This window comes from Xiphias gladius, chromosome 18, assembly GCF_016859285.1.
Source record: "Xiphias gladius isolate SHS-SW01 ecotype Sanya breed wild chromosome 18, ASM1685928v1, whole genome shotgun sequence".
NCBI lineage: Eukaryota > Metazoa > Chordata > Actinopteri > Istiophoriformes > Xiphiidae > Xiphias > Xiphias gladius.
The window spans coordinates 24,178,676-24,322,854 of record NC_053417.1 but is presented as its reverse complement, the minus strand read 5'-3'; the positions used below and the strand labels follow the sequence as shown (position 1 = coordinate 24,322,854).

The window sequence follows — 144,179 nt, the reverse complement described above, 5'->3', positions numbered from 1 at the left end:
AAAGCAGGGGCATTAATCTCATCACCTGGGTCCATTGTTGAGCACACTAATCAGTACCAGAGGAGATGTTGAATGATGGAAATATATGTGTTTATGGGGCCTGGAGCAGGACTTAGGCAGGTGTTTGGTTTCTGTGCCATCATGGGTGCCAGTGCTCACTCACTGCCCATTCGTATTATAGCCTTCAGCCAAAGAGACAGATTGCGAGGCGCTGGCCCCTGATCCCAGCACATTAGTTTAATGCCTAAGATCTGTGGAACTGTTCCTGACTCCCTCTCCAGCCTGGCAAAGCAGCCTGCCAGACAGACAGGCACACGCACACGCACGCACGCACACACACACACACACACACACACACACACACACACACACACACACACACACACACACACACACACACACACACACACACACACACACACACACACACACAGCCTGGCCTCATCATGCTGCAGCTCAGAGATGCAAAGTAGCATCTTTAGAAAAAGCTGCTTGCTTCTACTTTCTGTAGCTTCTAACTGCCATCAACTCTGAACAGAGGTGTCATGTGGCAAAGATGTTAACATTCCAACATGTTTCAAAAATACAGCGCTAAAATGGCCAAAGAATGTCTGTGTGTTTGCACTGCTGTCTTTTTTTTTTTTCTTTTTTCGATACGTGTGTGGCTTTGCCCTATCAGGATTTATTTATTTGGCTCTTGCCATAAGCACAGCATGTGTTCATGATTAGTACTTATTTTCCAAGCGCAAATAAGATCTATGCAAGTAGATCATTGAGTAAATACACAGCAGGTTGTGAAAGATGACCAGTGTTACCTTTAAAATAAGCCCATCCATCCTCGTAGACGCCATCAGAGGGAGACCAAGAGGGCAGCTAGCAAGCCATCTGTCCATGTGTCAGCACCTATGTGTCACTGCTAAGGAGACGCAGTCTGTTCAAGATAACCTGCCAGAGGAAGGGAGCAAATAAACATCTGCAAGTGTATTTATACGGTATATCCAAGCCTCCACCCTAATGAGTGTTAGGCGCACTGGTTGAGGATCCTGATTTGATTCTCAGCCAGCATTAAAACACATCATCTGCTGAGATGTTCTCGTCTGTCTTTTTCTCGGATTCACCTGGACTCCGAAACATGTTGACAGCTGCAGAAGCCCCTGGAGTGAAGATCTAGGAGCAAACATATGGGCTGTCGGTAGAATGGTAGAGACAATCTCTTGTCAGAGATTTTTCATTTTTCCCAACAGTTGGTGAGGGTGCAGATTTTTTTTTTTTTTTTTTTTTTTTTTCTTGGAAGGTTGGCTGAAGGGGCTGTCTTTGACAACAGGATGCATACAAAAAAAAAAGCTAAATCGCCATAGTATATTTTAATAAGTGGGATGCAAAGAGAGGCAAATCTTTCCAAGGTGACAAAGTCATTTATGAGTGTACTTTCAATACCAGTGAACAATGCACATTTTATAAGATATTTGTGGGAATGTACAATGGCTTTTGACCAAGAAACTATCAGGGTATGGAAAATAAAAATTGGTGTCATCACTACACTTTAGGATCGAATATAATTTACATTCAGCCTGGAACTTGGTTCCAGTACTTTATCATTCAACTCAGAATTTGTTGGAAACAAGACTCATTATTTGAAACAAAAAAATGTTTTCTTTTTCAATTATTTGGAAAAATAAGGACTCTGGATCAAATAAGATGGATTTTTGCGGTGCGCGCATGCGCACACACACACACACACACACACACACACACACACAGATGCACACACGCACACACACACCTGTCATCAAAACCTTGTCAACATTGGCCATCACAGGACCTCCCCGTGATGTCTGATGTGACAAGAACATGAGGGTGTGTTTGAACGGCTCATGAATTAGAAGCTGCAAATGTTTGCACAGTTTAACCTTGTGTAGGTGAGGGCTGATTAAGAAATACAGAAAACGGCGCCCAATGTGTGAGCGTGAATTTGTGTGTGCAAGAGGGAGCGATGTCCATACATGCCTGTATGCCCCACCAGCCCCTCTAAAGGCCCTCGTTTTCTTCAATGGTTTCAGCTCCTATGCTCCCTTAAGACAATTCTTTCCTTATGATCCTTCAACTTCACATTCCCTTTATCCCCTGTTATGCATTTCTTCCAATGCTATGAAAATTTTTTTACAAAGATACTGAAGAAAATGAAAAGGGTGAGAACTCAACATGACCTACATTAAATGGTTGTCTGTGGTTTCATGTAAGTAGCTACAAACTGAAATCTCCGCCTTCCTTTTAGAGGAAGGCGTTGTGAAACAGCGAATGTGGGGGCACATCATTTTCTTGTGTTTTGAAACTTTTAAGTAGGTGTAAAAACAAATTTCCAAACCCTAATTTTAAAATTTTTGATGCTGTAGTATATTTTGCAGTGTTATGTTCAGTGTGTGGTGTTACGGCAGTAACCACAAAGAAAAAACAAAAAAACACAGTGCACCATCTGTTGAGTGATGTTAATACACTGTCCTGGGAAACATCCATATTTAAAAAGGTTTTTATATGACCTTGAAATATATATGACGTATTTAATATTTTTGTGTTAACAGCTAATCTAGAAATGTCTTCTCCTCTGCTCCACGATAGCACTCCTGCTTAAGGTTAAAAAGAAGTTGACACGTTCTCTAGGCTTTCAGTTTAGTTTGACAAGGACAAGGACAACTGGCTTTACACACCACCTGCCAATAATGTTAACAAGGACCCACAGCCTCGTGCCGTTGTGGCCTGTTCCAGCACTGGAGGGATTGCTGGCAGTAATGGCCATATCTTTCCCACATGGTGTCCAGCTCTCGAGAATCCTCCCTGCAGCTCGCAGTGCAGTACGGTCTCCATACAGCCGCAGGAAGCGACACACATGTCGATGCGTGGCACAGCATCTCTCCAGAATTACCAAACCACCTCCATATACGCTGGATAAAATCGCTTCTCTTACATTAACCGATGCTGCATTATGCTTTTAGATTATATTTGTATTACTGAATGATCTCTTGAGCTAACTGTATCTACAGTTGCCTCAAGAAATGATTATATGCCAAAATACACCAAGACACAAGATACATCAAGTTGTTTTCAGGGAATTTCTGTCTATGATACTGCTATTTTACTCAAAATTACCTTGACATTTACAAATTAAAAATGATAAAGTCAAAAAATGTAATCAGTGAAATCAATGTTAAACAAAACACAAGCCGTCAGTATCGGCTCCAAAACACTTCTGCCTGATTATACACATTTAGAGACGGGTGAGAGGGGGAAACAAACCATGCAACATGCTTGAACAGAACATTTCTGAACCGAAACAACTGGCTTGTTGAGTCTTAGTATTATAATTTCACGCTGCTCAGGCGATTTAAATACAGCCACTTCCCTTCCCAAACTGTTATGACATGCATAATAAAGAGGTGGTAAAATCATTTGTCAGGCTTTGATGGAAGTTGTTTAGAACCCAGAGGGTGGGTTTTTCACTTTCACAGGCTGTGTTTGTTCACTTGACTCAAAAGGCCCCAACATTTGATAGTTAAAACAAAAAATTATCAAAGCAGTCTGTGGACAGGGCCTTCCCCTCACATGAGAGCTAATCAGTTTTAATGGGTATGTGTGTGTAATCATGGTGCCAACATAGTCCCAAGGCTCAGGGCCTATTACACCCTGTAAAATATTAATGATTCTCCAGTAAAAACCATTTAAAGCAACTCCCAGAAGACATGGGAGCCCAAACATCCTCCCCCCTGCTGAGCACACTTAGACAGCTTAGCTGTTGAAATGTGCCTCTCTTCCTAAGCTTTAAACACTGACCTTGGTAAGAGGGTGTCATTACTGCTCTTAAAAATACAGGTATTGACAAAATAAAAGCTAAGCCACAGTGAACAGACTTTAAAGAAGATGAAGCCTAAAGAAGTTTGGAAAAATGTCGTTTTATGAGGTCTCTTAATGCCAAACTGCTGATTGGAAGTGTGCTTTCAATTGTGACTACATAAAGTAGTAAAGTGCATCATTTCGGGATGCTTCCACATTGTCTTCGCTGGTCTACTCAGTTCGCGTATGCTCCAGCCAGCTGTTAAGGGCCCTGAGCGTGGGCAGCTGAGAGAATCTGGAAAGCTATTCTGGGGCTTGAGCTGGACGGTTAGCTTGGGCTAAAGCCCAGACATCATATTAAGATCCTCCTTGCCCTTAAATACACAAAAAGAGATGACTGTGATATCTTTCCACTGGCGATCGTTATACTGTGGCACAGTGGCTAATCCGTAGGCTCATTCACTGGCTTTGTGGAACCCATTCATTTTTATTAAGAAAAAAAAAAAAAATCCAGATGACTGAACAAATAATAGACATGGGGATGATAATAACTCAAAAGCTGAAGGATGGAAGGATTGAGTCTGAAAGAGATGAGCTTTGGAAAGCTCATTCATAATGAAAAAATACATCAGGAAGAATCAGGAAACATCTGATAATCAAAAGCACAGTTTTTTTATGTGTTACTGTTTTAAAAATTGTTTAAAATGTAAATCCTTAATCAGCATTAATTAAACGGAACACAAAGAACAAACAAGGAGATGAAGCCATGGGAAGCAGATGGTAAGTGACGTGTCAGATACAGTACCTGTGCTCCACTTAGATCATAAAACAGTCTCAAGCTCCTTTTATCATTTGGAACACTAGAGGGTAGACAGTTATTGTTCAGACAAGTGTATCTTCTCTGTAATGTGCCATAAACACATCATAGGGGCACTTTCTTCAATATGGCAGTGGTAATAGCCCATAACATACAGGTACAAGCAAAGGAAGACCTGGTAATGGGACTATTATCTGAGACACAGCAGGCTTTTGCAGTGTCCTGCGTGGTGTTGGCATAGTGTGACAAATATTTTCACGTACAGTGGTAATGCATAAATGACTGCAGAGAATTAAGCCAAATTCTCTTTACAATTATTCAAGTTAAGACCTATGAGAACCGTTGTAATCACAAACTATATTTTCTATTTAATTTTGGGCTTCGTGTTCCATTAGCTTGTGGTTATGCGGGTTAAAGCTAATTGAAAATGCTATTAAGCTAATAATGTTTACTTTGTCTTCTGTGGGTTGAACCCGGTGCTGCTAAAGTGCATCTACTCCCTTTCTCCCTTTCATTCCCAGGAGCTGTTTGCTTATTGTAATTGAAAATGGGAGAGGTTTTTTCCCTCCAAGCCTACTTCAGTCCCCTAATCCATATTGACATGGTGTCTCCGGGAAATGGGCAGAATTTTAACCTGCAGTGTTGCTGTGTCCCTCATTATAGAGTGGCAGGGACTGATGGACACAGGCCGGGCTATGGACTGCCTCCTACCGCCTATAACAGTCATGTGACATCTTGACTTTACTTTATATCACTGTCTAAGCACTTCGGAGGAGCTAGTTTATCCATGTGTTAAAAACACAGTGCGTGCATACATGCATGCTTCATTGCAGTGCCTGAAGTAACATTATGACACATTTGTAGGTGATGGGTGTTTGTACTGCTTCACTTGCTTGGACATAATGCTGTTATTTGTTGGTTTAATGTTATTATAATACGTGACAAACACGTTTGTTATTCAGTATAATATTGTCATGAAACCATGAATGACATGTCCTCAATCTAATTTTCTGCCAATACCACTCTGTCTAACATCATTAGGGTTCAGCCTATCACGAGGCATAATTATTTGAGATGGGCATAACCATTAAAACCAACTATTAACACAGTCAGACATTTTTAAATGGCTTGCAAACAAGATACTGCATGGTGCAATCTAAATTGGCGCTTAGAATCAGAAAGAGGCTGATTCAGTGCTACCATAGAAGCAGTATGAAAACAGACCAAAAAAATTATCACGTGTTCCAAAAATATCATTACAGTGTCCTAAACGTCTTTTATCCTTTCAACATCTGAAATGTCTTACCAAAACCCGGACCTTGGTGGTATTAATTACATGCGCAATATAGCAAATCTTTTAATGTCCTTTTCTTAGAAAAAATATTATTTTTGATGTGTGTAAGCGTTCATAAAACACTTTATTATAAAAGTATAGCATCTGCCCTAGTTTTTTGTGAATAGACAAAATAAACAAGCAGCACATGCATGTTTCATTGGACCAAATTCTCGTCATTATAAAACACTCAAACTGATGTCGAAACTTTTGGGCCATGCCAATTTAATTGGTGAGTCTAAGCTTCATCTGAATAGCATGACAAGACAACGTCCAAGAACCTTGAAGTGACAAGAACCAAGAAAAACAACATCCATAGTGACTAACATTTGCTAATTTTAGTAACATAGAAGCATTGGACTTCCTTGCCTTTGTTAAAGTGATTATTCTCTCCATATTGCTTCCACCCAAGAAAGCAGCACGGGCATCTTGTGAGCACTGACACGATAATTGTTTGGTTCACTACGTTTCACTTTCAGATACTGGGATAATGATTTTGTCTCCGACTTTTGCCTACAATACAAGTAACTGCTTGAAAAATGAATTCTAACAAACTACTGCTATAGTTCTTACTTCAGGCTTTCACATGTTTTGGTTTCCAAGTGCACAACAGTTAACTGATACAAACTTTTTCTTTCAAATCTACTGCCCCCGCCATTTAACCTCTCGGTGTTCTCACCTTGTTCCTGCCTTTTCAACAGCGTCGCCATGGAGTGGAGGGAGCCGATTTCCCATCGGTCTGTTGAAGCTAGATTTGCATTAATGAGGCCTGCAGTGTTAAGCCTGAGGGGTGGCTTTTGGTCGAATCACCAGCTGCTGTAAAATAAGTCAGAAACTTTTACTGACACAAGCATTTAGCCAGACTGAACACTCAGGAGGATCTGAGGTAGGGGACATTTGAAGGAGAGAGCGTCTTGATGACAGCCTTATATCTTTTGAAATTTTCTATGCTTACTATGAGGTAAAAAGCAGAGAGATATGCACAGCACATTTTAAGCAATCTTTGTTGTGTTTAGGAACCAAAAAAATGATGTAATATTCAGCTTTCTCTTTTTGATTCAGCAAAAATATGTAATATATATATACAATTTTGAACTTGGAAAGTCTCTATGTATACCTGAATGGTTCATAAAATTTTATTCTGCTTAGACAGCTGGATAGCAAAAACAGTGAGGTCGAATGCAACACTTAATGCTCTTCCATGTCAGCTGTCAAAGATGGGGAAAGTTACGGTTTTCAGTTTCGCATGTTCAGCCATGCTAGCGGCGTGTCCCCTATGGATGGCAATGGTCGATCCACCACTTTGGTCAAGTCTGAAAATATACAACCCTGTCTCCTAAAAATGTACGTATTTGGCAAGTCGCACATAGGTTGATACAGAACATATCATAAAAAAGTGCACAGACAGTGTATTTGTTTTCCACCTAAATATCCGATCTTGCAGTACAACATCCACTTGTGGTCGCTACAGCCTAATTAAACTTCTTTATGCTTATGTTTAGGCACAAATAGCACTTTGGTTAACGTTAGGGAAAGATCGTGGCCTGGCTTGATACATAATAAAGTTCCCAGTCACTTCAGGCCCAATGTGTTTATTTACATTTAATCAAAATTACAATCTTTGCCATACGTTATCCAGAGAGCCTTTGTTACCTAGGCCTAACCACAGATGGGACTCTGAATGTGAACCGCACGGTCTTAGTTGTGACAGTTGTGCGTTGGTTGTTTTTTTTTTTGTTTGTTTGCCTACCATCCAGCCCAGCCACCTCCGCAAGACTCAGCTCCGGTTAATAAATGTAACGCTTCATCCATTCAAAACATATGTTGCCTTTGAAGATAATCCAGCCACAGATTATGCTTCCCACAAAACATATCTTAGTTGCTGCAGTTTAGTTGCACAGAAATGTAACTTCTAGGAGACGGGGTTGAAATATATCAACAATTTTTGGATGGATCATCATGTAAATTCATGGTTCGCAGAGGAGGACTCCTACAGATTTTTGTGATCCCCTGACATTTTGAGGTAGACATTTGTGGTTTTGTCTCAAGAACTGTTGAGTAGATTGCCACTAAATTTGGTACAGATATTCATGTTCCCCTCAGGATGGATTGAAATAACTTTGTCGATCCCTTCACTTTTCATCTAGCAGAAATCCTCAGGCCAAAATTTTGGATTGTTGTTTGATGGTAATTCCAGACCTACGTACATTTTAGATTCCTTTCAGGAGAAAATGCAGTTCTTACATAAATTGTCAAACAATAATCCAGACTTCTTTGAATAATCTTAACATGTGTAAGGTTTCAGTGACCTTTTAAAGAAATATTCAGTCATCCAAACTGTGTGTGTTAATTGATCATTGTTGCTAGTAACACTCTTGTAGAATCCATCTGCCAAAGAGGTGGCTGAGGGGCGTCCAGACGGGCAGTATTACGCACAGTTTTAGGTTTAACCAACATCTTGTTCTTGGTTCATTGTTGCAAGACATTAAAAAACTGCTTTGTTGAATTTGACAGACTCTGTTTTAGAAGAAATAAACTCTCATTTAAAAAAAATCTACATTTCAACATATTCAGCCTCTCTTGAGACCATTTCTTTGGCCTCATACCCAGACACCATAGTGAGACCTTGCAGGGCAGCAGATGTTAGCAGACTGTTTGTATTACTTGTCTTTAATTTACAGCAGATTGTTCCCATCGCAAGTGTGCTATATTGGCCACAGGGAGCTCAGACTTAATGTTGAAGGCCCAGATAGCTCTCAGCAGTTGTTCTCACCTAAAACAAAAATTGATGCTCTCCCTGGTGCTTTCAGATGCACATGTTGAGTAAGCCTTGTGGAAATGCTTAATGGATGCTATCAAGGAGTTTCACGTTGATGGAAAAGCATCATTGATTTGGAGCAATTCTGGAATTGGTTCTGAATCCTGAATTTGTATAAAATCCTTCTGTTGAGGGCTACAGCACAGATGTATGCTGGACTTCATTAGCTCTCAACACATGCATTTCCCTTCAGAGCCTTGCAGTGATCAGTCTGCAATCATGTTATTATTATGGAGCTATTTCCAAGAATGAAAGTGCAATTGAAGCTGTAGTGACTTGTTGAATGAAACCCAAATGGATAGCTGTGGGAAACTGCCACAGAGACTGATTAATTAGACCTTCCCCATGAGCTCTAAAGCTTCTCCTCTCCTCCTCATTAGAACAAAAGCCCCCACATCTTGGCTAAAATACCTATTATCCTTTCAGAGTAATGTAAACTGATATTCTCTGCATGCACGGTTGCCTTATGATAAGATTTGAGTGTCTTGTGTCGGTGCCATGGATGGAGATGACGTTTTGTTTTACTCCCAGCAGCATGTCCCACAACTGCGTTTTCTCTGATTAATGGTGATCTGATATTCTACCAGTGAGCTCAGGACTGGAGCCTGACCAAGTGTGACAGGCCAGTGGGTTTCACCGGCAGGAGGTGATAATGATGATGGTCACTCCACACAATGCTCACACAAACACTCCCATGCACTCATTTAAAAGAAAAAGTCTCATATGCAATATCTGCCATGATAAAAATCTTGACTGGGACCCATTAGTGTTACTGGAAGTGGAACTGACATTTTCCTTGAGTGCAAAGACAAAGCATTATTTTGTTGGTGCGTCATGCTTCTCGCCGACATGCTCATGCATAATTTGTAAAATAAAAATAACCTATGTAATCACTTCTCTCCCTCTATTCTCTTTAGGATCAAATATACATCAATTTCTTCCATTCTGTGTCAGTGCGCATTTATTGGGATGCAGTCAGGCAGGCTGTGGCAGTAAAACAGTATGCTGGCAAGCTGGCAGGATTCCAGACTGGACCAGAAACATCTGTTCACATTATTAATGAATCAATTATATGTCACACATGTGCCAGGCCTGCAGGGGCAGAGGGGGAGATGTGGTGAAGGGAGGAGAAAGAAACGCGGAGTCTGAATATGCCGAGGGTTTGGGCTCCCCACAGAGGCATGGCCTTCAGCTACTGCCATTCCTCCTGTTTCTCTCACGGATGACTCACATACAACCTGTCAGAACTGCATGTCAGTTAGTATACAGATAAAATAAAAGAAACCTCGGAGATCAAGTGGAAGTTGTGTGGAAAATAATGGAAATGGAGAGTGGAAGTGGGTGAGAAAATGAGAAAAAGGATGTTTTAACACATAACAACATGCACTAAATCTCATTTTCATGGTTGCACTGTCACTGAGTTTGCAGATAAGTGAGGGAAGAGTTGAAGAAGTCACCGAGCCTGCACCAAAAGTTGCCTCGAAAATACCGCAAACAATATTAGGGTATTACTTACCTGTAGCTGCAGTATGAAAAGATATGGGCCGTTGCCACATTGGTCTGTCATATCCACAGGCACACAAATTTGTACGTCAGCAGTGAGACAGGTAATACTTACTGTTTACCCGATCCGTGTGATTCATCATGGAAGTTGTGTGTGGGGATGCTGTCAGCAAGCATTTACATCATTACACAAGAGGTGAGGCCACATTCTCTGTGCTTAACATGGTGGTCATTGACTTTTAATGGGACCCAGCATGTTTCATACCCCCCTGGAGAAAGCTGCTTGCCAGAGCAGACAAACTGTGCATCCCTGTGCTCTCCAGGGTACTGGCTGGGGACCGTTTTCTTCTTTGAGTCAAACATGACGAAAAAAAAAAAACACGTGAGAGAGGAACATGTGTTCGTACTTATAATGTACAAATTGCAAATTGCTTCCTAGTAATGTTCATTATGTCATTTTAATTCCTGATATGATACACAGCAAATTTAAAAATGTTTACCTGTTCATTTTTCAGACGGGTTGAGAATTATTTTTCATTTATCATATATTTTAAGGTGACTGGAGAGTTATTTGTCCGCTCGCAGCAGATGTGGTTCGGGGGCAGCTGTTCAAAACTATCAGAAGTGTTAAATAAACTCTGATGGGAATAAGCTTACATAAACACTGGCAAGATGTGGATTTTTGCACTCCCAGATTCACATTAACACTGGCAGCGTACCGTCTGAATTCTAGAACAAATTGCTAATTATGGTGAAAAAGATTTCATAATATCTAAGCAATAAAAAAGCGAGTGCACAGTCAGACGAGTAGGCAGTAGAATGCGATGTCGTCAGCACGCTAAGAGACGATAACTCTGTTTGCATAAGTCCTTCCCTCGGTGTGTCATCTTGCCCTGGACTCAGTTTCTATGATTTTTGTTCTATTTTAAAATGCTGCTCTTTCACAACTGTCAGAGGTAGTTATCTACAGAAGTGGACAGCCATTTTCTTTTAGGCTGGTCTTATACTCAGTTTTGAAACTATTAAACTTATCTGCAAAGAAAATTATACCAAGATGTTTCATTGCTATGGCTCATTTTGTTCATCGTTGTTCGTATTAGCAGCAGTGGTGGTAATAACAGTCAATATATAAACTGTAATAACATAAAAGGTTGCATTTAAGTAGACATTTTTATAACTTCAAGGAACCATTAAGCACGCAAATGTGGAAACATATTTTTCCTCTACATTAATATTACACCATTCAATTTGATATAATTCTACCAGTGCAATCTCGAATATCATAAATAGTCGATTAAAATTTTAAATATGCAAACATATTAGAGAATATAATTCCATAGGCAGAAGATCAATTATAGAAATACCCGGTTCCCTAACTCCTGAAATACCTCTGCCGCCGCAGAAAAGAAAAGAAAAGAAATCAAACTGAATAAGATTCAGGTTATTCCACCCGCATTTACCTTGCCTGGGTTTTGGATCATTCAGCATTTTTTCACAAAAGAACTGTCCTTTTACATTAAAATGAGTGACCCTCCACTGTCATACAGAGTTCCACGCAGACCTATATTTTTGTTGATGCGGTTAGCGGCGCTTTAGGCAAAATGACAACTTGCTGTTTGACCAGAGCTGATGGTTTTTTTCCCCATTTTTGTTGAGACACAAGGGAAAAAAATTACTTCCATCTCAGTGCCCATTTGTTGCCCTTCCAGTGATGTGTGACCCTGTTTTATTTGATTTCATTTGTTCACTTTCATCACTGTTATTCACTTTGATTTACTAGAATGGCCATGCAAAGGGGTTAGACATCTATTTGGAATGGCACTGAGAAACCACTGTCATCATTTCTAGAAGTACTTATGTAGTTACTTTCTTAAACTCTCAGATATAAAGATTCAGGGAAATTTCCCAGTTTAATGGAGAATAACATATTATTTGACAGATGCTTTAAAGTTTTCTTAGCAGCATGGTTAAAGTGCGTGACTCTCACAATAATTTTGTCTCTTTGTAGAATTGATATTGCAAAAATATATATCGTGAATATATTCTTCCTTTCCTGTAACGAATAAATATGTCATTAAACTGGACATTATCCTGTAAATCCATTTCCCTTCAATATGAAAATTGGAAGTAGAGTTCTGCCAAGTGATCAGTCTCTGTGACGTCGTGATTAACATCTGAGGTAGTTGGTGGGCAGAGGGAGGGACAGCTGGCATGGTCCACTGACCCTCCAGCTAACAAGCACAGAGTATAATTAGTAATTTAAGTCACCTTAAAGGCTCTGTCTGTGCCCTTCACACTAGGATCCCTCTGGAAACAAGGTGGAATCGTAGCTCGCATTCCCTGACTTCTCATCAAGCAATTACGGACTGGCTCATCACCAAAGGTAAAGGGATTAGACATGGAAGTAAAGCAAACCAGCAGAGAGGGCAAATAGGAATTGTCTGACTGAATATCAGAGTCTCTAATTTTTGCCTTTGAGATGATGTGCACCTCTTATTGTAGTCTGACATTTCATCCCCCAAATTAATCTTCATAGAGCTGTCATTTAATAATTACAAAACCCCGGCGATAATTATCATAGCTACACTAATCCAATTAGTTCAAAGATTGGACGACTGCTGCTACAGTGTGGAGATATTCCACCTATTACCGAGTTGGTAAATGGCACATACGAGTCTTCTTAAATTTTTTTTCAGATGAGAATGTATTTTCTAGCTGGACAATAACCTTAAACATAACTCAAAGCTATGCCAGGACTGTTTGAGGTCTAAAGAAGAGCAAAGAGTGCTGAGGTGTATGGCTTTTGACCTGCACAGTCATTAGAACTCAAATCCACTGAATCACTGTTGGACGGTTTGAAAAGACATCAGAAAACAGTCTCTCAAAGAGTGCTGGAATAATACAGTTTTCTCTAATCCTGCACAAAGAATTAATGACCAAAAAAAAAAAAAATTGAAAGCTGTGCATCAAAAACACCCAATATGCATATATTTTGAATTTCAGTTAAATGGGAAAGGTTTTTTTTTTTTTTTAACTTAGAATGTATTTTGTGAAGATGAATTAAATCAAGTCTGAAATATTAGATGACCAAAAATGCATTTCTTTTGTTTCTTTGTGAAAGAGAGGAGTCTGTACTTCAGGACTCCATTATTTACACTATATCATAGCCAACAAATACTGATGCTTCTCCATCATTTTGTCCTCTCTGCTATTTTACCTGACATGGTTTAAAAAGGGTTTTATTTATGGTTTGATCAATGTACTTTTACAGAAAACAAACGAAAAAATCATCATTATCTCCAAAAGTGGGCGGCAGAATTTTCCTGAGATGCATCGCTTGCTGAGCATTATTTCTGTGTCGGTGAAAAAGCTCGTAGGCCCAAAGACAGCACATTCAGACGGATGAGCAGTTGATGTGAAATGACTGTGATGATCACAGCTAGCAATGGTTATCAGAAATATTGGCCAGAAACGCTTGCTTATTTGTGACTGATTTAACCAGAAAACAGAGTCTCTAATTTACAGGGTGTTGCCGCTGGTCTGGTATGGGCCCGATGATGAAATGAGAGTAATTCATACGAACGCCTGCAAGGATTATTACATTATTTTTTACTTTAAAGAACATGAAATCCGCTATTAAAAATGTGAGGTATTCACCGTATGTTGGCTTATTGTGGACAAAACAATGACACTGTGGAATTTAATATCTAATTTTAAAAATGACATATGCAGCCATTATTGTATCATTATTGTGAGATTAAATTCTGGTCCATGAGAGTCAAAAAAAGGCAAAAGCCAAGGACTTTTGCTTTGAAAGCTTCTTTGATGATAGTTGTAAAAATGAACATTTCGAGTGACAAGTAAATCAGTCTTAGCAGTTAACCCCTGTCCTAATTCCGTCTAACCAGTAGGGCAATTACTGTTGTTATCAAGGGTTCAATGCCCTATCGAACCAGCTAACGAATTGCATTGTTATTTGAAAAAATAAGTAAATACCCCAAAAAATCAAGCCTTTGTCCCGTTTCTGTCAAGCAAAGAAAACAGGCTATCCCCAGTGGATAGAGTGTCATCATTGGCAGAGCAGTCTTGTCACTGATGCAGAGGGACACATGACCCCCCCACCACACACACACACACACACACACACACCCACGACCCCATCTCAGACCACACTGATCTGACTGTACCAGATGGGAGTGACTTTTCCCCCACCCCTCTCTCCAGGCCCTGTCACCCACAGCTTGAGGGACAAAGCAGCAGGGATAGTGGGGCCAGGCTGGTCAGCCCACAGGATACACAGACACAGGGAGATGTGCCACCAGAGAATGGAGTAAGACTCTGACCCCCACTGTTTATCTCCACCCCTGTCTCTTCCCTGTTCCTTACTTCATGCTCCATGAATGATTTGAATTTTTAGGTACTGGAACTCTACTGGGGGTGCCGGGGTGTCTGGCCTCCCCCGGGCTGTCCACAGGTCATCTGTGTGGCCCTCCACCCCATGCCAAGGAATAGGAGGTCACACTCACACCCTTGGAGACATTTCCGTTCTATTTCACTCTCTCTGTTATGCTTTCATTTTCTCTGTAAACCTCACAGCGGCACATGTACAGTACGAGGCAGTGGATAAGGTCGAACTCCCACTGGAACTCAAGCAGAAGAGTTCATTTGTGGACCTAGAGTTTCCGTCACCCTGAAAAAGCAGCAGAAGTAATTTCAGCTTCAGGTTTAATAACATATCAGCTCCTCCAAGTCATTTTTCATACAGTCCTCCATTCTGATAAATATTAAGAAATGAATCAGAGTTAATGCTTTAATTTGACTGGTCACTTTGACCAGTCATCATTAATAAGTTCTATGGGGTTCCTCTTTTGCAAGATAATTAAAGTATTCTTCATAATTTATTACAATTGACTCCCTAATGGCTTCTTAAAGGACTATTACAGGAAACCCTTGCTATTTTTTTTTTCTGTAATAGCCACAAGTCAAACAGCTTAAGAGGCTACAGTGCCAAAATGTAAAATATTCTTAGAAGTGCATTTAGGAATCAGTTCCCGTAAGGAGAAAGATAAAATATTGGTAATATTGGTATAGCTGGAACAGACACAATATGCAGTCTCCGCAGCCCAACAGGTTTCTATAAAAGGTTTGTCTTGGGAAGAATCAAAGGTAGGATGGTGTCAGGATCCGTGGACCTGACTCCAAAATGTACCCTTGAGCTCCCAAATGTACCCTTGGTTACCAGTGTAACCCTGGTTCTCTGAGTGTCCATTTGGAATCCCAAATACACGTTACAGAGGTATTCCAAATGTTTTTGTTTTTATTTTTTTGTTCCAAAATCTCTTTCCAAAGTGTCACAAAAGTTCCGTACAGTCAGTGCCAAGTGTTTCAAAGTTCGCAGATGTCAGTACCAACTGTTTCAAAGTTCGCAGATGTCAGTCCCAAACAACAAATATTCAAACAAACAAGCAAATACTCTGAAATAATCATGTAATGTTGCACTCTATTAGCACTATGCTTTATATAAGATATTGCTAATACAGTGTTGCACTCTATTAGTACTACAGTGTATGCAGTGTGTATTAGTGGCTACTAATGTAGTAAGCTAATATAGCAGTGGCTACTTCAGTACTAATGTCTTAGTACACTTCATGTTTCAGTACAACCTCAGCAGCTCATGACTGTCCATCCAGTAACCCACTGCTTCTATCTCTCTGGGGGTCAGGGGGCAGGACGTAGCAGGATTGGTCTTGATGCTTCGGGTACCAAAAGCCAGCAGGATTTGAATGAGACGCTGGACCACTGTCGCCTAACCCATAATGCTTTGGGAGCTTCTCTCTGAGTGCTTTTCAGCCTTCACTTTGGGTGTTGGACTTCAGAATGCACTGAGTATCAAAGCCAAATCATGAGAACTTCCAAGCAGTGCTTTAACACAGTTATTTGGTCTAAAACACTAAAGGGCCATTTCTTACAGTACCTAAGTATTTATTTCGTGAATTGATTGTCAAAAAATTGAACCCACAACCTTAAAACGTTAAAGCAGTCTTCAAAGACCCTGAAGCATTTGTTCAGATACTTCTGAATTGTATTTCTTACAGCATTTAAGTGTTTGAGAGTGGGAGTCCAAATTCAGTGAGCCTTAAAAGGATCGAACCCACATCCTCAAAACTTCAAAGCAATTGTATTAACACCCTGAGTTTGTTGTAAAACAAAACTTGACCCATATTTGTTGGAGCCTTTGAGTGTTTGCTTTAGGTGTGGGAATTCAAGAAGTACCCTCATGCCTTGAGCCATTTTCTTAGACCTTTTGTGTCTGTCCCCTTGTGAAGTCAGATTTCAAAATTCACTTCCCTAACTGAGGATTGAATCCACAACCTCAAAATTTCAAACCAGCCATCTAAGACCCTGAGCCATTTTGGCAGACACTTCTGAGATGTATTACTTGGGAGTCTTTTTTAAATCATTAAAATCATAAAAATCAAACGTCAGAGCTTCCAAGCAGTCCTCTGACAAGCTGAGCTTTTTTAAGGACTGTTTTCTTAGAGCTTTTGACTCTTTCCTTTGAGTGCTATCCAAAGGAAAAGTTTGGAACAGTTTAGGCAAGTCATGTTGTCCAAGTGGTAAGGCATTGGTGTAACAGACCCATTCAGAAGTTTTGAAGTTGTGGGTTTAACTCTCAGGCAACTTGTTTTTAATTTGAAGTCCTCCACCCAGAGGAAAAATTGAGCAAGTCTGCTGGTGAGACAGCTTAGGGAGTTAGAGGACTGTCCGGTGGTTGTGGGTTTGATCACTGTGACATTAATTGAATTTTAAAGTCAAATGAAAAGTCTCAAAATATCTAAGAATTCGAGCTCAAGTGTTTCTGTGGCCAAAGTTTGGCAAGAAAACATTCCCCACATCATTAAAGCACCACCAACAGCCTGGACTGTTGACATAAGGAAGGCTGGGTCCATGGATTCATGCTTTTGATGCCGAATTCTGACTATACCATTTCTGCCTCAGCAGAAATCCAGATCCATCAGACCAGGCTACATTTGTCCAGTATTCAACTGTCCAGTTTTGGTGAGCTTGTGCCCACTGCAGCCTAAGACTTCTGTTCGTGGCTGACTGGAGTAGAACCCTTCTCCTCTGAACTGTCTCATCAACAAAGCGTTTCTGTCCACAGAACTGCCGCTCACTTGAAGTTTTTGGTTTTTCGCACCATTCTGAGTAAACTCTAGAGACTGTTGTGCATGAAAATCCAAGGAGGTCAGCAGGTTCAGAAATACTCAAACCATCTGGCATCACCACTCGTATCACATTTGTCCCCACTCTGGTGTTTGATGTGAACATTAACTCAAGCTCCTGACCTGCATCTGCATGATTTTATGTAATGAATATGTAGGTGTACAGGTGTTCTCAATGAAGTGCTCAATAACTTTTTATGATATACATTGTGCCCATTCAGGCTTGGGCCTGTAGTGTGCCTTGTAAATTACAACAGTTATATCAGTTTAAAAAAAGGTGAACTATATTTTTTTCTTTTCCAAACTACACTACCAGTCAGAAGGTTTAGAACATGTCAATTTTTCCAGTTTTAAGTGAAATGTACGTAGTGTAATGTCTCAGTGTACTCTGAAATTAATGCATCGAACAAATAAATTACCATTAAAAAAAAAAAGAAGTAATCATGGAATCTTAAATCCTAAATGTAAAGTGTTCTTTCTACAGTTGAAGTCAACTTTTGCTCAGAATGTTCATCCCAACACTGTTGCAGAAGTTCTCACAAATGTGTTGCACTTGTAGGTTGCTTTGCCTTCACCTTCTGTCCAGTTCATCCCACACCAGCTTCACGGGTTTTAAGTCTGGAGACTGTGCTGGTCTTCCATCATGTGAAGCCACCGTCTAGTTCTGATCTTTTTGTGCGTTGGGTCATTAGTTTGCTGTAGGATGAACCGCTGACCAACCAGTCTGTCTTCCCTTGTTACTTGCCTTTTTGTCACCATTCTGATAGCACTATATAATACTACTTCCAGCAGTGTAGTATTGTCCTAATAGTGCTTATTGTGTGTAGTAACAGAGTTTTTCCAACACTGCCTTTGTACAGACAGAGTGTTTGTAAGTAATCAACAACAGTTGGGGCAACTGTAGAAATTGTTTTCATTAACTTTCAAGGCTTCATTTACATCCAATGCTGCAAGAAATTTGTAAATTAACCGATTTCTTAATCCTTGAAAAAGGCCTGTTTTCTATGAAATTTACATGATTTGGTGACCTAGCCAGCAATCAAAATCTAAACTTCAGGATGAACGTTCAACCAAGTAGTATTCAAATCTGAATAAGTTTTTTTTTTTTTTTTTTAAGTAAATTATTAGAGCTAGAACCTGTTTTCGAAGAAGAGTCCAATTCATCATCTTGAATTTTTCAAAAATGGGATTATAATAAAATGTTTCAGAGAAAATCCAGTCTGTCCTCCTTCAGCAATCTCTGTCAGCCTAAGAGAAAAACTAGATCAAGCAGAGAAGTGAAGGTGAATGTTTGTCCTTGCCTTCCCTGTCTGTGAAAGAGGATGCCTTAGATAATGAGAGGGGATAAATGGCTTAGTGTAGCCAACCCCAAACTGAACAAATGACTATTTAGTTTGTCTACAGAGCTTTTTACATAATGAAGCACAGAAAGAAGATGTGTGCTCCATTTGGGGATTACATAGCATCTGAATTTTATTACTCATCCTTGTGATATCTTTTCAGAATATCCTACCCTTGTATACAGTATCTTTGCAACTTGTTAAAAACCGTGTATCGCCACGTGTAGTGATTTTCATGGTTTTCAGACAAACTGGAGACTGACATGCTTCACTGTGAGTCAGCGAGACTCAGTCTACAGTCATGCTTTTGGCTCTGTGAGACTACACCTAGCCAGAGCATTGCTCTTAGCTACATACTAACGTCAGCACGCTCACATGCCCACAGTGACAATGCGACCATGCTGATGTTCAGCAGGTATAATGTTTACCATGTTCACCATCCTAGTCAAGCATGCCACCAACATTAACAACAACTTGTAACAAACCCAACAAGGACCTGAGTTACAGAAGTCAATAGAATTGCTCCTCTGGGGACCCTGAATGACTGTACAAAATTTCATGGCAGTCATCCAGTTGAGATATTTCAGTCTGGCTTCCTTCAACCCCTTAGACTTGTAAAGATCTTTCAAAACCCTTTTAATTATGTCAAAAATGCAACATTTTAAATCTTAAAATAAGGCTCTTCTTTTCCTGTTAAGTTTACATTTTTGGAGATACAAGGTTTCCAACCAACAACAGCAATATGTACAGTATATTAATCCAGTATCCCTAAGAATCTTCATTTACTGTAAAACATTGTAGCATCACTGTGGCATGTATGGGTTTGATAAGTGTCTTGTTTTCAGTCTATTCAGATATCCAAACCAGCACTCAATCGATCATTTTCATGGATCTCTCGCAGTTTAATCGAGAGGCAGGAAGAATGTTTAGGGCAGAGAAAAAAATTGCAGCACTCAGCAATACCCATCAAATCCCATAACACATTAGGTTAAAATACACAGTGGAGCAGCAGAAAAGTATAGATTAGTTTGCCAGCACAATTTTCATTTTTCAAACAGCTGTTTGTCACAGAACTCCCAGCGTCAAACCGCAAACGGTTGGTTGGCTCTCATGCATTAGGACCATGCATTAGGTCAATACATTATCTAGTGACTTCCCAGTTCGTTGTAATTTACAATTAACCAATTTTGCCCACACATTTACCACACACAGTTACTTGGATGCAACAGTTCTAAGACAGACACAGGCAGCCTCCGAGTCTGACAACATACAGTAACTGTTGAGCAGCAAGTTTGTGCACACAGACTAGTTTGTCATGAGTTACATCTTCATTTTGCCTTGACGCCCTTCCCTAAGACATTTGAAGTGCTGCTCAAGCATGCCAGCTCGTAGTCAATTCCATCGCTTACTCTATCCTGTAAGCTTCAGGCCTGAATTAGAAAAGGTCTTCACGAAGGTTTCTCACAGGAGAGGAAGATACACAGGTCTTTCTTTGTTTAGAGACTTTCCGTCCGCATAATGACTTTACATTATTATTTTCATCTTTCTCAAAGCCAGGGAAGGGACTGTGATTGAATCCAAATCAATCTGTCAGATGACTACGCTAGAAAAGCCAATTGCATTTTAGCAACACACAGAGGAGAACTGCATTCACTCACCAGGCAAATCAGAGCCTTGAGGAGATTATAAATTGGAGAGAGCGATTGAGTCTGGAGCGAGATTTCCATTCAATTCCAGTTTAATTAGATCTCTAGCCTCTAATTGACTTTCTAATTTTTCAATTAGCAATCATCATTAGATTTCTTTTTTTTTCTAAGACCACTTCACATTCAGACTTGTTAATCTGCTTGAATGAGGGAGGAGACAGCAGCAACTGTAATGAGTGAAAGAGGAAAAGATTTGAGAATCCTTCAGAAATGTTTCAGTGTGTGATCTTTTGGGTAATTACCAGTCACTCTGACGGGACGACATGATTTATTAAGTGTACGTCACAGAGAGCGATGCTCCATGCAGAGCTAGCCGGCTATACATCCGTCATGAACTCTCCTCTGCTGCCTGAATGCATTGGTTATTGTGCTGTAAACACTGGCTCTCAATTAGCATCTAAGCAAGTTATTAACACGTGTTAATCAACTCATGAAACAGAAAGATTTCAATCAAAATCAGCTTTACCAGTAATACTATAAATATGGGCGATTCTAAAGCATCCGTTGGAAACCCATTAAAATTTACAATGCATAGAATTCAGTGATTCCAGTAGGAGCCTGTTGCACTTTCCAATTAGGGATTAAATTGGAACGGCTGCTGAGTTAAAGTTAGACCTCAGCTGCACAAAAGCCTCCAGCTGGACCAGAGGAGCCTCCTCCAGCTAAGTCAGCTGGAGCAGGGCACCTCCTATGGGACTGGAGGGCCAATTACACCACATAATAATTCATAGCAAGCTAGTAATGAAGTCCCCATCCTCATCAGCTCCAATTAAATAGAATGGATCTCTGGAAAAGGAAAAAATGAATAGGGAGCGGAGGAGAAACAGAGGAAATGGGAATGAATGAAGAGTACAAAAATATTTAGGATGATTGTTGTGAGTATTCCTCATCCCCTCTCAACATTCTCATTTGCGTTTTCCATTATAGATCATAATTAATGTTTTCTTTAAAAAATAACTTGGACTGCAGTTGCAACAGCAGTAACAAGTATTTTTTGGGGGTGGTGACAAAAATTAACAATGTGAGCTACAGGAAAAACATGTCACCACCAGTGAATTTGTGTCTGGGTCCCAGCAAAGTGTTGGTGTCAAACCAAAAGTATTTCCCTTATTAGCTGTGGGGAATGTTACCAGTCCAGAGTGTAATGAAGGCACAATATAATATTTCTTCTGATGGGGTCCTGCTGTCACTTTGTGGGAAACCACCCACAGTGAGTAGTACATGCTTAACAACCTCCCACATTGCTGATCTGGTGGTAGTGCTGAGGGAAAGACCCTCATTTGAATCAGACTGAAGGATAATTTTAATTGGATTACTGAACAGTGGGATGATTTCAGTGCTGTTGGCAGAAAATTACAGACTTTTTACTTTTCTGTGTGCTACATTCAAGGACATACAAATGGATTAAGATCTCACTGTGGACAAAAACTATGCTAATGCAGGGCAGAAGTGGGGCTCGGATTTATGAGTCAAAAGGAGGGAAGTAGATAAATCCCTCATTAGTCTGTTTGCATTTTGCTGGCCTGTGTTTGGAGAAGGCTTCAGCCCACAGGGGTTTGAGGCAATGAGCAGCAGTCACAGGTGGTGCGATCTCCCAGGGGACAAGCAAGTTCTAAAATAACACAATTTAAATATTTTGGCTGGCACAGTAATGCCAATAATTATCTCAAAGTCACCATTAGGCCAGTGTAGTCGATCCTTGGGGACATTGTGCCAGTGCTTACAATAGATGAAGTTAAAGGCAGTCCCTGGATACCTACATTTTGACATCATATTAAGCTAATAATTATGAGATACAGAACAGAAGGGCCATGTGATGTAAGAATGGTCCTCAACTACACAAAGGTTTGCTAAGTCTTTGCTTACTATTTTCTTTCAGCTTTGGTTGAGCCATTGGTGCATCTGATTTCACTTATTTCATTCTTCCTTTGTCCTCCATTCTCCACTTGACCTAGAGCTCAGTAATAATGGTCCACCATTATTAAGGACATTTGAACTCTCTTATTGTTTTTCAGAGGAGCAATGCAAGATTGAGTATAAAAATATTCTTCTAATGTGTGATGAACCTTATTATTAAAGGTTTAGGCATCAAGGCATTGCTTAATTTTAATATGATTTTGGTTGCCCACAGTATTTACAGTCAACAACAAAATACTGTGGACTGAGCTGAACTGTTGTCAAGGAGCACATACACAGAGAAACTGAAATTGCAAGTAGAAATAATATAAAACTTAGACCAGTTCATCAAATACTTTCTCAATTTGAACGACTTAGATTTCCTTCCGGGGCCAATTTAGGCCCTGCTTCATTTAGAGAGAGATATTGCACAGCATTATTCATATACAGTAATTATATTGGCGCACCATAACATGACAGTAATATGGGGAGGAGTGATGGTGATGTGTCCCAGTCATATCATTCTCAACAAACATATTCCCAGTTGGTCTAGTTAGATGCAGGAAAATTGCCTTGAAATTGTTACCTCATTGCAAATAACAGTAATAAGATGGTGGAGATGAATAAGTGTAGTGGCAGTGAGGGTTCTAACTGTAAACAAAGCCATATATTACCGTAATGTTACTATGTGGGATTGCCACACAAGCACTGAGAAAGCCCGAACTGAGGTTATTAAAGGGTGAACGCTATGGTACTGCTTCTGCAACTTGGTCGTTAGGGGGTAAACAATTATTTGTAGCATGTGGTCTTCATGTTGTATATTACAATTAATAGTTTGTTTGTCGTTAGAGGTGTCTCTATTTAAGTGAATGAATGCAGTTTAACCATCAGCTTCTTTTAGGAGTGTTGCCGGTAAAAAAAAAAAAAAAAAAGAGGAGGACGCTTATTAATCAACAAATGGCTGCGAAAACAGGAGAATCTTCCCATAAATCTAGTTGACTTTTTTATATTGCTTCATTTCAGCTTAAGTGTTTGTTGAGGAATTTGTTTGTTTTGGTTTTTATTGCTGAAGCATGTTTAAAAAATGCACGGTAGAGACAAGAAAAACTGCACAGACGAATCACTAACTACAGTGTAAAAGTAAGTACAGTATGCAGCCTTTATCTTCATTCCTGTGAAACTGTTGACTGCGCTATCAAGCAGCCTATAATCATGACACAGAGCGCTGCATGGTCAATCCAGGCTGTCAGTCACTTTTACAGTCGCTTTCACTTCCATTACCACATGCACCTCTTAGTGCCAGTGGGAGGAATCCTAGCCCATTTTGGGGTTACTGGGGATTATAGCGAGATTAGAAGAGGAGATCATTTATATTCAAGGATGAACAATTCAAGTTATACAAGTTAGGGATGATGAGATTTGCTATGTAATAAGGACATTAGCTGGTATGTTTCCTTTAAAAGGGGATATGTATGACAGAATAATACAGACATCTTGGAATCAGAGATGACAGGAACCTAGACTTCAAGTCCAATATCCACTTTTGCTTCTCAAAAGAATGTTTTATCTCTTAAGCTGAAAAAAGAAAGTCAGGAGGGAGAAGCAGCGCTGCTGAGGATTCTCCAGGAGACACAAGTGTGGGTTTTTATAAAGTTAATTTCAAAACGGGGTTGAGGAATACGGTAAGTGTTATCTTTGTTCCGACAAAATGATGCTGTGAGGTTTCAGTCGGCCCTAGAAAGAAGAAAAAGAATTTTAATATCCTCCCATAGAACTGCAGGAAAATGTTTCGGGTTTTGTTTACAATCAAATTGAAAAGATATACCTTATCTTACATCTACCGGCCGCGGATCAACTCTGGCTTGTTTGGCAACCTAATCATAAGCAAACACTGACACACTGTATGGCTGAAATGCAGGTATGGAATAAAACGGTGCAGCATTTCAGTGACTTAAAAATCGATTGTACCTGCAGCAGGAGTTGAGCGAATGAAGATCATCTCTTATGCATTTCTGCGATTTGCTAAAGGTGATGCACATGAGTGACGAGTTCTTCTTTCAGCCGAACTGAGCAACACTTCGCCCAGTAAGTTGTTCACGCAGTTGTCTCTCAGCTGTTTTTCTCCTATTTGACATGACTGAAATGATAGTGTTAACATGTTTACCACTCCAACACTTTTGGTCTAAAATTTTTCCACAGGCTATAATAACCACAGGTCACAACAAACCCAACAAGGACCCGAACAGCAAAAGGTTACAGAAGGATGCTGCAGCTCCTCCCCACATCTTTGAATAGAGCACACCTCGCTCTCAGCTATCTGACCTTTAAATACACGGGGAAGTTCGAAACAGAGATGCCTACATCGCCTTTATGATCTTCAGAAATGTTCAACTTTTCCCAGTGTTTTTGCTGGTGAGACTCTTGTGAGGGTGTGTTTCTAATTTGCATGCTGAACAGGAAACATCTGCCTGGAGTCGGGAAGATTCATCTCTTTGTCACTTTCCGTCCTGCACAGCATCCAACGCAGCCCTCCTCCCTGCAAAGTGGGAGGGAGGCGGGGAGAAAAAATTAAAAAACAACAAATATTAATGAGGTGTTGCACTGAGAAATAACGATGTGTGCACTCCCTGATAGCATCTGTACTTCCTTAATGGCATGCGCAATTATGTGGGCTTCCATTAATATCAAGGCTGGAACTGTCACCACTAAGGGCTCCACTTCAATCACTGCTGTGCCTCTATTGCATGTCTCTATAAGGACACGGAAACGAAATATATGTGAGATATAGCTATAGTGCCTGCTATTAAGCCACATAAATAGCTGCTGTCGGGGCCCATAGCCAACAGTGGCCTCAATAGATATTTGCAAAGGAAAAAATAAAAAATGATTTAAACACACAGTAATGTTCTGAAACATCTTGGGGCACATTGGCATTGGGCTTGGTAATTCAGGTAAAGCCAAAAGCAAGATGTCTACAAAGTTCCAGCCGGAATGAGGACCTATGGGACCATGGAGTCATCTTTTACACGTATCACTAAGGGGCATCAATTTAAAGGCATACAGTTCATAAAAACAGTCTTAAAACACTAGGGGGCCACACGCGACACACATCTCAGAAGGTGGAAAATATGAAACAAGTTCATTCAAACAATATAGTGGGATAAATTTGAAATCATCGGAAAAGTGTCGCCTTCTGTGCTTGAAGAAAAATGACAGTTTGTGCAGTTACATATAATCACGCTAACAATATGCATTAACTTCAGTCAGGGTTATTTCATCAGATAATGGTGTCATACTGCACATTTTCGAGATGACACTGATACATTTTCACAGTGCTGAGAATTCTTCTACTAGTGAATTTATTGAGGGTCTGCAATTATACAGTAGGCTGAACTTCACTTTGGTGTAAAACGTTAGAGGAACATTGTGTTCCATTTGTCGTCCATAAACCACATGTAAGTATGTAGCATAGAGTATAAATATCCAGAGTCCACAGAGCTACAAACTGTACTTTTTTTTAAAATTGTAAACTGAGGATTAAAATCACTTGGTTATAAAACACCGTCGCCAAATGCTTAAAGGGAACAAGTGTGACCCTTAATCATTGATTTAAGAAGAGAAGTACGGTATTTGCTAATGGGGTTGAGATAAGTTGAGTGAATGTGCTGGAGGGTACGATAATGCTGCTGACTTGTTCAGGAGTCACCTCCCTGGAGTAACTGGAGTTACTGCCGGGCAGATTTGATCCTTTTACTTTCACTCAAATTGAATGGCACTGAGAGGGAGGAAGAGCAGGTCTGAGATGTAACTGAGAACGCCATGCTGATGGTTTTGCATGTTCCGTCCATTTAATTACGTATAATCACTGCCTATCATGTTTCAAAGCAGCTTTAGTTTTAAAATGTTCATGCATCAATTAGTTAATGTTAGTGTTAATGTTAGTGCAATGACAATCATCAAATACTTTAAACCTGCTTCAGAGGCGTAATCCCAGTGGACATCCTGTTGCCTTTAACGTGTTGTCATGTTGACTGTAAATGTCTTTGCATGTTAATGGAATTGACAGCTTCGGATTGCTTTGAAATATTTATCGTGTTGGTGCATATGGGAACGGAAATTTGAAACTCCGTTGTATGAAAGGTGAAACATGTTTAGTCATTTTTAAGGATTAAAATTATCGCCGTCGAACCACGGACTGCGTTGACGATGGAGGAATGTATCCATCCATCTAAATGGAGAAAAACTGTCTGCAGCAATGTAATGTGTGCTCAATCTGTAGTAAATGGGCAATGGGGCACTTTTTTTTTTTTTAAAAACAGTCGTATGATTCAATTCTGAATAAGTGACTGGGAGGGACTATATGTTCATTTTCACAATCGAGAAGAATCACATCACAGTCTCTCCCCAATACAAGCCCTGTACCTAAATGACAAACAATTCAGTTGCACAGCACAAGATCATATATATAGTAATAATTAAATAATGTCGAAACTGAGTCATTTTTGAGTCTCGAACTGTGGGAGTTTTCTTATCAAGCGGAACGAATATAAACACAGAACTTAGTATAAATACAGTATCAGCAAATAGAAACACGGAAATCCCAGGGGGTATTTTTCTTTAGTTACCCCCAAAGGTTTTGGCATTATCCTTTAAACAGCTCCATCTACCAAAGGCACTGGCATTAAATTTAAAAAGCTGAATAATCAGACCCAATTCACTTGTGTAGGAGGATGAATACTTTGGGAAAAAAAACAGAATACAGCACATTTCCAAGATTATATTTTTCAGCATAAAGTCATTTCAGGTGATAAGTGATATTTGAAAAAATGATATCTAACAAATCATTTACGAGTGATGGATGTGACACTAGTAAATTAACTCTGACAGGATGAAGGCTTTCATAAACACTGCTGATTTTATACCCTAAAATTGACTTTATACTCATTTTGCTGCGATTCCCATTTGGAGATGATGAATTCAATTTTATCAATCAGATCAAAATTATCTTCAAAAAGGAAGAAAATCTTATTTTAGAAAAAGTGGATTGTGTGCACTACAGTCAGCCCAAGGACTGCTACTCCACTCAAACACAATATCTTTATGAGTAGAAAGAACCACATCCCTCCCTCACGATGATCTTAATTAACTTCTACTCTCCTGCGAGGACACCAGCTGAATAAATCTCAAGGACAATAGACGGGATTAATTCATTTATTTACTAAGCAAGTGCAGCTCATCAAATTCTGATATGGACACATCTTCATGCAAATGGCTCTTTGCTGGAGCATTACCCCCCGCCACCCCTCCCCTTACCATGATCCCTCTGTGGCCCTATGTTTATTGAACAGGACTAATCAAGCTGGATGAGTATGGAAGGGATTCGCCATTGTTTCCAGCGTGACATCCTACATCTACATCAGCAGATCAGATATGGTGAAAAGTTGATGGAGTATTCGGGATAAATCTTGTGTTTTAACTCAACAAAAAAAAGCAGAAATCTTGTCTAAATATGTAAACATTATCTCTAACGTGAGGGCTACATTTTATACATACATATGCTTTTTCTCATTTTCCAATACCAGAATCTTAAAACCAGCCTGCAAAAAAGAAAAAAAAATGTCTTCACTAGTTTTTCCTCTTTCCACCGTGTTTCCTATCCTTTGTGTACAGTATATACCACTGTGTTGTAATCAAACAAGCAGTTAAAAATGCTTATCAAGGACAACCACAAAGTTTTATGTGAACAAATAACTCAGGATACATGAATATGCTAATAAGCCAATCCAAGGATTTGCTGTGGCTATGATTACATACCCCAGGGGTGTAAACCAAATAAAGAGTTTTAAAAAAATGTCAGCCTCCTCAGTAATTTAATACTCCCCCAATCTGTTCTACCCTCTCCGTAAGCTTCGGCAGAAGTAGAGTCACTGCTGCTCTGTGTGCAGGAACATCAGAGAAATGTGTTATTTTCCTCTACATAGGAAATAGACATGGGCATGATGGAAATTGCCTCCTTCACAGACCCCTGTGAAGAGCATTTTCATATTTTCATGCCTTCATCATTTCCTTTGAAAAGCATGAAGGGAGGGGGGGGGGGGGGGTATGGATCCTGCATGGCACAGAGTTTTTGATGCGTTCACCACCGTGTGTTAAAATGGATCAATGGAACAAGACAAGAAAGCTGTTGGCAGAGCTGTGCTGTACCCCAAAGTGAGATGACAGTTGGTTAGACCAATGGGACAGGAGGTGGGTGGGGGTTAACAGCAAGAAACAGTCTGTGGTGGTCCCCTTTATCTCCTCCCTCTCTTCTTCTTCTTTCTCTTTGATTTCTGTTGACCAAATCGACTTGGGGACATTTGCTCATTGATGGATCTTTTTATTTCCTCTTTGCTCTAAAGTAAGATATGAGAAGTTCCCTCACAGCTATGTATTAGCTTTGATTATGTGACAGAAGTTATCACTGCACAAAGCTGTCTCGGAGCCAACCTATAGGATCCAGACTATATACATGGGACCTGGAGATGTAGTGAATGGAATACTAATGTTATCAGTACTGTAGTCACTGGTTGTACAAAAGAATCAGAATCATATTTGATAGATGGAGCAATATGTCAAGGTGTGACATTTTTATCCTATTTTTTTAAAGGGTTAACCAAAATAAATGTATCCACACAACTCCTGAGAAACAGCACTGACTCGCAAAGAACAAAAAAATAATAGACAAAAAAACAAAAATTTCCAAATGAAAAAAAGCACTTGTTACTTGCATCAGCAAAATGAGCCAACTGACCATGCTGCCTCAGCCCTCAGACAAAGGAAGGGAGGAATCAGGAGGGACAGAGAGCCCAGAAAGTCTCTGAGGGTGTGAATGTGATTTAGAGCTGGTGTGCACTGTTTACACAGCCTGCCTGGAGGGATGCGCGTCTGTTGGCAGGAGAACATTGTTAGCATGGGAGGCACGTTGCTCCGACCCCACTTCCCTCTCCGTGTCTCACTCTCCCTCTTTCTCCAGCTGCTCTGGGGCATGCGATGGTCTGGGAAAGATTAATGCATCTTCAACGGCATGTCATGAAATCAAATTAGTGTACTCTGATCCAGAGACGTGGAGGGCTTAGGCCAGGGCTGCAGCAGGGACAATTCCTCAATAACCTACAGCTTGTCACCACCCCTTGAAAGCTACAGTCTGTTGATTATTCAAAGAGGTGACATGCATTATTTTTGACTTTGTGTTTTTTTAATGTCAGAAGAACACGGTGTAATATTGATTTACAGATTTATCTGCATTATTATCACGGCTTGTTAGACTCTGTTTTGTCTTAATCACACTGATTTCTAGTTCCACGATGCATTTAATTATATCCAGAGAGAAATGCGGAAAACAAAGCTACTTGTGGCAATGTCACTTTGCATTATCTCAGGCATGCCCACGTTATTGCAGGTTTCCATCAAATTCAGTCAAGGATGAACAACTATCCAGGCACAATATGCTGTTAAAATTGGATTTGCTGGGGGAAATAAGGCATTATTACTACTTCAGTGTTCTGTTACTGTACACTGCTTTCTGTTACTGTTGTATTTGATCGTGTAATCAAGCAAGGAACGATGTCTCTGTCATTCACAGAGCTTACAGAGTAATAACCTGAAGATGTTTCCATTGGTGTGGTGGATGTGGAGTGTTTGAATCAGTGGGAAAGTCTGTCCTTGGATATGGAAATTAACAATTATCCCATGTGAGCTGCTACACCAAGCTGGGGCACGTCGTCCACCTGTAACCCGAACGCTCTGCATTGAACGCTTGCATTGCTCTGCTCGCACTGGCTCATCTGTATTGATCATTGCCATTCTGTGCACACCCTGCTTACAACTGTATCCAACATTATTAGCCTTGTGATTAGTACTGTGTGACCTGTTCTCTCCCACTGAGAAGCAAGTAAAACGATGCCGCTATTTAGCAAATTAGATTTATTCTTGGGGTGCTCAGAAAATGTGTATATCTGCAGCTCTTAGGAAGGGAAGAAATAAATGAGAGAGTTGCATTTATAAGAAGGTTAACATTGTACAGTGAATCATCATACAGCATGAACTTTTGACCTGCAGAATGGGATTGGATTATGCCCAATTGATTTTATAGCTCAGAGGATAATCAAGACAAGATAAGCAATAATGACTATTGACATCCTGATAAAGTTAAGAACCAGTCAATATAGAGGAGCTTTATGTTTAAACAATAAGGGGCAGCTTGCATATGATTGTTACTTTCAATATGCAGCCTTTCAGAACTATAAATAACAGAGCCTTGGACATATCGCTGTTTCTAAGTGAAAACTTTGTCACTCCAGTTTTGGTGGGTTTTAATATAAAATTGTGGTTTAAATCTTTTTGGTTTAACAGAAAAAATGTATTAATGCCATGAGGAAAGTAATCGGAAGGGGGGGAAAAGGATGAATTGTTAAAAAGAAAGAAAGAAAAACACAAAGCCCCAGTGGACCTCTCTCTCTCTCTCTCTCTCTCTCTCTCACACACACACACACACACACACACACACACACACACACACACACACACACACACACACACACACATCAGGTACATATTCAGAGGTGCAAAGACAAATAATGCATGGGCACTGATTAGAAAACACTGTTAAAATCTATGTATTGACCTGCGCTCCTTTTTTTTATCACTTACTTATCTACATCAAATATCAGACTTTGATGTGTTTTTTTAGGTCCTCAAAGTTGGTATTTTGGGGAGAATATGATTTTAAAATGTTTCATTATTTGATTAGTGGAAGAAAAAATGATACACATAACAATATTACAGGTTAGACAACAAATTCAGATTTAAACCTGAAATAACATATGTTTGGCCACCTGGGGGCAGCAAACAGGCTGCAAGCACTATGCTGACACATTATTACCTTTTAGGAGCGATATGGCAGCCATGTTAACAAACAGTTGCCTGTTTACACATCCAACAGATGCAGAGCAACAACAGCATTCATTTGGTGACATGTTTCTGTCCCCCCTATGAATGCAAAATTCACTTTTATTTTAGCTTTGTTTTTGGTCTCCACCAACTTCTTAATGAGCAATGAAATGAATTTGACTTATTCACTTAAGGAATCAAATGCAAGAAACACAGGTGTTAAAATTGTGACACGGAAAGATGTTGACACTAATGTTTTACTGTAAGTGGCTGAGTTAGTGCTACAGCACTTATTTTTCTTCATATACTGGTGCATATTTTCTGAGCTTATCAGTTATTTTACATCTGAAATGCTATTCTGAAAATTATCAGTGTATCTACCATGAGATATTGTTTTGATAAATGCAGTATTTTCAATAGTAAAACATTTCCACAGCAGACATTTTGACAGGCACAGTAGGAGAAGCACAGGTATAAGTGATAAAATTAACGATGGCCGTATTTCATTTGGCAGATTCCATTTCAGAGTCCTGGCATTGTTCATGTTGACTCACTGTCAGCATGTGTTAGTAACACCTGTGCTTTCCCTGCTATGACAAGGCAAAATGTCTGCTGTGAAATAGGACTATCTACTAGAGTCAAATATTACGTCCCACAAAATTGAAATAGTCAAATGAAGTAACACTGCCTCAATGTACAGTTCCTGCATAAATCTACTTAGTTCATCTACTGTGTATTTAATTTAAAATTATATAGGAACATCTCAAATCTGCTTTATTATTTCAATTTCAGTGTATTTTGTGAAGGTGTGTGTTGTCACTATACACAAGGGACGGAGTTAAAGCGCCACTTGTGCCAATTACAAAGTGCATGTGAATTGTTATATTAGCTGCAGCTGCACAGGTTGGTGGAGATGGTGGTGATCAGTCTTAGGCAAGGCAGGTGTGATGGGCCACACAGCAGGCCTAACAAAGACAGATTGGGACCTGCAGGGCACATACAATAGCTATAACCGGCACATCCTCTCACACACTCCAGCTTAACGCTCTGAAATGTGACTGTGCATCGATCACTGCTGACGGACCAGAGATACCCTACACATAAAACACAGGAGACATACGCAAGGCAATATACTGTATATTTCCAAAAGTTCAGATGGATTACATAGCAAGGCGTTACAAGGTTGAAGTTGACAAAGAAAGGATGTTAATTTAATGTGGCAGTAAATTATCAACTGATTCTACCCTCAGTAGACATATATCCAAAACTCCTCTGGTATGGAGTTATATGTTGGGATATGCTTTAGTAAAGTAACAAATGAAAGCATCATTTTTCAAGTTTCTACAAATTTGTTACAGTAGGTTGGGTGGTCACTTTCAAAGTCTGAGATTAAAGAAGATGAACTTACAGGATTGAAAAAAAAAAATCAAAGTGGGGCCTTATTCACAAAAACATATGTCAACTCCTCCCTCAATACCCTTCATTTGAGGTGAGCTCCAGTTTAAGAGTCGGAGCATGTACACTTGAACCAGCCTTTGGACAAGTGCACACAACCCTCACATGAGCTTCTCTTTACCCTATTGACTGAGGATGAGCCTGTCACTGGATCCGGATTAAAGTCTTAAGACTATCTATAAAAGGGGGACGGGCGATGAGGGGGACTTGTCAAAGATTTGTTTGCTGTCAGGGGCTTGTTAGTGCCAGGAGAAGGTATGACTGCAGAATAGCCAAAGCCTCAATTTCTCTTCCTGCTCCAAAGTCACTTCAAGATCAAACCTCTCTCTTGCCACAGTAATAATGAAAATCAGGCTCTTAATTAATCATTAGCATCCTGTCATTATATTAACAAGTCAGGAACCTGGTGCCACCAGAGGCTCTCTATCAAATCTATAAAACCCATGAGTTCTAATTTAGCCGTCCCCCCAGATGTTCGCCAGCCTGCTCCGTGTGCCAGTCTCCTCTTGTGCATTTCACAACTTTTCAACACAGAGGCCGGAGAACATCTGAAAATTTTAACCAAATGGGACAGCTATGTTTTCTGGTAAACAGAGTGCTACTGCACAAACTATGAGGCATAAACGTGCTGTGCATATGCATCCTTCTGATAAGACGAACCCACTGTTTGGCTCCATTTAAAACCCAAATAGGCCTAAAACTTGTGTGGGTGCAGTTAAGAGCTGCATGTGCGGTTGCTAACATAACCAAATTCTAGTCAAACGCCAAGGATGCCCAGAAGTTACAAAATCTACGTGCCAGTCATTCCCCTCTTTATGTAAGATCTAGTCCCCTTTAAAAGCAATTAGAAATTACAAGTATTCTGTTTGCCTTGATAAGAGATCAAACGTTACCTGCGCCTCTGTGCAAACAAAATGCTTATGGAAGGCCACCCAAATGGCTGCATACCGGGCAAGCGCATCTCTGGGACCCACATGCAGATTACCTGCCCGTCGACCTGTTTCTAATTATTATTCGTGTTTACAAACTTTCATCTCTTGGGAAGGGGCCGCGGATCCAGCTGCATACGAGATGAGCAAACAGAGTCAGCAGTCAGCAGCACACAGGAGTGGACATGAATTTATTCATGGAGAAAAGGCCCATCCATGCAAGGGGCCCTGCGTCTCCCCTCTGCCTCCCCCGGGAGCAGACATTTATGAAGACATTCCCTCAAAATCATTATAATAGCATTACCATTCCAAGCAGCCACTACCTGTGTCATGATTGCATTTGTTTCTCGACCAACCTACCTACCCAGCCACCCACCCACCCCACCCCACCACTTCCCCCATTTCCTATATCCCAAGGATGTAACCAAGCAAGGTGAGGGAGAGTGCAGTGTCTGAATCTCCCTTGGGATGTGTGGAGAGGCGCTTAGCAGCAGCACGTTTTGCAACCGTTCTTCACAGTCAGAGTGCCTCCATCACCACTCGTGATGGGAGGAACAGCCGGCCGACTTACAGCAATGGCACAGCAATCTGGGGGGGGGGGATTGTTAAAAAGAAAGAGAAAAACACAAAGTCCCAGTGGACCTCTCTCTCTCTCTCTCTCTCTCTCACATACACACACACACACACACACACACACACACACACACACACACACACACACACACACACACACACACACACACACACACACACACATCAAGTACACACTCAGAGGTGCAAAGACAAATAATGCTTGGACACTGATTAGAAAACACTGTAAAAATCTATGTATTGACCTGCGCTCTGTGGGGCCTTTTTGTGTCACTTACTCATCTACATTAAATATCAGACTTTGATGTTATATTTATGTAGTGTATGTAGTTTCCATTGGACCTTTTTACATGTGTTTATGGTTTTCAGTGTGACTTTAATACATCTTTTAAGCGAGCGTGTTTAAAAATGCCTATCTTTTCTGTGCTTTTGTTCGATACGCTTCAGGTGCCTTTGAAATCAGCTCAACCCAATAAACATGTAGACAATGCTGGTGGCTTCATAAGTGATGGCAGCAGTATGTGCTGTCAGCTTTGTGTCAGTCAGCTCTCTCGAAACAAGAAGCTCGGTCCACAGCTGGCTGTCACTTCTTGATGAGGCATGAAGACAACAGACCAAGTTGTCAGATTGAAGCTAACGCGGCTCAGATATTGTATACACGACATGAAATACATGACGCCTGCCTCTGCTTCCCACCGTACAGACCACACATCTTGATATAAAAAAAAGTAATAAAAGAGGAGAACATCTTGAGTGACAAATTAATCAAGAAATATATTGCTTCATATTAAAGAGAAGCTGCTGCTTTACTGAAGTTGTGAGATGGTCTTATCACTGGATTGTCCAGCACACAACACACCAAGGGCAAATGATATTTGTTTGTAGCAGCTATTAAATAAGAGAGGGTTATTCCTATTAGCTAAATGTGCGATTAATGCACCAATGAATCATTAGAAGAGATCATTCCGGGTTAGAGTATGCCATGTCATGAAGTAATTGAGCTCAATTAAGCCGATCTCTGAAGGGCTTGCCTTGTTCTCCCAGTGTCTGACCACTGTCTGTCTGACCTCCAGCAAGCAGTTAGGTTGTCCGGCCGGGCCTGCCCCGGAGGGTCCATAAGAGCAGACGAAAACCCCAAGAGTGAGGAGGGCAAAAAAGAGAAGAGGGAGCGTGGGCTTATCCAAAATAATCCTATGCTCCCAAAAGAAATTGGCACTCGTCTCCAGTCTAAGTGCTGCAAGGATGTACCATGGGGAAAAGAATCAATTCCACCTGACCTTCCGTCTTAATCACCACTCGCTCCACTGCTGCTCTGTTGAGACCTCCAGCACTGTGAGATGATGCAGAGGGCAAGGTCTGCACTGGACCAAAAGTCAATGGAGAAAGCTAAAGCAGGCATTTTTGATACATTTAAGAGCAGCGTCCAAGCTAACAAGCCCCTAAAACAGATTTCCAGTGAAACGTGAAGGCATGAATGCTGATCAAATGTTGATAAATAACATAGAAATAGAACTGTGAAGTGTGCCGACACAATGTTTACCTGGTGTAAAAATATGATGTTTATGACTATTAAGATACATTTTGTTTTTGAAATTAAATTGTGGAAAGTTTGTATTAATTAGTTTACAGTACTTATGCAAAGAAGACAGGCTATCTATTTAATTGATTTACTAGAGACATTTTTCAATAACCGTGAACACCTGATTTACTTTGAAGACTCTATACCAGTAAACAAAATGAAGCTTTTTGTGAATGTTACTTTTTTTTCCCTTCTCTTCGAAATTGCACAAACCTCTACCTCCCCCCGTCATCAACATCGTCATCATCATTGTCGGCTTGTCCTTGAAGATTCAACCGAGGATCCCATCATCATGGGATCCGAGGATCCCACCTTTTAAGCATTATGGAGTCTAATAGTCAAAAACATTCTCTGTTGCTGTGTCATTTCTTAGCATGTTTTCTATTTTATCTCTCATTACTAAAGTGCAAATCTCTTTTACTTGTTGTTTGTTTTGTGTGTTTGTTTTGTTTTAATTAATCTTTACAGCAGGTCACATCTGGACACAGTTGTATTATAATATCACAGAATATTCCTAAATGCTGCCATCCTTCATGGATTGTATTATGATTTGTTATTGTGATCCTTCATTCATTTATTTAGCATTTCATGTGACAGTTTAAAATGTTTAAATGAAACACTAACAGTTTTCAGAAAACATTTTACACCATTTTCTGGTGTTATTTTTGTACCTGCATTAATTCTAATGTAGTATTGTTTTGTCAATAAGAGTTACTGCTCTGTGTTTTAGACTTTATGTAATTTGATAATAACGTTGAAACCTCACATAGTGGAAGTCAAATATTAGTTTGCAAGTGCAGAATGAGGATGATTGCTGTTTTAACTGCAAATAAATAGGATTAAGTTTTTTAACTGGAAGTGACACATTAATGTGTTCAACACAACAATATTGATTCAAAACTTAAGAAAATCTCTACAGTAGCTATTGTTTTAGAATTATTGTGGCAGGATTCCTTTGTCTGAAAATATATAGAAGTTTAAATCACTTTCAACCAAGAGTGACACTGACAGTTTGAATTTTATAGCCTGTCTGTCACAAATCCAGAATTATATGACTTGGACCAGGGGACCATGTATATTGCTCTGCAAGTCTATCAAGCAATCTTTTCTGACAATGTTTTAAAGAACACATGACAGATATAAGAAATCACTGGGCTCAGAGAAATGGTATTATCTCGCGCCTTTGCTCGGGTACAAGAATCTTCGTAGAAGAATCTTGGTCGAAAAGGCTGAGATGTAAAGGCAGGATGAGAAGTAGCCTTTGCAGGCAGCAGGGGACCAGAACAGCAGACTTGTTGACATTGTAGCTGTAATCTGCTGAAGGTTCGCACCACACAGTCCAATTTACACAACAAGACTCCTGCTTGTACCTGAGCAGAGGGTTGGCACTTTATCTGGCTTTCTAACTGGCATATTCAGCTGTTAAATTAAAACTAATACATCCTCGATATGGCCATGTTTTAGTGTTGAGTTTGTTGATTACAGAACATTTTGTTTTGACATATAGTATGTAAGATTAATTTCATTATTTGGCATGCAAGAACATGATGAATGATTTCGTTCTGTTTCTTATTATTTGTTTAATTTAATTGAAACTCTCTTTCTGTTGTCTGCTAGCCACATGTACTTTATAGTTAGTCCTACCTGTGCAGAAGCCTCTTCAGGTGCCCTTCACTGAAGGATAGGGGGAAAATAGCTTCTCTCCTCTGCTTGCTGATAAGCACATCCAGGCTCAGGCTGCCCTCCTGAGACCAAACTGCTTCTCTCCGCAACGCACGAGTAGAAGTCTGCCCTGCAGAAGGTCAATGAGAGAGCATTCTGCCTGGGGACCCGGATGTAGAGGAGACTCAACGACCTGACTCCACAGACCACTGGGCTGCATGAGTCCAACGAGTGAAAGAAGTAAATTATGTATGATCTAGTTTGCAGACAGCAAATGTATCCTTGTTTGGCTCCGTACACTTGAGAACATGAGGTGTGTAATGAAAGGACAGTGGACTTGTGAAGTCAAACATATGGCAAAAGAAAGTGGTAATGCGGCAGATTGCCTCAGGAGTTTGCAGGCACTATGACTTCCCACTACATTTCACAGGTCAATATTTGCTGGATGTATTGGCCTCAGTAAATACTGCAGTCCACACACAGAGCTCATTCCAGCAGAGTATGGGAATAGAGTTCTCAACTAGTTGTACAGTATGAAATTTGTTGTGTCCCTGTAATGACACAACACAAAGCCAGGCAGGTGGTAATAAAGATTCTCCTTCTGCAGAAATGCCTCATACCCTCACTCTCCCTCCCCCTTAATTTATTCCCTGAGGTGCTATGAGTGATTTTGTCTGTTCTTTCCCTTATATTAAACATCGCACACTATTAGCTCTCAATAATCATTTGCTGCAGCCCAGGACACAATGATTTCCCATGACACATAAAACTGCAATAACGTCAACTCGGTTTCAGAAATAATATTGCCAACATTCTTTTTTATGTGTCTCCCCCAGCTGGAGAAAATACCTCCGCATGACTCACTCACACTCATACGGAGAAAAGCGACTGCACAAACCATTTGTAACTTTCAAAAGTTGCAAGAATCTAGTTTCTGCACATTTCTCCAGAAATCGATATCTGAGTTCCAAAAGCAAAAGGAAGATTTCAGGCTACAAACTGAGAGACACAGATAGTGACAAAGTCTCATCCGTGGCTTATAGCCTGTGTAGCGTAATCAGCAGTTTCCTGATCCTAATAATTACTACCTTTTCCGAACAACTGTGCAGTATTGTGGTGTCTCTTATTAGGGTTTATAATATAAAAATAGCAGATGATATTTCAAATTGTCATATTACCTGTGTTTGGGTTGATGATTTATTGTTTATTCAAGTTATTTTCTCTGAACGGAGACATCAAAGGCTGTGATCTCTCCCGTTTGATGACAATAATAAGGAACCTTTGTCAAGCTCTGGTGTTTAATCGCAGTGCTGGTTCAATCTGCGTGCAGCCTCTGTGTATTAGTGTGTGTATTAGGGTGGGTTAAAGAGAAAAATTAAATTAGATGTCAAAAAGGGGAGAAATAGTTGGAACGTATTAAACAGGGGCAGGGGAAGGCTGACCGTTTCACAATTCTCCAGGTGCACACCATGGACACACAATGAATTTCTATGGTTATCAAATAAAAGTTCTAGTGAGGCCGCAGACAGTCTGGGTAAGAAATGCCCGGGAGAGTTTCTAATATTAAATCAGAGAGAGTAAAAAGACAAATTCCACAGAATGTCAGGTTTCAAATAAGCTGTTACACCAGTGGCCAAAGTCAAAGGTTGGCATCAACCAACAGTCAAGCCTGATTAAAAAAGACAGCAAAGTTAAGGGTTTACTCTCTCATATACAATATTGTATCACAATACATATAGCAGAAGATGGAGGACAGAGAATGTGTTTAGAGTGGTCGGTTTTTCCAGAATTGGTATACAAATTCAGCTTGAGAACGTAATACTTGAAAACCTTTTTATTAAGGAAGTTTCTTTAAGATTAGGATCTCTTTTGCAGAAAAGCAGATTACTTGTTATCTCCAACCAACTCGCCTAATAGAACGCTGATTTTGGGTGAATGATCTGATATCTTTTGGTTCCTGTTTTTAAATTTTTCTGCCTTTTTCTCCACTTTTTTTCAACATTCTGAAATGAAGCAGAAGGTGACACAAAGTTTCTGTATAACCGAAAGAATGTTTGGGGATTCGTTCGCAGGGAAACCTCCAAATGATCATTTATAAAAAGAAAAACTTCAGTCCAAAAGTTTGACAACCTGGGATAAACCTGTGAGCAAATAACATGTAAGTTGTTTGCAGATTGTTCTCCGCATCCTCCAGCATGCTACTGTTTGATCTGTCTGGGGTTCGAAAAAATCTGATAAGTTTCCATTGGCATTCTTTCCAAGTATTTACTTGAATAATGGTTTGGCCATTCTTATATATTTCAATTCCTGTTTCATTCCCGGCACATTCCCATTCACAATCAGAGACATTTAATTTGACACTCTTTAAAGCAAGATTTTCAAAAGTAAAAAAGTTCACGGTATTCTAGCATTTCACATATACTGGGGTTCTGTCAGTTCCCTGAAAACACAGTGGCCTGTTGTGGATTTAAGCTTTCGGCCGCTTAAGCATCCCTCTCTGCTTCAGTAGATGGCGCACAAGCGCGTTTTCAGTCTCTCGGTGGGGCAGGCAAAACAAATGTTTGATGATCTCCCTGCAGGTCATCACCGTAGCTCTGCTGCTGAGATTGTTACTGCCCTTGTTATTGCAAGTCATTCTGTTTCATTCTCCAGTGGAATAAATTGGGTAACTCGAGGAAGACTCTTCTCTACGTATTTTTGTTATTAAAGGACATTGCAGCCATGTTTGCCTAATTTAGGGATCTCTCCTAATCTCCATCAAGGCAGATAATGGTCAAGCGTTGCTGGTGTTGAAGCTTAACTACCCCACCAAAATAAGGTTTCACATTGTGCACCATTATCAGGGACTCAGATCCCATTACCTCCATGGAGATGTGTTGCACTGATGCATTTTGATGGTACTCCCACATCTACGCTTGAGGCAGGCAAACTGTATTACCTTTCCATTTCAAAGAAAATCTCACTACTGGATCAGGTTTCACTGGCAGGCAGGTCCAGTGACTTAACGAGTGCTGATCACAGAGGACGAGAAGCTTTACAAAGCTGCAGCTCATGTTGCCCTGTGTCAGCATCGTTCGGGAGAAAATGAAGGCATCCTCCACTCTGTCAAATTCCTGCAGTAACCTCAGTAGGATACTTCAGCGTGTGAGGAATGAAGGTGGAGGAGGAGGTGAAAGCAAAACATTCATTTGTGAGTCAGCCTAAAGCACATGTAGAGCTTTGTCTGAGTTCTTAGGTAAAACCTCCATCTGTAACTCCTTTTTCCTCTTTTCACATTGGCGTGGCTTGAATCATGTCTGTCATTTTTCCTCAGAAATTGGATATTAAAGACTTGAAGACTTCTCTTTATTTATTCATATCTGCCCCACCTACGTTGTTATTACATTAAATGTCTCAATTACAGTTTACTATGAATTGTATTAACAAGGGACTACATTCATAATATACCTTAAAATGAAATTGCTAATAATCAAAAAATATTTTCTCAACTTTCAGCAATCAACTCTGTGGAAAGAGAACTTTATTCCAGTTTTCTTTTTACGTCCGAGGTAGTTCGCTCAGACGTTTGCGGGATAGTGCGAGGACGAGAGACATGCCCCATCCTGTCAGCATTCCACAGCTCTGCACAGACACTCCTGGAAAATTCCTAGCTGAAAGGTGGCAGAAAAGAGGGGGTTGGGGAATTTAAAAGGATCGTAAGGAAGGCAAAATGCCTCCTTCAAGTGACTGTAAAATACGGCTTTCATAGTTGGATAATTCCTCAAAATCAACACCAAGCTTTACAAAATCTGCATAGTTTTGACTCGCTGCAGGTCACAATGGAATGCAAAACCCTCCCTGGCTACGGCGCTTCCTCACACAGGAGACATCCAAATGTCATGAATCTACACCGCATCTCGGAGCTGACCAGATAAATTCCCATTAATTCTGGGCTCCACAACAACAGAATAAAAAAGGCCATGTGATGAATATTTATCGCATTTTAGATAGCAGGGCTTTCAATAAAATCCTAAACCCAAAATACCATTCTTATCCACATATAAAGTAGGTAGTGTTTATTTTAGCTTCACATACTTCAGCGGGATAAACAGGCACTTGCAGAACTATACATCTGCCATCCTTGTTGTCCTCTCCTCATCTACAGAGCCTGGCCTATGAAGAGGAATCAGCATTAGATGTTGATACATAATTTAGTTTCCCAGCTGCGTAATTCAACCTTTGCTACCAAATAAATATGTAAAGCCGGCGGCTGTGGCTCTTATTTTCAAAAGTCAGAAACTCATTCTGCTCCTCATGTTCTATTCAGATAAGCAGAGGCTAGAAAATAACCAATGCCAGATTACAAACTGCCAATTTAGAGCCCATGACTTCTAGAAATAGAATAATGTAGGAATCGTCTCTGGGCTAAATATCAACCACCCTGTGTTTGTGTTTGCTATTCAGGACAGTGTTTACTTTTTTTTCTTTAGTTTGTGTTGATTCAGTATCCTTAAAGTAGCCAGAAAAGTCACTCGAAGTCACTTGAAACATTTCCAACTTGTCCTACCTGCGGTCTCCTTTTCTAAGGTGAACAACCCACCTCCATAAATTGAATGATCACCAGTTTAGACCTACTCTGTCTAATTTATTTAAATTTTGAACAGTATGAACATGGCAAATACCAGCCGGTCATACAAATCAAAAAACACCCGGATGTTCACACACAGGCACTAACGGACATACACACCAAAGCTGCGGCGTGTCCCTTGCCAGGCACACATCTCCCCTCTTCACTACGCTTTTCCATCCAACAGGAACCAAAAGTTCCCGGGGAAACGCTCTGAGTGAAAACCTTCTGTCACACATTCACAACAAGTTCACGCCTCCTCCCATTGTAACCAAACGTTACACCTGTTAGTCATGGGAACAAACACATTATTATCGCATGATCGGTCCTCGTAGCTTTGATCTATAAATATTGTGAGGCTTTTCTGGCGTTGGAAGAGGAAACATCTGAAATTGGATTCAGCTATTTCATTTTTATTATTTATACCTCTGCTTGTCCTCCCTGTGGATTTATTCGCCACCAACCTGTAAACACACAACATTGACATATCATCACCTTATCGTAGGTTAAAGTTGAAATGGCAATCATGCTAGCAAACAATGGCTTCTGTAGACATCGCGCAGGTACGGAGCAACATTAGCATTCTTTTGGGGTCATGTGTGATAAAATTAAGTCCATATTCATTCTCATTTTAGTTCTTTTATGGTCTCCATTTACTCCTAAGGGGAAATATCTGTTTTTTTGCTCTTAAATGCTCCACTGTGTTCACCAACTAGTCACTAACTTTGTTTGTCTGCTTTTTTTGTACTGGGCAGTAAGCACACTATGGGTTTTTAGAAAAAAAAAAATGGTATGAGTGACAGTTCTGGCCCGTGGAGTTGTTCTGAGACATCACGTACGCGTTGCCCAGGATGCCTTTGTGTTGGGGAGGGAAATAAACCTGGACTTAACCAAGGGAAGCGCCATATGAGGAGGATCTTACACAGTAATGACAGCACCTTCCCACACACACACCAGCCTTGGCTTTGCCTCCACAACAGCTGCACTCATCAAAAGAAAAAGAGAAAGGTAAAATATGAGAGCCCTGCAGCCCAAGAAATGTGAAACCAACGTCATGTGCCACATATAGAGCAACTTCATTTGTAAAGCGTAGCCCAAGACTACCACAATTCAGGTCCACAAACACACACATTGCAGCCATACTGTATGACAAAATGGGGTTGTTCCTTATATTACATTAAAACAACTATCCATAAAAATTACCATGGAGTTTAGAAAGGAAAAAAAAACAGCCAATATACACGTGTAGAACTGATTGTTCAGTGGAATTACATGTTTAATTATTTATGGAAACATTATGATGTACTATTATGCTTTTTAAATAGCTATAGCACGGTGATTTTGAACAAAACACATAGGTTGAAAATGCGTTGAACAAAACATGAAGTTAAAAAACTTGGCTCAGTTTTTACAGCGCAGATAACTTAGGCTGAAAAAATAAATAAAGAGCAGATGCAAAAGGTTGTCCTTGAGAAATAAATGTTTCCACTTATCTGAGGTAGTTATCGGGCAGACCAGTCCACATCCAAAGAATTTCCACGTTCTTTTCTGATTGATATGAGATTATCTCCTCTCAACTGGTTCACCACTAAAATTCGGGTGTCACCACTAATGTGCTCCTGCTGGCTAAGCGTGGATAATCCTGTAACTCTGTACAAAACTGAAATCTGGAGACTTTGAGGGAAACAACTCCATAAGGGCCGGTTTAAGCTTCAACATCTTATAAAAGCTTTCCAGGCCCACCAATCCTTTAAGAGATTATGAGCCTCAGAGTGACAGCAAGGTTTTGTTTTCTTTTTTTGTTTTTTGTTTCGTTACAGGTTTTTTCGTTACAGGTTTATATATCTGATGCTTTTTGAAGTCAGTTTTACTGTAATTGACTGTTCATTAAATCATTGTTTAGCAACCATAACTAAGCACAGCAGGCCTTTCAAGTTCTGACTGAGATTTCCCAACATGCTGAAAATGGGTCCATAGGGATCTAAATGTCCCAAGCAAAAAGTCTTCACAAGCTGATTAATGTGAAAGACGTGGAAATAAGTTACAGTATTGTTCCTGTACTGCACAGTAGAGCTGGTTGGCATTAGTACTACAGTATTATAAATAAAAATGTAATTAAAATGTTATTTGTTTGTTTGTTCTTTGGTGGTTAGGGTGGTTTGGAGGTTTACTATAGAAAAAAATACTTTGACCGGCACCACAGAGGTTAGATTTAAGCTTTAATGTTAGTATTTTTCAAAAAGTAATGTAGCCCCTTCTAATGCAAGTTTACCGTTGTAAAGACTGAAAAAGCACCACCCTTCAAACTATTGACCATTTCTTTTACTAGGCAGCTTTCGCAGGCAGTCTTTTAGCATTATACCGTGTCTGCATTGCCATCATGTGCCTAACTTAAGACCCTTTTGCTGGGCTCTTGTTTTGGAATGAATCAGCAGGAAGCGGAGTTTCTCAACACATTTATGGAATTTAAGCGTTAGCGTTAGCTTACGCTAGCCAGCAGCTTATGAAATATCCCAGCGACAGTCGTCAGTTCAGCCGAAGAAATCGATCGTCACTGGCGCTAAATTAGAAGCCTGCTTTTTTGCATGGTTCTGTGTAAAATGTAAGACGTTAAAAAAAACAAAGAAATGACTGTGAAATTTGAGTGTCAAATCTGCCACTGTTGTTATTAAAATGCATACGCGCTCCTCTAGAATGGAAAGCTCAGCAGGGGTAGCACCAGGAACTAAGCGAGGTGGCGCCCAGCAAAATGTCAAATGTGGTACACTGTAGGCAATTCACTTTTAAGAGGACAGTTGGCTATTCTTTATTGATGGTTAAACTATCAACTTTTCTACAAGCAGTATGGGTCTAATTCAATTTAATTGGAATATTTAGAATATATACAGAAGTTGGTTGTTGGTGAGCATCATTACAAATCGAGCATATTGTGATAGGCCTACTCTGTAGAGCTTTTTCACACCCATGCCTATATAAACTGCCCAAAACAACACTTTTCTCACACATGATATTTTCCTGCTGCTTAATGAGGAAGCTTTAAGTAACTTCAAGTGAGACCGTACTGTGTGCTTGAGAAGCAGTCTAGCACTATATTAAAAAAAAAAAAAAAAATCTTGCTGCTAAATTGTTGTTTTGTATGTCTTCACAATCACACCTCCCACACATTTCACAGAAGCAGCGTGTGTTGATTCAATTAAGAAACGAGTAGCCGCTGCATCTGCAGTACCCATCACTTATCTTCTATTTAACACAAATGAGTGTTGAGGTCCATCTAACCAAAATTCCTTGAAGAAAGAAGTTAAAATTTCATCAAGATTGTACAAATAGTGATAGCCACTTAGTGTTAAATAGAGGCAAGCTTCCCCCACTGGCTGACTACCCATGACAAATACAATCTGTTTATTTTTACCTTTGACAGTCAGGTGTGAATGTCAATATTATTCTCGTGTCGTTTTTAAAAGCAGCATCAATCTTCTCATCTTACTCTCAGCAAGAAAGCAAATAAGTGTTTTTCCACCAGTGTTGAACGATTCCGTTAAGATTGTATAAACTTAATCACCAGTCACCAGCCAATATTTTTATGTCTTCCACCTTTTTTTTTCTTTTTATACAAGTTTACAGCAGGCGCTCGGTTGAAAGACTGGTTTACTGTCCTTTTGAGATACGTTTTTGATGCAGTATTCGGCGAGAGCGCACCACTGACATATAGCTGGTGTAGTTTGTTTCATGCCTCTTGCAGACTGTGACCAAATAACCTTAACAAAAGAGACAGACCCGTTCAGTGTGCACCCTGTCACACCTTGCTCACTTTTTCCGCTGCTTGTTTTGTCTCTGGATTAACTTTTGACTGTAGAAGCTGAAGAATCTAAATTGGTTCTCGGTGACCCCTTTAAGTCCCTGTAGACAATGTATTGACTTTCTGCGTCAAGGCACCCAAACCCTGTGCTCTAAGGTTAGCGGGTAAAGAAAAAAATCAATCCATTGGTGAATCTGTGTATTTGAAAACAAGGATTCAGGCAATACATCTTGAACAACCTATAGAGTATGAGTTAGGAATTCAGGTCCCGAGTTACAGCTGAATTGAAGAGTAAAGCTCTTGTTGATAGATATGAGTTATTTTTATATTAGTTAAGACAGCCCAGTTCAGTTCTTTATACAGAAAACAATCATATGCACAACACACACACAGACGGGCTCACTCACAAACACACAGAGGCCTGAATCCTCCTCCTAATTACCATCAGACCGGCAGGCTGATATTTGACCCAGGTGCTCCATGTCTGGTCTGTTGTGTGACCAGGTTAACTAATGGACTAGCTAATCAAAGGGTGTTGGTCATGTCTGTCCCACCTTGATCAATAGATGAGTGCTGACCTCTCAGCTACGCCTGCCCCCGGTCCCCTCCCTCAACACGGACACAGATGCCCCCTACACCCTCATTCAAAACAAACCAGGACTAATCAGCACCTCCAGCCAGATGGAATGTCCCTAGTTTCTATAGAAGTGGAGGCTTAGTGAAAAACCAGACAGGTATTCTGACTAGAAAACAAGCCCAGACTCATTCACTGATGAGGCTGCAGTCCACCATTATAAAAGTGGGAGTGTTTGGGGAGCTTTGGTAATTATGGTATCACTGGGAGAAAACAGTCTTGGCAGAGAAAATTTTGCAAATTCTGCAAAATCTGACTGTGAATGCAGCCAAACATAATGAAACAATGCCTCTTAATACAACTTCATGTGTTAAATTCCCATGGCAACAGGAGTGTTTTCTCGGCGGTTCGGACACCATAAACCAACACTGCAGTGATGGCGGTGACTAGCCATTCACGCTCCAGCAATATTCAGATAAGGCACAATATTGCAGGAAAATGGAGAGTTTTCATTGATTCCTGCTGCGATGCCAGTCCTCCACTGTTATTACTGCCCGTTCCATTACACCATGTCAGGGAGAGAAGTACATAAACACAGGGTACTGACAGACTCCTGTCTCACACATGAATGGGAGAATTATCCAGTGCCCTCCTGCCCCATTTCATGTTGCAAGGCAACTTTTGACATGTCGCGCACAGTACTCCATCTCAGCTATTTTAAAAGCCTTCGAGGGGTTTACGATGTGCAGTCACTCAGGAGTGGCCACCAGATGGCACAAGGGAGCCCCCACCCCACGACGTAAATTTGTGCTGGGGGGGTGAATTCGATTTATTCAATAGCAATGGTGGAAAAAGTATTTATACCTTCTGCTATTATCAAAAAAAATGTTTTGATAACAACAAAGCAAATGACGGTGTACTGTGAAAGGGTGCTCCTAATGACGACTCCACAGAGAATTATCACCCTACTCTGCAGGTCCTGTGACCTCTAAGGAGCCTTATATCTTCCTTCGGCTCAACGTTTAGGTTTTTGGGTCAGTACCTTTGTTTTTTTGGTTCAGTTTCACCGCTCTCGTAATAGGGTGCAGCTGAAAACAACACTAGTTAGCGATTATTAAGTGAACGTAGTGGAGCATTTACCTCCTAAAGATCTAGATAATTTCCAAAACAAAACTAAAAGCAGAAAAATGACTCCAAATGAATGATAATGTTGCCCCATAATTGCTTGAGGTGTAAATAAGCAAGTGCATGCTAACAAATTCATCATATTAACTTAAAAGGTAACAACATGTGTGTTTGCTGCCCCCAAGTGGCCAAAATTATTTATCATAGGTTTAAGTAGAAGAAGCAATGCTACACTATGAAAATACTCCATTAGAGGTAAAAGTTATGATTATACTTAAATATAAATTAGTGTTAATTTCATTAACACGAATTATGAAAAAATATATTTGTTACCGCCCTTTTTTTCCATGATGAAGACAAGACACTGACTAGACAAAACTGACTTTAAACAATAACTGTGACTAAATCCCCGAACAGTAAAGTACAGTATAGTTAACAAAACAAGAGGAGATGAAATTATAATGACTATTTACCTAAACAATCACATAATCCAAATCTCCTTTTCAAAATCAGTCAGTTTGATGAAATCTTAATCGCAAGCAGCTTTCTGAAATTTGATTAAAATGTTTATTCTTGGTCTTGACTAAAACTAGAATAAAATGTTCACTATTTAAATGTTCATCATCATTTTTGTCAACTAATCTTTAATGACTAAAATGGCGGGTGTTTTTCGTCGACTAAAACTAAACCAAAGTGTTCATGATGTCTTTGGCTAACATGAGACTAAGATTTCCGGAGTTTTGGTCTGCTAAAAAAACTGACAGAGAATTAAGAATTAAAAAAAGAATTAAAAAAAGATGAAGTTGTCTAAATATGACTAAAACTAAGACTAAGACTAGATCAAAAGCGAGTAATTACTCATAAGGAATCAAAATTGCCCTTGTCAGACTGTTATATTATATAACTGATTCATTATTACTGCTATATTCATGTATAAGCAGCATTTTTAAGCTTTATCTGGTTGAAATGGAGCTCACTTTAACTAGCTTTACACTGTTGAGTAGTTCAGCCTATAAGAATGCACCATATTTTGAAAGTTGATCGTATGTTTTGTATGTAAAATCTCGATCTTCGTGGTAACCAGTAACTGTAGTTGTACATGGACACTAACAAGAGTATTCGCCAGGAAACACCATGACCCAGGATCGCTCAGCATTGCACATGACAATCCAGATAGAAACAAAACAGCTCAGTAAGGAATTCTTTGATGTCAACCCTTAAGAAAATCGATTCAGATTCAGAGAGTCCACTGAATCTGCCTGAAACTGTTTATCTTCAAAGCTCTTGGCAGTGCTGTATATGAAAAGAAAGGCATTTAAAAAGCGATTTTGAAAAATTGTAGAAATGCTGGACATTCTGGTAATTGCATCTCCTGGCTCCTGCCAATAGTTGAAATCCTAGAATTGGATTATGATTCAGATTTCATTATTTATTATTGTATTTTTGCACAGTGACAGTGATTCTCAACAAGACCTAATCACATCGCACCATATTTGTCTAGAGCTCACACAAATCATATTCACACGGGGTCCCCGTTATTTTCCACGGTAGACACAACCCATTTGTATTCTGGGTGTGACACCTCAAATCTACATCCAAATGGGGAATGAAATATTTATGCCGCAAAATGATGGCACTCTTCATTGTCAATTTGCGTGAACATAAAGTGCATTAGAAGGTAGGTGCATTCCTGCCCAGGCAAGTCGGAACAGAGTCGGCCAATGATGCGTCAGACAGAGATGAGGGGAGTATCAGGTGGAGAGTAAACCTCTGGGCGGCCTCGGGCTTCAGAGCCTGCAGACAAGGACGACACCCAGGAACCTCACACAAAAACCTCCAAACTGCAATGAATGTCAAAGGGCTCTGAAGCAAATACCATTCATTAAAATTGAGGAGTTTTTGTTTCATTATTCAAAGGTGGGATTATTAAATCTCGTTTTGCTTCATGGGAGTAGAAGATGTAGAATAGAAAGATGAAGCAACAATAGCACATATAGTGGGCTCATAATGCTGCATGTTTCATCCTATACACGTGAAGGAACAATAAGCATCTGTGACAGCTGTGATATGTTTATGTAACGTTTACTTGTATGTTATAAGTGAGGAAATTTCTGAATTGGTGTTATAGGCCAACATACTGTAATTTGCATTTTAATGCAGATGCAGACTGACTGACTCCTACGTCATCCTGCAGTTTGGCCGTTCATCTCAGAGATTAGATTTTGATTAAAATGATCTGTTTTGTTTGTAGAAAAAAAAATTAACTTTCTTATCAGGTCGACTGAATAGCGCAAGTGCGAAGCAGTGAGGACCACCAGGGTTATCACCTAACACCATTATCCTAACCCCAAATTACTTTCTAGCTCTTTTATTTTGAAACTTCATTTGGGACCTTGGTAGCCGCATGTTTACAAACAACACTGCTTTTAGAGATTAGGAATTTAATGGAAAAGATGACTTAATTTTGTGCATTATGTCAAATATTGTGTGGTGCTGTTTCCTAAATGTTGTGTCACTGTAAAATCTCCTCATCACGGGGGGGGGGCAGAGTTCTTTAATAATCATATAATAATACAGTGTGTCAGCCATCTTTGGAGGATCACAGTAAAATATGCAAGTGCCATCACAGAGGCCTTCTGCAAATCTGAATACCGTGTTGAAGCTCACATTCCTCACAGTGACGTGTTTCGACGGAGCCCCTCAGTCTTTGTCCAGCCTTCAGGGAGCGTAGCGCTGAAATACAGCACCTCTTCATTCAGCAGATTTCTCTGCCTAAGGGTCAGCGCTCATCCAAAACCTCTCTGAATGACTGCGTCTTTACCGGCAACCTTGCTTGTTCATTCCAGCGAAAAAAAAACTGAGGCTCAGGGTTTTTAGAAACCAGAGGAACTGAACGCGCTGTTGACCGGCGTGTCAGCTCTGAGGTATGCCTCTCGCTGGGACAAAAACTCAAGTTTGAGCTCAAAAGAATAGCATCTTTAAGTTGCTTTTTTCAGCACAGTAGAACCCTCTGGGCTAACCTGGCTATGAAATATTAAGCAAAAACAGAGACATTGAATTGGGATTTTTTTTTTTTTTTCCAGAAACCCTGATGTATATTAAGTGTGTAAAACTGATCTGATCTGAATACAGATCTGCTCTCAAGCAGAGTCACAAACCAGCAGCAATCAAATCTACTTAGCAGAGCTTGTTAAACAGGCAAACGCACTTTGTAGACTGCTTGGCATTCCGTGCTTGATGTTTACATTTTTGCATATTGTTTTAGCCATATCAATAAAACATGTTGTAGCACAATGCTTTTGTGGAGAGGAGCTGCTGTTTAACACGGGGCTTTTGATCTCATCTGAGGCAGCTCCCCAAAAACGGCACACACATTTGTCAGAGACTTCAAGGAGACATTAGTCGATGCATTTGATGCATACTGATAAATGCTGCCAGCGCTATAAAGTCTAGGTTTTATTGTGTATTTATTTGAACAAAAATTCGGAACTAAGCAACCCTATTAGTTCATATGGTCCGCAGTGTGAGGCAACACGGCCAGTAGAGCTTAAAAAAAAAATTCCCCTGCAAAGTCTCTCTTAGTGTGGTTAGTAAACCAGACCTAGGGTTGCCTTCGAGTGCAGTGTTTTTAGGGGCTCGTTTTTCAGCTGTCACCTTCCAGTGGTCCAAAAGATTACCGTGAACAAGTCACACTGTCCAGAGCTATCTGGCCCGCACAGAGCACAGAGGCAGAGCGCGAGTCTGTCTCTGGAGAACAACAGCTCATAACTCAAAGATATTGGTGTCCTTGTCAATAAAATCACATATAAAGAAGATTGGGCTCCAATGAATGTGCTCTCGAGAGAAATATCTTGTGAGGTGAGGCTCGGTGCAGCTCTCCACCTCGGCGCTGGGTGGTGTGCCGGCGCTGTTCCCTCCTCACCCATCCCCCCCTTAGCCCTGCCATTGTGAGGGGAAGGAATGCTTTTCAAAAAGTCGGTCCTTTCACAGTGAGGGCTGTCGGGTGTCGCCCCATTTTTCATGTAAGGCCGAGAGGGGGATATATGCATGCATCTAGTTTCTATCACAAAGTTTCTTTGTGATAGATGCATGTATGTAAATAGGCATGTGCTTGGGTTTTTTCTGCCAAAAAGCAAATTACACTGGCAATGGCATGACCATTCAGTTACCTGTACTGATGAATTATTTTGGTCATATATTACCATATGGATTATAGTGTTTTCAGGGCTGAATGATCTTCGGGAGGCAGGATATAGAACTGTGTGTTTAACGGACTGCAAAGGCAAATTTTCCTCTCGCCACAGTTGCAAATTATCTTTCAAACATCTTTATGGAAATGGGTTTTCAAGGGCTTCTGGAATACTTCAGAGATGCTCTGGCCCAACGAAGGATGTAGTTTAGAGACAAAGACAAAGATGAGCAAATTACAGCAGAGACTCATCAAATAATGAACACAAGGCCCTTATTTGATGAATTTTACATGGAACTCCTTTATTCCATTTTTAAGTTTATGACTTCCTTGGAGTCTTCTTTCAAAGTCTTTGAAGTGGATAAGATGTTGTGTCTGTTATGTTATTAAGAGAGTTTTAAAAATGACGAGCTTACTAATATTGCTGTACGGATGCAGCGGTTTTGGGAATAACCCTTCACTTTGTTTCTGTGTTTGGTTCTTTTTCTTAATTCTTGGCAATAACCACGCCACATGGCAGGGTGTGGCGGCTTTTTACGACTGAAAAAGGGGTGGTCCTACTCAGGTGCATGTATCTCATTGGTCAGCGCGGTCTTCTAAAACACCAATACCTGAATCAGGTAGAGAAAAAAGTCAGGAGAGAGGAGACAGATAGCACCTTGTCAGTTGTACCTTAAGTCCCTCGTGAAGACTGCTTTGAACAATTTGGTCGTTTGATTTGAATTGCACTCACAGAGTCACTGGGGACCTGAAGGAGCAAATAAGGTGAGTAATGCATTTTAAGCAAGGTAAGGCATTCTTCTACGCACAGAAAAAGCTAAAAGTCTAATCTTGCAAATCCGTCTGACAGAAGATTTGTCTAGAGCTGAGACTATATCATAACCAATAGTTTGTTATAAAAGTACCTCTAGTCAATATGTTAAAATGATAAGATCAACAGGAGATGTCACATGCTTGGAAGCAGCATTTATATAAAGATACAGCAGGAACAGCAGAGATTTTTGGGCGTGGGAGGGTGGTGGTTTTGCAAGCCTAAATAAGGAAAGAGAGGAAAGCTTCAGGTGTGTTGAGTTAGAGCGGAACTCTGAGGCAGACAGATAGCAAGACCGATCTTGATATCTGGTGGCAGCGTCGGGCTCGAGGACGGCTTTGGTGAGGTTGCATCACAGATGACTAGACAGCCATTCAGCTCAGGCCTGTGATAACGTGCCAGAGCCCAGGATTTTAACAGCAGCGTGAAACCCCGGAGACGCAGAGCAGGGCAGGCCCGGTCTCGCTCAGACTCAGGCTAAAACTTAAACTCAAGAAAAGGGAGAGGCCGACATCCAGTTCCTGCTGCACTCATCGCCACCCCCTCACCCTCGGAGGCTTCCTCATATATCATTCACTCCCCAGTCGCCTGCTCTGCACCATGTGCCGGGGCAGGCCTCCGTCCTGCAGCTTAACATTGAAACTAAAGCTTAAGGCTTTCCTTAATTTAACTTTCCCGCTCAGTGTTCCTGCAAAAACACGCTTATCGTGGAGAATCAGTTTGGGAAAACTGTGATGCATCAGAGAAAATCTGACTTTAAACTCTGAATAAGGCTGTGTTATTTTTTGTAACGTACAGAGTACGTTTGTGTCTTTAATTTCAGACACTTTCTGCAAGAATATTCCATGTGTTCTATCCTTCATTCCACCGGAGTCTGTATCTGTATTTAACCAGATTTCAGTGGTGTGAAGTGTAAGAGACATGGGGATACGGCTTCACGGGCTAACAACCACAATACCGGAAGGCATCTAAGTCAGAGGTCAAAGAAAGACGTCGATTGCTTTGCACTGTTCCATGTTTTAATTATATTTTGAATGTTGGAAATTATATGAAGTTTTATTTCACAAGATCTTACTGTTTATGTTCATGGTACCGTGTATTTCGTGTATTTTTCCTGTGACATATAGAACAAAATATGTTATGCATGTATTTTCATCAATAAAATAATGTACTGAGCAACTCAGTAATGTGAATAAATTTCCTGACCTTGTGCCCGGTGTTTCCTTTTTTTTTTTTTTTCGACATGTGCAACATTTCAAATCATTACTGAGCCATTTTACCACCCACACCCAAGTTTCTGTGGTTCTCAGCCCCAGAGCATGATTTTCTTCTTTTTTTTTTCATTAGCTAACATAGAGAATTTGAGACTCAGCCCACACAAACAACCTTTACTGTTTGGCAAATGAAGCTTATTAACAATTTTAAACATGCCCTCACTGTAGCCCACACAATAATGTCATTAAAGATGTTTCTCCCTGCTAGAGAGATGCACCTCAACTACTCCCAGCACACTTTTCTTCAGTAGTGCACATCAAAGGGAAAGACAAACATACCGTAATAGTCCTTGCTGTTTTACTTTTCCATACTACGATTCTACAGTTTCATTTTCTACTCCGCAATACTTGCATTGCCCTCTTTCAATGCGAGCGATACGGATTCCATATGTAGGCTAGGCTTTATAGTTTTTGTAAAGTCCAGAGTCTTTAACTGCAGGGTATTTTGACCAGACCTAGCATGGATGAAGCGCTTAGTTCAATAGAATTTTAAATAATACTGAGCATTGCTTCTGGAGATTTGCGAGCATGCAACCTCACTGCCGGGGTCTGTTTTGTTTTTGGTTCCTGACAATCAGTCCCCTTTGGGGACTTTTTAAAATGTGAAATAATAATACCTAAGAGCAACATAACATATTGTTGGCCCATGGTTATACATGTGGGTACTCTCATATAAATATAAAATGCACCCTCCTGGTTTCAGTGGCATGGAATGGATTTTTTCCCCCGATGGCCTCTAATTTTATTTTAGTATTTTAGTAACTGAACGTCAGGCTAATAAGTGCAATGCTACGAGCAATGTGAGTCTCTCAGACAACACCAAAACAGTTAGAAGTAGAGACAATGTGCAAGCTGTGATACAAAGAAAATGTCCCCACGTATTTTGTGTGGTCGGGTTAATCTGCAACCTAAATTGAATATATAGACTAAATAGGCAGTTTGAAACATTGTGGGTTCTGAACTTGTAACGGCATTTTGTTATTATTTTTTGACATTTTATAGACTAAACATTTACTTTACTGATCCAAAAAAAATCAGTTTAAGGAAAATAAGTGTTGCAGTAAATTTGCACAAACACTGGATGCTTCTCCTACCACTCACAAAGAAAAAGTAATTTATTCATAAACATGCTCTCTGTGTATAAAATATCTTTTTCTTAGTGATTGGCTGTTTCAAAAAATACAAAGATTGCTACTCATGCAGCTGCGCCGTTTACAGTTTAACAAATTCCAGATCATCTCTCAGTTTTGAAAGTAAACATATGTTGTGAGCAGCGCGAATTGAGTTTATATTACTTGAGCTGCCATGAAAGTCTGGAAATTCTGTCTCTTCCTCATCTTTCCACTTCTAAGTTCATCGCTCGGAGAGGACACAGGTGAGAGCAAATGCTCCCGCAGCAGGTGCAGCTACATCAGCGGCCACCATGTTTTAAGAATTCGAGGGAAAAAAGTCTGAATTTGCTGGTTGCTCTGTTCTCTGCTGTGAAATGTCGATTATTCAGTTTCTATTCTCTGGAGCTGAGAAGCGTAATGTGACAGTTTCACACCACACAAGCAGCAGTTGCTAATTGACAGCACAGCCATGCTGCAGAAATGCTGTGTAGTGTCAGCACCATGCTTCATTAACTGGAATTTAGAGTGCTCTGTACAGTCATGCCTTAATGTGACTGGTGAATACAATCAATGGTCACATCACCTATTGGCTGAGCTGGAGTTATTTCTGTTCTTCCTGGAGTCCGTACACCCGGCTAATTAGTTTGTGTTCTGTGTTTTTAGTGGCAGAAGACATCGGCGTCCATCAACTGGAGCGCTTAGTGGAGTTGCTGACATCTAAAGAGTGTGAGGACCTTCTGTCCGCCCTCTCTCACCCAGAGGAGAACATCTTCCAGCAACTTGAGCGCCTCTCGCCAGAGAAGAATCAACTGGATCTTAAGCCTCGAGCTAAGAGAGATGCCTCTTCTGCTGTGGGTTAGTACTCATCGCCATCGAAACACGTCTCGCGCGGCACATTAGACCACAGAGATCAGAGATGTCTATCGCATGCATTAAAAGTAACAGGCTAAATATCAAGGAGAAGAGACAAGAGCCCTCAGAGACAGAGGGAACAAGCACACTATGAGCTGTAACAAGGTAGAAAGACGGAAAAGTCCACCCTGAGACCTGTCTGTTTCTCACATCGCCAGCTCAGCTTGGGGAGTTTCTGCCAGCAAGCTGACTGTCAGAGGGGCCGTATGTTTTGTGTTTACCAGATAGTGAAGCTCAGTGCCGGACAGCCCTGACAGACTGGCTGCTGAGGTACGGCGAGCAGACCTACTACGACAGGCTTTCTCGGGCCTTGCGGCACATCGGCAGAGCAGACATCGCCATCGGTGAGAGACAAACGGAGACAGAAAGAAGCTGTGCCTCTTGTAGCACCGAATAATTAGTTCTTACATAAAACAATTTCGTGCCATGCCACAATGTCTAATGGATTTCAAATTAAAATAGTTCACTTTCTATGTACAGTACAGTGTCAGTGGTAGCCGCAAATCTCATGAGCAGACATCACAACATGTCCCTTGACAAAAGGAAATTGGAACAAAGCCTCATTTGGGCACATGGCAGTGTGTTTTCAAAATTGGTTTATTTCGGTCAAGAAAGCCTCTTCAAGACTTTAACAAAAGTGGATAATTGCTTCATTACTTTGAGAGTCATTTAATTGGAACTTCAAAAATGGCATATTTTGCACACTGCCAGTCTCTGACATGTGTTGCTGTCCAGTGTGCACACAACTCCACAGCCGAGTGGTGTTGGATAGAGGGAGGTGTAAATGATCTGACAGAGGACTCAGTGGAGCTGACACCAGCCACAGAACAAACCATCTGCTCCTTTCATCAGCAGCTTTCGAGGAGAAAACAGACAAGGAGAGGATGGGAAGAGATGAGTTATAAGACATGGGGGTTTGGGGTGGGGGGGGTGACTTTGATGAATAAAAAAACTGGATGCAGAATGCGGCAATTATCCTGCACTTGATTGCTGTTCTGCTGTAGAGATCTACTCATACGTAGAAACTTGAGTGGCTCATTTTGTTTTATTCTGAAGTGAAGGACAGCAGTTGTTCTCCTGCCAGAACTAATTATGTTCATGGCAAGATAACAACAATTAAATTCAAATTTACAACCGTCTATAGGATGGTTGTAAATTTTACTCTTAGCACTTGAAGTGACACGGAGACACTTTGAGCTTGGCCTTGTGATTGTGTATCCACAGAAGTGGGGAAGAACATCAACCAGGACAAAGCCTTGAGCATGAAACGCTACGTTGACGATTATCACAAATACGTGAGCTCTTTAAACCTCCCATCGGTCCAATCAGAAGGGAAACACCGCCAGCGTGAAGGCCGGAGGGTCAGAAAGAGAAATGGTACGATCGTTCGTCCTAGAGCTTGACAGAGTCACATTAGTTTGGTTGCATTATAAAACAGAATAAGTGGTGGAGAACTGAGTCTTAACATGTCTAAGCCCAAATATCTTGGGCTATTGATGTCAAGAGGATGGTTTTCGAGTTATCCCTCTGGTGGCTGCCTGAATGACAAATTATGTACTGAACCCTGAATCTATTAAGTGTTTCAATGAGATGCTGGATTAGATTCGGTGGCCATGAGTGTGCTTTCCAACTCATTACTACTCGACATCAACACACTCACTGCTGTATATGAGGAGTGTTTCCCAGGACAGCTAGAAACTCAAAAATGTAATTATCACCTGTCCTTCTTTTTCTATCCTCCCGGGTGTTTCGTTTCAGTTCAAATTTGACAAAAATGCTCGCACAGGCCTTGGTGATTGTAAGTGTGTGTGTCCTGTTTGTGTGTTAGTGAGAGATCTGACGTGGCGTGACCTGGATCTGATTGTGGAGAGGGATTCTGTTCCTTTGTACCAGAAGGGGCCTTTGGATGTAGCTCTTCCTCTCTTGTATGGCATCCTGCTGGGCTTCGGAGGCACCTTGCTTGCAGGCTACCTCATCCTCCTCGTCGGCATCCACACCTTTCGCAGGAACCAGCAGAGCCGTCGCCCTTCGGTCACTAGCAGTTCCGCCGGTGAGCTCATAGTCGGAGATGCGATGCTGGAGGACGCAGCTTCTGGGAGCTCAGATTAGCAGTTTAGGGCTTCAAATTGTCTAGAAAGCCGTAAAAATAAAGTTAAAATCACCTCCAAGATTTAATACATATACAACTGGCATACATTTATAAATAAAGACAAAACAGATAAATTTGTCCTATTTATTTTTCAGACACGTTTCTTCTATGGAAGATTTTAAATCTTCCGGTCTCTTTGCCCACGGTGATAAGCAGAGCCAATACAGAAACTCAATGTCGATTCCACCACAACACAGCTGATTATGACAAATATGACAAGAATAATGCTGTTTCAGATCAAGTAATTATCCATGCTGTGTAATGCTAGACTGGTAAGCATTATTATCTTGCCAGTGAGTAGATGACTGGTGCTTTGACAGATGCGCTGGAACCCAGCCCTCACACCAAAGGTTGTTCCGGTGTTACTGTGATAGTGATGCCACTTTCCATTTCCCCTCCAAGTGACAGCGATGTGCCCGTCTGGCATCGAAGAACAACTAATTATCCAGCCTGGCGCCTGCTTTCCCAGAGCCTGACGATACCTCCACAGGCAATCCAAAAGACTAATAACAATGACAATGCTAGCAGACAATGGAGCACTCTTGGTTGGATGGCAGCTTCTGGCGGCGGACAGAAGGCAAATAGAAAACACAGAGCTGCATTTTTTGACGGTGTGAAGTAGGGAGGATTGTTAGCGAGCTGAAATGACTTGATGTGTGAGATGCTGCAGCAAGTTGGGTCCAGGAAAATGGCGTCGGAAACCAAACAATAAAATGTCAATATTAGAGGATTCGAGTTAACTTTGTTGACTTGTGCAAGCTTTAATTAAGAAAAGCATTCGCGTACAACGAGGGTGTCTTCACATTCTCTGCTGAGAGAAACCATTTCATTAAAGCAAGACGCTCGTGGCACTGGAGTACTTTCTAGGTTCTTGTTCCCAGTTTCTTACGCTATCCCCACTTCCTTATTCGTAACTGAACTAATTACTTCATTATACAAATCTGGCCTAATGTGCTTCAGGAGGCAGACAGCTTGGATTAACAGTGGCACTAAGCAGCAATTACAGACAATTAGTTCATAAATCAACATTTAAACAAATTATAATGCCAAGCAGAACTGTATGAGCAACACTCTAAAAGGCCGAAAGGGCATGGATTTGAGTTTTGACTAATTACCTAAATAATGACCTTAATAATCTGACATACACTGCCTGTTCTTCTATAGTAATGTCATACTATTTTTTGCTCTTTTTGGATTAGACTTGTCCCAATAATCTAGTGCATAAACCAACGTATACTACTTGCTTCAGGAAGAAAATCTTTGTTTTTTTTCCACGTGTCTGACATGCAAAATAAAAACCAGCAAGTTATAGTAATGACATTTTGTAACAGTTTGTCTTCCTCACCATGTGTCTTCCGACAACATCGTGTTTCACCTTCATCAGTAAGCCTCCCAGGTGGAACGGTAGAACTCTTCATGACAAAACTTCCTCTGCCCTTCAGTTTTCCCCTGCTGGCTGTTAGGATCCTGCATGTGCCGACTGTGACAGGTTCACCTGCTGCGGGCTCACCTGTATTTCTACAACCAGTGGGGAGGAAAGCCAGAGTACTGCATGCCTGAATAACTCACAGCAACAACATGCCACATGGGGCTTGCATCATCGTTGTGACACTCCTTAGCATAGCCAAGGTCCCACCAGGAAGCTTCTCTTAGTGGATAAAGAAAACTATAGAAACATCTCAGGCCTGTTTAGGCCCATTGCACAACTTGACTACAATACAGTACGGGGCACGATATCATATTCTATGAGGCAGAGTCTGATCATGTGATTTTCTGCAACCTGGTCCTTTAAGATGCATTTCATTTACGGAAGTCTGAGCACCAGAATAGGCAAATGTTCATTTCAAGCCATTCTCATGCAAAGGGATGAAGCAATCACAGACGTCATGGATGAATAGGGAAAGAATCTGACATGAAATTGACATTTACAGCCAAAGCAAAAGCCAAGGTGTGAAGGTACGGTTTCCAGGCATATCCATTCTCATGTAAAATAGGGTTTTTTTTTTTCGTTTTTTTTTTATTCTGGTGGTTTCTTTGGGTTATTTAATAGTTTGCGGCGCAGCAGCTTATCAAACAGGATTCTCTGAGGAGGGCACATCCGTCTCTTGTCATTGGCTCGGCTCAGCAAAAGGAGTGAAGTGTTTGTCTGGATGAAAATGTAGATGGACGGGATGTGATGCGTGCCAAGGGGGACGCTCAGACAGAGGGGCTGTGTCCTTGATGTGCTGAGGCTGAGCGTTCTGCACCATGGCCTCTGGGGTGTGCTTAGTGTCACTAAAGGCTTTAACTTCCCCCTCCCTCCATTTGCATCTGCATTCATCTGCAGGGCCACTGAGGTGCTGCAGTCCCCACTCAACCATCACTCTCCCTTTGCTCAATATATATGGATCACAGGAAACAAGATCACAACACCAGCTCTTTTAAAGTCACACTTTTTTTTTTTTTTTTCTTTTTAATCGCCTGGGCTCCGGCTCTCACAACTTTGTCTTTCATGGGTTTCTTTGGGGGAATCTGAGACTTCTTCAAAGTTTTTGGTACTGATCAGACAAGAGCGGCTCTGCGGGTTTACAGATAAACCCACAGTGCCATCCTGTGGTCATTACAGGTCATTACAGCAGACAATCAACATTATGAGTGAAATTATGATTTAAAATTTTTGTTTCCGTAATTCTCCTTTTGGGCAGTTTTAAATGGCCATGAAAAAAAAAAAACGGAGTGGCGTTACAGCAGAAAATTATGTGCACATTTAGTGTATTGTTTCATCACAGTGATACAGAAAGAAAGCAATAAAAAAAGAAAAGAAAAGATTTTCTGCTGTAGTTATCCAACTCCTGGAACATATTTAGTGAATAGTGTTTCTACTTTTATACAAGTAACTACAAATATTTTCTAAACTGGCACAAACTGTATATCGTTTTCTCAATTTATTGTTTATATTGCTTTACCTCAAGAGCAGCTGTGGAAAAGCAGTTGCAGCAAGACAGCTGCTGTCAAGTAGAATGCGAGAGAAAGATGTCTGGCTGGTCACAATGTGGCGCAATCAGCTGTAGCTACAGAACACGAGGTACACTCAACCACCGAGCAGCGGTTTTGTCACAATAACAGGAAAAGGCTGCATAAGCCTCAATGGCCAAAGATGTGAGCGTAATGTCTTTGGCAATGGCACGCATGTCGATGTGCAACAAATGTGTAAAATTCAAGTTCAAATTTTTTTAGATTTCATTCAAAATGCAAATCTCTCTGAGAAAATTCACTTAAGGATGTTGCTGCTGTATGAAATAAAGGACACTGTGTTGAAATTTAAAGCAGTTTAATACTGCAATATACGTTTAAATAAACGTAATGACTTCAAAACAGAAAGAGGTAATTAAAGACTGATCATGCTGTATAATATCTGTGATCCCTAAATTTAATGAGATGACACACTGTTCATAGTCCAGGCAACAGGCCTCGGGTCAATTTTCATGCATCCAATGTCTTAATTTAATTTAGCTCTATTTTAAAAGAGTTACAAAAATCACCACCACAGTTAAATTACAGAGATGTAAACAAAAGCTGTAAAGGGCTTTGGATAATTGCTGCCTTCATGTCTGTTTATTGAGATAAAAGCGGGAGATTTCTCCTCTGAGATTCAGACAGGTGTGTTTTCTATGCACAAGCGACGGACAGTGGTGCCCATGGGACACTAGACAGCGAGAGAGCAAATCAAACTGGTCTGAAGAATATTTTCACTGAAATAAAAACCCACTCATTTTTTTATTTCTCGATTTCTCCCTTTATTTTCAGTTTGTAAGCATTGTGTTCTGAGGCTAATGAGTATTACATGGAGAACTGTTCGGGGCACTTTCATGTAGAGCTCCCTGGAAAGTTAATTTGCAAATGTTTTTGTTAATGATTCTGATATATTATGCAGTTGGAGCAAGGGTGCAATTTCACTAATGCTTATGTGGTTAATGGTCTCAGCCCGCTGTATCTGAGAGACATTTGCAGACACTGAGACACGGCCGGTCTTTGTTCCTAAAGTCTTACTCAGCTGTCAGCTGAGCCACACTCCTGACAGCTCAATTCTTCAAGCCTGACTTTAATCGTGTGCCAGCACGTAAAGATGTAACTGAGGTGTAACTGATGGCTCTTATTGACATTTCGAGTGGCGCTTTACTGTTACTGTGCATTAGGCTGATCATCGCTTCAACCGTCTCCTAAGAAAAAATGTTTACATGCATGTGGTTATAACCATACATTAGCGGCTATATTGACATCCTGTCAGTGTGGATGGACTGGTGCATTGGAGAAAACCCCAAACAACATGCCGAAATGATAAATCAGTGTAAAAATATACAACTTACTGGCTGAATTTAAGCTGTAGCAAATCAGGAAGTCTGATTAACCATACTGTATCAAAGCCTTTCCTCATTTAGGTCCTTCTTGGCCTGTTAGTTTATCATGCGAGATTCTCAGAATTAATAAAGTAATTTTGTTGCGAGCTATCAAATTATGATTGTGTAATAACACTCACAACACCCGTGATGACATGTTGCAAAGCATCATGTGGTTTCCTCCCTTGCTGTAGTGCTCTAATGAGTTCCCTTAGCGTTGCACCACACTGCGATGTTTTCCATTGTCTTCTCTAATTTCCCCACTGATATTGAACGGCTCAGTACGGAGCTAGCATCTGTAGTCACCGCACTGCAGTTTTTATCTAATAAAAAGACAGGGGAGCAAACACTACCCGCTGCTCTGTTTAATGAGTTGATGGGATGATAAAACTATGTACTGATGACACTGACTTGCATATCTGTCCATCATTGTCTTGATGGCAAGCTAGAAGGAAGGTCAAATTTGTTTATCTTTCTAAAGCTTTATCTTCTTGTTTCAGCTCTGGTCTATGATACTGTTTAGATTTTAATCAATTCCTTCCTTCCTTTCCCACAGAAAAATATTAAAAACATAACAATACAGACCTCTTAAGAGGTTTTCTGCAGCCTCAACTTCAAACCCTGGCTGTTTGTAGCTCATATCATTCCATAAAGGTCAGTGACTTTTGAAACAATTAACATAGTGATTACATTTAAAGCAAAACAAAAACAAAAACGGCAAGAAGGCTGAGCAGTGTTTTTTCATCAGACATGGGGTTGTGGCTTAATTTAACTGTAAATAATTAACCATCCGCTAGTCAGAGATGCAGCCTCAATAATTGCATGCCTTAATTAATCACCAGACAATGTTCCATTGTCTGGTGCATTTAATTGTTGTTGAAGTACTGGAATGAGACAAAACACAACATTAATTAATGCCAGTTATCAGTGGTCAGATTTGCCCTCAGCAACTCTGCAAAAAAAAAAAAACCCTGTCAAAAGACAATTTGCTGACATAGCACGATCAAGATTTATGATTCCCTGGCTGCAAAGTGGTGTGTTAATGAAGCAGAATAGATCCCCAAACATAGGTCTATAAAATGCATATGCAAAGCACCAACTGCTGTCGCTTGATCAATGTCAAACAGCCATTATTTAAATTTCCAGAAGTGGTTTTGGTTGCGCTACCGTCCTCGTTTCATGAGATGACTCTTACAAGCCCACAGCCTATTTGAGGAACAGTCTTTTAATAAAACGTGGCTTCCTGGCTCTTTATTAAAGCACTCCAAATTTAAATCTTGATTCTGAAAGGTCAGAGCGGAATATTGTCTCAGGGGCAGCTCTTCATAAAAGCCGGCAAACACTAAATGACAAGGTCCCATGACTCAAAGAGGAGATACCCTCTGACACCATGCAATTAGTCTCAATAGTATGAAACCACTGGGCGCGTAAACAAATTTAATACATAAATCTCTCCGTCTCAAATTTCTAAAAGGGACCTTGTTAATTAAACCATCACGGTCAATGAATGTGCAAGGGGTGGAAAATTAATTTTTATGTGAACTTGCAATTACGGGGATTGAGAAGTTAGTCCATTTTAACAATACCTCATTTGAAAAAGGATTTAGCCAGAAGCATTTCATAATTCAGTGTAATCACCAGTTGACCTCCAGAAAGGTTAGGGTTTTTCTCTACCTATAGCTTTACTGATAAGGGGTAATTATATTGCACGATATCAAGAAGGTCGAATTAAAAAGCAAAATAGGCCAAAATCTATAGTAGATTTACATAAATGAAAGAAGAAAAAGCAGCACACCATGTAATGAGGGCTGGCAGAGGTAAAAAAAAAAAAAAAAAAGTAACAAAGGGTGGCCCAGCAGTGATGGGTGGTATTCCAGATGTGAGCTAGCAACTGAAGGGTGTTACTGGTGTTTCATAAATCTCTGGAAAAAGTGGCACTGAGCAACCATACAACTTCAAAAGTGTTTTACCCTGACTCATCTTGCACCGTAATCTCTGAAAGAATGGATATCAGTAGAGACGGTAGCCATGCCCCAATCCCATGTTACGTTCTGTGTAAATCACATACTATATATTTATTGTCCTTGTAAGTTGAACTGCAAAGTTACCATTAAACTTCACAAAGACATAGCAACATGTTTTTTCCAAAGATTCTTTTTTGTTTTTTTTATATTAATTCTATTTTTTTTTTCCAGCTGTGAGCAGCTTGCTTTGTGCATTGCACCGTGGAGCTATAGTGTACATCAACAGCACACTCAAAAAAACACCTCCCATTCAAAACCTTCTTGGAATTAGTATGCAGTATGTATGCATTTATGTACTGTATAACTGGGACAGAATATTTGAAAAGACAGTCAAGTTCCCTCTTCTTATGCATTCAAATATTTAAAGACAGGAAAGGCGGGGCAGAGTGGCATGATAGCTCATAACTATGTGATAAAAAATGTGTCAAACGGATTATTTCAATCAGGATATTCCTTAAATTCATATTAATAAATCGGGTTCACACAAAGGGTTTATACAGAGAGTCTGAAAACAATGAGGGCGAAAAGAAAGAGAAGGATGAGCTGCAGGTGATGAAATTAAACACTAACACACACACGCTCTCACACACACACACACACACACACACACACACACACACACACACACACACACACACACACACACACACACACACACACACACACACACACTAAGTGATGAGAGACTTTCCCAGAGCTCCAAATTAAAGTTGATAGCCATAGAAACCTTGTAATCACTCGTGGTGCTAAATTGCTGCAGAGAGGAAGGGGAGCAGAATAGCAGATGTGTGCCAGAATACCTTAGGATGATTTCTTAATAGCTTCATAAATCCATTCATGCATTACAGGCATACCAACACCACTGTCAGCCTGCTGCTAGGCTAGACACCACAGGCCTTTGAGCACCTACTACATAAACACAAGTTAGTTGGCCCTCATATTTCTCTTTGTTAGTCACTCCACTGATGCGACTGGCAACAATTACAAGTGTTATTTTGGTAGTTGCAGCTTTATTCTTCCTAATGGAAAGCGATGCAGACTGTGGTCCTTAAACGGGATTAGAAGACAACAAAGCCATGAAACTGCTGATGCCATGTATTCATCCTCTCATGTGTGTTTGGCCTTTCTCAACGTCTTGCCTGCACAGGGACTTAGCCAGACTGCTCAGCTGGCTGTCCCTCACAGCTGTGGCCGCTGTGCACACTCTCGGTTAATTACAGGACCACTTCTGTATGACTGCGCAGTCAGCAGGTTCACTCCACAGTTATTGTGAGGGGTGGGTGAACTGCGATGCCGAGTTGCTCTCATTATCTGCTCAGCGCTTACTTGTTGTTTGGGTCGCTTGTGCTGGTATATACCAACCCCCCTGTCAGTGGAGTCAAGTACTGATTACTGTGCACAACCACAAAGTAAAACATTTTATTTGGATAATTGATAGTCAGCAAAAAAGATGCACAGGATATATTTTGGCAACAATACATTTCCATAAATTACAGCGACACTGAAGATTATTGTTAGCATCTTTCTTCTGCTCATCTCCAGTGCAGCAATCAGTGCTCAAAACATTTCCTACAAAAGTAAAACTACTGTTAGATATAAAATAATGACCTCATGATAAATACAAGTGGGTAGGCAAAATTGTCACTTTGAACTGTATCAGCTCGTGGAAAAACAGTGCATACCTGTTCCAAATCCATCTCCTCATTAATGTTAAAGGCAAGTTCCTGTTTTTCTCTCTCTGCCTGCAGCCAAAAAAGTGAAAGTAAATATTTAAAAACGGACATGACTTAAAAGACAGTGGTAGTAGAATATGCTTAGTTTTAACTGTGTGCTGGCAGTATCTCCGAGGAGATTTTCCAAGTGAACACATCCAAGGGTTACATTACCGGTTAGACTCTGTGGTGACCTGTATTTTAAATATATTCTTAGTTCTTAAAGAGCTGCTTTATTTTCCAGTTTAAAGTGGTGACACATAGTGGATTTAAGCCGCTTTCATGAATCTTATGAAGTAAAGATGGTCAGTTTTGCAACATTGTTAGCTACAGTCACCTACGCTCAATATGCCGCATGACCTTGGTGTAAATTACACCTTTGTTTGTTGTGGCACTTACTGTGTCACACGACACAGTAAGTGTGATATTCTGCTTAACCTCGTTGAGCCTGATAAGGTGACAAAGGCTGCGCTAAAAAGAGGAATTTCTTACTTATAAAATAAATCAGGCTATTCTAGTCTTCTTTATCCCTTTCTATACCCCTAACCTCAGAACCATTGACCAGCAGGTGTTTGTACGTGATGTTATGAAAAAGATTTGCGTGATAACATTAGTTTATACAGTGGCGCCTACCTCCAGGGAGACTCGCCTCTCTCCAGAGGTGTGCTGAGCAAACAGAATGGCATCATGGACGGAAAGGAAGAGATTACTGCGGGGTATATTGCCGTTATCAAAAGCTCCTCCAGCCTCCAGTTCCTCATACACCTGGGCTGCAGGCAGCAAGATAACAAATATCAAACAAGAGAAATACAATGGCGATACGATTTAGCAAGAGAAGAACAGTTATTCGAGGCTCCGAAGCAACCGATCACAATACATTTTTCTTTGGATCATCCCTTTATCTCACTGGCAAATGCTGGACATGCGCATCCTATAACAAGTTTATAGACATGTAGTCTAATGTCTCACTCTAACAGTGTCCTTCACAGACCTTACGGACTCGGTGTTGTATGAATGACTAGGTCTCTGTTCCGTGCCAACTGCTCAGTAGAGCCAGCAAGTGTGAATACACTTAAGTCATTTAAGATTTTACCTTGAACACTGGCCAGGTACAGTTTAATGCCCAGCACCGCGTAACTTGAGTTCATCTGTGTGGGGAATAAAGGAAAGAAGATTGTTCATAGACAGGCTGGACAGACTATAATCCTAAGAAACCCACAGTCTTGAAAATTCTCTCATTAAAAAGGTTCAATAACATTAATAATACATATCAACATCAGAAATTAAAATGTCAAATTATGCCATGATATATATATATATAATTATTATTATTATTCTTGTGTCAGTTAGTTACATGTCAGTAAATGTCAATTAAGGCTAAGCATTAGCTAGCTAACTAAAATTAACTGCTCAATTGAAAATTTCAAGCTCCCCCATAACAGTAACGTCAGTTGAATAAACTAGTTTAATCACTGTGCAGTATATGGCAAATATAGCAATGTATAATGGCTCCATGAGTATACTTTTTATAAAAGATGTTTTTTTTTTTTATAAAAGAAATTAGTTTGTTCAACATTGGTGCTAGCTAACAGTAGCCATACCGGTAAGCCAGTGAAACTGGCTGCTATGTGGATTATACCTCATTTTATCAACATTACATGTGACTCAAAGTTATTAAATGACATTTATCCCGATAAGGCTGGATAAGGCTGTAATTTCATGCCGGGTGTGTAATTATAGCCTGTAAATGCTGTGTAAACAAAGCTACGTAACATTAGCTGTAACTTTTCTGTTCATAAATTCAGTTTTAGCCTAGATGTTTTTGGGTTGTTTTTTTTTTTTTTTTTTTTTTTTTTTTGGTAAGAGTGTTTCTGTCTCCTTGTTTCTTAAATACTGCCCTTCTACTACCTACTGCTCTTTTTGTGAGACAAGGCCTGTAAGTTCCTGTATTATATTATATTTATATATTATTATTATATTTAATATATCATGAATTAAATTCAACCTTTTCATGCCTATAAAGAGTCCCAAGAATTCTTTTGATTGAACCCTGTAAAAATGGTTCTTATTAAAGCTTCTAGGGGCGTCACGTATGTGATAAAATATAGAGCCTAAAAACTTACAGTATAGAACCACTTGTTTTAAGAGTGTATCTATTAATACTCCAAACAAGCTTATGACCTTTATCAGTACTTTGATGCCCATTAGATCAATGAAGCAGACTCCTGCCAAGTCAAGGATGAGGGTGTGGAAGGGCATGGGTTGGGACTCCAGTGTGACAGCAGAGGGACTGGATGGCTCTTGGTCGGGCGCCTGCTCGCCCAGCTCAATGTCATTACAGTGGAAGTTGACATAGCTGGTGGGAGATTCAGGTTTGCTGGAACTGCCATCGTTCATATCAAAGTCATTTTGCAGTTCAAGATGAGATATAGTCTAGATTTAGAGGAAATACATACAGAAAAGGTCAAGGGGTCATATTTTCAGAAAATCTTTTAGATTTTTTTTGGATGTGTGTCTGGCTATGACATGTCTGTGTCATGTCATGTATTCTTGATCCCACCTGAACCTTCATGTTAACCAAAGAGCTGGGCTTTCTCCTTCTTGTCTCCTCCTCCTTCTCCTTCTTCTCCTTCTTCGCTTTTGCCTTCTGTTCTTTCTCTAAGAACTTCCGCCTGACCAGAATAAGTTTGCCAGGGTCCAGCCCAGTCTAGACACAAACATGCCTATGTAAACACTCGCGCGCCACAAGAACACATTCATTCAACCGTGAGTGACAGCAAAAAAGGTCATTTATTCACTGTACCTTTTTGATGATCCTCTGGTGAAATATTTCAGCATTTGCAAAATAGATTGGCGAACAATAGTTGACTATTTTCACACCTGCTATTGACATGACCTGTGGAGTTATTACAAAAAAAAACATGAGATGCAAGTCCACTTACATTATGTGTAATGAGAAAAATACACAAAAATATTTAGTTTTCATACCTTAGTGTACACCTTCGGGTTTTTGTAGATATCTGTATCCATAATCTGGACTATTGCCGAACCATTACGACTACAAGGAACACATTATTAAAATGAGTAATCCAGTAATATACACTTGACAGTGTGCAGCGCTTTCTTTTTTCATTTTTGGTTGAAATATAGCACTCCACTGCATGGAGTTTACTTACAACTGTGTCTTGAATATGACTACCAGAATGGAAAAGCCCACTCCAATAGCAACTCCATAAGGCAGGCTAAGAAAGAATGTGGCCAAGAATGACACAACCCACACACACTGGAAGAGAAAGAAAAACAGAATAAGAAAAAAAAATTTGGGGAAAAAAAAAAGATATTGTATTGTTCTGCAATACTGCATCCAAGGCATGGCCTTGACTTACGCAGTCTAATTTGCTCTTCTTCCATAAGTAATAGGGATCAGAAAGCTGTAGGAGCGTGTTCTTCAGGTTGACTGCAATTAAAGCTCCAAGCACTGACTGGGAAATAAAAGATAACATAGGTTATTAATCATGCCAAGATCTTTCTCTTACCTCTATTTGAAACGTTTTGTATAATCGGTCAAGGTGCTAGTATCATACTCTTACGTCCACCTACTTTTGGAAGTGGTTTCAGGTAGGCTGCCAATGCGAGCATGGTAACCATTACGACCAGCATCACACATAGACTGGCAAACTATGACAGGACAAAGGTTTCGGTCGTTAGCAGTTTGACGTAATATTCTCTTGCGGTGTCCATGCTATTTGTCTTCGTTAAATTACATGCAAGACATGTAGATGTACCACAGCACTGACCTGTGATGTTCCCCCAGCACTGTCTACAGCCAGGGTTACAGACAGGGCACAGCAGATCACATGGATCTTAAAGAAGGACCCCAGGAAATTGCTGCAGCCAAGAGCCAACATTTCCTGTATGAGAACATGTAGGCAGTTTTTACAAAATGGAACAAAATACAAATTTTGAACTAGTCAAAGACAAGCAGTTTTTCTACCTGGTTGGGATCCACATCGTAGCCATGCTTGGCTGCCAGTGTCCTGCCCATGGCCAAGTTGATGACATACCCCACTATTGCCAGGGAGAAAGCTGTGCTCAACATGTCTTCCCACTGACCCACTGTGGGCAGGATTGGTGCTGGGAATCTGGAAAATAGAGACAAGAAACAAATCTAAACTGAATAGTTAAAAAAAATGAGTTGCATGAGTAATTTTTATGAATGAAGCAGCCATTGATAATGAGTATTCTGATATTTGCTTTACCCCAAAGGGATTTCTCCCACTATGTCCATGTGATAGATCTCAGGAAGATGCAGAGGGCCTGAGATGGCCGTTGCCACCACCACCTGTGTAGAACAGGAACAGGGAGCAATCGCCACTGTTGCCTTTATACTGCTAGATTAGTCACGAACAATCTACAAAAGAAATCTGTCCTAAAGCTACATGAAATTGTACAAACACTGTACCAAAAAAGCGCACTTTTGTGCCCTCTGAGAAATGGCAAACCATAAACTACTTACAATAATGATCTCCATAGGCAGGGGGAAGGGCAGTTTGTGGCGGTAGCGTGCACCCAGCTCCTTCGCGACAATCAGAACTATGCTGCTGACCAGAGCAAATACTAGTGATGCTATGTTGGTATCAGGAAGGCCGACTATAATATCTGCAAGAGTCTGTGACAAAGAATAAAAATGACATATTCTGTTAGCATATCACCTACCAAAGCCTTTTGATGCTCTTTAATCACTATATGAAACAGATATTTACATATACAACAGCCAGCGGGCCACTGTAAGGTGGCACTTTGATACCAAAGATGTACTTGAGCACTGAGATGAGGATCTGCAATCCTGCAGCAGTCATGAAGCCTCGGACGAAGGATTCTGACAGATAGATAGCAACAAACCCAAACTGCATGAAGCCGAGGCCAATCTGCACGGACATAAGCAGTTTTCAATGTGACACTTTTAGATTAAACTCTACCTCTCATTTCTTTGAAATTTCACTTTAAAGTACTCATCTTTTAGTGGTACAAGTACCTGTATGATCGCAGTGAGGCAGGCCAGGGTTCCAGATATTCCAAGGCGCACGTCATTCATCCTGTCTCTGTCCACTATTGTAGCATTAAGAGTGGTATTGAAATGACTGAAGTCCGACTCTGGGGCCAGCCTAAGACACACGATTCCCACCATAATGCTGAGGACAGCGAAAGTACCTGGACACAGAAAGTAGTGTCTCACGTCTATTTTCTTTGCCATACTGCAAACTTGGCAGAGTCCGGCTGAGTGCAGCCGATCTACATTGTGCAGCACTGGCAACTTATCACTGTCGTCCTATGAAATTGCAGGAGATATATCAATCTGATCTACCTGGGACCATCTGGTGAGCAGTGCCCATGAAGAAATACGGGATGAGGGGGAAGAAAGAGGAATAGAGACCGTTGACGGGAGGGAGATTTGCCAGGAGGGCAAATGCCATTCCTGGAAAGAACAGAAACCTTTTTATAACTGTCGAATAAATCATGATCACATACAGAAAATTACAAAAACCATGTTACATACCGGAGCCAACACTGCAGCAACTACCATCAGCCAGTTGGTACTACACAAAAGCACCAGAGAGGGGAGAGGACTGACTGACCTTGGGGAACCTGAATGGTTCCTGCGCTGACCCCGCTGACGACATCACACAGCAGGTTGTCTTTCGCTTTGTACTTGGGAAGCCAGCTCAGCACAGGCAGATGTCTGAATAGCAAGCCCTTCAGTCTCGGCACCGAGCATCTGACAGAGGCAAACAAGGGAAGCTCTTTGAAAAGCTCTGCTTTCCTTGTTGTTACTTTGAAGAAAGTCCACAACAGGTCTAAACTTTGTATGGAATCCTAGCTACAAGGCTCTCCACCGTTTGATCACAACACGAAGCCTGTCAGAGGGGAGAGTTCGAGTGATAGGAACACATGTAGTCCATGTTGACTGTGCAGCAAGATTGTAATTCTGTACCTGAAGAGTTTCTTTACTTTCTCTCCAACGGGGAACTGTCTACTCTTCTTTTCAAACTCTCTGTCGAAGTCTGGGAGGTTATATGCCGTCCTGTCAATCACATAACGTGGGCGGTCCTGGTGCATGGCTAAAGCATATTGAAAAACATTAAGGCCATAAAGAAAGCTCTGCAATGCTATATCCTCAATGTGCAATTTGAAGAATTTCAAGAAATCACAAGTAATACACCTTCACACAGTACTCATAAAACCTATTTACTGTCTTTTACATATACATTTTACAATGTAATAAAAACACCTGCTAATTAAATCAAGGCTGCATCAATACTGTTACTTCGGAATGATAAAAATATATAAGTAAGTTTGCATTTTATTTTTTTATCTTTGAAAAAACAAGATGTTTATATTAAATCCTAGCCCAAGGGATCAGAAAATCAGATTTTTACTCATTTTCTTCTTACTAATCTTGAAGAATGCCTTGATGTTGTGTTAAACGTCAGTGGCATATTTCACGTGAAGAGACCCTAATCTAACCTTGACGGATGAAGGAACAACCGACAGGTCGGCGCACTGCTAAAATATTTGATCAACACCAGGTAAATAACAGCACACACACAAGTTCACTCTGTCCTCTTACAGTCTGCATGCAGAAAAAAAAATGTTGGCATTTTCTAAATTAAGTGTACCTCTTTCCATATTTTAGAACAAAATTTATAATAACGATAGACTACCCACACTTAAAAACCTGGACATTTTTGACATTTTAGAGGGAACAGATGGTCAGCTGTCACACTGTTAAGAGTTGATAAACTTTTAACGGACTCTGTGTAGAGCATGAGGGTTATTAGGAACTAAAGCACAAAAAAGAAATAACTGGACGTAAAGCTGGAGTTGAAAAGAGATTCAACTTCACTGTTTGACAAAAGTCAAACAAGGGATATTAGCTAAAAGCGTCTGTTCTACCTAATCTGAATTAAAAATGTCATACCTACAAACAAATGTATACCTATATTTACTGATAAAATGATCAAAATATAAGTTGCAAGAAGGCCAACACTTCCATCCCAATGTCATTACTATCTGTTTAGAAGCACTGATTAATGTCAAAGCAATTAGAGAAAAAGTGTGAAAACACAGTACTGTACCTTAGTGTAGAAGCACAAGGTCTGAAGGCATTTAGCTCAGATGTGTGTATTACTCAGTTGTTTGATTTCTTATCAGGTTGCACTAAAGACCCTCTAGACCTTCTGGGTGGAGCCCAAGAAACTGAAAATCTTGAAAAACTTTGGTACAGGCAGCCTTGCGGGCAAACACAACTCAATCACTTAAATTACTCATTTGTGAGGCAGCTGCTGTGCAGTACAGAGCAAGGCGGTAACATGATGTAATTAACAATTAATGCATATTTAATGGGTCCAGTTTCTATATACATGTAGCATTCTTACATTCATTCTCTCATCAACAAAAATACAATTTTACATGTTTTATGGTAAAAGGTAGACTTGAGCCACAGCTGGAACTAAACCACTTACAAAGCCTAGTTAAACTTAGCTTACATAAATCATACTAACTGCAAAATAAATGATACATATAAATAGTGTTTCAACATTAAAAAGGGTGAGACTGAAACATGAATGACAGCATGTAAAACATGATTATTATTTTTTTTTTTACATTGTTTCAGGATTTGTGTGCAAACAATGGCATCAATATCAAAGACTAAAGTGCAATTGTTTATCAAATCTATTTGTTTTTTTTTTTCCTCTGAAGAGGAATCTCTGTGGACTCTTGACAGAAAAAAGCAAGTCTGCCCCCTGGTGGAACAAAAGGTGAAAAGCTCAAATTCCACAGGAATGCTTTTTCTTTGGGCATGATATACCATACAACTCCAACGCCCGGTTGTAATGAATGGAAAAACAGAATATGAAGTGAGAAATAAAGTACACTTTCCTCCTTGAGATCGTATATTAACAAGTATCTTTAAAAAGCTGTAAATGAGAGTACAACTATTAAAATCAGTGGTTGAATTTAAAAAAGAAACACTTCCTCAAATTGCTTCACTGATGATGAATGGAGCTAAAGGACTCACTTTGCAGACACTAAGACCGTGACGGTCTGGGGATATGAACATTCTGTGGTTCAGAACTGCAGCTATGAAAAAAGCTCATTTGGGTAAAAACAATCAAGAACATACACTGTCAACCTACTATTATTAGAGCGGTTTCAGGTGGGTTGATTTAGTTTTGGCTCTGAGGATTTTAGCTTTGAGAGTATTTTCATTTTCCTTTTAACAACTAATCATCGGATTAAAACCTGTTATGGTGGAGATTTCCATTTCAATATTGGTTTTGTGTGTGTGTGTGTGTGTGTGTGTGTGCGTGGGGGTTTTTTTGTTTTGTTTTGTTTTTTTAATTTTTAACAATCCTGAAATAAAATCTGTCTCAAACTCCACCGGCCTGTCTCTTCATAAATAGCCTCGAGCAATTTACTCAAAAGCGGTTCCAGGCTTCAGAGGTTTAGACTAATGACTACAACAGGAATATAATGTGTAGGTCATTTAAAGTAGGAGAACGATTTACGATACAAATACAGAATTTGTTAAGCGAGGGTAACAAGTGTAGCTCCATGTGGTAAAGGTCAGATGACTTCATAATCTAGCCATGTCTGGTTTTCTTCCTCTTTGTTACAAAAGCTCTTCGACCAGCTCCTGCTAGCAACCCCTCAAAGTCCATCACAGTCTATAAAATAAGTGTTGACTAGAAATCACTGAGGATGCTGATATCTGCAAACTCCTGGCGGTATCTGTATGAGTACAAGGCCAAGAGGAAGGACCATTTGAGAGTCAGGAAGCTCCACACACAAGAGAGGTAGAGGCTCCTCGGGTCAGTGGGGGCTGTGGGACAGAAAAAGCAGGGCAACGAATGGTTTCATTAGGAAATTAATCATCTGCTCTGACTCAAAAGGCATACTGTATGTGTTTTTAATAAATGTAACAAATTTTTCTATCATATTGAATATTATACATTATAAACTAGGAACAATACGAGGAGGGTTTACATTGCTTCTGTGTGATGGCCAGAGTGAGGAAGGTGATGAAGGCGGCCACTGCCAAAACTGAGAAGAGCACACCCACAGCGATGAAGAATCTGAGGCCTTTGAGCCAGGTGCGCCAGTAGTCCTGGAGGTACATGATGTGTGTGACAAGAGCCCAGAGCGCTAAAACTCCTGTCAAAAAAATACAAATACAGCATAGAGACTATATCCGAATAACTGCAGCATCGTATTAAAAAAGCTCCACCATATACCGTATTGGGCTGAAACCAACTAGATTTCGTCACGATTAATCTGCCCATTACTTTGTTGATTAATTGTTTAGTCTGTAAAATGTCAGAAAATACTGAAAAATTAATCACTCTGTCAGACAAGGCAAAGAAAACCACAAAATGGGCTTAACTGATTAGCTGGAAGTAAAGAAAGTTTTGCATTTTTTCTTGAAAATGACTTCAAACATGATTCGATTATAAAAATAGTCGCTGACTATTTTACTGCCAGTCAACTAATAGATTAACCATCTACACATATCACAAGCAGCAATACATACTACAGCTACAACAATAAATCAGCCATGTCAGTGTGCCAGGCGATATTGGCTTATTGCAGATATTTCAGTATCGGTGTGTGTGTGTGTGTGTGTGTGTGTGTGTGTGTGTGTGTGTGTCGGCCAATAACTAGTGAGAAATTGCAGTACAGAAATGTCAAACTAGGTTTGAGGTTATTTAGTGTCTCGTTTACGTGGTTTCTCAACTAGAGCACTGACAAGCTGATTTTCCAACTGGAAAATGTCCCACTCGGTATGTATCTTGGTCACACACAGTCACACAAAAAATTAAAATTAATATTAAAATTTAAAAAAAATCAATGGAATCTGTATTAAGATTGTTAAGTTCCGTGTTTATTTATTTGTCCACTTTTTCAAAAAATACTATCGTCGCATTTCGGTTTTGTAAAACTACCAAATGTCGACATCAGCCTAAAAAAATATATGATATCGGTCGAGATAGGATAAATACGGAGATGTAATTACATGATAAAATTAGGGGAGTGCCTTGGGGCACAGTGGATGGTTAAGAGTGATGCTGAGGCACGGGATAAGCTACACATCCGGCCATATGCACGACTGTGACCACTAGTATTTAGCCTGCTAACGCAGCACAAATATTCATTGACGAATACTGACAGCAGAAGATGTGTTTGTCAAGATTTCAATGACAAGAGTGAGGCTAAATAAAAGGAATAAAAAATAAAAAAACACAGGAAATGCAAAAACCACCCTTAAGTGCTGTGACAGTGCGGGCCTGCGTGAGGACTGGTCAGGCTCAGTTAAATGCCCCATTATCATGTGAGAAAAGACGAAGTTGCAAATCACAATCACATTCAGTATTCAGAATTCAGAATTAACGCTAAAAAGGTGGGTTAACATACCCGACAGGCCTCCCATGGCCGCCGTCCATGGCTGTTTATAAGCAATATTCCAGACCAAGAAAGCCGAAAGTCCAACCAGGGTACCAAAGCTAGCATAACCAATGCTAATGTAGATCCTGTTGATTCCCATTGTAAGATATAACAACTGCTACCCTGAAGTTTGTAACGGGCGTGAGCGACAAAGGCGTATTGTTTTATTAAAAAAACAAAAACAAAAAAACAAAACAAAAAAACAGACCTGTATCAAGCTACATCAACAGCTTACCGCCACATTATGTAACACTAATGATACTAACGACAGGAATACGGCGAGATGAAATTCCCCTTCGGCCGGACAACCCGGAGAGAGACGCCTATCACCGGTTGCCAAACTAGCTATCGAAACAGCTCGGCAAGCGATAGCTCGTACGGTAAAAAACAACAAACGCCGATGACACGATTTAGATGAAACTGCCTCCGAGCAGCAACAAAATATCAGGCTAATTGTTTATCTCACAGGCGCTGCAAAGATGGCGTGCTACGAGCGAGAAAGCACTACCAGGCGGGATCCCGGTCTTCAGCTGATGACAAAATATATCGGTACGAACTAAGTTTCCTCGATGTTACTGATATATACATCTACTTCATTCACATGAAACACCCGAAATACAAAATACTGGTTTGTTAGTCTTTGGGGGGGGGGGGGGCGACTGTTTTCCGTGGTGTTTTTAACACTTCGCCACAAAGTCATCAATCTCTTACACCGTAAATATCTTTGCACGGAGGAAACCCCCGACTAACCCAAAGCTCGCCCCCTAGCGGAGGAAAAAGAAGCTGTCATTTCAGACCTGCGGAGCCAAAACCCATTTGGTGACTTGGCTTTTAAATCAGCATTTGGTGCGATCACCCTTTGCCCTTAAAACAGCACCAGTTCTCCTCGGTTCACCTGCGCACAGTTTTACACAAGGCACTTTGCAAGTGGGTTGTTCCAAGCATCGTGTAGAACTTGCCTCAGTTCTCCTGTGGATTTAGGCCGTCTCCGTGTCTTCTGTCCCTTCATGTGATCCCATGCTGACTTCATGATGGGGGGGGGGCAGACCATCTGTTGCAGGACTCTTTGGCTTTCTTGTCGCTGAAGATAGTTCTTTATGACTCTGGCTGTATGTTTTGAGTCGCCGTTGAGCTGCGGAACAAATTTGGGAGCGATCAGAGGCCTCTCCCATGGTATAGAGTGATGGATAAGAATCTAAACATCCAAAGTGCCTAAAACATTTGCACAGTACTGACTATTTGGCAAGAGTCTACATTTTTTGGTTACACAAAGGCCATTGAAAGCTAACAATGAAGGCATATGTTGTTTAATCTAGTTTGATATATAAAACATATATATAAACAAAGGTGTTGCATATTTTCATACGGTCATAATGTCAGGCATAGACATAAAAGCATTTCCCTTGAACATATGAACATTCTGTTAATATAAACTGTCAGCTAGAAAGAAATAAAGACAGTAATAGTTGATCAAGATGCACATTTTTAAAAGGTAAAAATTAAATGCTAAATTAAAGTTGCATCTACAAAGGGGATATTCACAGGAAAACAAGACTCTGGGGTCAGGCAAGAAGGGACTTTCTCTGCAGCAAACATTAATGCAAAATATTATTGTTTATTGTTAGCAATGTCATACAGTTTTATTTTAAATCACACAATAATACACATAGTGCAGGGCACTGAAAGCTTTCCTCTGAAGCCGAGCTTCAAAATTCTTCTGTGGTTTCTCATTGCTACGGTTTGCTGCAGTCACGGATATCACAGATAGATAAACCGCAGCATTTATTTACAGCTGTGAAGAGCAAGCAAATTACATTCAACAAAAGACTGTGCTTTACTTCTGTCCTCACCCTGTCTTCACACACTTATACCACACATTGCTGTTTCTCACCACTGTACTCAGCCCATGCCCTGGGGTGCTCTCTTCATGACCAATCAGAAGATACAGGAAGCCGTGCACAGCAACACTCCTCACAAATCACATAAACGGCACCGACTGAGAGGTCTCCCTCAGACATATGAGCTAAGGCTGGAAAGGGAAAGCAGAAAACCAAAAACGCGTGGAAACCATCGGACTGAAGAATCTCATAAGAACGTGCCAGTGGTGAGGTACTGATCACTTCTTAGAATAATGTAACAGACTGACAGATTGTTTGAGTCTCTGTATTATTTTACAAATGTTTTGTATCTTCAGATGGAAAATTAACTTAATTCTTATATGCTATGCCGTTCAAATGTTGTATTGTTCTGACCGATTATCATCATACTGTATGTCTGACTAGATCTTATTAGCAGTTTATGATATAGACAGATCATTTTTCATCACAGTTGTTCCTAATTTCATAACGAAGCAAGTAATTTATTTGCTAAATGATATGTCCACGTTATTGTTTTTCTTAACTGTTGATAATTTAAATACATTGGTAAATGTCACCATATGACTGCGCAGCGGGAGGCAGATCTGTTAGCACGATGCTGACAAAGCGGAGGTTTTGTGAGGTTTATCAAATCTGCTTTACTTGCTGCTTGATTCTTCATTTGACCATGGGGTCAAACAGATAGAATGTGTTTCTCCCAGTCACTGCTAACTGGCCAGGACAGAGGAAGGAAAAGGTGTGTGTGAGTGTGTGTGTGTGTGTGTGTGTGTGTGTGTGTGTGTGTGTGTGTGTGTGTGTGTGTGTGTGTGTGTGTGTGTGTGTGTGTGTGAGTGAAGCACAACAAAGATGGCTAAGTACACATTTCATGGGCGTAGATGTGTTGCAGGAAATCCTACTCCCATTCCCGGAGGATCTAAATAGAAACACACACACATAAATAAATACAGCAAGACGGACAGAGAGGGAGAGAAACAAAGACGTCGACACAAAAAACATTATTAGTTTACTCTTAATAAAATAAAAATGCCCTAAAATTCATCACTAAAACTATTAGACTCTTTTATTTAGTGTTCTCTATATAAAAAAGGGGCTCAGTCGACAGGTTATTTTGTAAATCTCTTTGGCCTAATAATCTTCTACATTCTCAGGATTTATGAGGAAATTTGAGCAAGGCTTATATGAATTTCCGCCTAGGTTGATGCAGACTGCAGGGCATCCGAGTTCTCAAGAGAGGGCAGCATTTATTTTCCAAATGTAGGTATGTGAAGTGAAGCCTTATGTGATGCAAAGTGACCTGGAACCTGTTTTACAAGAGAGTTCAAGGTTGTCAGCAGGCTAATTTTAATATCTCCTGTGAGAGGGAGAGATAGATAGATAGATAGATAGATAGATAGATAGATAGATAGATAGCGCTGGCAACTTCACAACCCTACGATATGCTCTGAACGTGAAACAAGGTTATCCTATAATGCAGCAGGTCCAAGTCTTTATTCCTCACAAACACAGTGTCAAGACAACGGCAGTGAAATGCTTTCCCGCTCTGCTCGTCCAGCGGTTGCGCAAGAGTTAACATACACGATGCAAAGAGTTAGAATATATATCCTGTATATGGTGCAGAAAGTTTTTGAAGTGTACCAGAAGTAGTAAGACATAGGTAGTAAAGCACACAATATAAATGTAATGCAGTATGAATATTATATAAATAAGTGTATTATGTATTATATGTGTTATGTATATGTTATTATGTATGGTGCGGTGTGATGTTATATACTGTACAACTATAAACATATAGACAGGATGTGTTTGTCTATCGGGTGTTTAAGGGGATTTGGGGGTGCAGCCCCTGAGCAGTGCAACGAGCTTTCATTTCAGTCCCAGGGCCACAAAGCTATTGCCATTCTTGAATTTTCTGCTTTGTTTCATAAATCAGTCCTGAGATGATCTCCATCCGGTGTGGATTAACCTTCTAGAAAGCAGTTTGGTCCTTCAGTTTGGCCGAGGATGTTTATATTTGAAACAAAACCACAATAGATCCCTTAAAACGTTCACCTTTTTCAAAGCAACGTACTGCTCTGCACACAAGACAATCACTTTGTCAGATCCTATCAAAAGGCTGTAGCAATGTGCTCTTTCTTATCAGCACAACTATCATGTTTACATTCCCCGAGGAGGTCATAAGAAGCAAGACTGGATTCCTTCATTGTGAACATTCTTATTTTGGCATCGTAGAGTCGAGTCTGTGAGGCATTTGGAAGAGACAGAGAGTCACACAACTTTAGCCAGAGCGCAGAAAACTAATCACACACAATTATAACAGTATTTTTTTCTGTTTGGAACAACTGCTCGCTTGCTTTTAATACTGGCTTTTGGGGCAGCCGGGATTGGAGCATCCTCATGACTCCACGGAGGGCTGAACTTGGTAAGAAGTCACTGTTTTTGCTGAGGGATGGCTGTAGATATGCGTCACAGTAGCTTCAAAGTACGGGGCATGCAACATACTGTACCTCCTGTTATGCAATTGAGATTAACAAGGGTTTTGTGATTCAAAGTGAAATTGAGTTCTCCAGGCTCTGTGAGCCATCATTCAGTCGGCACAGACGCTAACTGAGAACTCACCTAGACCGAAGCAGTAATGTCTGAAACAGACGCAGCGTGCAGCCTTGAAATTAAAGCACAGAAGAGGCCTTTCCAATGCATTGCCCTCCTACATTGCTACAGCTGGAAGAACAACCAAACCGAGGCATGGAAAGCATGACAGAATAGCGTGTCTTGTGGAAAGCCATGGCAAACTGACTCAGGCATTGAGGTCAGCACAGGAAGGGCAGCCCTGCGCTGGAACAATAGCTGGGATTTAAACAAGTCTTACATAACGTGTTCAGCCTGCAAGAAACAGTTGACCATGATCCAGTGAGAAATCAGTTTAAATAGAGGGTTCCCTTGTCTTTGTTTGACAGTCCGCAGATTCACATCTATTTTCTCTGCTTTGACTAATTAACGGCATTTACTGTTTCTTTGCAGGCTGTTAAAGAAATTAACTATTGCCCTGTTTTTCCATGTTTTAAGCAGATACAGTTCAAGCCATCCTCTCAATGGAGAACTGGGTCAAAATCTGTTCTCCACCAAGACGTTGTACACCAGTGAATGGGGGAGTAAGTCACCTACTTCTATCCTACAGAATAAATGAAGTCAATAAATGAACTATGAACCACGGACGTAAGGTCTGAGCCAGAGACACGGAGAAAATGAGGTTACAGCAACATAGCAACCCGTGTTCACAACTGAACACGACAATCGACCTGTTGCTATGTATGAAGTTTTGAGTTTTATGGATCCATTATCCAATGATGGGTATGTAATCGTTTAACGCCCGTGCAAATGACAAACACGTGTGCTCAAGCTGCGAACAAACTGTGCGGACGAAACAACTGGCGAGAGATATCAACTGCTTTCTGCCCTTGAAACGGTTTATCTGCACGCCCATGTGCCTGCTGACCCGGTTGAGCCAGACGGCTGGACAACCTGATAAGTGCGTACGCCGAGTTCTGCGGCTCGCGTGGGCTGCCCCTGAAACCGCTGCACCGCACAGACCAGACGGCGCAGTGCTGGCGGGGGAACATCGCGCCTCTTCGAATACCCCTTGACCCGGTCCCGCGAACCTGCAGCGTCGGGCGAAAGAACCGAGCAGGTAGCTTATTTAAAATCCCGGGAGCCCCCGGGAGCCCCCCCGTGTGTGATGGCGGGGCCTTATCATCAGATGGAGGCCAGCCGTGAGGATGCGAAATGTTTGTCGTCAGCCACTGTGTGTCAAGGGGGGTGTTGCTCGCCACAGTGTTGGTTACAGGTCAAGATTTTGTCAAGTTCATAAGCTGCATCAGCGCCGTCAGTGAAATCGATGAGCCTGCTGAAATTAACACCTCACGTTTATGGTGAAATATATATATATATATATATATATATATATATATATATATATATGTATGTATATATATATATATATATATATATATATATATGTGCGTGTGTGTGTGTGTGTGTGTGTGTGTGTGTGTATATATATATATATATATATATATATATATATATATATGTATATATGTGTGTGTGTGTGTGTGTGTGTGTGTGTGTGTGTGTGTGTGTGTGTGTGTACAAAATTCAAAACTGCGCCTGCCCACACACACACGGAGCACACCGGTCTCGAGCTTAATGACTCAAATGCCATTAATTAGGTGGTAAAAATGCCAGAGGAGGCCGTGTCTCCGATGACTCAACGTCGCTCCCCTCCGCAGCCAAAGAGCGCACACGCGCAACTCAGCAACAAAGTGCGCCTGTGCTGCGAGGGGATGGCTGAACGCCACACGGCCCGACCTCTCTGAGGCAGACGCGTCCGGCGAGGTCCCGGCTCGGATGCAGGAACGGCTCACAGAGACTGCCCGCCCGGACTCGGGGGACAAACGTGCGGAGGCTTGAACCGAGACCGTCGCGGGGCTGGGTCGTCCTTCGTACTGCGCTGTGAATAATGCCCGGAGGCGCGGAGTCCGCGCGCAGATCTTCTGACCGGGAAAGTTGCTTTTGTCGGTAGATTTTGATCTGAGGGCAAGATGCATCTGTTTCGGAGTCAAAATTATCAAGTGTTCCCGGACCGCTACTCGGGGGAAACACCGACCATACGAGGCATCAGCTGGGTATGCTGCTTTCATGTTTCCTTCAGAGTAACAACGGGGGAGTAGTTGGTGGAGCGGGGACGGGAATTGGCAGGCTTTACCGTGTGGTGGCACACAAAGATGACGAGGAGCAGAGGGAGAGATGACAGCGGTGATTATGCACCACCGATCATTTTGATCCTCATCACAGAAGTAGTCTGAGGAGAGGGGAGCAGGCTCTGTTTTTCCTTTTTTTTTGCAAAACCTCGGGCCTCAACACAAAATAAGGACACCTACAGGAGTTGTCGCTTGCTTTACTATTGATGTCTTGAAAGAGTTAGAATGTCACTGTGTTATTCACTGCACTGGAAGACCAGTACAATCAAAGTGTAACGTGCAAATTTCTAGTCGTTATGGTGCCTGGTCTCGCACATGGTGGCTGAAAAGCTCCCAAAAGCCCTCATTTTGTGTTGAAGTGACAACCACCCTCTAGCATAGAAGGCAATTGCATCTAATACTTTTTTTTTTTTTTTCTGCTGAAACTCAGCAAAAAAGTCTCGAGTTGCAGGAGAGGTGGAGAAAGTGATGGGGAGGAGGCAGAGTGTGTTTAAAATCGAGGTTTAGTTAACCTCCTCAACTTTATGACTCAGTGCGGGTTCCCCCAAAACAGCTGTGTGCAGATATTTCAACAATGCCTCCAGTAGACTGCGGCAGATTTCTCTATTGTTGTAGCAGCCCGGGTGTGGGGACACAGGAAGGTAACAGATCACGAAGCTTTTATTAAAACTCGGGTCATAAATAGTGTATTGTTTATTGTTCACCTTCGCCATAACACTCCCCGCTCAGTTTACAGAAGAGTTTGTCGAGGAATGCACAAAGGGGAGGTTTTGTTTCCAGGTCACAGGAAGACACAGAGCGGCGGTGAGGCTCTCGGCTTTTTTAATTTACTTGACTTTTACGCATCAATAAGTCAGAGACTGTATCCTGAACTTCCTGCTGTTGCCAGCCAAGTACTGATGTCACATTTTACACAGAGTAGCTCAAAAGGCTAACCCACACGTAAACAACTGATTACTGATTATGTTTTGGATCTGGCGTGCCAGTGTGACACCTGACATCCCAGAGCCTAGCAGTCACTTAACGTACCATGCCACACATCTCCCTAAATGTCACAAGAGTAGCTCGACTTATGGTCACTGACACAAGTGAGTTTGTGTTTATTCAGGGGAGCTTATATGTGATGAATTACACAGTGACACTTCCAGAGAGGCTTCGTCGCCACTTTAACGAGATTTAGAAAAGTGTAAAGTTCACGTTGACGCCATACTAAAAGCACCCATATCATAAAATGAATTGAAACTTTGACTCAGCATTGCACACATGATGATCTTTTCTATGGGAGCCGTGTTTGTACTAGACTGGCACAAAAGCACTGGGATCTGCCTTATGAACAAGAATCATTTTATAACGGTAAACTGCAACTCAGGCTTGGTAGCAGGTGAATTTGCCGAGAGCTTGCGGAGTTCGGTTTTTTCCCAAAATGCTATCCAGTCTCCCTGTTGGTCGTTGTATGATATCAGCAATGCGCCCAATTAAACTGGCTCCGGGGCATTGGCTAATTCCTTCTCTGGGCTCACATAGTCAGATGCTTCTAACAGGGGGAAAAACCGAGGTAATTTTGCTGTCATCATTAGGAGATGACAGGGCATCGTCCCTCCTGTCCTTCCTGCCCTCGCATACCAGTGGTGAGACATGGAGACAAAAGCCGAACAAAATACCTCACATTCATAAAGGCTCCTAATCGAGTCTTTCTGTCTACAGACCGGGGAGGACACTGGGTTTTCCACATTTTTGCTGTACTCAGGGGGTACAGATGTCATTGTGGTCATAACTGACAAAACTACTCTGATACATGTAGTTTTATGGAGGCATCTTCAGTTGAAAATCCTTTGATTAGAAGCAGTGTCAGTGAAAATTCAGCTTCAGGTTCATGTTTTTCTTCACGCTCCTCACCCACAGGAACAGACTTAAAGTGCGAGTTAATGATTTTTTTTATGAGTAAGATAAAACTATGGGCAATGTGCCATTCGGGCGATGATCAGGTGACGTAACTGGCTGCGCTGTGTACCAGACAAAACATGCTACCAAGTCTGTCTGCAGAGGGACTTGAGACACTTTGAGGATGTATATCAGCGATGTGAGGACTTGATCACAGCTTCCTGATCAATACATTCAGCTACTGTGTCTGTCAGTGTCAGCCAGGCCATGTGGTGACTTTGCATATTTGCACTTTTTCGCAAGCTAATCATGCAGCATAAAGAAAGGCACGCATGTCCTATTTCGTAAATATTGTGTCCTTGCAACGAGAACAACCCCATACAGGGACAAAGTGAAAGGTGGTGCCTACAAATCTGTTTCCTTTCATTCTTCCCACAAACTACCAGATCTGGAGAGAGATATGTTATTAATAATAATCGCCTTGAAATAGATCTTCATACGTCTCTGAATCATATTAACCGAAAGCAGTTGCCTTGGGAATAAAAGTACACAATGGTAGCTACAAGGGATCATAAAAACATAAAAACCAAGCAACAAAGAGGAAGTACAGCTTAGACCGAAGTACAGACTCGGGAATGTTGTATATTTGTACAAGCCAGCAGATTTTTAAGTTAGCACTGATCTCACGCTTGTAAGAGCAGAGCGTAAGGGGGTCTCCAGAAAAGATATGTGATTAAACGTAAGGACAGTCTGTAGTTAAAAGCAAGGTTTTCGCTTAACAAATCAGGTGGCAACAGACTATGTACTTTCCTTTGCTGATGTCTATGTACTCTTTCCTCCTACTTCATTACACCCACTTGACACCAGCCCACAGCACGTTGGAGACGATGGTAACACAGCACAGGCTGAGATAATGTACTTGTGTTGACTTTCATCCCGATGAAAGGAAAATAATGATCCCTTCTATCTGGACCGTCCAGCACAGTTATATCTTTATTTGGTGCTACTGCGGCGAGATTGTCACCGACGACCAGTCCAGCTAGTTCCTGTGGAATGCTGTTCCAAAGAAAAGTTATCTGCTTTATTTCAGCGGTTTCAGATACGCAGAAATGGTTCCGCTGTGATAACATCTCTTTCTGTTTCTCCAGACTCCCCTGCCAGAGGCCTTGAATTCAAAGGACACAATGAAGCAGGTGAGTATGCCATGGTGTGTTGCAGTGTGTTTTGTTACATCACTTCCCCACGGCTCGCCGTAATCCAATGTTCTCGCTTTTTAAACTCCCGCTGAACATTAGAAGAGACCCAGTGCCAGAGGAAAAGCAGTATTTCATGAACTTTTAGGTCTTGAGCAGAGATCGATTATCTCCTGCAACATTATTGAAACTTTTAATAAATATGACTGTTAAAATTTGATTTTCTTTGAGCTTTGGCCACCGGGGTTAATTATTATTTAGCATCTCATAATAAGTCAGGTCATAATCAGGTTTTCTAAGCACATATCAGGCTTTCCAACTTCTCCATCTGTCACTCTGCTAATTAGCTGTTCATAGTTAATAACACTGGTTGGCATTGCCCTTGATGTGCGTCTTTAAGCTATCATCAGCCTGGCCGTTTCGCTCTCCTGGTGGCTTTGAGCTCTACTGACCTCTGCTATTATTTAAAGCATCCTCTCAAACTGCTGAACTTGTTCTTTTGTTGTTACAATATCCTGCTACTATCCTTACTATTCAAGCGAGTCTTAAAAAAACACATTCCGGGAGGGGCAAGCAGTCACAAGGAGTCTAAAGGGCACTCCAGGGCTCACAGTTAATTGACCATCCCTACCCTGTCTCAGCTCTACCTCGCCCAGCCCAGGCCCCTCACACTGCTTTATCTCAGCGTCTTCAACGGCATGGCGAGGAGAGAACCTTTAAAGCCCTAACAGCAGGGTTTGACATGGAAAATGAATCCTGTTTGTATTCAGTGGTCTCCCCCAGACAGAAGAAATGGATAGTGAGAGAGAGCAAGAGAGAAAGAGAGAGCATCTTTCAACCCCGGAAAGAATCAGTGCCTGTGAATTTTGTTTTGTGCCGGAGAGAGGAAATACATACGATAGAGTAATCGAGTCTGCAGGAGGTGTTTCTACCCTCTTGGAGCTTTGTTTGGTTGCCAAGCAAGCGTTGGCTCCAGATCCTAAAACTCCCTGATGAGCATCATACATTCCGATAGAACTATACAAGAATGATCGCTTTTAATAAGCTCTCTTTGATTGTCCTCCAACTTTTATAAGCAAAAGAGGTAGTTTACCTCTTTGGACCAGCACACTGTGAAGAAGAATTCACCATACTCGATCTTAATAGCTACTGATTTTTCATTTGTGTAACTAAAGTTCACCATGTTCCGTGCAACCAGTAGAAAGATCTGTGATCTGTTTTTTAAAAATCTCTCACATACTTTTCATTTATTTAGCCGAGGTGGTTCTGTTCTGCAGGTACAGGACTTGGTAGGTTAGGTTGTGCACAGTTGTACAATGTGTTTGTGTGCTTGGCTCGCACATACACATACAATATGTAGGACCGGGGCGTAACTTCACAAAAAAAAGCCCAAAAACTTTAAAGATACAACTTTAAAGATCTGAAAACTGACAGCCTTTAAAAGTGCGGTGTATCCTGAACTCCACAGAGCTGCATTAAGCTCCTTGACAACTCATCTGTAGCTGCTTCCCACCACAGATGAGCCCACGAGTTCACCAGTGTCACAGAGAGAGTAAGAAACAACTACGGAGGAGCCATATATGGATAACTACTCATAATCAATCCACCCAAGAGGACAAAAGCGTGAAACTGAACCACCTACTAACCACTTCCAAAGCTTATCATTTTCAGCCGGGGACCAGAATGAAGTTAAAGAAAATTAAGCACATTAATATAAATTTTATCGTGTTGTGATAAAGACAGTTATAACCGTTCTCCAACCAAATGACTGTGCCACTGCCGTGTGATATTAAGCATCTGCCCTGCTGACAAGTGTTCCAGCAAACTGTACAGGGTGTTTATCAGCTGTTCTGTAGGTAAAGAGAATATGGCCATATACAATTGAGAATTGAAATGCAAACCTACATCAAGTTGATTATATGCTTTGAATCTCTGGTCATAAAGCAGCTTTTAAATAACAAATAAATATTTTAAATTCAGTGTTAAATGACCTCAACAGTAGAATAAACCCTGGTCATAAAATGGGTTTATGGCTGCCCGGCCAACCTTACACTTGGCGCATACATCAGTGTCAGTCGCTCCACACTTGCTGAGTGCGTATTGTACTTTGTGTCATTGACTGGCGCACCTATGGGAAAGGTGTGTGGACTCTAATTTAACTCAGTGGGAACGATTACCTTTGGGTTATAGTTCCTAGCAAACATGTTTAGCTGGCCTACATGAAGAAAATAAACAATACAGATTCTACCCTAGACAACGAGCTCTGAAATCAATAACAGAAATAGAAATTTTCCAGTTTTTTCATGTTTACATGATTGTCAGGTTTCCCAGTGAGGGTCAAGCCCCTCAGTGAAATATGGCTCTTGATCTTGTTTTTGTAAGGGCTGGGTTAGGTAATGGAAAATTGCTTCGTCAAGAAATCAAGTTTCAGAGTTGACATGCCTGAGAATGTGATTACGGGAGTCCCAGGGGGGAAGATAGGCCCCTGGGAATACTTGTGACCTCTGGACAACATTACTCCAGTGGGGCACAGCAGACGCCTCGGGGCACATTTACTCCACTGATGTCAGGTCTGGGAACGGGCCGATGTGGGAATGATGGGTTGAAGTCTGTAGTGCACAGTGTTACCCACAGTACTCGGTTATAGTTGTACATTATAATTAGCAGCCCTGTGCTAACTTGGATCTAACAAGCTTGTGTTATGGCGCCCAGCCCAGGTGAAAGGGCAGAGGTTGTGCTGGCGTCGTCGAGTCATGCACTCGCTTGATCGGTCAAAGGTCGGCAAGGTTTTCATGCTGCAGAAGACTAAAGGAGGCAAAGGGTGCAAGTGGTTCCCGTCACTGGCCTACAAAACATTGCCACAACCCCCCTCAACAGGAAAGAATATAGGAAACAGGCCATTTCTGGGTTCCATGTGCCTCTCAAGACCACCATGGACCAACAGCAGTGCCTTGAGGAAAATCCAAAGAACAAACAGTCAACCGTCTGAGTCACACGTGGAATCACAAGACTGGGCTCAGGAGAAGCAAGAGGGGGAGTCTAACAGGGAGGAGCAAAACATTACCGTCGACTTTTGTCAATCATTAAGACAGTAAATATTGTTTGGTGGTAGTTTGATCCAAATTGTTTTTGAAACAGAAGCAGAGCGTGAAGCATGAAATGGCCTGAAATAGGACAGCCGCATTACTGCAACAAAGCAAGCACATTCTTGTTACATAAGCCTCACTTCTGCATCAGTGGCTGACAGGTTTTGCACCCATTTGCAGTCTCTTTTGGTTTTAGACCTAAACCCACGTGAGTTGCATATATATGTGTGTGTGTGTGTGTGTGTGTGAGGGGGAGTGAGGGGCAGTGAGGGGGGAAAAGAATCGAGAGCAGTTCAAAGGGAATACTTTACGTTGAGGGTGGTCAAAAAGTGAAAGTTTGTTGTGGCTGCGAGCCTGAGATGCAGAAGCTGGGAACTCGACAAGGTGTGGGAGAGTTTAACGTAGCCATTTTTAACAAATTCTCACCTCACCCACACGCAAACCACATTACACTCCGACACCCACAGGAATTTCCACTCAGGCTGTTGACGTACATGCCATCACTCATAATCTCCGTGATAATCTCAACATTATTCATCCACATGCAAACATCTTTCTTCCAGCAACTCACAAGTTGGCTGTTTCAGTAAACAAGACAGTCTGTGTTACATATCCTCCTCCTTCATGTATACAACCCTCTCACACTTTTCCCTCACCCAGTTTCATCAAAAGGGAACAAAACATAGTACATTCATGCCTATAATAGAAAGAGACTAATAGTTTAACTGCTTTGTAACCAGTTTTTTTTTTTTCATGTTTATCAAGTTTCTTTCAGATCGCGTCGTGAAGGCAGCCAGATCAGTGTACAGTGTTATGATCGAGAGGAACCCTGGTCTGATCCGAGATAGAAAATATCACCTCAAAACCTACAGGTACCTACACTGGTGGTGTGATTTCTTTCATATTAAAAGTGTGACGGTCTCAGGGTGCAAAATTACACGGAAATTGATGTGTTCAATTCCTCTCACAGACAGTGCTGTTCTGGTAAAGAACTTGTTGATTGGCTGCTGAAACAGAACGAATGCCTCCAATCCAGAAGTCAGGCAGTTGGGATGTGGCAGGTCTTGGTGGATGAAGGGATCCTCGTTCATGGTGAGAAGTGAAGAGCTTCAGTTTTGCAGGATTGTGTCTTGATGAAAATGTACACATCCTTTTTCGCCTGCATGTTCATCATACCAGACAGTTTTTCCTACCGACCTTTGGCCAGTAGCCAAATTTAAGAGCATATTAACACAATACATGTGTTGGGCGAGCTCGTGCCTCGGCATGGGCTGTAGGAGTATGTGAAATAATCCAACAAAAAAATCCTGTCATATTTAGGTATTTTTGTTCTGATTATAATGTCTCAGGCAGCACTCAAGAATTTCCCAGAGGTGCTTGAGCAGCTGCAAATCCGGTGGCTATGTCTGCCAAGGCATTTGTTTTACAATGTGTTCTCGCTCAGCCAAGTGTTCACTAACCACTTGTGCTCTTTGGACGGGGCATTGTCTTCCTGGAAGCGTCCACTCCAATCAGGACAGAAACGCTTCATCTTTAAATGAAGGCCATCACTCAGAATAGATTTGCATTTATTTCCATTTATTTTGTCACTCTGGAGTTTTGTGAAGTTGATACACGACAAGTAAACTCTCTTTAAGCTCCATATTTACTATTTTGCTTCCTTTTTCGTTTGCTTTTTTAACTAATCTGTATCTTTAAGTTGAATAACTCGGTTTTTACGTAGTAACTTAATCTCTGTGGGTCTATAGTCCTAGTTACATTTAAATCATTGCTTTTCCTCTACTGTGTGTGTGTTGTGTCTCAATCCAGTGAAACATGAGTTGAACTTCCATGACAAGGACACCCAGTTCTATCGCTTCCAAGACTCCGAGTTTGGCCTGAACCACATGACAAACGAGAAGGACTCGGAGGACGAGCTGCAGGAAGGTCTGTCGCTCCTGTCTCAGCTGGGTCCGGATGCTCTGCTCACTATGATTCTACGCAAATGGTCAGTATGTTATGTAACTATTACACATGAAAACCTGTTGTGTATGTAGTATTACCGAGTTACATTACCTAGTACAGTCCTTTTCAGTGCTAGGCGTTTCATACGACAACTATAAACGGAACCCCGCAGAGCAGGATTCTGTCATGTAGATTGCATCTTTCAACACGGTGTCTAATTGCCCCTGTGGTCGAATTACTCACGTTGCCTCAACTTTCCCTGTGTTTAGCCCCAGTCAGAGGAGTGCTGAGGACCTGGAGGTCATCTACGAGGAGCTGCTCCATGTCAAGGCTGCTGCTCATCTCTCCACCTCGGTCAGTTAGTGCCTGCAGTGCACATCTGTGTTCTTGTGATTAAAGACACTATGTGTAGACTTCTTACATTAATTGTCTTTTATAGCATCTTTTTCAGAAGATTTCTTTGATGATAATAGTATATCCTAAATTTAATTTGATACGAGACCTCAATTTGAATCTGTTTTTAAGCTAGTACTCTCCTCCAAATACAGAGTCCATACTAAACCATAATACTCCTAATATTTTATGCTGAATGAAAGAAAGTATGCTATACATTTGAAACATAATAGCTGCCCCATCAGTGCAGTTCGGTCTCATTTCTTGCTCTGTTGTGCGTGTAGGTGCGTAAGGAGCTGGCAGCGGTGCTGGTCTTTGAATCACATGCCAAAGCCGGAACAGTCTGTGAGTGTGACAGCTTTGCTGACATTTGAGTTCGGGCCGTAGAGAGCCTTGGTGCATACACATGGAGACACACTCAGTTTCAGTGTGCAGAGAATGCCTTCTTCACATCCTCTTCTGCACAATACAGCTTTCAAATTCGTTAAATCCACCAATCATATATAACATTAGGGATATTCTCATGTGCTCATAATATTATAGACTCAATACTTCAGTCAAAGCAATCAGCCCGTTGTATGAAGGGTTCCCTGTAAACGTGATCTTCATGCAGTTACGATGGTTATTCACACAGAGACACATTTGACCATTGTCGGTGCTGACTATCTTTTTTTTTGTGATGCAGTGTTCAGTCAGGGGGACAAAGGCACCTCGTGGTACATCATCTGGAAAGGCTCTGTGAACGTGATCACACATGGGAAGGTAAATCCATACACCGGCCTCCAAAAAACATCCAGTAAAGCTCCGAATCATCACACATGAAATCCCTTGCTGCCGTGAACAATCTAATGCTGAAAGCACTGTGTGCATACAGGGGTTGGTAACTACGCTACATGAGGGTGAGGACTTTGGGCAGCTAGCTTTGCTGAATGATGCGCCTCGTGCTGCCACCATTATCTTGAGAGAGGACAACTGCCATTTCCTCCGTGTGGATAAGCAGGACTTCATACGCATCCTCAAGGTGTGTCTGATTACTTTATGTGCAGCACCCTGGCTTTTTGTCACTTTCAAAAATATAGGAAAAAAGGTTGCCATTCATGGAAGACCACGTGTGACTGAAGTTCAGATCCATAAATATACTGAATATGTATCCGACTGGGTCATCATCCGTGTCCGTGTTGGTCATTCTCCAGGATGTGGAGGCCAATACTGTGCGACTGGAGGAGCATGGGAAAACTGTGCTGGTGTTGGAGAAGAGCGCCGGCTCCGCCGAGCAAGGCGGAGCGGGAAACAACAGCAAGTGAGAAACTCTGACACAATCACCTCTGAAACAAAACAGTCACTTCACAAGCAGGTTTACATACATTAAGACACTTAACATGGGTGGGAGCAGCTAATATATCATACCAATAAAGCAAGCGTTGCCATTGCTCATCATAACACAATGAGGGACAAGTATACGAACCTTTTTGTCAATTGTGATTAAGTTCTTATTAATGGACTCTTATCTAACAGCCAGAAAAGAAATGGACTTCAACCCTGCCTTGTTAAACGACTTGTTATCAGTCTTGAAGTGGTTTAGCAAACATAAAAGGAATTAACTTGATGCTGACCTCCCCTTTAGGTTACAATGCTTTCCCTTCTTTCTCTCTTGACTCGCACACCTTCGCACCCTACAACCGTCTCCTCTTGTTCTCACCATTCCACCTAACAACCAGCAAACAACCAAGATTTATTATCTGAGGAGCCCGACCAGTATCACATTTTTGGCCGGCCTGATGCCATTAGACAGGGAGCCGTCACATTTAGTCATAAATTAGTTATTATGTACACACGCTATGTGTTGGAAGGCAAGGCATTTTAACCAAGGACAATAAACATACGATCTGCGAGAGACAGAACGCCTCGGTCCATTCAGCTGTGATATGCAACTGCCAACTCCCCGAGTACTGTAAACAGGAGTCTGCTCGACAAACTATGCCATGGTTACGTCAAGGGCCTTTTTCTGCTTCTCTTTTTTTTGAGATGGTTATCAGTCAACGTATAAACGCAAACTGTTAATACACGATATGCGATAAGGTGGTTCAAATAATTTATGCATTTTTTTTTATCTAACGGAGACTGTGCACGTCAACTGCTGTGTGTGTGTGTGTGTGTAGTGCTAATTAGAATATGTTAGCATGCTAACACACTAAACAAAATTGTGTCAGCTTTTAGCTGAAAGCACCACTGCATCTGAGCATATACAACCTCACAGATTCACCAGCACTGCTGTAAACTCAGTTTTGTTCATCTCTAGTCCCTGTTTTGTTGATGTTTAGTCCCTGGACAGATGCTATGCAGTCATCTTTTAAAGGAATTAAAAAAGATATTTGCTTGAAGTGCACTTATATAAAAGAAAAGTTACACTATATTATCCGGCCCTAATTAAAACACACAAACCAAGAAGCACAATGCATGCAATGGTGTTATGAAAAAAAGGATCAAATCTTCTTCTCTCCCTTTCTGTCATGCTCTGTGCAGGTACACGGTCATGTCAGGAACACCTGAGAAAATCCTTGAGCACCTACTGGAAACTGTAAAGTTAGATTCTAATGGAAATGACGCTATAGGTAGGAGCCCGCAGGCATCCTCTTGCCTTTCAGCTTGTTTAATTGAGTGATTCGGGGTAACGAGTATTTGTCAACCAGTTAATTAACTCTGGGTCGTTGTGATGCTTGTCTCCCTGCAGATCCCTGTGTGAGCGACTTTTTGCTCACCCATAAAGTCTTCATGCCTTCCAGCCAGCTGTGTCCTGCACTGCAGCACCAATATCCTGAGATGGGCAATAATACTGATAACAGCAATAATGTTGCCGGTGATAAAGTGAACGGCCACTGCCTCTGCTGCAGTTGCTAGGTTGTTGATTATGATGATGGCGATATTCACCGTGCAAACAAAAGCATTTACGTGCCAGTAAACTATCTTCTGCTGAAATACGATGTCTTGTAATTGTCTCCGATGCTTTGTTTTGTAAAGCTAGTTATGGTTTTGCCCCTTAACCATCATTGCACCTACAGGGCAGAGCTCTCTGAGGGCTCAGATCAGGAGAAGGCCGCCTACATTCTTAACGGCAAGCAGAAGGTAGTGAGGTTGGTTGGCCAGTGGGTGGCGCTGTATGGCCTTCTGCTGAAAGAAGACCCTATTGCTTTGGACTTTTTGGAGGTGACATTGCAGGCTCGATTTAGTAACATTCAAGCTTCCTTCACCGTGTAATTTGTGGAAATTGGAGTATTTCCATTGCATTTTAGGAACAGAGATTTTATTAATGAGGAGAATCGATAACTATGTTCCCGCTTTTTCAATTTGCATGTTTGGGCTGAAACAGAGGTTGAAGAAGGAGGTGGCAGGTGATTTCCGTCTGTCCAGCCTGCTGAAAGAACAATTTAGGGAAAGGAGGAGAACAAAAGTGTAAATTATAACATTATATTTTTATTATGAATTATAAGTGTAGCTTATAACATCTGCTATTTCCACAAAATTCTTAGGTCTTAAATATTGCAGCACACTATATAACACTGTTGTTCATCTTTTAATACCTGACAGGATGGAGAATGGATATCAGTCCCTGAGCAGGGTGAGCATCTTCACATAGTTTTTGCTTTAGCAAAGAGAAAATGTTTTGAGATAGCAGCAGGAAACAGAATATTAATAGCAGTGATACATTTTTTTGAGAAAACAGTTTGAATGTCATGTTGCTGCAGTTTAATGCCAATCACTTACTGATTCACTCTGATGCCACCGACAGATCCAGCAGTTTGATTGGTTTTCAAACTGTGAGGAGCCTGTGGGCAGGTTACAGCCAATCAGAGCACAGGATAAAGGTGAGTAAGGCGCAGGCACAAAAACGCGCAAACCGTGTCAATCAAATCGGTCATACTGTACAGTACGTGCAACTGTTTATGAGCCACACTTATTGCTACACGTCATTAGTCACTTAACATTTTGAGTCCTGTCCCCTCTCGGTGCAGTGTTGTATGAGATCTACAGGCCAGACAACAAACCTCTCACTCTGATGCTCCCAGTGAACACGTCAGTGCAGGATGTGATGTCAGCAATAGGGAGACCTGGCGGAGATCACATCCTGGTCAAAATGAACTCCATGGGAGGTGGGACCCAGATATTGAAGACATATTATATTATTGTTTTTGGCATAGCAGATATTTTTCTTTCAAATAGTGGGTTCCTGCATTCAGTTTCCCATCCAGCCTGAGTTGTGCTTATACATTTTCTACTGTTGTTTCTCAGTTCACTATGCTGAAAATCAGTTTTTGATATATTAAATACACGCAGAAAGAGCTCAGTTAAAGCTGGATGCTACTGCAGTCTACACCGCCTTGGGACTCAACGAAAGACTGTTCGTCTGCGCGAGCAGCCAAGTGGAACATCTGGTGAGGAATCGATGCCTTGCCCACTGTGTTCAAAGCACGTTCCCTGCCCATTAAGAAAGACCTCAAATGCACAAAGCAAGACCTTCTCTCTGCTAATTTTGTTTCTCTCCCCCTCTCTGTCTATCTCAGATGCCCCTGAAGGAGCAGCAGGGTCCCGAGCGAGGAACAACTGACGTCCTCGAACAGATGGGCTCGAAAGACATCGCCAATGAACTCACAAATTATGACTGGGAGCTGTTCACTGCCATGCATGAGGTAACTCAGCAAATATGACAAATTTTACATCTGACCACAACATATAAACGAATCGCTACAGAACGGGGGGGGGGGGGGACTGCTTACTTATACATTCAAATGCCTCACCAGTTGTCTATCATTACAAGTACAGCCAGCAAAGGACTCTCTGATGCACATGTATCTGAGTCACACTCCATGCCACTTTTTATCTGACAGCGCCGGCTGTGCGATCAGATCATCTGGTCCCGTGGTAAAACACTTCCTGCATGTTTCACATGTTTCTGAAGCAAGTCACATTCATTAAGTCACCTCTAAAAGACTGGCCTCACACAGCGTGTCATTTAGTTCAGTGGTTTGTGCCTCATTGTCCCCCCGTCTCTCCAGGTGGAGCTTGTCTACTACATATTCGGGCGTCATAAATTCCCCGGCGCCATCACAGCGAACCTGGAAAGGTTTGTGCGTCGCTTCAACGAGGTGCAGTACTGGGTGGTGACTGAGCTGTGCCTCTGCGAAGACCTGGTGAAACGGGCCGTTCTGCTTAAGAAGTTCGTCAAGATCGCTGCAGTGTAAGAGTTAGTTACGTCAAACCTCAGCCATGCATTGATGAGAGTCGGTCAGTCGGTCCACCACTTTGGTCCGGACTAGAATATCTCATCATCTTTTGGATGGGGTGCATTAAAATTTTGTACAGACATTCATGGTCCCCAGAGGATGAAGCCCACTGACCCTGGTGACCCTCTGACTTTTCATCCAGCGCCACCATGAGGATGACAATTGTGGTTTTTGAGTCTCAACAAGAATTGGATAGAGAACAGCATTTTGTTAGTCTGAGACCTTAATAGCCACGTGTCCTCTTTCTCACAGCTTAAAGGAGCAGAAAAATCTCAATTCATTCTTCGCTGTGATGTTTGGCTTGAGCAACAGTGCGGTACAGAGGCTTTACAAGACCTGGGAGGTGAGCAACCCCTGAATCACGATGATTATACATTTTTTGTCGTCATTAACTAAAACAATAACTTCGGAAATGACTCATACACCATTTTGTTTGTCCGTTACAGAGAACACCCAGCAAGACAAAAAGAATCTACTGCGCTTATGAGAGGTTGATGGTAAGTTATATTATGCGCTCACACCTCAGTTTTTCCCAAATGTACTGTTCTCCCTCTAGTTCCCCGCTGCTTAACATTCAAAGGCAGCTTGCAATGTGTCTTGTTGAGTTTGGTATTCTAATGTCTTCTGTATTCTTTTGTCATGACGGTGTTTATTCTCTGCCCGCGTTAGGATCCTTCACGCAACCACAGGGCCTACAGACTGGCCGTGGCCAAACTCGGTCCTCCTTACATCCCCTTCATGCCTCTGCTGCTCAAAGGTAACAGATGCCGGCAATGTCGCTGATACAGCATTACACCTGAATGTCATGTTAATTCATTTTCTCTTGGATAATCATAAATCCGTAGACATCACAGTGTAAATCACCAGGAGAGTAATTACTGACGTGTTTTGTGTTTCTGTCTGTGCCCAGACATGACATTCATCCACGAGGGAAACCCAAACTATGTGGACAAATTGGTCAATTTTGACAAGATGGTAAGACCCAAGAATGTTTTTGGAAAGCTGCTCAGTTCAGTTATTCCCACTCATCTTGTCCTTCAGTACGAGTTTGACCTAAGTTGGTTCCTTTTCCTCCCACTGTCACAGCGAATGATTGCCAAGACAGTGAAAATTGTACGAGGATGCAGAAGCCAGCCTTATGGTAAGAGACCCAGCTGAGCTTGTCATACACCTAGCAGACCCACAGAACTGGGGGGGGGGGGGGTATACCCTTCATACTTTGGACGCTGTATGCATTCAGTCCAGGTCAAACAATTTGCACATGTATGTTGACATAAAGGTCAGGTTTTTGTCTATGAAGGACAGATGTGGGGTACATCAGGTTAGTCAACTTCTGTTTCTCCTCTGCAGTGCCTTCGTCTCCACAGAGGGGCCTGGCAGATCGGATGTTTCTGGAAGGGCCTTCTACTCGCATATCCACATGTAAGCCACATCCCTCGTACCAGTAACCGTTGTATTCCCTTGTTTTCACACTTGTCCAAAACACGAAAAGGGAGATTTGCCAATACAAATGCTTGAGCGTATTCAGAGTCAAACATGATTTATTCCTCTCATCCAGACTCAGAGCACACTCTCCCTCTGCGGAGTCCCAGCAACATCCGACAGTACATTCAGAACCTGACGGTTATTGACAACCAGCGCAAGCTAACACGGCTATCAAGAACATTAGAATGCTAGGACATCCGCCCGCATTTGTACAAAGACTGCAGAACTGTGGCACAAATCTGAAGGACTCTAGCTAGATAAACAAAGCATCCACACTTCTCTAAATAAGATGGACCTCTGGAGGTGTTGAGTTTCGCGGACATTCACTCTAATTCAAGGAGCTTGGACCTTCGTGAAGAAGCTTTCTGCACAGCACAGCGCTGCGAGAGAACACGTGCAGTATGCACAGTAATGACCTCTAATGCTGAACCAGAGAATCCAAAGTCTGCTTTCATTGGACTTGTGACACTTTTTTTTTTTTTTTGTATTCCAAAAAGCCACAGTGGAAGCTAATCCCCTCACAAAGGTAATGTTACAACATGTACAGTTTGGCAAAGTATGCCTATCCTTGTTGTCAAAATTCATTTATGTGACATATTTTTTTACTGATGTCTGTGGGAGAACCATACTGGTGGTTCCACAAAAGGGCCATTAGTACACATTCTACAGAGCTTTGCCATTGCGAATAATCAGTTTTTTGTGCACAAGTATTTTCACATTAAAACTAACGCATTGTAACAGATCATTTTTTGGCAAATGACATACATATAATTTCATACAATGTTGTTTTCTAAATAAATTATTTTCTCAGTTTTGTGTATTCAATGAAAGCACAAGAATTTGTAAAAAGGGAAATATTTTATTTAAAGTACAAACCGTAACAGGTAAAAACTGACCTCCAAAGACCCCCCCCCCCCCCCCGACAAAAATGTTCTCCCCAATATGGGGTGAGAAAAATTCACAACAAATCAGTTATCATTTGAATTCAATACTCTCCTTGTCTTAAATATGTACAACTTCTTTTTGAAAGTCCTGGAGAGTGAAAATGGGCTAAGACAAGTAAAAAAAAGAAAAAAGAAAGAAAGAAAAAGAAAAAAAAAACCCAGTGCCTTCTCCTGATGTAACCATGGAGGGAGTCGTAAAATGATCCCTTCATTATAAATAATGGGTCGACCTGTTCAGTAAAGAATTTTCATGTAGATAGTGTTCAAGGATTTAAATCAAATGGGGATTTTGTGGACCATTTGACCAATAGTAAATCACTATCCAATAAGAGGGGCCATATGATAAGAGTGTAATTAGGCAAACAAATGCAACACATACGTACGGTTAGTATAACTGTGGTGTATGGACAGGTGCAACAGCAGAGCACATAAATAATCAAACTATGTCAACATGCCCAAGTTCAACTTAAAATATGTTCTGGTGGTAGTTTTTCGGTGTCAGTCTGTGGTATAAAAATCAGCGAGATCAGGAAAGTGGTCCAGCAAGTGGTGAGTACATCTCAAGTCGAAAAAATCCCTTAAAAAGAAAGTTTCACACTTGAAGTATGCTTAGTGAGAAAGCAAGTGAAAGTGAAAAGCCAGAACCTCACAAAGGATTTAGTCTATGTGCTTATCGCATACTTTGACACACAAAGCTCTGGTTTATCACACGTCAGTCACAAATGAAACATAAAACAAAAGAAAGCACTGTAATATTAAAAAGAGTGAATACAAATATTGCACTTCCAAACAACATTGAGTTCCCAGTGCCTAGCTGATATCCCTTTGTTAGAGGTACAAGACATCCTGTAGGGTGCTAACATCTGGACAGTAGCCTTGTAATTTTTTTTTTTTTTTTTTTTTTAAATTCCACTGAGGTTATAAGTATTTTTAAATCCATGCTGTGCAGTTAAACAAGTCATCCAGAATATTGAATTGTATTTATGCTATCATGTTCAATAGTGATGCAGAATGGCTTAACCTCAATGATCTCAAGCTACAGAGGTGATAGGGATAAACAGGACTAAGCAATGGGAAAAGTAATAACCAATTCATACACAAAACAAACATTCATAAATACACCATTCACACAAATGCATGTATGCATGAAGACACACATGTATACATGCACACACATGCAACCCTAACTCTAACCCGCAGACATTAAGTATTTACATTTAAGGTACATAAAAACTATGTACCTGACAAATACAAGAAACCAACACAAAGCATTTAAATGTTCAGTCCCTGTAGCCTTTTGGTAGTGGGATGACTTGAGCCACTTCTTTCTAAACACGGGCAGCTTTCACTCAAAAGACAATCAAAAATACAGTATCTCACAGTAACACACACTGTGAGCTGAAAATGGATCCCTCACACTCACAAAGAGCGATGATCCTGCTATGACCTGCCGAGGCTACAACTTTGCCGATTGTCACGTCTCTGGCTCGAGACGTCCTTACGCCGTGGTCATTAACTCTGTCGTTTGCCCGAAATGCCATCTGCTTGCGCATTTGCCTCCACGCTGTATGAGCTCAACCCCAACTGGAGTAGGAGTGAAGACAGCATAATATTCTTTAGGAAAACACTGCTTTTTTGCCAGAAGCACCACACTGCTTCCAGCCTAACGTGAGGTTTCACAGGTCTGTGGTGGTTCCAGTCCCGTCCCAGTCCACTACACAACAACGACGATGCCAGCATTGGTAACTCTGAGCAAGACTAAACAGGATTTAAACAAAGTGATCAGTAGGAGTCAAAATCAGAACTCAAAGGAAGGTCAATCAGTCAGTCTTTGGTGTCTTTGGAAATATATCAGTAGATTTCCTCTGAGTGCAAAAACAACTCAACCCAGCACTGTCCACCATCCTGAGGCAGAGAGAGATCATTTTCATGAACAGTTGATAAACATCCATCCAAGCATTTTCAATACCCGCTTATCCTATTCAGGGTTGCGGGGTGCTGGAGCCTATCCCAGCATGCAATGGGCAAGAATCAGGGGAACACCTCAGACAGGTCAGGACTTATTAAGTAAACTTTAAATATTTTTTAAACAGGGCTATTGGACAGATTTGCTTTCAGCATGTAGGCATTGAGTATCGCATTTGCTATAGACTGGTTAATTGTTTGGCCTGAAATCTGTTTAGTGATCTTCTGTCAATAAAAACATGGGTTCTGGACATATCAGAAGAATACTTTCAGGCCTCAGTAGGCAGTGTAATTCACAGCTCCTGGCTGCCACAGGCTACACGTGGTCCTATCCTGTCGGAGGCAGTGAACACATCAGATCATTAGCACCAGAAATACGGCAGTTATATGGGTATTACTGAAATCTCCGTTACAAGAATCCACAAAAGGGAACCATCTCGTTGCTTCCGCAGGCTGACTCTCTTTTTGTTCAGTCTAATGTTAGCCTTGAGGCACTGAGAAAAGTTCTATTTGGTAACAATCCCAACCTGCCAACAAACATAAATTAAAAAAGAAATAAAAAAAACATTCATTTGGCTTGAAGATCTTTGGATTTTTTTTTTTTTTTTTTGTCTTCTTCTAGTGCAGCACAGTGGAGTTCCAGTGGTCTCTTTTTCACCTAACTCTTCAATTGCTTTCTGATCCACTCTACATGTTCCATTGTGTTTTCTCTGTTGCAATCATATGGCCAGGTACTGTGGGTCTGGTAACTCTGGTGGAAATCTAGGCCTCAGAGGCAGCCTGTGGCTTTAGCTGTGCCTTCTCCATCGCGGTGCCATAAGGTAGAGATCGCTTAAAGAAGCCAAACTGCAAAAAACAGAAGACAGCGTTTTTAGAAAAGCAGAAAATAAAAACGTGCACAGACCCAATCCGTTCGATCAAATTTCGTTAATCTTTCAGTATACAGTATGACAGTACACCAGAATTTTAAAATCCTTGTTTCGCAGCAGCACTGACCTTGTATAGAACATAGATGAGTAAAGCCAGAAGCAGTAAACCAGCCAGAATGGCCAAGATGATGATCCACAAAGGAACTGAGTTCTCGATATCTGGCTTGTTCCACACCACTGGCGTCACCACCTGAGGATTAGAGCACAGTTTTGTCTTTTTTTTTGTCTCAGCTCAACAAAAAAAAAAAATTAAGGTGATACCTCTGTATGAGGAAGGCCAGCCAGAATGCATGTACTTATTAATGAATAAAGATCTTGAATACCTTTTTGTGTCCACTGGGTGCATGTTTGGGTAGGATGGCGTAAGGCATCTCCTTCACACTGTATCTTGCCAGGCACTCCAGCACGTATTGCTTATAGGCCCTCTGAGGGAAGAAACATCTCGAGTTACTCAAACAGATTCCAACTGCACGCAAGCCACTTACTGTACACTGGATGGCGACAGAGACCAGGTGCAGCTCACAAAGAGAATCCTGTCAGCATTCCTATCCCATGAGCAGCTGTGACTGCCAGATAATGCATTTTCAATACATTCGCACACATGCCTTGTGTTAGAGCGTGCAGGGGCTTGGTGAATAGTGTGCGTGTAGCTCAGACATGGCAGGAAGACAGCGATGTAAACCGGTAGAATCTGCACAGCCAGTCCGGAGCACTCCACGCGCTCGGCTAGCAACTGTCGTCCCATTTGTCGAGGCAAATATGTGATATACTGGCAGCCTCAAGTACTGATCGAGAACCGTTGCTGATGCCTTGTCAACACAAACAAATAAGTGAGGCCGACTACTGCAGCTATTTGTCTGCTGTGGTTAGCTATTTTCTAGCCGCACATTTGAGGTTTTTAAACTCTCAATGTTTTCTTTTTTGATGCTTGGATGAAATGGCTTTTTACTTCCTGCCAAACCCTGACAGGAAAAAACATCGGTGGGAAAACACTAATCTATAGTGCACAGCCTTTTCCTCTGCCATGCCGTTGTCATCTGGAGGGAGCACGTGTTTACGAACAGTACGTGTCTATTGAGTTTGTAATGAAAGGGTCATGTCCCACAAACCTCAATGAAGGTCTCGGCCCAGAGGCGGGAGCGCACTTTGAGGATGGCAGTAGTCCCCTTCTCCAGAAGACCCACTTTGCACTGAAGCGACCAGCACTCCACATTAGAGCAGGACTATGGAAATAACGAAAAAAAACAATGTTAATTAAGACAACGTTAATTAAAGGCTAGATATGTTTTAAGTCACTCGTGTGCATAGATAGCATCTAAAAAACATATCATGCCCGCAAACCTTAACTGACGGAGTCACAGGACTTAATTGCAGGTGAAGGTCTTACAGGAAAAAGTGAAAATTGGCTACGCCAATATGGGAAGGACAAATAACAGCCCTGTTAATGCTGCAGGTCAAATAAATATAACAAAGAATCCAATGTTATGATCCCTATTCCACGGCTGCTTCGAATTAGATTGAAGGAATGTCATGAGACTGTAAAAATGCAGCATGCACCATTCTCCACATTATTGCCCAACCACTAAAACCAGCCCATTTTTCTCAAGACTGTAGAATACACAATCTTAATTAAATTCTCATAATTCAGCTTGGTGAGTTCAACGTTTTACAACGTGCACGTAGTGTGTTTTGGGACTGGTGCTGTAGCCAGACCACCCCTAGAATGAGAGGTTTCAGCGGGTTTTCCTGCGGGAGCGCATTAGTTTCCTCATTACACCAAGTTGGGCAAACACAGGAGGAGAGGACAGTACCCGCCTAGTTCCTTAAGGCTCAGTCTTAGACAGAATTAATGAGGGTATTCAAACAGACAGGGAGCATATCAGTCCACTTACTCCTGGTAGACCCTCCTTAGTGCCCCAGGGCAGCGGGGCCACAAAGGTTTGTGGAAATGACATGAACATGGTCCAGTGCCAAAGATGCCTCAGACCCAAGTCCCACATATCCTCCCTGGTGGGATTACGTGGTCAAGATCTGGAGCCTTGCGGGCCTGGAGGCGGTTCCCACAACTTCAGAAAATAACAGTCTGGCCTGACTACACAGCTGCTCTATGCACAGGGCCTCTGTAGGTTATCACTCTGTAAAAAGCGTATTTCAGTATTTCAACATGACTGAAGTGCTCCAGCACAGTGGGAGTACTAAAACAGAAATTATAAAAGTATTCAAGTGATTATATAATGACTTTTATTTTTTGATTATTAGTGCAATTAGAGCCAGTCCTTTGTTCTTCATGCATAGCTCAGCTCTTCAAAGACAAAGCAGGTCATTTTAAATTGTCATACTATGACCTAGGCTGACAGCTTCGTCAAGGCGCTGCTAAACACTGACACATTTTAATCAAGAGACACTTTGACTGGGGATGTCTTCTCCTACTGAGCGTAAAAAACAAAAGTGCAGACACAAGGGGAAACAGGAGAATGGGGTCCTTCATACCAACGTGTCACTGGACATGCTTGATGAACGAGCATGGTTTGGAGCGACAGGCGCACAGACAAAGACCTCTTTGGTGGAGGCAGGTATCAACAGACGGAGGCGGAGAGAGCGGCTACCTGCAGGTGGGTTGATCAATAGGCCCAGTGTGTGAGGGCTCGGGGGGCCTCACACCACCCAGAGTCGAAAATTAGAGAGCAGTCTGTGCCGTAACCGGGGGCATCACTGACAAAAAGCCTCCCGTGTCCAACTTCTCATCCTCTCCACCCCTCCACCGCTACCACTACTAAAGGTTCTTTAATGTTAATCACCACAAAGGGACAAGCCTGTGCCCTTTGACCCCTCCCTCTTAACGACATCATAACCTAATTACCCAATCCCAGGAGCCTCATGTAAGAGCAGCGCCAGTGTCACCCAAAATAGGTCCAGATTTTCTCTCAAGGCGACGCAGTAAAATATATTGTTTCAACCTTCTGCTTCTTTTTTTAAACGCAGAGCCTTGATCTGCTGTGCAAGTGGAACCAATCTGGTTTTAACAGCATAACCACATTTACCTTAAACTGTAAACTCAAGTGCCTTGTTCCCTGACTTTCAAGTCACCAATCAGTCACCTATTACATCGGACTTCACCTTTTGGCCTGACAACGTTCATTCGTACATGCAACATGCTATATTTATAGAATGTGACAATTCCTCTGTAAGCATCTTACCAGGTTAGTCAAATGAGCCAGTTGATTCCTGTGGACGTCCCTCCTCTCCACCCGGTGCTCATGGGCCCTCAGTGCCAGAATAGGTGGTTCCGTGGATGTGTGCGGGATCTAAAGGAAGAGATAGTACCAAAACACACACAGACACCACCCATTAGGACAACAAAGACACTGACGCCACCAGGCAGAAGAGCACACCGCCCTTTCTGTCAATATAAGACCTAATCTTAGCATGACCCTGAGGCTTTTTGTCATTAATCAGAAGCATTTGAGCCCTACGCCGCATGGATTCCCGTGGAAATACGGTGTACTTAGCAATTCACCAGGGAAAAACAAAACATTAGATCGCAGCTGAGACAGATGAACACACACAGCCCTGCTGAGCATCTGTCAAACTTCAAATGTAAACACAAACAACTGCACTGGATGTTTTGCCCACAAGATCCCAAAGCTACAACTTGGTAAAAGGGGCGCATCACTGGATGTCACAGATTGAGCAAGTATGAGGTGGTTCATCAAGCTGTGCTGAGCAGAGGGAAGAGCTGGAACTTCAAAGCGGTGGTGGGCTAAGTGTCCTGGGTGGGGCTATGAAGCTGGGAGGAGGAGGTGGGTGTGGGCCCAGCAGCAGGAGGATCCAACCGCTAATCTTACATCTGACTGGGAATCGGTGGGAGACCCTCACTGTGCGTTTCTGCCTCATTTGACCCTGAGAGGTGTGCATCCATGAGCATCTGCATGTCACTCACTTTAAGGTGTAGGTGGTTCATGGTTTTGTCGGAGGTGCAGTTGATGGGGCCTTCTGTGGAGAAGTCCACAGGGTAAAGGAGATTGTGACCCTGGACGCTGAGGGGGCAGCGTAGCTCAAGCAGGGTGTGGCTGATCCGACTAGGCCCGTTGTTCACCAACTGGAAAATGAAAATAGAAGAAGTATTTGAAGTATTAGAAAACTTCAAGAGCAGCTTGATCGTTTCACATTTTAGTTGTTGCTGCAGTACAGCTGCAAGGGTTGCGACTGATTTTTCTTCCCATGCTGAAACTTACATATCTGACATATTTCTTTAATCTACAAATAGGTTGCCTAAAGTAAAGCACTGTTTGAAGTCACCCAAGTGAAAGTGGATCTGCACAGCCTGAGAATAAATCACACTGCGTTATCTGGAGTACATCTTCTTCGGTTTTCCTTCATTGCTACCCGGGGAAGTTGACTTGCTTTAGGAACAGTAAGATCTGCTTTCCAGCCCAATCTTCTCAGCCCCAATGAGTCTGCACAGCTATGGCTGATTACCTCATAGATATGTTCCACTCTGGGCCCAACGTCATCCAACTCCCCATAGCTTTTGGTCGCCTTCCAGTTGCCCGGCGGGAAGAAGACCTTATCTGGCCGGGACACGCTTAAATAGAGATGTGTAGGTGTGAGAACATGTATAGGGAGGCACTAGAGACTTGATGAAGTTCCTAAAGTTCAAATAAGGAAATCCTAACACTCAGCTCACCCTTGTAGAATGACATCAGCCTGAACAACCACCTCCAGCTTGTAGGGCACAACCTCACTGTGGGAATTATTCTCATTTTTACTGTGGAAACAGAGAGAGGAAGAAAAAGATTCTGATTACCGAACATCATTCAAGAGCTGCGGAGGTCAGCACTGCTGAATCAGAATCCACACATATTCTATTAACTGTTAGAGTCTCATTTTGGATGTTCGCGACTTGTACCTGCGAATCTGCAGCTCAAACTGGACAGTTTTGTGCGTGTCCTTCAACCGTGGCACTGTGAAGCGCAAACCTGCCCACAGCTGCGGAGACAAAGATCAGACATGTTAATCATCGTCTTCATTATGTAAAAAATTAGTTCTCAACCCATAATATTTCCCATCGCTACCTAACAAGTAACAGAAGAGAGAAGCGGGTAACAGACTTTGCCTTAACAAAAACTACTGAGTGTCTACATGAGGTTTACATACTCTATTTGCTGTGCTTTTATTATAATTTCAGATTTGTTTGTTTTCCAAAGAATTTGCGTGTATATTCAGGACAGAAACTGTCATCTGAAGGCTTTTGCATAGTGATTTTTATCACACGGGGAATGAGAGTATATTGTATGTGTGTGTTCCAAGGGTGCACATCAATATTTTCTCCTTCACTCAGTAAATCACTGGTACATGAAGTGTCTCTGCTGCTACCTTTTTATGAGCTACAACTCATTCACATCAAATCAATAATGTTATACAATGCAATCTAAGAGCTTCATAGACCCAACAAATGAGCAAATTCTATGACAACAACCCGTTTTTCAAATGGAGAAGTCTGTCTGTCTCTTCCAGTTAACATGTATTTGACAGTCTTCATTCACAGACCTATTAAAAGCGTGCAAGCTTATGACTCCATCATTAAAGAGGGGAACTCTGCCCAGCAGGGAGCTGAGGGCACAGATGGAGTGTTAAATTCTTGTCACAACATTTCCTGACACATATTGACTTTTCCTGTGCCGTTCACACCCAACCTGAGGATGGCATACAACTTTTTCCAACAAAGAGCAGGAAACCATGGCATGGTGTCAGCTGTTTGCCACTATTAAAATACAGTTTAGACGCAATGACGTATATCATAACGCTTAAACTCATGGGGCATTGAGCCTAAGGGGAAAAAAAAAGGAAAAAAAAAGACACTGGTGTTCTTACACTGGTACCAGACTTCATCGGGTTGCCCAAATCACAGCTGAGGTATCGAGTCTGGTTCTCCGTCTCATAGCTGCAGGTCAGCTGGGCCAGGGTCTGGGAACCAAGACGACAGATGAGTCAAACCACGGCAAAGGACAACCATCAGGAAAATGACTAAAACATGAGACCCGAGATACGTATTAGTTCCAGGACGTTGTAGGTTTCCGCTATGTTTGCAGTTCTACTCACCTCATTATTGCGGGCAATACCGCTGTAGTCAGCTTCAGGGGGGAGCACCACATACAGCTCTGCTTCGTACGCCCCTCCCTCACCCTCATTTTTGGCGTTAAAAGTCAAGGTCAGCGAGTTGTCGTCACCCAGGTAGACTTCCTTCCTGTCCCTGAGGACCCACCCGAAAAAAAATTGATTACTAATAGGGTCAATTGTCAGGTTAAATGGTGTCAGGAGTGGTGTTAGGGTGTTGTGTTATGAGTAAACAATGAACAGTTCTTTGTTCGTGTTTGCTGGCAGTAGGGTGGGAAATTCATTGTTGTTGCTTTAATGAAACTAATACATTTTCGGGCTTTGTTCTTGGCATATCTATTGTCTTTCAAGCCGCGCTACAAAAATCAATCTAAAAGATTCTACTCACAAAGCCAGCCGCGCCCCCCCCCCCATTAAATGAAAACTTTTTCGATGTGGTAATAAACTGATACATGCTGTACAACGGAGCATAAGACTGTTAAACAGCTCCCCTTTCCCTGTTCTCTCCCTCACTCCCTCCACCTCTCTCCACAGCTAAGAACAATGAGAAATTCCATATGGAGGGCCACGCAGACGCTTTTAATTACAGCCCCCTCTCATAAAGCAAGCCAGGAGAGTAAGAGAGAGAAGATTTCTGAAGCTGATCCTCTTCCAGCCTAACAGTCAGCCGTAGCCTGATTCTAACTGACGTCACACTTTTCAAACCAAACCAAAGCTCAAAATTAGAAAACACCACAAAATCTTAAAGCTTCCCTGATGGACCCTTGATCTAACAGGTTATGTGCTTTGGCAGCGGAATAGAAGAAACAACATCGCAGGAATGATGGATACTTTTTTTCTGAAATTCCTCTAAATCGTCCATCCCATCAACCCCTCTAACTGCTATTAGGCTTCCATAATTTGCTACAGAGCAGACAAAAACATCAAGCTATTATTTTAATTGCACTAATCACACTTTCTGCGGCTCAGTTATTGGAGTTGCAACTTGGATGGAGCGCAGCACTAACACATACTCACAGCAGGTTATTCCATACGTGATGGATCAGCCATACATAAAAAAAAAATGGAGGCAGATGGTAGATAAATATAGGAATGTGAAATCAAAATGACAGAGCAGAGAAGGGAGTATCAGGGAGGTTGTTATTTTTGAGAAAAATGCTAACAGATTTCTCGAATCAAAGTGTGGCATGCAGGGTGCTCCTGAGGGCTTCAGAAGCAGGCGAGCTTGCGACTCTGGCGCACAGCTCCCATACTTTCCAAACAGATCCCTTTCATCTCTCCTGTCTTTTACCGTCAACTGTTTGTCGTAGCACCTGCGGAGCAGAGCTGCATCCTGTTTTCAGAGGACAGTGTGCCCCTACACTACTGCAGCACTGTGGCTATTAACAGCCCCTCTCTGGTATGCTAAACTAAACAAAGCGGCAGAAAAACAAAAACAGCTGTATTTATGCTTTAGCACTCAAATCCAAAGTCCCATTTGCATGGAAGAGGTGAAGAGTTCAATGTCTCTTACCCTGTTCACAGTTTACTATGTATTATGCATAGCATCCTAATATATTTCCTGACTTTTATGCACTCTGGGATTTTTAGAAATATGTAAGGAAATGAACAGACTCACCCATGGACTGCCAGCTTCAAATCAGGAACACAGATATTGTCCTCTCCGCAGTCCAACAGAATCTGAGCCTAAAAGATGCACATTGGAGGTGATAAAAGTTTTAATAGGGGCTGCAGACCGTGATGACCATACAGTAGGTTCTGACTAAAAACACATTTCTTTTACATATGAAGGGAATTAGGCACACAGTATAAATCAGATATCTGTTTATATGAGACAACAGGATGACTATAACAATGACTAATATGTTCCACCCCTGCCTCCCGACAATCGCCCAACACACACACACCTGGACTGCAGTCCCCTTAATTTACCAGACACCACCACTGCACATCAGACAGTTAAAAACAATGCTATGCCTCAGAGGGACAATGACTGACTCAGTGAGGTCATGACAGGCGCAGAAACGCTCCCCCGAACCAGCTGTCCCGGCACACACATGCTTTCTGTTTGCGACGTAAGAGACGGAAATGATGGACGGGCTCCAACCCAGAGCCCTGGCTAGAGGACATACCCCTATGAGGCTGAGCACAAAGCTGCCAGCTCTCACTACCGTCCCACATCACAGCACTATGTGGCAAGCCACGCTTTCCACACACGCTACGCCACCCAGCGAACCACAGCAGTATATGATCATATGGAAAAGGGGAAGCCTGCAGCTTCTGAGTCCTAGGATATCTCTGTTGACCCGAAAAGCAGAAGTGGGGGTTTCAAGATTACAGTGGAGGGAACGACAAGAAAGAAACAGAAACACTGCTGGATAAGTGGATGACCGCTGAACGTGTGGCAGGGCAGCAGCAGGGAAAGCCCTGTGGATTGCTAAATTGCATCTCGCTGCAACAGCGACAGTGTGATGATGCTCATGACGATGAGGATAATAAATAGAAATGGAGGAGGAGATTAGAGAGAGCCAAGCGCCCCCCTTGTCATTACACCATCCAGGGGCTATAATTGTGGCCACCAAGGTAACCACCATGCTAACTTGGCCACATGTTCACCCTGGTCCATACGTCTGCGCGGGGCAGGAAAACAACGTTTGTAGGCCCATCACAGTAGTTACAACAACAACACTGTCATCAACATGTGACATAATGAGGGCAAGCATGAGGCAATCAAATCAAAACGCTACCTTGGCAATATGAGTGTGTCCATTAATCAAAGTCACTCGCATTTGGTCAGATGTTATTATTATAAGAACAATGAGGCCAATGATGCACAGTTTCAGCAATTTCCAAGTTCTAAATAGGTGACAACAACTGGGATCCTTTCTGGTTTTGGACAAATGTATCTCTTCACACAGGCTCTGGGAATGATGATAATTAATAGAACATCATAACGCCACAGTTCTTCATAGAAACATGTGGAACATGTTAAGTTGAGAGAGAGTGAGACTGTGTCAAGCACATCAGCCATCTTTCACTCTCACTGCAGCTTGAAGAGAGTAAGAACTTGGCAGAGTCAATGAAATGTTACATGGCCTGCCACATATTCTCAAAGCATTGGTGGAAATCAATACGGCATCATGTGTCTGATCAAGGCCAAGGCTGTGGTATAATAGTCACCCTTCACTGTTTATACACTGTTACATACACAGGGTCTAAGGCAAGATTAATGAAATATGTTGGCAGCCCAACACTACTTCCACTCCTATTTTACACATACACATATACAGATCAAGTTTGCCCTCTTTGGGTGCTTGGCAAAAAAGGTTTAAGGTTGATATTTTAGCTCAGGCTCGTCTCAAGGTCTTGGTTCAGCAATAGACCACATCTGTTGGAGGCCCAAGAGCTTTGATATCTAGGGAGGACTTCAGTGACAGGGTTTAGTCATGATCCAACAGGAAAAAGACAGAAACACACCAGGACAGAGAGAGAAATAGAGACAGAGAGGGAGATAAAACTAAGCTGATCGCCACTCCCCAAATGCTCTAAGCTGGTCCCCGTTGCTGCGCTCACAAATGGTGCATGCTGTGCCACAGCTGAAAGGATGCCCACAAGTTGAGCCAGCTCTAATCACTGCCAGAGGAAAACTGGCTAAATGCCGGAAGATTTCGACCAGATGGGCAAATAGCCCGGCTGTGCCCCACCCTGAAATATCTACCAACTGTCTGTCTCTGCAGCGCCGGAACAACTCACCTATGTCCTGTAAGTGCTACGCGAACTGGACTTGCTTGAAGTTCAAGCAAGTCCAGTTGCCTTCGCGTAGCACTTACAGAATACCATGACCTGGATGACTGAGAATCTTCACAGACAACGCAACTTTATACTGTTACCAAGACAAGCAGGCTGAGAGCTATTCCTGTTGGGACAGGGAAACACTCCACTTTACATATGCCTCAAATTTTCGTCTTAGATACAGCTTTAGACACTTTGGACCTCTTCCCATCAGAGTAGTTTAGAAATTAGAACAGACTCACTCTTTCATCAGGGACAGGAGGGAGTGAGCAAGTAGCTGGCCAGTAATAGGAAAAGAGATTACTCAGTGTGGTGGATATTCTTATCAGGTCAGCTCAGAGAGCATAAGTCTAAGCATTCAAAGAACCACATGTACATTATTAGGGAACAATCCTCCACCATATATGCCTGATATAAGATCGAAGAAGTGTAGCGCACATCAATGTACCTTCTGCTCAATCACACTGGTGGTCTGATAGTTGAGGATGGGCCGCAGGCCGTGGGAGTCAGCTGCAGCCTTTGGATCCAAGCTGAAGTTCACGGCCACATAAATGGAGGAGAGTTTATCCCTGAATTCCTTCTCATCCTGCAGTCACATAAACACATACCAGGGTTTTTGTAACATGTAGTTTGTACAAAAAGTGAGAGTCTGTTGTGCAAAAATGTCCCAGGACTACCTAAGATCATAAAATAACCATAACATTTTTTTTTTAGAAAACCTGCTTTTCTTCACTTTTTTGCTGGTTTATTTTATTATGACTTTTATAAAGGCTCGGTCACAGGATGTATGATCACAGTCTTAGAGTTTTTTTTATTAGTGAGCGAGGGGGCATACCCTCAGGTAGATCTTTGTGTGGTTGCACACGCGCTCGCCATGGCGAACCCTCACACTCCTCTGGAGCAAGGGCTGCTGGGAATCCAAGAACAGAGCCCTCTTCACTGCACCTTTCTGCTTGTGCTTATGACTATCAAGCTGAACCTCCACATGGAAATCTGGAACACATAACACACACATAAATGAGCATTCATGGCATGATAAATGTTCTTGACTCGTGTAATGACAACTTTTAAAAAAGACATCCAATAAATCCTCTGAAGCACACACAATGTAGTCAATGTAACTAAAAAATAATGGCACAGGGAACACTTCTGTATAGAGGAAAGACTGATTCGAGGTAATAACTAGGGGTTGATAGGGAAAAGGATTGGGCAAAGACGAGGTTTGATCTTAAAGGTGGATCACAGAAGGTATTTGGCACACTGAACGCCCATTTTTGTCATAACAAAATCCAAAAAGCTGCATCACCTGCCAAAACACTTTAACCTACAGACTGTTTTGGATTTAAACCATTACCAGTGGTGGTTATTTGACAGTTTTCTTACTTGTAATAAAGTGCAGATGTGGAAAATTGGCTCACCTAGGATGTCTGGTAGGTGCTTCCCTTCAGCAGATATGCAGAAATTCAGGTTGACACTGTTTTGGACAGAACGGACAAGGACATGATGAGGGAAGCATATTCATCTATGGCAGAGATTCAGTATAAACATATTGTACACACAAGACACCTCACTTGCCCTCACTTGTTCTTTCACTTTCTCTCGTGCTCCACTTGACTTGTGTCAGCTCCTTACATGGTTCACATTACAAGACATGGAGTGTAATGGGAATACAATGAATAATATGAAAAAAATGCCAAATGCTTGGAGACATACTGGCATCTGACTGCTTTCGCCAGCCAGGCTGATAAATCTGTGCGTCTCAATGTCCCCCCCCACACACACACACACACATAAAAAGGAATAGCAGAGTTAAGAAGGGTGAAATTTGGCAGCGACTCGGGTTTCAGTGCTGACCAGTCAATGGCTGTCTATATAAGCCCGTAGTTCTCTCCCATGACATCAGCCATACAACACTGTTGAAAAGTCTGCAACCCTGAAACTCAGACTCCTTTTACTAGTAGACACAAAGAGTAAAAACTGAAAGAAGTGAGAAAGCAAAAGCAGGAGTGTGCTGTAAATTAAAAAAAAAAAAAAAAAAAAATCACAGGAAAGGGAAGAAAAGTGAAAAATGAGACAGAAAGACACAGAGAATACAAGAATTCCTTTCGAGTAGTAGTAATAACTTCTTGTATATGCTCCTGTGTCTGCCTGTTTCTGCATGGCTGTGTGTGCAAGCTCACAGAGTCTACGTGTCCTGATGTTTCCCAGCTGTGTTCCACCACCAAACAATATCTCATTCAAAGCAACTGCAAAAAACCTTCCAGCCCCTCCCCTTCCACACTCCCTCCCATTATTCCTTCTGCTCTCTTTCACCCCCACCAAAAAAACTCCTCATCACCAGGCAACGTAGCGTAATCAAGACACATGTGTATACAAGAGTTTCCTTTATGGATCAGGACATGGGGGGGGGGGAGCACAGTGTCAACCATGTTGGGCAGTGAGCAACCATCGTCTGTTTCCTCTCCCTTTTTCTGGAACCGAATACTGCGCACATTTGGAGGAGGCCAAAACCGGCTAACAATGCTGCTATTCAGCATGTTATTTCTCCGCTCCTCAACAGAAACAGTGTGATATGGAGACATTTTGAAAATAGGCCAGATAAGAGCAGCGGTACAAATTAATACCGTGACTGCTGAGGGAAAGGATATTCCTTATCAGAACTTCCTGCCAGGATAGAAGTGTTTATGTATGGGGTAAATGGGCCCCATCTTTTTTGCTGTTGGGTCAAACAGATACCAGGACAGCAAGACTGAAGCAGTGTCACAGGAAACCGAATGTTGGTACTGGGCAAGCTGAACACTCACCAGGAAACAGGGATGCTGGCGTTTCCACTGGTGACCATGCAGTTCTTCTCTTCAGGGTTGATCATGGTGGGGTAAACCGTCAGAGAGGCACTGGTGTTAACTATTGGGCGCGATCTGTGGGTAATGAAAAGGATGTGGATTGAAGACTTAGTCATCAAAGAGTAATTTTCCGCTTTTCCATCCTTACAGGAATAGTGTGACATTTTGGGGAAACATGCTAATTCGCTTCCTGTGAGTTAGATGAGAAGACCGATACCACTCTTATATGTGACTGTTAAGGAGATGGTTAGCTTAGCTTAGTATAGAAACAGAGTGAAATAGCTAACCAGCTCTGTCCAAAGGTAAAAAGAATCTACCTACCAACAACTCTAAAACCTGTGTTTTTATACAGATTAAAATAACAAGATATAATATGTAAATTATAGTGATCTTTAGAAAATGCTTGTAGGTGGATTTTTTACCTTTGGACAGAGCCAGGGTAGCTGTTCCCCCCTGTTTCCTGTCTTTATATATTGAATATTGAATTTTTTCAGCAAAAAAGCAAATAAGCATATTTCCTACAATGACGAACTATTCCTTTAAAAGAATAGACTGAATGATTACATACAGCATATATTAAAAAACAACATACCTATAGAGAACTGCTTTATTAACACCAAAAGCACCGACAATGAGATCTGAGAACATAAAGGAACAGAGTTAGAAAATATACTAAAAAAAAGTCAAAAGGTTAATGATGGTCATTACATACGGTACTTCTAGCCTCACTCACCTGGGTATCCGTTCATGTCCAGGTCCTTAGCACCTCTGAGGGCAAATCCAAAACTGGCAGGAACAGTCCCAGCGGCCCACTGGCCAGTGATCACCTGAGATGGCTTTTCCCTGAGTCCTTCTGAGTATCCATTATAGATGTAGACCAGTCCCTGCCAATCCTCCCCTCCAAATGGACAGCTAATAGCCACGTCTGCCAAAGAGCAAAAGGTCAGGAAAGTATTAGATTATTTAGCATGTTTTTTTGTTTTGTTTACCTTGTGGCTTTAAATAATGAAAATTTCATTCCATTTCTGCCAAAATCAAGTTAAACTGTAGCCACAGTAGCCTAGTGAAAAAGGCAAAGGGTAACATAAGAGGTAGCTGTTATTATAATGGCAACCATTTCCTTTCAGTAAAAAATGGTTTGTCTGGGTAGGATAGTTAGCCAAACACACCTTCAAAAGTCACAATAATCAGACTAGAATGAAATGGGAAAGATTACTCAGTGCCATTTAAGATTACTTCTTTGTCTTTGTTTACTACTTCATTATTTAATTTGCACTTTTGAGAACTGTAATTTAAAGAACTTGAATTCAAGCAATGAGACTATTTCTACTTACTCTATGATTAAAATGGTATGAATATTATGTAAATTTCACATTCATGCAGTTAAGAAGTAGAAGCAAATGCATCACGATGCTCACTAGATTTATTTCAGAAATTCCATGTCCCTTTGCTACAATCCCCATTCTTACCATTGAAACCATCCAGGTTCAGATCTCCCAATGGTGCAATGGTGCTGCCAAATCTCCCGAATGCCTGGGTGCCTGTGAGGTGAGGTACGCTTAGCTCCAGGTTCAGGGGGCCACGCTGTAGGTAAACATAGACCCGGCCCATCTCTTCCAGGCGGCTATCAGAGCCCCGGACCATGAACATGGGAGCACCAACCAGCAGGTCAGCCATCCTGCAGACAACAAAGGAAGCACAGACAAACTCATTTAAGCTCAGACACATTGACGCCTGAGGTTCCAGCTGTAATGATTTGTCGGTGGCATCCAATCTAGATTCTGCCAGCTAACTGTTTAGCAGGAAAGAAAGGCAGACACAGGGCCAGACAGAGAGGGTGAGAAAACCAGACAGGGAACACTCACCCATCACTGTTGATGTCAGTCGTCGCCACCGCATAGCCAAAATATGATCCCATCTGTAAACAAACGTGTTTCCATGACTCTGGCCGATGAAATGTCATTGTCAAAAGGCATTAACAACATAACGATTCGGCTTAAACACTCATTCTACTGCAATCTTAAGACTTGCTTTCTGGATTTCTAGAATAAAGCTTCGAAGGAACCATAAAGGCTTGATGGGTTTTACAGGTTAGGCCCAGTTTAGTGCTGTGTCTATTCCAGTTCTGTCTCATTTTCTGTATGTCTGTCATTACCCTCACTGTAAAAAGCACGGACACTGTGGAGGCAGTGTGAATTGCCAGAGTGTAAGCAAATTCACTTGTGATTTTATTTATTCAGCTGAGTCAATCATCACTGTTTAAACAAGCTCAGTGCTTTTTCTATTCCCAGAACCATTTGCACAAATTGCCACTGCACTTTCCCCTCAATAACTGAGCTTTACAGCAAACCACGAAAGGGACCAAAATCTAGTAAAGAGAATTCTGCAAAGGAAATTATTTTTGCTTACACTGACTCAACAAATTAAGAGATCTCATGAGGAGCTGACCAATGAAAACACTGAGGAAGTGGAGCGTGAAGGAGATTTCTGTAGAGGGTTGAAGTAAGGAGTTCTTGGACTCACCTGCTCGCCAGTGTAGTTAATCATGGTCTTCAGATCTGTACCATTCAGAACAGACACCTGCAGCCACAACAGCCACATATGATGAACATCTTTTTATAGGTTCTAATATAAGCACAGTTTCTGGTATGTAATTCACTGCAAGAATAATCACTAAGACAGCCTTATCAGTAAGGCTGTTTTCTTCCTTTTACTTTTCTGTATCTGTCCCAAGTCTAAAGCCCAGGTCGCCTATTCTAAAAGGACCAACATGAAAAGCCAAAATGAGAGTGATAATTGAGCTTCCTTACCGAACCATAAAGCATGAGCCCCTTTGGAACACCAGCCACAAAATCTGAGAGGTGCACAGAGATGAAGCACAGATTTAGGAGGGAAAATCTATCGAGTCAAACCCAGCAAGAGGATAAGAGAATTCCAGTATTGATGATATTTCCAGCTCAGCAATCATGTAAAATATTGTAGTTGACTTCAGTTCATGTTCACTTCAGCTGTAATAGTTGCATTGCTATGTAGCTGCCCTTATGTTTTTTTTCTTTCTTTACTCCTCACTTAACATGGGCCATGTGGGTACATAGCCTATTTCATGGACTTACCTTCTACCTGATCACCACTGAATTCCCCAACAGCAACAGAGTAGCCTGTAGAAGAACAGAAGTACAGAGATTAGCCTGGCAAACAAGTGAGGGTATGTGTTAATGTGCATTTATCATAAAAGGACTAAGTTTTAACCAGTCTCTCTTACCTTGGTAGCTGTCATCATGTTTAGCCTGGACCTGCTTGGTCTGGATCTGGCCCTCCACAGACTGCACAAAATAGCCTGGGTAGTATGCTTTGATAATGTCCTCCTTAGCTGCGGAGATCACCTGACCTAAAGTAAAACCAAAGAGAAAAAACGGCATTGAAAATACATCTGAGGCTCCAGCTTCCTGATTTTCACATGGTTGTTTGGTATGTCCTACATACCTTGCCAAAAGTAGCTGCCTGGCCCTCCCAATACCACTTTGCCATCCTGAAAGATAAATCCTGTGAATTACTAAAATGAAAAAAGAAAAGATTATCAGAGGCATCTGTGGTTTGCTGACAGGAACATAGTTCTTACCCTTGTGAAATCAGCGCTGAATCCTCCCTGACAGTATCCTTGTCCCTCCGCATCACTGATCTCTGAAAAACATAAGAATGGAGCGATGCGTCATGAATTTCATGCGATTTCATGTAAGTATGCCATGTCATCCATTACACTGCATTGACAAGTAATATTCAGTCAAAATCATGGCTAAAGAATTTTCCCTCATCTAACTACCACATAGAGTAAAGCTGTCATATTAAGGCAAGATATGTCACTGTCACATTTGAGGAGAGGTGACAGTTACCTGTGCGGCAGGGAGCGTACTCCACAAATTTGGTGAAATTGTGGACGGAGAGGTAGCAGGTTCCTGTAGCGTCTGATCGGGGGATGTCTTTTTCAGTCCGCCAAGAGTAGAGAGGGGCGCAAGCCTGGGGTGCAGAGACAAGGAGGTGGAGAAGGATGGGGATTGGCGGGGAGGAAAGGGGGAGGGAGGAGATGTGGTGATGAATGGGGTGAGCTTTTAGGTGGGAGATGTTTTTCCAGTTGCAAAAACTCCCTGGTGAACTCAGGAGGAGACCCAGGCTGAGGTCAGTGGTACATCTGGAGCAGGGTAACCACGTAACTCAACCCAGGTCACAACCTGTACTATCAGACGAAACAACAGACAGTTCAACTTTGATGTCATGGGGGGGCACCAAACATTTCTTTATGGTGTGCTGAGACTGGATGTGAAAATTGGACCTGAACAACAACAACTTAATGGACAGTAATCTGAGAGACAAACATACACATTCACCCTGACGTCAGAGTAAGACATCTCTTCAAGTAGAGAGTTTCTCACGGCCATGTGACCAGAGCAGGCTTCAATGAAAGTCCCAATCATAACAGTGGAGAGCACCAGCGGTGTGGAACAAAGCTGAAACTCTAGTCCTTCACTGCCCCACCCCCAAAATCCTCTCTGAGAAAGTCACCTTACCAGAATTGTGTCACCGTGGGAGCGCACGGTGGCGCCGAACCATTGGTGGGACTTGAAATCGCCCTGGTGTTCTGTGTCATTGATTGAAACGGTGCGATCTCCTGGGAAAAACACAAGAAAATGACACTGAGTGATATAGCTATGATAAAACATCAATCCTAATTCTGCCTTCCACTCCCTCCCAAGCCCTTGGTAACATCTGGACATTTGGCAGAGGGCTTTAAGACTCCAGTTAGCAAAAATTATCAGAGTGAGAGAGAGAGTGAGTGAGAACTTGAAAATAATGGTATTTGCTACATGGCCACTGTTAAGGAGATAGTAGTTTTCTTAGCTTGGCTGGGTTTGGACTGGCCTAACTTAACCTCATTGACCCTTTAGTCTGCCTGGCCACCTGGCCAATAACACTGATCTCCCCCTTCAACACTTTGACAGCAGCAGGTGACATGACAGATGGTCTGGGGAGTCACGTTTAAACACAACTTTATTGGAAGACAGATGTTACATCTGTGCCGCAATGGAGAATGAAATCCATCAATCTGATTTGGCATGGAAGTCACATCACCACTATGTAGTTCATACACTGAAGGCTGCCATTTCAGTATATCAGCTGACATCTATGAGGGAAGGGCAAACATGAGGCATTGAGCAGTCCAAGCATCTCTTAGGAACCACTCCACCCAACCCTTTGCAGTCCTCGGACACATTTCCCCTCTAGACTTTGTCAAAACACAGGCGTGCTAGAAAAGAGCAGGGTAGCATCTCTCGGGGACTGAGGACTGATAGATACTGTAAGAGATCATGACCTATGTGGATGTGAAGTAAGCAGGCTGTGTGTCAGGCCTCCCTATTCATGCTGGTCCGCCCCTGGTCTCTCTTCCCAGCCAACTAGGCAGCCTGACGCTGGGGGTGAAGGGCTGCTCCGTGTCTTTGTGGAAACAGCGAAGGGGTTGGGGTCCAAGGAAAACATACACACTCTGGCCCGGGCTTCCTCATAGCAACCTTCCAGTCATCTCTGTTTAGGCACATACTTCTCTCTCTCTTGCTCTGTTTTCATTTTCAATATTATCTCCATCTTCCTATTCATTTTTCTTACTCTATCTCGCCCAAGTCTCTATGTCTACACAACCCTTTCTCTCCCTTTGCTTTCAGGGAGCGCTGCCTCCCCTCGCCCAAGATGGAAAGCTGAGAGATTATAGTTTTTTAATAACCCAAATGTATTTCTGCTTAATCTCCATTTTTTCTTTGAATGACTTTAGCTTTCCTGCTAAAGTCATTCATCATGGTCCAACAGCAGTCGGCCCTGCCCCCAGTGTGTTAAGTGTTCAGAAGTCCTTTTGCGAAGAGAAGTATATAACATAACAAGTAATAACATAACCAGCACTTCAGTCAGCTCCTTACAAGCTTGTTACTTTAACTTATCTACCTCAGCAGCATGCTACTTTTTCTTAAAGCATACACCTTCTTAATATTTTCCTAACTCAGGGGTCTTTGTTTGGATAAGGCCACTGCAAAGCCAACAGGGAAAGGTAGAAGCTCAACAGTGACTCTGTTGGTTTGAGTCATGTTACCAAGGCAACAAAGAGTGGCAGCAGAAAAGTCCCCATGATTCATATTGCACAACTACGATCTGGTATCTCACCATATAAAATAGAGGAAGTACATTAAAAAACCACCTAAAGAAGCTAAGTAAAGTTTTCACATGGCAGCACTAGCTCTTGCATTAGCTCTGTATCAGTATAATGGGTGATGAAAAGTTTTGTTTGTTGTCTGCGAGGCGACTGAAAGCAGCCAGCTGGAGTCACGTGAAATACTCTCAGATTAAGACGGAGGACATTCAGAGGGGAGACGGGGGAAACCCAGAGACAGGCCACAGTAACGTGTCATCTGACCAAAGTCCCCTTGGGAGGCCGTTTAGCACAGTGTGCTGATGTGACACAGTGCCCAGCCCAGTTTCCCGTGGGACCAGCAGAGGAGTGCGGGGGTCTGGACTGCGTCCTTAGACTTACTCTTGCCTTTGAACTGTGTGTGAGAGGACAGCCATTAGTGGGGCTAGAACCTCTTATTGTGAGTGTGTGTGTATTTTTGTGTGTGTAAGTGGGGTAGAAGACAAATGGCTAAATTCACTCATCACATCAGCTGCCCCTGTGGGAGTACTGACAGCAGCAGAACAGAGGGGGACAGAGCGGAGGAACAGGGGTCTGGTTTCTCCCTCTTTCCTCCTTCTCTACCTCTGGGCCCCTACCCTCCCTCCCTCCCTCCCTCCCATCCTGTATGTGCCCCTCTCACACCCTCCCTACTGCCCTTGCTACCCTCTCCTCCTCTCGGATCCATAGACAGGCTCTTATCTCAATGGAAGAGGAAGTGGATGGGAGGGGGCCTCTGGCCACTTTGACCCAATTAGTTAGCCTAATTAAGAGGGTCTGTGGCCTCTGGGTCAGAGCTCAAACACACCAAGAGACAGCAAGACCTATGACACCACTTTGTTTTAGGAATATACTAGGTACCAATATTGTAGTGGGAGTTAAATATAATGTAGAGGTACTCATTTACTCAAGGATTCAAAGTGGGAAAAGTTTTTAAAATTGAAAAAATCTAACTGCCAACATCCTAACTAAATGTCATTTTTGTTGCTCTAGCCTTTACTATCAGGATTGGCAAAGAAAACAGTCACAGCTACAGTAAAATAACTGCAGGAGTAAATGTCATCCATGTAACAGCTGTTTGGCAAAGGCACATTCGCATGCAGATGTCCGTGTATTGAATGTTCCTCCACTGTACAGCGGCTCTGCCATGGTCCAGATGTCGGAACTGGCTCTGGCACTCTAATCAGCTCTTTCAAAGCTCCTTAAAAAATGTGATGGACCCTCTCCGACAACCCAGGGGACTAACCTTCACCATGAGGCCTTGCTGCTTGCGCATGACATCACTCCCTGTGACCTCCAGCCAGCACCCCAGGATGCGCACATTTTATGTTGCAAGGAAAATAGTGCAAAGATAGCAGAACAAAAGGTACAAAGCAGCAGTGTCCAATAAAACAATGTTGTTAAACCAGGCTTGTGAAACACTCTGCGGAATATTTCCCCCAATTGCACATTATGGAAAGTAAATAAAGTTGTCCCACAATGTTAAGCTTTGATTTCGCAGGAGAGAAGCCAAAAGTGCCACGGTAAATGTCTTGTCATCCTTTTTGTGTTTGTGTGTATGTGTATGCGAGTGTGTGTTTTCAGGGCATGATCAATTTAAAAGCTAGTAACTACACAGTCTTTTTCCTTTGATTGTCCCTTTCCTCATTTCTCCATGGCTCCATTGTTCAAAACAGGCTGACAGATGCTTTCTCAACACACTGAAATATGAATCCGTTCATTAGACAAACTCACGCACTTCCTCGTGTTCTCCGAAACTGCTTTACCTAAATCTGACTCAATCTGACTCAACTTGTTGACAAGACCAGCGGTGTCTGCTTCACCTTTCATACCAACCGGACATTTCTTTGTCTGACCTATTTGTTTATTAGTTGCTTATCTCACTATAGCTCCTGGGGCAAGGCAACACAAACACGGCCTGGAGGAAGGAAGGAGTATCCTTCAAAAAATCTCGTCAACACCCCATTATCCTCTTCTTCCCCAAAATGAGGACACAAACAGGAAGAAAGGATCATCTCGAGTCCAGGAACCAATGTAGCCAACAACAGTTCAGTGGAGTGGAACACTGACGCCTGATCCAGAGCTGCTGCTGACAATAGGAGCAGAAAGGAAATGCTCTGATGGCTTCAAAAGGTGCACAGAGCAGCAACAGAGATTACTCATTTTAAGATAGTATAAACACCATCTTCAGTTTCTTAACCTCTCAAACAACCAGGCAATAAGACCACATCAGGGCCGTATCAGTTAGATTACACAATTAAAAATGACAGAGAAAGCATTTGTTTGTAATTTCTCCTTAACTAAATACTATAGATGAATACAATATTCTTTGGCAGCTGGATTAAAAAGCCCCAGATGTCAGAGTTTCCCAACACCACATGAATGCTCACTGCGTCTGGGGGTCGAACGTAAGGCTTACCTTCAGTATCAAACTCGATGGTGTGACAATCCGATTGGCTGAGGCTCCATGGACAGTAGAATACAGAACCTCCCTCTGTAACATTGACCTGCCTTGTGTTGGCTTTGGGAGCTCCTATCACCACACTTGCACTGTGAAGGAGAGACATAAAAAGAGACAACATGCTGTAAATCAAATGTTTACAAGTTTACCAAACCTATAACCCAGCTCTTATAAGCCTGAATCTCTTAATCAAACCATTCCTAAAGTTTTTAGCTCTTAGCCTGGCTTCAATTAAAAATTGCATTCCAGACCTCCCACTCAACAGCTTTAAACATGATGCGGTGCGCACATTTTACCACTTAGCGAGCTGTATTCTGACTCAGAAGCAAAACATTTTAACAGGTTGCAGCACCATTTTACATAATCCCATACACCCTGGAGAAAGTGCTTCTATGACATGAGTGCACGTGATGTTCACAGACACACTCGCTCCACTTGTGTGCAGTCAAACACACAAGGAGAAACTCTCACACGGTCACACATGCACCCCTGAGGGGCACATTCAATAGGAAAACAAGAAAGCAGACAGGCTAAGTGGAGTCACACTCTTGTTTCTACAGCTGTCACACTAGAGATCCATGTCCTTGGAGCTACACTGTACAGCTACGGGAAAGGCAGCAAACCACTTCAGCAGACATAGAAAGAATCAGTGAGGCTACAGGTGCGTCCAAGACTGAAAACGTGTAGCATGTACTTCAGAGATGAAAGAGAAGAAGAGAAGGTAGAGAATGGTGATACATTAACGTAGAAATCCGAGGTTCGGGCATTGTTAAGTTGGCAAAAAACAAAAAATCCCCCAGTAGATAATGTCTCTGAAGTGGATGGTTTATCCATTACCTCATTCTGGCCCCACTTGACCTGACAAGCATCACAGACAGTTGCTGGCACTGATGTGGGTAAAGAGGACATGGGACCATTAAGACCAGACAGTGTCTAGGGGGTTCCAAAACAGGAAGATTACGCCCTTTCCTGCACCAGATCTTCCAATAGTGCACGAAGGTTTACATTTTGGCTAAACTTAGCATCCTGCCCCCAAGGGTAACTACTCAGCAGGGTCCCAAGGAAGACGAAAGAGCCAGCATGAGTCAAGCAGCAGTTACACCATGTAATATTCCAAGGTCTTGTAATCCACGATAATTAATCCCACTGAACCTATCTATTACCTCGGATGACAAAACGTTATGAGATGGTTTATGGAAAGAATCTAACAGAAGTGGGCCAGGGTGTGTTGGTGGTCAGTACAAAGTTTTCACGTCATTTCAGCGTCTATGGTTTTGACAAAACACACAACTGTGGGAGAACAAAGGGAAGGCCACAGAGCAGAGGGTATGAGTTTAATATTAAACTATTACTGTGGTCTCAGTACCTCAGAAGAGATACAGTATAATGCCAAATGTGGAGCAGAAACTCACGGTTTGTGTTGGAAGAGAGAAAAAGAAACAAACCAGCCTGACTTGGAGAGCAAGAAACAGTGTCCCCCTTTTATTTCAGACCACATATGCAGACGCAGGAATATACCAGTAGAGCAGCAGAGCTCCACCTGTACAATAATCTAAACAAAACAGAGGCTTCCTATTTAGGGATTCTCTCAGTGAGACAGCTGAGGACCCCCTTCTTGCTGTCTCTGAACTTTCCCGCACAAATATCCAAGCGGTCAGTAAATATTTAAACCTAGCAGAATAATTTGGCACTCATCTACAAGTCAGCACGCCTGTGACCTACAAGCCCTCCAAATATATTATAATATATTATATATTATATTATATATTAAAATAATTTTTTAAAAATAAACTGAAGAAGAATTACCCACGTGTCAGGCAAACTCTCCTGGAAATTTTTTTGAGCAGACAGAGAAGCAGAATTCAGCGGGTGTTTCTATGGCAAAAACCTTTTAGAAATAATCTGAGGACAAGCACATGTATGCAATAAACAACACCACCAGAGGAACATGTACACAATAACAAGGACCAGAAATTGGAAGGCACAGCATCTTTTGTTGAATCAGATCTGAACAGAGTCCAGCCATAGTTGGACGTGGCTGCTTTTCAAAAGGAAAAAATAAAGGAAATAACAAAACAAGCAGATCATGCTTTAATCAGCAAGCTGGCAGTTGAGGCAAGTTTTCACTACCTTACACAGATACATGCAAGATGTGCAGATACACAATCATACACAAACATGAATTGATAGTAATCTGAAAGTGCTGTAAATGAGGAAGAATTAGCATTTAATGGGTCTCTATCCAGCCAGGATCAGTCTAGTTCTAGCTGGCATTTCCCCACCCCTTGTCCTTATCTGCTAGCTATGCACTGAAAAGGCAGAGCTTTTGTATCATTAGCATTTAATGAAGCTTTGGCTGCAGTTGGCTGAGTGCTGCATATCAAATTCCTTTATACAAGTCGACGCTCGAGGAGTGGGTATGCAAATATATGTAATTAGTAGGGGGAGAGAAATCCTCAGCTGTTCAGTTGAAGGACAGACATGCTCATCAGGCTGTCTTCAGGCCACACTGAATTGAGGGAGTCTAGACAAAAGACTGTTGATAGTGGGAGTGAAAGCAGCACCATCACACGCTTAATAGAGATCACAACAGGCAAAAGGAAACCCATGCTGACAGATGTAGCTCAGTGTGCATCTGAAAAGCAATGAAAAGTCACTTTTGATTCTCTCAGACAAGTTACTCTGCTCACTGAGATGTTTTGGCTACGGGAGAATTAAACCGATCTCCACTCGGCCATTCGTCGGTTTTCATGTTGCTAGGGACAAATGACGAATCCATTTCACGAGAGAGAGACTTGAGCGATCTCCTCAGTGGGGGAGTAAGCGTATGAAAAGAATTAGCGGCTTCACCACGTCTAGCATAGTCAACCCCACCAGCTGCCGTAAAGCAGCCACTAATGACCTTCCAGCACCCGGCCGACAATTAAGCATTAATTAAACTACAGTAACTGATTTGGGCTGCAAGTGAGGAATGTGTAAACAGCAGCTTTGCTGCAAATGAGGAATGGATTTGTCTCATTTGAAGCTCAAGCAATCAGAGGACACTCTATAAAAAAATCTTTCACCACATCATAATTCAAAGCATGCAAACAAGATGTGGGCTTAAGAAATTAGGGGTGATACAGAGTGCTGGAACTTGCTGATGTGACACTATCGTGAGAGGCCATGGCTAATACAATTTATGATGAGGTTAAAGAAGTAGCCTGTCAGAGGGCAAATTCCTCTGTTACCTCCTCCCGTTCAGCCCAAGCACCCCCACCACCACCCACATTTAATTGTCTTCCACCCAGCTGCAAAAGCTGATGTCACATGAACACTATTATAACTGCTTTAAGATAGAGAGAGGGGAAGAAATTGCATTCACATATGTGCTACAGTCACCATCTGCAGTCATAAACACGGCTCAATGAACGATATGGCACAGGCGCAAAGGGAACGTGTGTGTGTGTGGGGGGGGGCTTCAAACCTCAGCAACACCTAAGTAAAACATGTACACTGACCCATGAATTTACACCGAGCTATCAACACATGCTTAAACATTGGAGTGGCTCCATATCAGTAAAGGAACTCAGATGCAGTGACCTGATCTGAGCCAGAGGCAGCTCTTGACCTTCACTGCTCTCATTCCTGCAGACGAAAAAATGGAGCATGCCACAACACGGCAAAGGACGTCTCTTCCCCTTTGAATCCAAAAAAATCACTTCACCAACAAAGTTAAATGGCACCTGGATCACTGACAACAAATTCAAGACTAATTGATGCTGTAGGATGATGTCATCCTTCGGCAGCAATACTGACTTTTCAAAGCCTGCGTGGGCACTTAAGAGTGAGATCAGCTGAATGACAGAAATGAGAAGCACAAGGAGTATGTGATGACTTGTTCTAGACCACATGGAGCCACATGAACAGTCCCACGTACTCTCAGAGCCAAGGCCAGACAGAAGCTGTTTGATTCCTTACGGCTGCCATATGGACGATTGTCTACTCACACACACACACACACACACACACAACATACACCGGTTCTCAGTGCTGCTGTCCAGGAGCCTGAAGATGATGAGAGTAGCAGTGCCTGCTGGGATGGCGTGTGCTGACTACAGAGAGTCTACTGTGCTGAGCTGAAGCCACATTTTTTTGTTAATGGTCAGATGGTACTGGATCTCTCTGTCGCGCTGCAGGCCTGGCGCAAGTCACGTCTTTTACAAAAAATTTATAGACCTTTCCACATGCCAGGATGAATTTGAGAAGGATCCACTGAGATTTGAAACCGGACCGACCAGTGTTGATCAGATAAACAGTCCGATTTGTCATGGATCTAATCTCACAATGACCACAAAACAATTTCCTCAAGTCTCTTCAAAAGGAAAATAGTGTTGGGCAACAGGTGGCCTGCAAATTACAAGTGCTGCCGCTCTAGTTAGCCAAACAATGTTAAACCAGGAAAAACGTGTGGACATCCGAAAGCAATTCAAAACTAAAGTTTAGACTTGACAATTTTATGCTACTCTACAGCTGGGTTTGGGACTTACTAGTCGAGTAACTGAATTAGCAAATTGACACCAAGCTGATTTAGCAATTAGTGCTTTTACTTCCAACGTTTCAGCAAGAAACAATCATTCTGTAACTGGATTATACCATACTTGTGGGTGTTTTTACAGTTAACTTGTGAAAACCAGCAGCTTTTTTGTCAAAACCGCCAACCCTGTCATTTCACTACAAAAAGCATTTCACAAGTGGCAAGTGAAAAAATGTAAACATTCCTACTAATGCAACACATCAGAATGACTAGTGGTCTAGCCTATGCTCTCTCTTATACCAAACTGCTGCCCACCACCACCCCCTCCCTTTCACACTCCAACTGCCCTAAAATCCTCCTGCAGGGAGTTTAACTGCTGGTGGTTCACACCTCTCCACAATGCCCACGTCAGGGGGTCCGGCCCTCTCACCTGAGGATAGAGAGGCTGTTGTATTAAATGTGGTGGCGGGGGGTTGAAGCAGCTGTTGAAACACTTTCTGTGCACTCCAAACCCTAGCCGCACCCACACATCCATACATACAAACACTCGCATTCACAGATAGTAATGGCCAGAGTTTACATCTTATTTCCATCTCAAATATGAGAACTGATGTTAATTACAATTTCAGCCAGTAGGATTTCTTAGTGCACCAGCGGACGAATGGCGTCATTTGCTCATTGCCATATAAAGGACAGCCTTTATCAAGTTACTATAGTTGTGAGCCATTTCACGACCTGGGGTTAAAACAAACCAGGCCTGCTGGCAATCAGAGATTAAATCTTGCAAAGTATGAGTCAGGACGATCCTCACCAATGGCCAGCTCCTTTCCACAGTAGACATTACGTCCTGGGGGCATTCCCAACCTAATACAGCAGATGTGACAGCGGGGTCTACGGGCCCTTTAAACACATCGTAACCATCCGCACTGACATCTTTTTTCAGTGAAACATGCACAGGCTCATTATTTTAAAACCTTTTAAGCAACGGACCGGTAAAAGCTAGACGGGCACTTTATTTTTGAGACAGTCTGGAGTGTGGCTGTGCTAAGTGCTGTTCATCCGGACCGACCTTTACAGCAACAGACACTGATGTTCCCAACCTACTGGCCCCGACTATCGTGGGTGCATCAAAGTTTGACAACAGAAAATTAAAGCAAATTTTCAAAAGGCCAATAAATTAAAAAACAATTGAGTCATACTGAAAGCTCCTCCAATGGAAAACAGTCAACAATTTCTGCTGTCAGACAAAGAGCCCCATTGTCTGCACGCAACTACAAGAACCTGGATGAAGAAAAGCTTGGCAGCCCAGACATACAAGCTGCACTCATGCAGCTCAAACACTTAGTGGTTTGATTTAGAAAAAGATCCCTAGAAAGGGACGGCAATGAAAATGATAACAGAAATCAGACTGATCATATATGGAGAGGGACCTCGGTGTAGACACAGAGAAAACACTGCTGCTTTAGTGGCCAAAAGAGACCCCCGTCCAATGTCAATATTAGTTCAACTCTAACCCTGTTTGAGAGGGTAAACTCCAGGAGAGTGACCTACATGGACCGTCTGACCTTGGCATGTGCTCGTCATGGCCAAACCATCTGTGAGCTAATTCACATCACCGACATGTCACTGAAACACATGCGTGGACTGGAAAATATTACTAACTCCATCAGAGGATCATCCATTATTTCACACTGACGTAGCTTCTTTTTTTTTTTTAATTAAAATCTCATTCAATGCCGCTAGAAAAGTCCAAAGGTGTTTAAAATCTATGTTTCCTCAAAAGTCCAACATAAGAGCTTCCCAGCACCTTTCATCACTATCACTGCCTTCACTTTTCAACAGGCATCAGCGGCTGTTTCATTCACTCCAGGCCAGGTCTGTTATTATTTACAGCCCCTGACCTTTGACCATTTCTATCTCAGTTTGATCCACTCCCTTATCCCTGCCTGGCACCGGAGAAAGTCAAAGCGGAGCCAGTTACTGTTGTTTGATTTTAAACAGTTTGAGGGGAGAGTCAGCCCTTAGAAGTCCTTCCCTTGATGCAGAGGAGGGTGTATGTGGCGACTGACATACGGAGACTACAGACTGTGAGGAGGTTGTCTTCTCTCCGCATGGAGTAACATACACACACACAAGGGGAACAGTTCACGGACACTGTCTTCAGGCATTCTTCCACGGTGGGCCGTCTGCCAGTGCCCAAACTTAATTTTATAACGCCAGGCCGAAGGGCATGACAGGCCCACACATATAAACTCGTTGTCAAAGTAGGAGAAAGTAAGCCTTTGTGTTTGTGGGCCTGACAGGGGCATTTATGGATGGGAGAAGTCTCTTCCTCCCGTGTCTCTGCATGTACATCTGCCATCAGTCTCCTCTCACTAACACACCACTGCAGTGATGTACACAACTTTTTCTAAAAGCAGTATTAATTTTACTCTTGAGGTCAGGGCCAGGCCCACAGCAGCTCATCCTGACAAGAGTAAACTCCCCGTGCAACCGTCAACTGACCTCACCCCTGGATTCCAGCTACTCCCCCACTCCGCATGTGTCCAAAGTGTGGGCGATGATGATGTGATGGCAAAGCCGACAGATAACAGAAACGCATTTCAAGAAACTGTGGATGAAAAGTGGCACATACATGTGGTTGGCAGATAAAGAGATGATTCATGCTTTTAAATCTGCTCTATCATACTTTGTTTTCTTTGACATTTGACTTCTGAATACAGATCATCCACAGGAAAATTACAGGGCACTGGGTTGTAGGAAGCTACACTTAGAACATTATTCGTGCTCTGCACACACAAACCATTGTCTCATCTCCTCCTGCATAAGTGTAAAAAAAGTTCAGATTAAGTCATCAGTAAAATGACGTCTACTCTGTCTCATACTTAATGGGACGGAGAGAGAGGATAGGGAGAGAGGCTAGACAGTGGGGGGGGGTCTATGGGATAGTTGAGTTAAAAAGCCCCGCAGAATGACATCAGCATCGAAGGAAGTAAGAAGGGGGATGTTGGAGAGAGAAGTGGGGTCCATGCATATAAGCCTCACACACTAAATCATACTGCTCTCCTGAAGCCCCTGCTTCTCAGGCAGAGGAACGAAGACCAACACCAGCAGGCTTTGAAAGAGACAGTGGGGGCCAGGGGAAGAGGGGGAGGATATCTCCCCATGTCTGTCTCTCTGCCGTCCAGGGAAGTAGGGGAAGAGAAACAGGGAAACTAGAGCTGCTGCCGGCCCACTCGGCACAAAGCCTTTTCTCAAATCCCAGCACGCTGGCTGGTTGCACAGTGGGCCGAGACACCATTGGTGCGCAGCAGACGCAAACTCAGCCAGGAGGGCCGATCATGTCTGAGAGAAACCTCGACTGCGACTGCATTACCCTCTTGTTAATGATTATTACAATTACAGGGTTGGGTCCACCAAAATCCTCTGAATGGGTGGTACAACAAATACAAATCTTTCACCAAATAAATTAACCCATGCCATGCTTTTTCGCTGTATACCAGTTCATACAAAGACCACATGCTCCCAGGACAGTCAAGATGTCCCGCACCATTATTTTCTCCTCAGACTCCTGAGGTATTAGACTCAACCACAGGCATGTCACGCATGAGTTGAAATCCAAAAACTGATTGATGCCAATATCTCTCAGAGAGGAATGCTGAGTGTCACAGGGACCACATCCCCACAGATCCAGGAAGCATCACAATCACCAGCAGCATTTCAGTCCAAAAAGGTGTGACAGCAAAAGGTTGCAGTTAACAGGCTTTTTTTTTTTTTTCTGGCCTTTTGAAGCCAGGGCAGATTAAGAGGTCAGAATTAAATGTCATTTTGTAAAGGCAATGAGATTAGGATTTGAGGGCGATTCCAAATTGTTCTGTTCTTTCTTTGGGTTCATCCTTTTTTTAAATTATGAAACAGCACTCTTTTATATTGGCATTATCCCATTCATTTAGAAAATAAATGCTATTTTCCGAATATATCCAATTGCGGCTAGTTGTGTGCACACCGAGGGCGTGTGCGCTGTGCGTAAAGAATGCGTCCAAAAGGCACAGTATACGCTCAAAGCCATGATTTAATGTCAGAGCCCAAAAATCCTTCCTGCAAATGCACTGCGTTCTTTTCGGGAACTTGCTCTGCAACTTCAACAGGGGAGTTGTAAATGTCCTTAAGTTTGGCAAAAAAAAAAAACATAAAAAAAAAAACTCCGATATAGACCAATGGAAAGTTTGCACGCTGCACGCAACATATTTGTGTATAACTGGGTATCGTGAGGGGCCCAGATGAAATTCTATACAAATGTTTTAGACTTTTGTTGGAGCTTGCTGCTGAAAACCGCTTCTTCTATTTTTAATCTAACACATTTGTAAAAAATTACATGACTTCTGCGCTAAAGAAACTCACCTGGCAGAATCAGCCAAATAAAAGTCAACAGCATATCCGAAGTAGCTCCCGTCAGGTCCGCTGTAAACAGCTGGATTCTCCGCGTCCAAGTTGAACGCCTCGCACACAGGCTGAGAAAAAGAGAGTAACAGCCCGATGACACAAAGGAGTGAGCGGGCGAGCGGGGCCACCATCCTCGGCGTCTTTACGCAGAAACGCTCCAGCCCCATTTTTCAGAATGACTTAATCCACTAAAGTTTGTTTTAAATGGCGACACTGTCCCAGTTTTCGCGCTTTCAAGTCCGCTGATCAAGCCCTAAACGCAGTGGTGGGAAGTACGGCTAAAACTGCATCCCCGTAACTCTGGGCGGCCAGTATCTCATTAATGCTCCGTCAGCTCCTCTCAAGCGTCCTCGCTCCTCGCTCCGCTTTCTCTCTTCCCCTGCCTCTCTCTCTCTCAAGGCCCACGCCTCCTCTGCTCACCTAATCGTGATACATGAAGCAGGGAGTTCCCATACCCGTGACAAAGTTTGGAGGAGGAGGAGCCTGTGATTCCCTAGAAAAAAAAAAAAAAAAAAATCTGCCGGGAGGGCTCGTCTCATCCACGAACTTATCTGTGGGTATATGTTTTACCAGTGTGTTAAAAAATGTGGTCAGTTTTGCACTTTTGAGTTCTGAGACGTTTTTATCAGTAACGCTTGGTTTATTAACCGAAAGAACAATGGCCCCAAAATTCTCCTTTTCGATTTTATCTCGCAGTTATCTTGACCTTTCGCGACTGAAGGGGGGGGGGGGGTTGTCAGAGAAGGCAGCCTGATAGGTGATGGGAAGGTCAATGAAACTCCACATGGCCTACCGGTATATGGTTGGCCATTTAGATAGCTCTGCCGTCCAGAGCGCGGTAATCTGGTGGCTCTTTATCTCTCAGAGGTTTTCCCTGATAAGTTAGGAATTCAAACTGTTTGTGTGTCCTTTGTGAGCATTAATAGCATTAACCTAAACGTTTCCAATAAAAATAAGGTCGTTCTGAATTCATAGTTTTGATAGTTTCCACCCTCGCAACAAAGCAGTGACTTATTTGTATAACTCCACACTAATTATACCTTTATCAGAAATCCTTGGAACTGAATGTGTGATCCATATGTATTTCTATCTAATTACAGCGTTGATCTGATTTGAGGATGTGATGTCCTCTGGTGCTTTTGAGGGGGTGTGGGAAGATTTTGTATTCCTGCCTCTCAGTCACACGAGACCGAGGAAAGTGGTTAGGCTGCGAAAAGCAACTACTCACTGAAATGAGACCTTTAATAAACCTATCCAGGCCGGCTGGAATTAGTTACTGTTGGTTTAGCTGATTCACTCGAAGCCTCGGGGATTGAACACAGGGGCCAAATTTGGCTGTGTGGCAGTAGCAACACTAACTCTCTGTCAAGTGCTGCTTGTATTTATAACCGGACTGGAGCGCCCCGACGCAGGGAGCAGAGTCTGACCGTGGAACGATGGGAGTAATCCAGAGTGTCGGGGGGGGGGTGGTTGCAGTTCACAGCTGTTGGGGGCACTTGATGGTTCAAAGCCCTAATCCTGGATGGGTCTCATTCTGTTTTTAGGTCCTCAGGATGAGATTGTAGATGAATGAGAGCCAGAGTTCAAGGCGCGGTTGACAGACAGACAGATTATATGTAGCCATCAAAATGATTTGGAGTCCAATCCTTCCCAGTGAAGTCGTGAGTCTGCTTTCAGAACACACAGCATATGTAAACTCGGAAATTGAAAAATGTTTCTGCACCTGCCAAAAACGTACCGATGAATTAAAACGATAGCTATCTCAGCTCATGTCTCTTTTATTCGTGTTTCTGGATATTCCGAAAGTCTGAAGCCACAGTCACCTAAATACATTCCCATGGCCTCACGTGTGAGGTTATTCAGAGGGGGTGAGCGAATACTTTGGGAGGAGATAATCCTGGTATCAGCTCTTAGTCATTGTCTGCTTCGGTGTCTGCCTAATTGTACAGCACAGCTCTTATGTTATCAGACCGCCTACAGGTCTAGTACTGGGCCTCTTGGAGGATCAGGATTTGCCAGGACACAGGGGAAATATTTCTTTCAAGTGTTTGGTCCCCGCTTCCTCTTCAAGCATGTCTCTATGCATGTTGTCCAGTAGCAACCTACAAGCCGGTGGATACAAGTGTGTTCCATTAAGCATATTTTGTGTGTGAAGCCAGAGCCTGTTCTGCTGGCTAACTGAACAGTATTTTCCATCTCGCTCCAACTGTGATTTCCGTTGAAAAAGGGGGTGTGGTTTTAGCCCAATGCCTCTGCTTTGACATCACCACTCAGCCGCTATGGCAACAGATCTGAAGTGTAGCAAAACACTTATGGAACATTTCACAGGACTCCACACAGCTGGCAAACTATTTTAAATATAGACCTGACACATTGGCACTTCTGCAAGGCCAGGCATATATATCTATGTACTTGCATGCAAACACACACACACACACATACAGACACATACATTGACTCTCTTCGTCTTTGGTGACTGAGCATGTGTTTTCCGACATAGTGGGGCACATTATTAATAGCTCCACCAGAAGACCACAATAATCTCAGAATATCAAGGTGTGAACTGAGCGCACTCATTGCTTTGCACATCATACATTTTAACATGGCAGTTAAACAGGTTTGGCTACACATGAAAGGAAACATTACTGTTACCTGTCTTCCATCTTCCATCAATTATATTTATAAGGAATAGTTCAGTATTTTGGGAAACATGCTTATTCACTTTCTTGCCACGAGTTAGATGAGAGGATCAATACCACGCTACTGTTTCTCCGTTTAATATGAAGCTGAAGCCAGGCGATGTTGGCTTAGCGTAGGATAAAACCGCTAGCCTTGCTCTAATCAAAGGTAACAAAATCTGCCTACCAGCACCTCTAAAGCTGTTTAATTTACACGTTATTTCTTGTTTGTCTAATCCGTTCAAAAACATAAGTGTAAAATAAAATTAAAAAACGGGATGTGGTTTTATTAGGGCTATGTGCCGGACTAAATGTGCTGGAAGACAGACTTTGTCACCTTTCGACAGAGCCATGCTAGCTGTTTCACCCTGCTTTCATCCTTTATGCTAAGCTAAGCTAACTCTCTCCTCGAAGAAAGACAGGCAGATAGGAGATCGTTCTCTCTGTAAGAAAGCCACTAAGTATTTTTTCTAAAAATGTCAAACTATTCCTTTAACTGCCAAGCTAGCCTTTAAAGGGGAACTCCGCCAATTTTAGATGTGCATATGTTTAAAAAGTTGTATTTATCTTTTATGGGTCCAGAGGGAAACAGTTAAAGTTCGATAAATTGCCCTAAGTGACGTCACTTGAGTCAGTGTTGGTCAACGCCTGAAGACTACAAGTTTGAAAATAAGAAAAAATCGGGGGGTGTAGAGTTACAAAGAAGTGAGCTTACCAGACCTCTGTAGACCACTCCCCATCTCTGCTTGCGGCTAGCAGCTGGAGGCTACATTAGCTGCTACCAGCATAAAACACCCAAATCTCTGAACAAAATTTTGTCAGTTATGTTGCATCGTGGGTAATGTAGTTGCCAGATTTTGACAAGGGAGAAAAATGTGTGGAAATACAAAGGTGTTATAGCTGATTCTGCTGCATCAATTTTGATCCTTTTTTTTTTTTTTACTGTCCATCGTGAGTCTGACAGTGTTACAGGAGTGCAGTGCTAAATCAGTGCAGCGCCCGAACTTTAAAGTTAAGGTCGTGTCTGACTCTATTCGGATAACAAACACTAAATCTATCTGCCACTTTCAAATGATCTTTAATCCCCGAGGAACCAGCCTCCACCCCACCCTCATCTCATTTCTCTTTTGTAGCACAAACAACGGGCTGACACTGATGGGCTCAACGGGGGCAGGGTGGGGAGACACGCTGATGGGTGCCATTAGGCAAACGTTAGCCTTTTAAGTCGCAGAATAAACACCATTTTACCACTTGGGAACCGACAGCAAATAAAGGCCACAACAGGCAACTTGACAGCTTTTACACACGCAAGTCACCAGTCACTAACTTTTATTTGTTCCTTCAAGCAGTTTGCTCGTTCCTTTCATATGTATTGGATTTCTGATTCATTTAGCTCTGGACAAAAAGTCTATTTGAGCAAGGAAATTGGGGGTAATGATGGAAAATGGGGTTTCCGAACAGAGGGCTCTACTGTTGTGAAACACAGAGATCAGCTCTCAATACACTGTATGTATGTCTTTGAGAAGAATGGGGTACTGTGGCTTACATTCAAACCTCCTCATGATCTAAACCTTAAGCCTGGAACCTGTCTTAAAATGCCCTTTAAACTCACAGAAACCACTTTCCATCCTTCCTTCCTCCTTCTTCCCCTCTCCATCGCTCCTCAACTGTAGAAAACGCAGCGATACACATCTTACAGACAGGAAATTCCTCCCACGTAAAAGCCAGCCAGGGCTTCCTGTTTGAACAGGTTCCTACTCTTTGCATCTCTGTTACACTTGCACACAAAAACACACTACACATACATGCACACTCAATCCCTATCCACTTTGGTTTCCCCTCTGTGTTCTGTAACATTCCCCATGTACAAGGAGGAAGGGTGGTGAGGTGGTTGCTGATTGCTCCAGCCAGTCTGAGGCATTGCACACTGGATGACAGATTTGTCATGAAGGGGTGGAAGTCCTGAGCAGGCCCGTGTTGCTGAGTGGACTCTCCATTGTTTTCAACACAAGCTCTTAGCAACGTGGTGGCTGAGTGAATCATATGGTTGTTTTAGACGAAGAAATCATACTGGAGGCTCCTTACAAGGCAAAGATCACCCGCCCTTCTGCGTTATGGTTTCCTCTTGTGGGCTTTTACTGTCAATCCGGACAAATTGAGAAAACGTGTGTGGGGAGCAAGATGATCCAAACAGTGTCCATTGTTTAGTTGCCTTGTTAAAACAGCCACAAAACTCCTGAAAATGAGCAATTGTGTTTTTATGTACATCTGCTAATCAGTCTGAGGGAGCAGGGCAGTAAAGCAGCAGTATGCGAGCTGCTGGGGGGGGGGGGGGACGACCCCACTACCAGCTCCATCACCCTCATTCTACAGTCCATAACACACACAAGTGTCCCCAAACAGCAACCCCAACCTGCCTGCATTTACACCCGGCGCTGTGTTTTATGCAGTGTTTTCTCTCAGCGATACCTCACTGAATTTGTTTGCTTAAAAACACAACTTTTTAAGAGGAAGGATAAAATGCTTGACATCATTTAATGGGAGGTCACTGAGGCCGAGTAGCCGGGCTGACGAAGCAAGACAAGATGCAAACACCCGGCTACACAACATGGTACAAGGTGGGCTTATTAGAAAACAGTGAAACATAAAACTGGTAACACTCTGAGCTGGATCACACCAGGCATTTCTTGCAGGTTATCATGATGAAAGAACAACAAATAAACTGCAGAGGGTCTGATTCCCAAACCAGGTCAAAACCATTTCATAGTGAAAACATGTGAACAGGAATGTTTGAGCTGAAAGATGACATTGAATAAGTCGAGTGCACAGCCACTCGTCCAGTTTTGCATTCAGGTCCCGTGTTCGGGGTGTCATGTTTTATTTGGATGGCCTATTTGTCTCTCAGAGTAATGGTGTGCCCCCTGACCCCCTCCTCTGTTTTGCCGCTGCGGGGCAGCCGCCAGGCCTCGGAGAGAAGGAATGTGCCTGTAAAATGTGTGTATCTGGGGGTACAGCAGGAGAGGGCAGTGAATCTGTGTGACCACTGGAGAGCCTCGGGGTATTGTTTCACACGCAAATATACACACACACAACACACACATGCAACCATTCACACATTCCCTCCAATTTTTGCTGTTGTTGCGTTCCCACACCCGCCGCCCTTGGCCAAACATGTTTGACACAATGTATATGAAAACATTCGCACCCGACTTCCCATGTCAAAAACAAACTGCACTCAAAGTGAAAATAGAAACATTTTCTTTTTCATTTTTACTCCCTGATGTTATTGTTGCAAACAGAGCATGGCTGGCACTCAGCCACTGCTGTTTTAAGCACATATATATTTGTATTAGATGTACGATTGAGCCGGGCAAGCCACCCTTTAAAAAGGACTTGAGCTACTCCACTTGTGTTGTGACTCTCATGATATCTCATGATAACAAGTGGTTGATTGCACAATGGGACACCACACCGTTGCAGTGACTTGTAACACTTCATCAGGCGAATGCTTATATTTCCTCCACTGACAGAGGCATTCTTAGACAAGACTGATGGAACAACAATGATGGCTGATAGCACAAAGCAAGGCTTCCCATAATGTCTCCTCTATGTGTTTGCAGTAAGACAGGTGGACGAGCAAGTGCTTTTAGATTTACTGTCATCTTGTATAATTTACACCGACATAATGGGTGTAACAAACTAGTATAGTTTCAATGAATGTCTCTAGATAACATGTTCAGCTTATCTCTTCCTTCCTGTCTTGAGACTTGACATTTACCGCTTTCATTTTTTTTCACACAGCCATGCAGAGCAGGATCAAGTGGAGCTGAGGGTGACAGGAAGGTCATTAGTTTTGCAAGTATTTGGTCATCAACTTGAGGATTGGGACAATTAAGATTTTGACCTGATGATGGCTCTGTATGGAAAGTCTACGGTTCATCCCGAGGGGGCAAAAACGTACGTACCAAATTTCATGGCAATCCATCCAATAGTTTTTGAGATATTTCACTCAAAGTGTCGCTACCTGCTGGTAGCGCCAGACAAACAGGCAGGGGACGACCCCAGTAATTGGGATTCTTTATCTGGGGACCATGAATACCTATACAGTATTTCATGGCAATACATCTAATAGTTGTTGGAAGAATTTCAGTCTGGACCAAAATGGTGGACTGAAAGACAATTAGACTGATATCGCCATCCCTCAGATTAAATTACCCATAACTTTTAACATGTTGTTTTCTGGTGACTCACAGTTTAAAAATTGTTATTATTCCCGCTATCTCTCATCTGGCTACTTCCTGATGTATTGTGTGTTGCGTCCTGTCCAGACTTTCCTTAGCCGAGGCTGATGAACAGCATAGTGAGTCTTGAACTATTCTGTAAACCTTCTGTAAACACTGAGAAACAATGTTTGGGATGGTGAGTCACAATGCCCATTAAAAAGTTACATCTACCCCCTGACTCCCGTTAATCAGTTCTGCTCCTCCTTATAAGTCAATGTTGATATTAATGCTGTCCAGACCACCAAGGTGTCACACACACTTGCACGGCCTTATATAGAAGTCATCAGCGGTTTATGATCAGTGCATTAGTCGTATAATCTGGGGGTGAACCAACACGCAGAGGGTCGTCTGTCATCTTACTAATGTACAAGTCATAGCAAGGTCGCATCCCGAGGTGGTCTGCCGAGGCTGTTTAGTAATAGCTCTGTCTCCCTTCCCTTATATGAGTGAGTGTCCCGCCCCGTGCATGCACAGGATGAGGGGTCCTGGGAAATGATTAGCATGGTAATACCAGTTTTTTGGTGGAGGTAAAGATTGATGAAGGTGTTAGAGCAGACTTGCCACGTAGCATGGGTAGGGTTACATTCCAAACAAACCAAAGACACACAAGCAAACAGTGCAGAGGGGAAGTGAAGTGTCTTCTCTAATGAAAGGGTGTGAGGTCAGTAGCATTATTATGGTTCAGCTGCAGGTTTTTTCCTCCATTTGTAATCTCACTCATCCCCCAAAGTTCATGTGTTAAATATCCTACAGGGCTCTCCACCAACTCTCAACCTGTTCTCTGAGTTTATTTGTTCAATGATATGATATGAGCCTTTAAATATACAGGCAGATGTCGTCAGCAGCAGACAATCGTATGACATAAACATGTAGTTGAAAATCCTCATTGAAATACAAGCTATGGCCAGTAGGAAAAAAGCAATCCACGCAGGTATTTTTATTGCCGCTGAATTCAGCTCTGGAACATCTCCATGGAAAATCTTTTAAGTAGGCCTTTTTGCTTTGGGACAGTCGTTAATACTGAATCTGCCACAGCTTGTATGACTGCTCTCTTGGCTGTAAGGAGTCCACAATTCAGACAGCCTCTGCATCTCACCTTTTATTTCGTTCTGTAGGTTTATCCAACCCTCATCCAAAGCACAGAGCTGGGTCCTATTCTCTTCTACATAACCCTATTTCGTGGATGTCACATTGATTGAGTGATCTTGGCGTGTTTTATCAGGGAACACATTCCACATTATTAGCAGAGCGCTGTGCTGCCACAGACCAGAGCTGCAGCCAAATCATCCCAGTCTTCCTGTGTTTGTGTGGAGGAACCTTGTGTTTTTGGTGCTGCTGATGAAAACTTTCTTCAGAGGATAAGAGATTATTATTCAGCATCATGTGTTGTTAAGACAAATGTGTTGTTGTCTCCATTTTTGGCCGCTCCATCTGAGGCCATAACAAATACAGCATTTTTTATGTAACGCCAGTCTAAAGTAACATCGTCTGGCATTTGCCTAGTTGTGCTGTAATTACATTAAATGCAGTATGGTTGTAGCGTTGACAAAATGCATATCCCTGACCATAACCTGGCATAACCGGTGACGTAATATAACACAGCTTAGGGCTTTGCGAAGGACCACCCACACACTGGAGCAGCAGTGGTGTCTTCCCTGTGGAGTAAATGACAAAATATACTTTTTTAACAACAGAGCTCCAACTCTTATTTCACTAAAAACAAATTTTTAATAGTGGAACACCGAGGTGGAATACAACAGGAAAACATTATCTTGCCAGTGGCTAACTTCTCATAAAACTACCACAGGAGGTGGAAGGTTTGTATCACATATTTACAACCAAACAAAAAAGGCTGTGATGAGCCAAAAAAAAGTATGAAGGCTCTTAATTTATTTACCTTTTTTTTTTTCTTTTCTTCCTTTTTTAACCAAGGTTTCTGAAACATTTTTCCTAAGGAAAGACTAATGACTACAGTTCCAAAACATATCCATTCCTACATCTAATTTACATCTGGGAAACACTTAGGAAATTCACTGAGTGAAGCGTGTCTTGTGTCAAGTATACTTCCTGACTAAAATGAAATTGTAATTGTCTGTGTCTAATGTTAGAGAAAAACGTTTCACTGCTAACACGTAATTTTTCCTGGCTGTCAGATTAATATCTTCCTGAAAGTTTTTACAAAAAGAGAGAATAAAATAAGTTAAGGATAAAAATCACTTTTCTGTATAGTTATACAAATTAGTTTTAGACCTTGATTTCCAGGTGCATGGCCTGAAAAAAATGAGGTAAATGGAGAGAAGAAGACAGCTAATGAAAGTATGAATGAGAATAAGAGATGCAATAAAGCAAAACTAACCAGCTCAGTCAGGTCTAGGTGTTTTTCGAAACTGCAGACTGTTTAAAATAAAAATAAACTAAAACATGAGGTCCCTGTTTCCAGTTTCTAAGACTCATTTGGGAAATGACAGCATCGTTCTGAATGCTGATTCATCTCCACCACCTGGAGGCTAAATGTCTCACTCCAAGTAGGAACTGACCATTCATGGGAATATATATCTATCTCATACAAAGTCTGCTGAGCATAAACATGAACATCTAATGTTTGTGCTAAAATGCTGATTCATTCTGCCTAATGAATTCCCTTTGGAGCGACTGTACTGCCGGTGCCTTGTGACTCAAACCTTCTTCCAACTGTGATTCTAAATAAGGCAGTGTACTTCCCGGTACCGTTTATCAGCGCGTTCCCCACTCACCAGTACTCACTGTCCCTCTTTATGACCTGGCAGACAGCGCAGGCAGAAAAAGACTGAAGTGGGGCCTCTGTTCTCACTCGCTGGCTGTCTCACACATGACCAGCATGGACCTTCTCCAGGCAAAGGAAGAGAGGAAAGATAGTACAAAAATCTGATGCAAAAGGCCCGCTGGAGAGGCCAGGGGAGGAGAGGAGAGGAGAGGAGAGGAGAGGAGAGGAGAGGAGAGGAGAGGAGAGGAGAGAAGGCTGTAAGGGGGGAAAGGTCTGGTGGTCTTAAGAAAACATTTGATTCACAAAATTATGACTATGAATCATCTGATCTGACGTCCCAATGTCCCAAATTACACAAGTACTTCAATTCTTCCCACTCTATTCCTATTTCAGTAGGAGTTTGTGTAATTTGAAAGAACAGTATTACACCATACTCAACGTTTCGCATTTTTTCGTGTCCGTGTTTATCTTCTACCACGCTGCTGGCTACATTTCAATGTGCTGTCAGTGAGTTCAAAGTTGAAGCTGGGTGGCTATCTAAGTATGTGTGTGCATGTGGTTGTAGTTAGCTTCTTTATCCGTTAAGTCAAATCAATAAGACTTCAAGCAGTAGGGTATTTTCTCACATACACAGCCGGCTCAGTTTTGAACAATTATCTCAGTTAAGTGCTATGCTGGCTTCCCCTTATCAGTCAGTAGTACTCATCTTGCAAGTGGATGGAGAAATCTAAGATACAAATAGGGAGTTAACGTTCCCATCACAGCCTGCCTCCGAGGGCAAATAACAGTTAAAAGTTTGTTATCCATCCAGTTCTTTCTCTCTCTTTCTTTCCTTCTTTCTTTCGTCACTCCTCCAGTGGTTCCCTCTGGAGCTGTGCAGTGAAATCCTCACTCCTCATGCGCCATGCGTCTGGTTTCTATTAGGGATTTGGCGCAGACCTCTGCGTGCGTTCTGCCTAGGTACGGGAGCTGTTAAGGCAGAAATTTCCCTTTTACAACACAGCCCCCATCCCTCAGTCTGTCGCAGTCAACTTTGACTAACACACATTTGCACATACAGTATATATATAATGTACAAATACACCGCTGTCCCACCCCTGCAACTGGGCGATATGGACAGCCCGGAATATTTGAGTCTCTCGAAAACTTGTGTGTGTCAACATGTTGGTTTCCATGAGTAACAAGGAAGGGTGGCCCCCCCCAAGGAGCTGCTGTAGTGGGCAGGTCCAGCTTTTTTGGACGGACCCACCTCGGCTCATCAGGATCTGGCCGAGGAAGGTTACTCTTGGACAAAAATACCTCGTTGTCTTGTAATACCCCATGTGATGTGAACGGTAACGACCTCTGCTTGGATGGAAGACCACAGGAAAAAAATACGGCACTGGTGTGATGGGAGGATCAGAGAAAATGTTGGACGAGCCTGTGAGAAGTATGTGGTGACAAAAAATGATCATCTGCTTTCAGAAATAATTACATGAATTTTGAGAGAATCAAAGCTGCTGGTGTGGACCCAAAAAAAAAAACTTTCAAGGACCATATCACTGGCCTTGAATTTTTTAGCCCATTAACTACAAATTGCATATATTGCGAATGAGAC

At 41.9% G+C, this 144,179-nt stretch overlaps 5 protein-coding genes across 14 annotated transcripts; 2 read left to right on the top strand and 3 right to left on the bottom strand.

The window, feature by feature from the left end:
- Positions 1-55,285: 55,285 nt before the first annotated feature.
- Positions 55,286-58,113, top strand: LOC120803352 (transmembrane and death domain protein 1-like). The gene is made up of 5 exons (XM_040151726.1): positions 55,286-55,355; positions 55,756-55,947; positions 56,229-56,348; positions 57,229-57,381; positions 57,833-58,113. Exons 1-5 carry the CDS (start codon positions 55,286-55,288, stop codon positions 58,111-58,113), a joined length of 816 nt encoding a protein of 271 aa, XP_040007660.1.
- A 7,505-nt stretch (positions 58,114-65,618) lies between these two features.
- LOC120803285 (solute carrier family 26 member 9-like) lies at positions 65,619-73,586 on the bottom strand. 3 transcript variants are annotated; one of them, XM_040151617.1, is made up of 21 exons: positions 73,402-73,586; positions 72,258-72,384; positions 71,902-72,041; positions 71,631-71,741; positions 71,301-71,476; positions 71,029-71,193; positions 70,782-70,934; positions 70,525-70,607; positions 70,260-70,407; positions 70,063-70,176; positions 69,866-69,943; positions 69,652-69,747; positions 69,442-69,548; positions 69,254-69,323; positions 69,069-69,161; positions 68,826-68,972; positions 68,447-68,698; positions 67,359-67,413; positions 66,899-67,035; positions 66,236-66,295; positions 65,619-66,122 (listed from the first exon to the last, which is right to left on the bottom strand). In XM_040151617.1, the coding sequence occupies exons 2-21, from the start codon at positions 72,380-72,382 to the stop codon at positions 66,111-66,113; spliced, it is 2,322 nt and encodes a 773-aa protein (XP_040007551.1). In that variant the 5' UTR covers positions 72,383-72,384; positions 73,402-73,586; the 3' UTR covers positions 65,619-66,110. The 3 variants fall into 3 exon arrangements, with proteins under 3 accessions (XP_040007551.1, XP_040007550.1, XP_040007553.1); XM_040151616.1 differs by lacking the exon at positions 65,619-66,122 and having other exon boundaries at positions 66,130-66,295; XM_040151619.1 differs by lacking the exons at positions 65,619-66,122; positions 66,236-66,295 and having other exon boundaries at positions 66,933-67,035; positions 68,389-68,698.
- Positions 73,587-73,917: 331 nt separating this feature from the next.
- Positions 73,918-77,358, bottom strand: slc48a1a (solute carrier family 48 member 1a). Its single transcript, XM_040151620.1, has 3 exons — positions 76,739-77,358; positions 75,314-75,481; positions 73,918-75,149 (listed from the first exon to the last, which is right to left on the bottom strand). Exons 1-3 carry the CDS (start codon positions 76,866-76,868, stop codon positions 75,013-75,015), a joined length of 435 nt encoding a protein of 144 aa, XP_040007554.1. The 5' UTR covers positions 76,869-77,358; the 3' UTR covers positions 73,918-75,012.
- rapgef3 (Rap guanine nucleotide exchange factor (GEF) 3) lies at positions 77,259-99,474 on the top strand. 8 transcript variants are annotated; one of them, XM_040151608.1, is made up of 28 exons: positions 77,259-77,317; positions 78,672-78,872; positions 86,432-86,476; positions 90,328-90,434; positions 90,533-90,654; positions 91,372-91,549; positions 91,776-91,860; positions 92,184-92,244; positions 92,585-92,661; positions 92,774-92,920; positions 93,093-93,199; positions 94,423-94,511; positions 94,631-94,709; positions 94,953-95,103; positions 95,267-95,349; positions 95,485-95,515; positions 95,687-95,762; positions 95,910-96,047; positions 96,232-96,329; positions 96,459-96,584; positions 96,951-97,132; positions 97,431-97,521; positions 97,625-97,675; positions 97,848-97,935; positions 98,089-98,153; positions 98,265-98,319; positions 98,529-98,600; positions 98,737-99,474. In XM_040151608.1, exons 2-28 carry the CDS (start codon positions 78,675-78,677, stop codon positions 98,853-98,855), a joined length of 2,721 nt encoding a protein of 906 aa, XP_040007542.1. In that variant the 5' UTR covers positions 77,259-77,317; positions 78,672-78,674; the 3' UTR covers positions 98,856-99,474. The 8 variants fall into 8 exon arrangements, with proteins under 8 accessions (XP_040007542.1, XP_040007546.1, XP_040007545.1 ...); XM_040151612.1 differs by lacking the exon at positions 77,259-77,317 and adding an exon at positions 81,712-81,794 and having other exon boundaries at positions 78,782-78,877; XM_040151611.1 differs by lacking the exon at positions 77,259-77,317 and adding an exon at positions 81,709-81,794 and having other exon boundaries at positions 78,788-78,877.
- Positions 99,475-100,489: 1,015 nt separating this feature from the next.
- Positions 100,490-133,298, bottom strand: itga5 (integrin, alpha 5 (fibronectin receptor, alpha polypeptide)). Its single transcript, XM_040152087.1, has 30 exons — positions 132,837-133,298; positions 123,878-124,008; positions 119,816-119,916; positions 119,144-119,267; positions 118,873-118,934; positions 118,737-118,782; positions 118,516-118,641; positions 118,367-118,411; positions 118,064-118,107; positions 117,777-117,833; positions 117,119-117,171; positions 116,723-116,931; positions 115,987-116,178; positions 115,846-115,891; positions 115,215-115,328; positions 113,829-113,884; positions 113,246-113,403; positions 112,859-112,996; positions 110,237-110,304; positions 108,604-108,754; positions 108,376-108,468; positions 107,411-107,490; positions 107,189-107,269; positions 106,981-107,086; positions 106,442-106,600; positions 105,699-105,806; positions 103,611-103,724; positions 102,825-102,926; positions 102,569-102,691; positions 100,490-102,418 (listed from the first exon to the last, which is right to left on the bottom strand). Exons 1-30 carry the CDS (start codon positions 133,043-133,045, stop codon positions 102,335-102,337), a joined length of 3,180 nt encoding a protein of 1,059 aa, XP_040008021.1. The 5' UTR covers positions 133,046-133,298; the 3' UTR covers positions 100,490-102,334.
- Between the last annotated feature and the right edge of the window lie 10,881 nt (positions 133,299-144,179).

Coding starts and splice junctions, on each gene's coding strand:
- itga5 (XM_040152087.1), bottom strand. CDS start 133,045: ATGGGGCTGGAGCGTTTCTGCGTAAAGACGCCGAGGATGGTGGCCCCG. Junction 113,885..115,214: donor GCCAGCATCCCTGTTTCCTG/GTGAGTGTTCAG, acceptor TGTCCAAAACAG/TGTCAACCTGAATTTCTGCA. Junction 107,087..107,188: donor GCTGATGTCATTCTACAAGG/GTGAGCTGAGTG, acceptor TCTCTATTTAAG/CGTGTCCCGGCCAGATAAGG.
- LOC120803285 (XM_040151616.1), bottom strand. CDS start 72,382: ATGCACCAGGACCGCCCACGTTATGTGATTGACAGGACGGCATATAAC. Junction 71,477..71,630: donor TGCTCACCAGATGGTCCCAG/GTAGATCAGATT, acceptor TTCTGTGTCCAG/GTACTTTCGCTGTCCTCAGC. Junction 70,935..71,028: donor GCCCGCTGGCTGTTGTATAT/GTAAATATCTGT, acceptor TCTTTGTCACAG/ACTCTTGCAGATATTATAGT.
- LOC120803352 (XM_040151726.1), top strand. CDS start 55,286: ATGAAAGTCTGGAAATTCTGTCTCTTCCTCATCTTTCCACTTCTAAGT. Junction 55,948..56,228: donor AGATGCCTCTTCTGCTGTGG/GTTAGTACTCAT, acceptor TGTGTTTACCAG/ATAGTGAAGCTCAGTGCCGG. Junction 57,382..57,832: donor GAGGGTCAGAAAGAGAAATG/GTACGATCGTTC, acceptor TTTGTGTGTTAG/TGAGAGATCTGACGTGGCGT.
- slc48a1a (XM_040151620.1), bottom strand. CDS start 76,868: ATGGGAATCAACAGGATCTACATTAGCATTGGTTATGCTAGCTTTGGT. Junction 75,482..76,738: donor GGCCATGGGAGGCCTGTCGG/GTATGTTAACCC, acceptor TTTTTTTGACAG/GAGTTTTAGCGCTCTGGGCT. Junction 75,150..75,313: donor GGCCATCACACAGAAGCAAT/GTAAACCCTCCT, acceptor TCTGTCCCACAG/CCCCCACTGACCCGAGGAGC.
- rapgef3 (XM_040151608.1), top strand. CDS start 78,675: ATGCCCTGGGGTGCTCTCTTCATGACCAATCAGAAGATACAGGAAGCC. Junction 95,516..95,686: donor GATATCAGTCCCTGAGCAGG/GTGAGCATCTTC, acceptor TGCCACCGACAG/ATCCAGCAGTTTGATTGGTT. Junction 96,585..96,950: donor TGTTCACTGCCATGCATGAG/GTAACTCAGCAA, acceptor CCGTCTCTCCAG/GTGGAGCTTGTCTACTACAT.